This window comes from Ornithorhynchus anatinus, chromosome 18 (assembly GCF_004115215.2).
Source record: "Ornithorhynchus anatinus isolate Pmale09 chromosome 18, mOrnAna1.pri.v4, whole genome shotgun sequence".
Taxonomy (NCBI): domain Eukaryota; kingdom Metazoa; phylum Chordata; class Mammalia; order Monotremata; family Ornithorhynchidae; genus Ornithorhynchus; species Ornithorhynchus anatinus.
The window spans coordinates 16,232,883-16,370,431 of NC_041745.1; the positions used below are offsets into that span (position 1 = coordinate 16,232,883).

The 137,549-nt window shown below is 56.4% G+C and overlaps 7 protein-coding genes across 12 annotated transcripts in view; 1 reads left to right on the plus strand and 6 right to left on the minus strand.

The window, feature by feature from the left end:
- Positions 1 to 4,398: 4,398 nt before the first annotated feature.
- On the minus strand, positions 4,399 to 15,883 carry NAGK (N-acetylglucosamine kinase). 4 transcript variants are annotated; one of them, XM_029046805.2, is made up of 10 exons: positions 15,792 to 15,878; positions 11,542 to 11,626; positions 11,258 to 11,356; positions 11,006 to 11,147; positions 9,130 to 9,240; positions 7,964 to 8,079; positions 7,790 to 7,877; positions 5,458 to 5,555; positions 5,172 to 5,250; positions 4,399 to 4,656 (listed from the first exon to the last, which is right to left on the minus strand). In XM_029046805.2, the coding sequence occupies exons 1-10, from the start codon at positions 15,818 to 15,820 to the stop codon at positions 4,466 to 4,468; spliced, it is 1,038 nt and encodes a 345-aa protein (XP_028902638.1). In that variant the 5' UTR covers positions 15,821 to 15,878; the 3' UTR covers positions 4,399 to 4,465. The 4 variants fall into 4 exon arrangements, with proteins under 4 accessions (XP_028902638.1, XP_028902640.1, XP_028902639.1 ...); XM_029046807.2 differs by lacking the exon at positions 15,792 to 15,878 and adding an exon at positions 13,094 to 13,134; XM_029046808.2 differs by having other exon boundaries at positions 4,478 to 4,592; positions 15,792 to 15,877.
- Positions 15,884 to 42,155: 26,272 nt separating this feature from the next.
- On the plus strand, positions 42,156 to 52,746 carry TEX261 (testis expressed 261). Of its 2 annotated transcripts, none has more exons than XM_029046644.1 (6): positions 42,156 to 42,290; positions 45,447 to 45,526; positions 45,874 to 46,027; positions 48,002 to 48,069; positions 51,889 to 51,991; positions 52,094 to 52,746. In XM_029046644.1, exons 1-6 carry the CDS (start codon positions 42,221 to 42,223, stop codon positions 52,207 to 52,209), a joined length of 591 nt encoding a protein of 196 aa, XP_028902477.1. In that variant the 5' UTR covers positions 42,156 to 42,220; the 3' UTR covers positions 52,210 to 52,746. The 2 variants fall into 2 exon arrangements, with proteins under 2 accessions (XP_028902477.1, XP_028902478.1); XM_029046645.1 differs by having other exon boundaries at positions 45,979 to 46,027.
- Positions 52,747 to 53,501: 755 nt separating this feature from the next.
- On the minus strand, positions 53,502 to 59,666 carry ANKRD53 (ankyrin repeat domain 53). 2 transcript variants are annotated; one of them, XM_029046641.2, is made up of 6 exons: positions 59,471 to 59,666; positions 58,028 to 58,202; positions 55,568 to 55,767; positions 54,987 to 55,151; positions 54,693 to 54,813; positions 53,502 to 54,217 (listed from the first exon to the last, which is right to left on the minus strand). In XM_029046641.2, the coding sequence occupies exons 1-6, from the start codon at positions 59,539 to 59,541 to the stop codon at positions 53,519 to 53,521; spliced, it is 1,431 nt and encodes a 476-aa protein (XP_028902474.1). In that variant the 5' UTR covers positions 59,542 to 59,666; the 3' UTR covers positions 53,502 to 53,518. The 2 variants fall into 2 exon arrangements, with proteins under 2 accessions (XP_028902474.1, XP_028902476.1); XM_029046643.2 differs by lacking the exon at positions 59,471 to 59,666 and adding an exon at positions 56,747 to 56,890 and having other exon boundaries at positions 58,028 to 58,109.
- Positions 59,667 to 64,274: 4,608 nt separating this feature from the next.
- LOC120638974 (shootin-1-like) lies at positions 64,275 to 67,551 on the minus strand. The gene is made up of 6 exons (XM_039914666.1): positions 66,692 to 67,551; positions 66,247 to 66,371; positions 66,012 to 66,062; positions 65,500 to 65,641; positions 65,218 to 65,368; positions 64,275 to 64,805 (listed from the first exon to the last, which is right to left on the minus strand). The coding sequence occupies exons 2-6, from the start codon at positions 66,337 to 66,339 to the stop codon at positions 64,757 to 64,759; spliced, it is 486 nt and encodes a 161-aa protein (XP_039770600.1). The 5' UTR covers positions 66,340 to 66,371; positions 66,692 to 67,551; the 3' UTR covers positions 64,275 to 64,756.
- A 251-nt stretch (positions 67,552 to 67,802) lies between these two features.
- Positions 67,803 to 89,806, minus strand: LOC103170145 (shootin-1-like). The gene is made up of 10 exons (XM_039914675.1): positions 89,520 to 89,806; positions 82,795 to 82,868; positions 78,221 to 78,272; positions 75,506 to 75,600; positions 75,242 to 75,383; positions 74,056 to 74,153; positions 72,829 to 72,910; positions 70,768 to 70,862; positions 69,314 to 69,460; positions 67,803 to 68,308 (listed from the first exon to the last, which is right to left on the minus strand). Exons 1-10 carry the CDS (start codon positions 89,554 to 89,556, stop codon positions 68,147 to 68,149), a joined length of 984 nt encoding a protein of 327 aa, XP_039770609.1. The 5' UTR covers positions 89,557 to 89,806; the 3' UTR covers positions 67,803 to 68,146.
- A 3,759-nt stretch (positions 89,807 to 93,565) lies between these two features.
- On the minus strand, positions 93,566 to 130,903 carry ATP6V1B1 (ATPase H+ transporting V1 subunit B1). Its single transcript, XM_029083042.1, has 14 exons — positions 130,747 to 130,903; positions 118,797 to 118,852; positions 115,610 to 115,708; positions 114,546 to 114,639; positions 113,868 to 113,945; positions 113,388 to 113,527; positions 113,121 to 113,222; positions 109,721 to 109,818; positions 108,746 to 108,869; positions 106,745 to 106,895; positions 106,430 to 106,512; positions 95,879 to 95,983; positions 95,064 to 95,193; positions 93,566 to 94,090 (listed from the first exon to the last, which is right to left on the minus strand). Exons 1-14 carry the CDS (start codon positions 130,853 to 130,855, stop codon positions 93,921 to 93,923), a joined length of 1,539 nt encoding a protein of 512 aa, XP_028938875.1. The 5' UTR covers positions 130,856 to 130,903; the 3' UTR covers positions 93,566 to 93,920.
- A 1,815-nt stretch (positions 130,904 to 132,718) lies between these two features.
- The window catches only part of VAX2 (ventral anterior homeobox 2), a 20,277-nt gene continuing 15,446 nt past the window's right edge, over positions 132,719 to 137,549 (minus strand). The window contains exon 4 of the mRNA XM_039914723.1: positions 132,719 to 134,391. Within this exon, the coding sequence (XP_039770657.1) occupies positions 133,927 to 134,391 (465 nt within the window). The 3' untranslated portion in view covers positions 132,719 to 133,926. The remainder of the gene's footprint in view (positions 134,392 to 137,549) is intronic.

Genomic DNA, 137,549 nt, shown 5'->3' on the forward strand with positions numbered 1-137,549 from the left:
TTCGAGGAAACGGAAACTTCCCCGGGGGGCGTCGAGAACGGGCTCGGCCTAGGACGGGGTCGGGGGGATGCGCTCTTCTCTTGGCCGGGGCCGGGCCCCGCCCCCGGGGGTGAGGAGTGAGGCCTCTCTTCCCCTCGGCCAGCTCGCGTCCCACGGAGGGCTTGGCCCAGCCGGGCGGGAACGTGCCGGGAGGCGGGTTTCCGGGAGGGGCAGCGACCGCGCTCCCCGTGGGATTGTGCCAGGGGGGCTTCTTGGAATCCGCCGGAGGCCCCCTGACCCATCGGAGCCGGCGAGGGGGATCCGTGTGAACTCGACGCCCCCAGCTTGGTAGGCGTTGGGGATCGGAGTCCTCGGACCGGCCGTCCCTCCGGAAGCGCACCGGTCCCGAGCCCTGGATTGCTCGCGGTCCCGCCCCGCTGGCCGGACGTCATTCGTCTCGGGGTCCTCGGTGACTCGGTGCCCGAGCGATGAGACGAGAAACCGGGTCGGGACGGTCCGTTCCATTTAAGACCCCCGAGACCTGCACCGAGCTCCCCAGGCCGTTGGCTGGGGGACAGACCCCGCTCCTCGCCTGCCCCGGTGGCCTCTCCTTTCCGCCGCGCTTGCTACTGTCACCTCTCCTCCTCGCCTCTCCCTCCCCCGTCCCCTTCTGGGATTTGTAGCCCCAGCCTCGCGCGCCGCACCACGGTGCCCGGCCGGGGGCGGGAAGCCGGAATACGGCGGCGGGGGCCGGGGGAGGGAGAGGCGCCTGGCCTCGTGTTGGCGACCCCGTTTCGGAGCAGCCGGAGGCAGGGAAACCGGGGAGGGGAGGCCGGCTTGATCCCCCCGACCGAGAGCCTTCCCGGCTCCGGGTGAGGCACTTCTTCCCAAACGACATTTTTGGGGTCGGCTCACGGCCGCTTCCCGGTTGGGAATTCTCCCTGCCAGATCGCCTGGAGAGCGGCAGCCCCGATTCTTCTCAGGGACCCCCCTCCGATAGGCACTCTGGACGTCCGGCCGCCCGGCGTAGTCGAAATGGACCTCCTCTGGAGAGAGCGTCTCAGCCCCTCCGGGAAAGCGCGTTCCGGGGAGCGCGTGGGAAAAGAGGCGGGCGCCCCTCTCCTCACCCCCCCCGGAAGCTCGGAACCGGCACCGGGAGCGGAAAAAACAGAAGAGCCCTCAGAAAGCGGCGGAAACCACGGCAAAGATGGGCGGCGAAGAAGCGACCCGAAGGAAGGAGGGCGTCGAGGCTTGGAGAGCCTCCGAAGAGCCGTGCTGGGAAGGGGGAAGAAACCTCCGGAGTCGATTCAGGAAAAAAATACAGCCCCACTCTCACATTCCCTTTCGGAAGAAAACCGACGCCGAAGAGGTACGGCTGGTCTTGGAGGAGGAGGCCGGACCGAGGTCGTCTTCCGGCCGGCGACCTCTGCCGTGGTTCGGGTGGGAGCGATACCTGAAGAGGGAGCGGGTCGGGAGCGGCCGGGCCTTGGCGTCGGCCTGATTTTCCCGTCCGGGGGGTCGGTGCCGAAGGATCGGGGTTCACCCCTCTGGAGGGGGGGGGGGCCCACCTGCGGAAAGGGAGTCAGCGGGGGCCGTCTTCCGGGGAGGGAGCCGCGGGGAAGGCGCCTCCTCCCCGCCCCGCCGGCCCACGGCCGCGGCGGGCCCGTCCCTGGGGGCCCCGGAGAGAGCGGCGACGGTTCCCGAGGCCGGCCACGGCTGGCGGGACCCCCCGCCCGACCGAGCCTGCGGGCCATCTGGCCGGGTCAGGCTGGCTCTGGGCCCCTCTTCCTTCCCTCCCTCCCCGTCCCGGTCCCCCGGAGGAGCCCCGGGCCACTGGGGACCGCGGAGGCCTCTGCCATCGACGTCCTGAAGCGTCGCCCTCCGCGCCTCTGCCGAGGAGAACCCGGAGGCCCTCTCGTCTTGCACGTCGCCCTCGGCAGCGGCTCCACCGGGGCCCCGGATCCCCCCGGCCGTCGTCTTCTCCGAGACCCCCCAGCCGCCTAGTCCCGGCGGGTGTGGTGGGGATCTCGGGGGTGGGCGGTGACCCGGGGGTGCCTGGATGGGGAAACGGGAGTCCCGGAGGACCATCCGGCCACACCGTCCCGCGCCTGGACCTTCCAAGCGGTTTCACCGGCGGAACGGCTACGCTTTTTCTCCCCGTCGCCCGCCCCCTCCCCCCTTTCCCTAGGGCTCGGCCGTCATATCCGCGGAACGCGTGGTTCGCTTAAAGCTACCCCCCAAAAACTGGGCTGGTTGTGAGGTTTCTGCCACGGGTTCAACACTAAGTCACAACCTCGACCAGTTTCTCGAAGTATTTAGCAACCCTTAAGTCGGGGTCGCTTAAGGGTGGGGCTCGGGGAGGGAGGGAAGAAAGGGAGAGGTGCGTTTCGGTGTTTCGTCTTTTGGGGGCTTTTTTTTGGAAGGAGTTGGATTTCCGCACTCCGTGGTGTAAATGAAACTTTTCGTAGACGTCTTCCCCGGGATGCGGAGAAGGGGCGCGTCCCCAGGTGCAGCCCCGGTCCCCTCCCCGTCGAGGGACACGGAGAGCGAGCGGGAACTCCTCCGGGTAGCGAGGTGGACCGTGGGCCCCCGCCCACCCGGCGCGTCGCTCGCCGGCTCTCGGCCTCGTTCCGGGGGGCGTGGGGGGGGGGGCCCGCGTTTCCACGGGGTCAGTTCCTCCTGAGGTCGGAGCTTGAGAACCAAACCGTTACGCCTTTCCCCCAACGCCGAAACGGCACCCCTACAGCCGCAGGAGGTGAAGCTATTTTCCCATCGCTCGAGAGTTCTCGGACAGGTTGACCGAAGGGAGAAGCGGTCATCTGGGGGGGGATCTCTCCATCTCCCCCCACCCCCAAGAGTCTAAAGACCGGTCCCCGCTCTGCCAAGACGGCGGCCCCGGCGCTGCCCACGGCGGGGCGGGGCTCGGGGAACCACCCAGCGGATCGGCCGCCAGAATCGAGCGGGGACACGGACACCGGGGCCGACCGGCTCGTCGGGCTCCCGGGGGACTCCTCGATGCCCAGGTTGGAGACCGGGCGCTAGCCCTCCGTCTCAATTCCGGGAGGATTCCGAAACCGAGGCCCTCCGTTCCCGGCGGACGTGGGTATCGGATGGAGGGGGGCGGGGGGGGGTGGGGGGGGCGGGGGTGTGTGCCCGTCTAGGTCACGGTGGAGGAGTCGAAAACTTAAAAACGATTTTCCAAAAAAAAAAAAAAGTCAAAAAGGAGGGGAAAAAAAATGGGTCAGTTACTTTTTCTGAACTTTGCTATCCAAACCAAATGGCAGCTCTTGAAATATCAATAAAACGAAGACGGCTTAGGTGCCGGGTTTTGCGGCGTTCGCTGTTTCTCCCTTTGGGCGAGCAGGGGAAACGGGACCCCCTGCGAACTCGGGATGTGGTGTCCCCCGTCGGTCGCTGCCTGGCCCGTGGGGGCGACCGGATTCCGGCTTCCTGTAACACCGGGACCCTCTGATCCTCTACTTCCAAGTAACACCCGGTACGGTGGGCACGCCCGGAGGAGCCACCCCACACCGACGGCCACGGATACCTCAGCAGTGCCCGTGGCAGAAGGTCCTCTAAGTTGGCATCCCTGTCCGGCCATTTTTCCTCTGCCCCGGGCTTCGGCTGGTCCTGGCCCCTCCATCTCCCCGGTGCCCCGACCCCCTTCTTGGATCGGTAGCGAGGCGGGACGCGACCCCAGGCCCCGGCCCTTTCCCGGAGACGCCGCGGCCGTGCCGGCGTCTCTGCTCGGGCAGGCGTTCTTCCTGTCGTCCCGGCGCCGGGCGCGCAGACGACGCCCCCGGAGCGTGGCCCCTACCCGCTCGGCCCGCATCTGGTCAGCACGTTTGCCCGGGGAGGGCAGCCGACCTCCAGACGGTTGCCCCGGCCTTACGTGCCAACCCCGGCGCTAAGCGCCGGGGTAGACGCGCGCGCTAATCACGTTGGACACGGTCCGTGCCCTACGATGGGGTTCACAGCTTTAATCCCCATTTTATAGCTGAGGGAACTGAAGCACAGAGAAGTTGCGACTTTCCCAAGGTCGCACGGCGGACAGTAATTATTACTATTATGGCATTTTTAAATCACTTACTATGTGCCGGGCACTGTGGATTCAAGATAATCGGGTTCCTGCCCCACCCGGGGCTCACGGCCTCGGTCCCTATCTTTCAGAGGAGGTAACTGAGGTACAGAGAAGCGAAGTGACTTGCAGGTGGGGATCAGAACTCATGAGCCGCCGACTCCCGGGCCCTCGTTCTATCCACTGAGGCGCGCCGCCTCTCAAGCTCGCGAACGTGAATAAACCGCAAGAAGGGCCCGGCCCTCCTCCCAGCCCGCGTCCCCCCATCCGGTCCGAGGCCGCGTAGGCGCCGCGCCGGACGCCCGGGGTCGGAGTACCGCCGGTCCAACGGGTCCGTGAGGGAGCTCGACGTAATTCCTTTATTAGAAAAACAGGAGAGACCGGCAGCCCCCGGGCCCTCCCTCCCCCTCAGGAAAAGTCGTGAGTGAAGAAGGCTTCGGCGTTGGCGGCGTGGTCCAGGGGCAGCCGCCGGCCAATACGCCGGGCCCCCAGGCTGGCTCCCCCGAGGGCCGAGGAGTGTCTCAACTTGAGCAAGCTGAAGCGGGAGAAGGGGAGCTCGGGGTGAGCGGCCCGGCCCCGGGCCAGGGCCCCGACGAAGCCTGCGAGGGAAGGAGGCGGCCGGCTGAGCGGACGGAGGCGGTGGCCGGAGGCGGCGGGCCCGGGGGGACGGGTGGTGGCCGGAGGTGAGGAGCGGGGCGCCGGGCGGGCGGGCGGCCGAGCCCACGGGCGATGGACTGATTTATACTTAGGTCCGTCTCCCCCCCAAGACCCGTAAGCTCGTCGTGGGCGGGGATCGCGTCTCGTTTCCGGTTAAACCGTACTCGCCCAAGTGCTCAGTACAGCGCCCTGCACACGGTAAGCGCTCGATAAATGCGGCCGGACGATGACCGGAGGCAGCCGGCGGGGCGCCGGGCGGACGGAGGCGACGGCCGGAGTAGGGGGAGGCGAGAGAGGAGCAGACGGGCCTCGGGGCGAGCGTCGCGGCTCCCCCCGGGTGACCTTGGGGATTTCTAACCCCCCCGGGCCAGAAAGTGGGGAAGAGAATAGGGGTAAGGGAGCCGTCGGGGCGCGGGAGGGCCAGGTCTGGGGTTGAGCGAGCCAACCTCCCCCTCACCTTCCTTCATCAGCTCCCAGCTGTTCCACACAGAGCCCACACACAGCACCGGGAGCCCAAGGCTACCCTGGAAGAGGACCTGAAGGAGGAGGAGGCTGAGCCGGGCTCCCGGCCGCCGGACTTGTCCGGAGAGGCGGGCCCACCCCGTCCCCTCCCAGAACTCCCCCCGGGGCGGAGCCCGGCTCCCCGCCGTCGTGCCTCCCCTCCCGTCCCCGGCCCCCGAGGGCCACTGAGGGCCGGAACGTCTCCCCCCCCCGCCCCACCGGGAGTCTCGGGCCCCGCTCACCCCGTCGATCTGAGGCAGCACGGCGACCACGTGGCGAGCCAGGGCCTCTCCGGCCCTGGCGAAGAGGTGGCGGCAAAGGGGGTCGCCCTGTTCGGCGCCTGGGGGGAGGACGAGACGGAGGGAGGGGCCACGGCGGCGGCTACCGCCGCCCGCGAGCCTCACGCCCGCCGACCCGGGCCTCGCGGCGGGGCCGGGCCCCGGGCGCGGGGACCGCGTCTGCCCCTCCCTGCCCCCACCCCGCGGATGCTATTTAAGAACTTCCCACGTGCCAGGTACCGCTCTCCGTTCAGTCGTATTTATTGAGCGCCGACCGCGTGCGGAGCACCGTACCGAGCGCCGGGGAGAGGGCAACAACGAACAGGCACGTTCCCTGCCCGCAGTGAGCTTACAGCCTAGGAGGGGGAGACAGACATCAAAACACTAAATAAATGAGACGTGGGCACAAGTGCTGTGGGGCTGGGATGGGGGGGACGGACAGAGGGCGCGAGTCGGGGCGACGCGGTAAGGGACGGGGAGGGGGGAGTTACAAGCTAATCGGTCCCTGTGCCGCATATGGGGCTCGCAGTCTTCATCCCCATCTTACAGCCGAGGGCACTGAGGCCCACAGAAGCCAAGTGACTCACCCAAGGTCACAAGGCAGACACCTGGCGGGGCCGGGATTAAAACCCTTGTCCCTCTGACTCCCGGGCCCGTGCCGAGGGGAGAGCGCGCCTGCCTGGGCCCGGAGGCCGGAGGCTGGGTTCTGCTCTTGGCTTGGCCCCTGGTGTCATACCTGGGGCGGGGTGGGGGCCCAACCTCTCTGGGCCTCAGTCTCCCCGCCTAGAAAGCGGGAAGGCTATAGGGGAGTGGCGTGACCTGACGGAAAGGGTCAGGAGCATGGTGCAGGAGAGCAAGGACCCAGGAGTCGGGAGGTCCCGGGTTCTAATCCCGGCTCCACCGTCTGTCTGCCGTGTGACCTCGGGCAAATCACCTCGCTTCTCTGGGCCTCGGTTCCCTCATCTGTAAAACGGGGATTAAAAGCGCGAGCCCCATGCGGGACGGGGACCGCGTCCGACCCGACCGACCTGTACCTACACCAGTGCTTCGAACGGTGCCCGACGCGGGGTTAGGCGCTTAACGAGTACCGTGGCAATTATCATTACGGCAAGAGCCTGTAGACGTGTTCCCTGCCCACAGCGGGTTTACGGCGCAGAGGGACGTCAACGGAAAGAATTTATAACGTATAGCGTTTAGCTCCGTACACAGGCGCCGTGGGGCTGAGGGTGGGGCAGCCCATACTTGGCTCCGCTGCCCGGATTCTCTCTCTGCAGGAGGACTCGGGGCATGTCACCCCCCTCCTCAGAAACCTCCAGGGGTGGCGAATCAGCTTTCCTATCAAACAGAAACGCCTCCCTCTTGGCTTCCGAGCCGTCCGTCCCCTCGCCCCCTCCCACCTCCCCTCCCTTCTCTCCTCCTCCACCGCAGCCGGCGCGCTCCGCTCCTCCGGCGCCGCTCGCCTCCTCACTGGGCCTCGTTCCCGCCCGTCCCGCCGTCGACCCCCGGCCCACGTCCCGCCCCTGGTCCGGAACGGCCTCCCCCCTCACATCCGCCAAACTAGCTCTTTTCCCCCCTTCGGTGCCCTACTGAGAGCTCGCGTCCTCCAGACCGAGCCCCCCTTTTACTCTGCTCTTCCTCCCCGTCACCCCTACTCCGTCCCTGTTCTACCCCCGCTCCCCGCCCCAAGCACTTGTGTATGTGTGTACGTATTTATTATTCTATTTATTTCTATCTGTCTGATTAATGATGCGTACATATCTATAATTCTATCTGGGGAAGCAGCGTGGCTCAGCGGAAAGAGCCCGGGCTTCGGAGTCAGAGGTCATGGGTTCGACTCCCGGCTCTGCCGCCCGTCAGCCGGGTGACCGCGGGCGAGTCACTTCACTTCTCCGCGCCTCAGTTACCTCATCTGTAAAATGGGGATTAACCGGGAGCCTCACGTGGGACGACCCGATTCCCCTGTATCTCCCCCAGCGCTTAGAACAGTGCTCGGCACATAGTAAGCGCTTAACAAGTACCAACGTTATTATTAATTCTATTTACGTTGATGCTTATCGATGCCTGCCTACTTGTTTTGTCGTCTCCCCTCTTCTAGACCGTGAGCCCGGTGTTGGGTAGGGATCGTCCCTCTCTGGTGCCAAACCGTACTTTCCAAGCGCTTAGTACAGCGCTCCGCACCCGGTAAGCGCTCGATAACCATGCCTGAATGAAAGTGAAATATCAAATGCCCGAAGGGGCAGACGGAAGTGCAGCCTTCCCCGTCCCGCCCCCTCCCACCGCCCCACCTGCCCCATACCTTCTGCGAGCTTCCGGCAGAACCCGGCGAATCTGGACTTCTCGAAGGTCCGGTAGAGGTGGGTGAGGAGCCCCGCGCGGTTGGTCACCTGAGAGCGGACGCCGGCCGTGGGGTCCCGGACCAGCCCGGCCCCCCCCGCGCCCGGTCCCCCGGGCCCGTTCCCCACCCCGGTACCTGGAAGTAGTCGCACATGGCCCGCTGCACGAAGCCGACGTCGTGGGAGGGGGTCACGTCCAGGTGGTCCAGGGTGTCGAATACGGTCTTCACCCCCAGGTGAGCGATCCAGTACGCTGCGGGGAGCGGGGCGCGCAGCGTGAGAGGCCCAGAACCCCCGGTCCGAGGCCCGGCTTGCCCCCAGCTGGGGAGGGGATGCCGGAGAGGGCATTTCCAAGAGTCGGGGATGGGGAGAACGCGCGGGGACGTTCTCCGGGGACTGGAGGCGGGTCCCGGGGACCCCTCCCCGCCTCCCCCGGCACAAAGCTCCCGAGAGCCGGCAGTCCCGAGACGGCCCGAGGAGGGTCCGGGAGTCAGGAGGCCGGGGGTTCTCATCCCGGCTCCGCCGCCCGTCCGCTGCGTGACCGAGGGCGAGTCGCCTCGCTCCCCCGGGCCTCGGTGACCTCATCCGTAAAACCGGGGAATGAGACCGAGAGCCCCAGGCGGGACGGGGACCGCGACCGACCCGATCTGCCCGTATCCGCCCCGGCGCTCGGTACAGTGCCCGGCGCGCGCTGAGCGCTTAGCGAATACCACGATTATTATTACTACCGTTGCCGCTCGGCGCCGAACCCAGGTCAGCCGGAAGACCCCGCGGAAATCTCCCGAGAAGCTCCCTCTCTGGTTCCTCGGCGGACCCTTCCCGACCGCCTCCTCGGGGGCTCAAAGGGGAGGGCGGGGGGGTGCGCACGCGTGGGTGAGACAGAGGACGCGGCCTCCCCTTGCGCCTGCTCTAACGCACCGTTAGGCCCACCTCCTCCAGGAGCCTTCCCGGACGACCCCCATCCCATTACCCCCACCCGTCCCGGGATTCCCTCGACATATTCGGCGACCCGAGTCGTGCGGCTGTGGCTCTTATTTACGTTCTTGTGCTTCTGCGCTCCCGTCTTAGGGTGACGGGCACCTGAACGCCGAGCTCTCCTCCATCAGGCTGCCAGCTCTCCCAAGGGGGGCGGTTCTATCCGCTCTGCCCCCTGCCCTTCCAAAGGTCGCCACCCAACCACCGCCCGTCGGGGGCCGGGCGTTGGACGGTACGTGCTCTCCCCGGCACCGCCGGCGACCCCCAGCCCTCCCCCGCCCGACGCCGAGCCCCAGGAGCACCCGCCTCCGCTCCCCCCGCCCCTCACCTGACCCCTCGTCGCCCATCATGTGGCCCCAGCCTCCGCAGCCGCTCTCCGAGCCGTCGGGGTTGATCAGTCTACAGTTGGAGCCCGTCCCCGAGATCAGCACCACTCCGCCTGTCGGGGGGCCGGGAGGGGTCGGAGGGCGAGAGAAGTGGCCAGGGAGACCCGAACGACCCCGGGAGCCACACGCGCCCCCCCCTTGGCTCTCCTCCTCCCCCCCCCGCGGATACTCTCCCTCCCGGGCTCCTGACGCTCCGGCTAGGGGGGCTCTCTCCGAGTCAAGCTCGGATCGCCCTTCTTCTTACTTCCAGGTCTCGTCCGTTCGTTCGGTCGTATTTATTGAGCACGTCCCGCGTGCGGAGGACCGGACTGAGCGCTCGGGAGAGGACAGTACAATTCCCTGCCCACAGGCTCCCGGTCTAGAGTGGGGGAGACGGACATCAATACGGACAAATAGGATTACGGACAGGTAAAACCCTACGGATCCGCCCCCGGAACGACGGCGGACGGAGGCGGGGCGTTCCGGGAGAGATGTGGCGGCGGCGGCGCCGCGGGGCGGAGACGACCCGACGGCATAAGGCGCGACGTGAGTGCCGTCTCCCCCAGCCCCGTGCTAGTGACAGGGTGGGCCTGCTCCTCGCCTTCCTTAATGAGCTCGGGGTCCTCCTTCCCCTCTACCCCTGCCTCGCCCTGCCCCACGCTCTTCATTCATTCGATGGCATTTACTCATTCATTCAACAGTATCTATTGAGCGCTTACTATGCGCAGAGCACCGTACTGAGCGCTTGGAATGTACAGTTCGGCAAGGGATAGAGACGATCCCTGCCCGCTGACGGGCTCACGGTCTAATCGGGGGAGACAGACGGACGAGAACAACAGCAGTGAACAGAATCGAGGGGACGTACATCTCATTGAGAAAATCAATAGGGTAACGAAAATAGATACGGACGAGCGAAGGAGCACGGGGCCGAGGGGAAGGGAGAGGGGGAGGAGCAGAGGGAGAGGGGGGAAAGGGAGCTTAGCTGAGGGGAGGTGAAGGGGGAGCAGGAGGGAGCAGAGGGAAAAGGGGCCGCTCAGTGTGGGAAGGCCTCTCGGAGGAGGTGAGCGCTCAGTAGGGCTTCGAAGAGGGGAAGAGAGTCGGTTTGGCGGAGGCGAGGAGGGAGGGCGTTCCGGGACGGCGGGAGGACGCGGCCCGGGGGTCGACGGCGGGGAGGTGGGCGGCGGAGGAGCGGAGCGTGCCGGGTGGGCGGTGGAAAGAGAGAAGGGAGGGGAGGTAGGAGGGGGCGAGGGGACGGAGAGCCTCGAAGCCCAGAGTGAGGAGTTGTCGTTTCGTGCGCAGGTCGACAGGCAACCGCCGGAGGTCTTTAAGGAGGGGAGCGACGTGCCCAGAGCGTTTCTGCAGGAAGACGAGCCGGGCGGCGGAGTGAAGAATAGACTGGAGCGGGGAGAGACGGGAGGAAGGGAGAACCGAGAGGAGGCCGACACAGTAATCCGGCCGGGATATTACGAGAGCCCGTAGCGGCAAGGTAGCCGTTGGGGCGGAGAGGAGAGGGCGGATCTCGGCGATACTATAAAGGTGAGACCGGCAGGTTTTGGTGACGGACTGGACGTGCGGGGCGGATGAGAGAGCTTTCGAGCGCTTACTGTGAGCAGAGCACCGTACCGAGCCCTTGGGAGAGAGCAGTATAGCAACAGCGGGTGAACCGCAGTCACGTCCGGCCGAAGGGTCCCGAGAGGTGACCCCGCCCGTCCCCCTACCTCCGCTCGAAGCCGTAGCGGAGAGACGGAAATCTGACCGGACGGTGCCGCCCGTGAGCCGCGGGGCTTGGAGAGAGGGGTCCCGCCCGGCGGGGGGGAAGGAGGAGGGGGTCGTCCTCACCGTTAGCCGTGGCCGTGGCAATGGCGCCCGCGGCATCTGTGGTGATGTGGTAGCTCTGGCTCAGCCGGGGGAAGCGGGCGTGGAGCTGTTCCGTCATCGTCTTCAGGGCCTCCTCCTGCTCCCCGCCGCTCAGCGAGAGACCCTGTCCGCGCCCGGCGAGGTGGAGACAGGCGGCGGCGGGGTGGGGGGTCCCGATCCTCTCCTCTCCCTCCCGCCGCCCCCGAGGACCCCGGCCTCCGCCCGGCCCCTCACCAGCGAACGCAGCGGCACGGAAGGGTCCGCCCCGGCTTTCCGTTTGGCCTCGCCGACCATGTCGTCGATCCTCTCCAGGCACGCGTCCACCCCGACCAGCTGCCCGCGGGGAAGGAGCGGACCCCGGGGTTACCGTCCCCACGTCTCTCGGCCGACGCCCCCGCCCCGGCCTCGACCGGCCCCGGCCCGCCGGCCCGCCGAGGAACCGAGTCCCCAGGCGGGCCCCCGGCCGGCGCCCCCCGGCCCCGCCGCTGCCCTGGCCCTTCCTTCCGAGCCATCCTCACCCAGTGGTTGGTGCTCGGCCCGTCCACCTCGGCCACCACCTGCCCGTCTTCGGTCAGCAGGAGCACCTTGGAGCAGGTCCCCCCTCTGTGGAGCAGACGCCCTCGGTGAAGGCCGGGGGTTTCCGCGGGGCTCCTGGGGCCGCGGGGGAGGGGGGGGCGGGGCCGACGGGTCCAACCGAGCCGATCCGGGGGCTTTCCGGGCCCGGTTGGAGACCCTCGGGCAAGCGAGGCGGGTGACCCGGTCCAGGCGTCTGGGGGAGGGGGAACGGTGGCTTCACCCCCTCGGCTTGGAAACCCGGGAGCATCGACTCCTTTGCCCCGAGTCCTGGTCGCCTAGTCCTGCCCCGGGCCTCGGGGCGCTCCTGAATAATAACGATTACGTGCCAGGCACCGCACTAAGCGCCGGGCCGGACGCAGGCAAATCGAGTCGGACGCAGACCCCGCGGGGCTCACCGTCTCGATCCCCGTTTCCCAGATGAGGAAACCGAGGCACAGAGAAGTAAAGTGACTCGCCCGAGGTCGTGCCGGGCCGGGATCAGAACCCGCGACCTCCTGACTCCCCAGCCCCGTCCTCTAGCCCCTACGCCACGCTGCTTCAGGAAGAGCGGCCTCTTCCGGGAAGCCTTCCCTGCCTCACCCAACCTCCTCCGGCCAACTCGTCCGTTCAGTGTTTCTCCTTATTTTCTCGCTGCCGTCCAGTGTGTATTTTCCCTCCTGTCCTCACTATTTGGAGACCAATTCGGTCCACCCCACAGTGAGCTGAGGACAGGGATTGTGTCTTTTACTGTAATATATTCTACGCACACCCAGTAGGGCGCTTTACGTACGGTCTGTCCCTAGAACGGTGCTCTGCCCCGGGCAGGTGTCTAGTACAGAGCTCCGTCTCCGGTGGGGGCTCAATAAATCCTAAGTGAATCAAACAAATGAGGTTAGGGTGGAGAAGCAGCGTGGCTCAGCGGAAAGAGCCCGGGCTCGGGAGTCGGCGGTCATGGGTTCGAGCCCGGCTCCGCCGCTCGTCGGCTGTGTGACTGTGGGCGAGTCGCTTCACTTCTCTGTGCCTCAGTTCCCTCATCTGGAAAACGGGGATTAAGACCGTGAGCCTCACGTGGGACCACTTGATCGCCCTGCATCTCCCCCAGCGCTCAGAACAGTGCTCTGCGCGTAGTAAGCGCTTAACAAATACCAACATTATTATTAAATCAGGCAAGTCTAATAAAAACCAGGCAGTAGTCCTGCGGAGAAGCAGTGTGGCCCGGTGGCAAGAGCCCAGGCCCGGGAGTCAGAGGACCTGGGTTCTAATCCCAGCCCCACCCATTTTCTGCGTGCCGTCTCGGACAAGTCACTTAAATTCTCCGGTCTTCAGCTCTCTCATCTGCAGAAGGAAGATCTGATACCTGATTTCCCTCCTACTTCGACTGTGAGCCCCACGTGGGACCTGATTATCCTGCAGCCCCCTCAGGGCGTAGTACAGTGCTTGACACATAGTACGCGCCTAAATTCCACGACTGTGACCGTTCTCTGTTTCTCGTATGCCGGGTTCCCGGGAACTCACCCACTGATTCTGTTGTACTCTCAAGCACTTGGTACGGTTCTCGCTCCGTGGAAAGATCACGGGCCTGGGAGTCAGAGGTCATGGGTTCGAACCCCGGCTCTGCCCCTCGGCAGCTGTGTGACTGTGGGCGAGTCACTTCACTTCTCTGGGCCTCAGTTCCCTCATCTGTAAAATGGGGATTAAGCCTGTGAGCCTCACGTGGGACAACCTGATCGCCCTGTATCTACCCCGGCGCTGAGAACAGTGCTCTGCGCATAGTAAGCGCTTAACAAATACCGACATCATCGTTCTCTGCGTAAAGTAAGCACTCGAATACGATCGACTACAGTCCTCTAGACCGGAAGCTCCCCGGGGGCGGGGATCACGTCTACCGACTCTATTGCATCGTACCCTCCCAGGCACTTAGCACAGCGCTCTGCACACGGAGAGGGCTCAGTACTGTCGATCGACTGGGTCACGGGCATTGGCTGCTATTATTCTCCAGGCACAGACACGCACGGAACGGGGGAGGGAAAACCGGAGTTGGGGAGGGATGGGGCATGATCCATTCCCTCCCACCGCACCCCACGGGCTCAGGGTTGACCGTAGGCCATCCGAACCCCCCTCCCACCGCGCCCCCGGCTTAGAGGGAAGCGGAAAGCCCTCCCGCGGGAGCTCTGCCGCACGAATGTGGCTCCCGGGCCACGATCTCGCTTTTTCAAAAGGCGGCGGGCAGAGGCGCGGAGATGATCGCGGCACTGAGCCACCGATACGAGCGGATCAAGCACGATCCCTGCCCCCCGTGGGGCTCGGGGGCTCGGTAGGAAAGGGAACTGGGATCGAACCCCCGTTCCACAGACGGGGAGGCAGGCGCCGAGAAGTTCAGCGACTCGCCCGAGATCGCGCACGGCAGATGAAGCCGCGTGGAGCACGGGCCCGGGAGTCACAAGGTCCCGGGTTCTAATCCGGACCCCGCCACTCGTCCGCCGTGCGACCCGGGGCGGAGGCGCCTCGCTTCTCTGGGCCTCGGTCGCCTCGTCTGTAAAACGGGGATCGAGACCGTGGGCCCCACGTGGGACGGGGGCCGCGTCCCACCCGATCTGCGTGGACCCACCCCGGCACGTAGCGAGGACGTAACGGATACCGTGACCGTTCTAATCATGAACCCTCGATCTCAGTCCGCTGGGGCAAAAGGGAAACTGAGCAGCCGGGGTTGGGAGAGGGTGAGGAAGCGTGTCGGGAGGCTCCCCCGACTCCGGCCTCACGTCCGGCCCGGGTCCCGAGGACACGCCGATCCTCGAACCTTCGGCTCGAGGCCATTAGACCCGTGAGCCCGGCAGAGGGCAGAGGGCAGGGGCCGTCTCTATCGGTTACCGCCGTGTCCATTCCAAGCGCTCAGTACGGTGCTCTGCACAGAGTAAGCGCTCTTTATCGAGCTATTGAATGAATGAAGTCCTCCAGGAAACCTTCCCCGATCCGGCCGGCCCACCCGGCCCACCTCGGCTTCCCGCGGCCCTCACCCCGACACATCCGCTCCGTCTCCAACGCCCGCCGGCCGCACCTCGGCAGCGTCGCCGAGATCCGCCCTCTCCACTCCGTCCAAACGGCCACCTGGCTGGTACGGTCTCTCCTAATATCCCGGCTGGATTACTGTGTCGGCCTCCTCTCGGATCTCCCATCCTCCCGTCCCTCCCCACTCGGCTGCCCGGCTCATCTTCCTGCAGAAAGGCTCCGGGCATGTCACCCCCCTCCTCGAAAACCTCCAGGGGTTGCCCGTCAACCTTTGCGGGAAGCAAAAAGTCCTCCCTCTCGGCTTCCGAGCCGTCCATCCCCTCGTCCCCTCCCGTCTCTCCTTCTCCGGCCCAGCCCTCACGCTCCGCTCCTCCGCCGCCGCCGCCGCCGCTCACCTCCTCCCTGGGCCTCCAGCTCACCTATCTTGCCGTCGACCCCCGGCCCACGTCCCACCTCTGCCCCTCCCCACGGCACTTTTTTTGTTAAGCGCTTACTACGTGCCGAGCACTGTTCTCAGCGCCGGGGTGGATACAGGGGAATCGGGTCGTCCCACCGGGGAGGCTCCCAGCCTTCGTCCCCATTTTACAGATGAGGGAACTGAGGCCCAGAGAAGTGAAGTGACTCGCCCAGAGGCACAGAGCGGCCAGGCGGCAGAGCCGGGATTCGATCCCACGACCTCCGACTCCCAAGCCCCTTGACTCTTCCACCGAGCCACGCTGCTGCTTTCTGATAACGTTGGTATTTGGTAAGCGCTTACGACGTGCGGAGCCCTGTTCTAACTGCTGGGGTGGCTACGATAAGGTCGTCCCACGGGAGGCTCGCAGTCTTCATCCCCATTTTCCAGACGAGGGAACTGAGGCCCAGTGAAGCGACTCGCCCCCAGTCGCCCAGCTGTCAGGCGGCGGATCCGGGATTCGAACCCGTGACCGGCCTCTTCCCACGGAGCCCCGCTGCCTCTCCGTGCAGATTTGTACATATTTATCACTCTGTTGATTTTTATCAATTAGTATTTATCAATGCCCCCCGATTGGACTGCGAGCCCATCGATGGGCAGGGACTGTCTCTGTTGCCGAGCTGTCCATTCCGAGCGCTTAGTCGTACATACGATTGAGTGACGGGGTGAATGGGAGGCAGAGGTGCCGGCCCCCCCCCGCCGCCGCCGCCGCCCCCCGGTGTCCCGGCGTCCCGGCGTCCGGGGGGCGCTCACCCCTCCACGCCCCCGTAGAGCAGGGCCATGTCGCTCCTCGCCGGCCCGCCCGGCTCCGGTGCTCGCGCCTGCGCACTGACGGCCCGCCGCCGGCCCAGCTCCGCCTTCCCCCTCCCCCCGCCCTCGCCTTCCGCGCCTGCGCACTGAGGGGCTGCCGCCCGCCCGGCTCCACCTCCCGCCCTCCCTTTCCGCGCCTGCGCACCGAGGGCCTGCCGGCGGCCCGGCTCCCCCCTCCCCTCCCGCCCTCTCTTTCCGCGCCTGCGCACTGCCGCCTGCCCAGCTCCGCCTCCCCACCGTTCTTCCTTCCGCGCCTGCGCACTGCGGCCGGCCGCCTGCCCGAGCGCCCTCTTCTTCCGCGCCTGCGCACTGTGGGTCTGCCGGCTACCCAGCTCCGCCTCCCCGCCCGCCTGCTCTTTCCGCGCCTGCGCACTGGGGGACTGCCGCCTTCCCAGCTCCGCCTCCCCTCCCGCTCCCTCTCTCCGCGCCTGCGCGCTGTGAGCCTGCCGCCTGTCCAGCTCCGCCTCCCCTCTCGCTCCCTCTTTCCGCGCCTGCGCACTGCGGGCCTGCCACCTGCCCGGTTCCGCCTCCCTCCCCGCGTCCTCCTGCCGCGCCTGCGCACTGTGGGCCTGCCGCCTGCCCAGCCGCTCCTTCCCTCTAGCCCCGCCCTCCTCCCGCGCCTGCGCACTGTGGGCCTGCCGCCTGCCCAGCAAGCACGGCCCCTCTCATAATAACATGGTATGGGTTAAGCGTTTACTATGTGCCAAGCACTGTTCTGAGCGTTGCGCTTTCTGCTTCCGCCTGCCCAGCTCCACCTCCCTCCTTGCCTAGCCGGTGCCCTCTAAGGGAAGTGTAGGTCAGAGAATTGCCTGCACAGGAGCTCCGCATGCCCGAGCCAAAAAATCCCCTTCGAGGATGGATTTTAATAATCATCACGATAACAATGGTATCTCTTTAGTGCTTACTATGTGCCAGGCGCTATTCTAAGCTCTGAGGTAGATAGAAGCTGCCAACCATCACCTTGTTTCCCCCCCCCCCAGCGCTTAGAACAGTGCTGGGTACATAGTAAGCGCTTAACAAAGACCACCATTATTATAATATTGTTGTATATTATATATAATCGTATTATATCATATAATTATTATATATTATAATAATGGTGGTCTTTGTTAAGCACTTACGATGTGCAGAGCACTGTTGTAAGCTCTGGGGTAGATACAGGGTAATCATGTTGTCCCACGGGAGGCTCACGGTTAATCCCCATTTTACAGATGAGGTAACTGAGGCACAGAGAAGTTAAGTGACTTGCCCACAGTCACACGGCTGCCAAGTGGCAGAGCTGGGATTCGAACCCACAACCTCTGACTCCCAAGCCCGGGCTCTTTCCACTGAACCGGGAAGGTAATCAGGTTTTTCATTCATTCATTCATTCAATAGTATTTATTGAGCGCTTACTATGTGCAGAGCACTGTACTAAGCGCTTGGGATGAACAAGTCGGCAACAGATAGAGACAGTCCCTGCCGTTTGAGGGGCTTACGGTCTGATCGGGGGAGACGGACAGACGAGAACGATGGCGATAAATAGAGTTGAGGGGAAGAACATCTCGTAAAGACAATGGCAACTAAATAGAATCGAGGCGATTCATTAACAAAATAAATAGGGTAACGAAAATATATACAGTCGAGCGGACGGGTACAGTGCCGTGGGGATGGGAAGGGAGAGGTGGAGGAGCAGAGGGAAAAGGGGAAAAAGAGGGTTAAGCTGCGGAGAGGTAAAGGGGGGATGGCAGAGGGAGTAGAGGGGGAAGAGGAGCTCAGTCTGGGAACGCCTCTCGGAGGAGGTGAGTTTTAAGTAGGGTTTTGAAGAGGGAAAGAGAATCAGTTTGGCGGAGGTGAGGAGGGAGGGCGTTCCAGGATCGCGGGAGGACGTGACCCGGAGGTCGACGGCGGGACAGGCGAGACCGAGGGACGGCGAGGAGGTGGGCGGCGGAGGAGCGGAGCGTGCGGGGTGGGTGGTAGAAAGAGAGAAGGGAGGAGAGGTAGGAAGGGGCAAGGTGATGGAGAGCCTCGAAGCCTAGAGTGAGGAGTTTTTGTTTGGAGCGGAGGTCGACAGGCAACCACTGGAGTTGTTTAAGAAGGGGAGTGACATGCCCAGATCGTTTCTGTGGGAAGATGAGCCGGGCGGCGGAGTGAAGAATAGACCGGAGCGGGGCGAGAGAGGAGGAAGGGAGGTCAGAGAGAAGGCCGACACGGTAGTCTAGCCGGGATATAACGAGAGCCCGTAACGGTAAGGTAGCCGTCTGGGTGGAGAGGAGAGGGCGGATCTTGGCGATATTGTAGAGGTGAAACCGGCAGGTCTCGGTAACGGATAGGATGCGTGGGGTGAACGAGAGGGACGAGTCAAGGATGACACCGAGATCGCGGGCCCGAGAGACGGGAAGGATGGTCGTGCCATCCACGGTGATAGAGAAGTCTGGGAGAGGACCGGGTTTGGGAGGGAAGATGAGGAGCTCGGTCTCGCTCATGTCGAGTTTTAGGCGGCGGGCCGACATCCAGGTGGAGACGTCCCGGAGGCGGGAGGAGATGCGAGCCCGAAGGGAGGGGGAGAGGACAGGGGCGGAGATGTAGATCTGCGTGTCATCTGCGTAGAGATGGTAGTCGAAGCCGTGAGAGCGGATGAGTTCGCCGAGGGAGTGAGTGTAAATGGAGAACGGAAGAGGGCCAAGAACTGACCCTTGAGGAACTCCGACAGTTAAAGGATGGGAGGGGGAGGAGGCTCCAGCGAAGGAGACCGAGAATGATCGGCCAGAGAGGTGAGAGGAGAACCGGGAGAGGACGGAGTCCGTGAAGCCAAGGTGAGATAAGGTATGGAGGAGGAGGGGACGGTCGACGGTGTCAAAGGCAGCAGAGAGGTCAAGGAGGATCAGAATGGAGTAGGAGCCATCGGATTTGGCAAGAAGGAGGTCACGGGTGACCTTAGAGAGAGCAGTCTCGGTAGAGCGGAGGGGACGGAAGCCAGATCGGAGGGGGTCTAGGAGAGAATGGGAGTTAAGGAATTCTAGGCGTCGATCGTAGACGACTCGTTCTAGGATTTTGGAAAGGAAGGGTAGTAGGGAGATAGGACGATAACCGGAGGGGGAAGTGGGGTCAAGAGCGGGTTTTTTTAGGATGGGGGAGACGTGGGCGTGTTTGAAGGCAGAGGGGAAGGAGCCCTTGGAGATCGAGTGGTTAAAAATAGAAGTTAAGGAAGGTAGGAGGGCGGGGCGATGGTTTTAAGAAGGTGAGAGGGAATGGGGTCCGAGGCGCAGGTGGAGGGGGTGGCGCTTGCGAGGAGGGAGGAGATCTCCTCTGAGGATACTGCAGGGAAGGATGGGAAAGTAGGGGAGGGGGTCGGTGGGGGGGAGGGGAGAGGCAACCACTGGAGTTGTTTAAGAAGGGGAGTGACAACGCCCAGATAGTTTCTGCGGGAAGATGAGCCGGGCAGCGGAGTGAAGAATAGACCGGAGCGGGGCGAGAGAGGAGGAAGGGAGGTCAGAGAGAAGGCCGACACGGTAGTCTAGCCGGGATATAACAAGAGCCCGTAACAGTAAGGTAGCCGTTTGGGTGGAGAGGAAAGGGCGGTTTTCCCACGTGGGGCTCGTAGTCTTCATCCCCATTTTACAGATGAGGTAACTGAGGCCCAGAGAAGGTCAGTGGCTTGCCCCGGGTCACGTCCTCCCGTGACGGAGCCGGGATTAGAACCCACGTCCTCCGACCCCCCAAGCCTCTTTCCGTTAAGCCCCGCTTTGCGACGACTAAAACGACGGGCCTGAACGGTCACTTCATTCTTAGCCATGTGGACGAAGTCCAGTCGCTCCGTCTCTCTCTCCGTCTCCCATTACCAGTACTGACCGATGGTCCGTGTGTGTAAGAACTGTACTGGACACCTCCGGTGCGCAGTGCAGCGGGAGCCAATTCGCCGGTCTCCCTGCCTCCAACCTCTCCGCTCGTAATAATCAATGGAAGGTATTTATCGAGCGCTCACCGTGCGCAGAGCACCGACCCAAGCTTGGGAAAATACAGCGTAATGAAGTTGGCGGATGGGATCCCCGCCTATGAGGACCTCACAGTCTACAAGGGGGAAAATAGACATTAAAATAAGTGACAGCTAGGTTAAATAGTAGAGCATGAGGATATTTAAATGAGTGTCGTGACGCTGAAGTGAGTATCAGAGCGCTTAAGGAGTACACAGCCAAGTGCACAGTCGACGAAGGGAGGGCAGACAGCGTAAATAAAGGTTTAATCAGGGAAGGCCTCTTGGAGGAGATGTGTTTTAGGAGGGTTTCGAAGTTCGGGGCGAGTGGTAGATTGTCAGATATGGAGAGGGAGAACACGGGCAAGGGGTCGGAGATGAGATAGATGAGCTCAAGGTATACCGAGTAGATTGGCGTTAGAGAACCGGAGTGTGGGGAATGGGTTGAGGTAGGAGATCAGCGAGGTGAGGAGAGAGGGTGTCTTCAACATGATGGAAAGGAGTTCCTTTCTGATGCAGAGGGGGAGGTTTTCGAGGAGCGGGGAGACACGGACGGAACGGTCATTCAGAAAGACGATCCGGACGGCAGAGTGAAGCGTGGACTGGAGAAGGAAAACAAAAGAAGCAGGGAGGTCAGCGAGGAAGCTGACCGAGTAGCCGAGGTGGGAAACGGCGAGTGCTGCGATCAACGTAGCAGCTGTTCGGATGGCAAGGAAAAGGCGGGTTCTAGAGATGGCGGGAAGATAAGAACGGGCGGGGTTTCGTGACAGATGGAATGTGCGGGTCGAGTGAGCGAGATGAGCTTAAGGATGACGCCGGGATCACGGGCTCGGGAAACGGGGAGGTCGGTGGTGCTGTCTGGGATGATTGGGAAAGTCAGCTACGGCACTTTTCATCGTGTCCGCCGACTCTACCGTAGGCCGTTCTCCCCGGTAATCGGTACCGTGCTCGGCACAGAGTAGGTGCTCCGTAAATACCGCTGACTGATTACTGAAATGCTTTCGCCTCAACTACCCCTGAGGTCCAGATTTCCCTCTGCCACCAAGATCTCGTTCCGCCCACGTATTCAAACCGTCACTGAGATCCCGTCAGTCCCGCCTACACGACTTCATTAGAATCCACCCTTTCCTCCCCATCCAAACGGTGACCCCGCTAATACAGTCACTCATCCGATCCCGCCTGGATTTCTGAATCAGGTTCCTGGCTGACCGCTCAGCGTCCTGCCTCTCCCCGCTCTGGTTCATACTTCACTCCGCCGCCCGGATCATTTTTCGGTAAAAATGCTCGGGACATCTTTCCCCACTCCTCAAAAAACTCCAGTGGTGCCCATCCACCTCTGCATCAGACAAAAACTCCTCACCATTGGCTTCGAAGCACTCGATCCCCTCCCCGCCTCCCACCTCACCTCTCTACTCGCCTACTCCAACCCAGCCCGCACACTCCGCTCCTCTAATACTGACCTTCTCGCTGTGCCACGATCTCGCGTGCCTTGCTGCCGACCCCCGGCAGCGTGAGCTTTGGAGTCAGAGGGCGTGGGTTCTAATCCCAGCTCCGCCACTTGTCTGCTGTGTGACCTGGGGTAGGCTGCTTGAACTTCTCTGGGCTTCAATTACCTCATCGGTAAAATGGGGATTAAGATCGTGAGCCTCACGTGGAACGACCGTATTACCTTGTATCTACCCCAGTGCTTAGGTCGGTGCGTGGCACATAGTAAGCACTTAAAATCATAATTAATATTACCTTGTCCTGTCTCCGTCCTGGAACGCCTTCCCTCCTCAAGTCCCACAGATAATTACTGTTCCCCCCTTCAAAGCCTTATTGAAGGCACTTCTCCTCCAAGAGGCCTTCCCAGATTAATTGCCCCTTTCCTCTTCTCCCACTCTGTTCTGCATCTCCCTGACTTGCTCCCCTTGTTCGTCCCCCCTTCCAAACCCCACAGCGCTTATGTACATATCTGTCATTTATTAATATCTGTCTCTCCCAGCTTTAGACCTTAAGCTTACTCTGGGCGGGGAATGTGTCCGTTTATTGTTACATCGTACTCTCCCAAGCGTTTGGTGCGACCTTCTGCTCACAGTAAGTACTCAATAAATACAACTGAATGAAGATCATCTTTCTAAAATGACACGCTGAACCCATAACTCCATTCCTCAAAACCTCCTCCGGGTACGCCATCTCCCCCTGCATCAAGCACAAACCCCTGACTGCTGACTTCACGGCCCTGTCGCTCAATCAGTGGGTGGTATTCCTTGAGTGCCACCGTGTGCAGAGCGCTGTACCGAACGCTCTGGGAAATACACTATAACGGGTTTGGGCTCCCGCTCAAACTGGAAGGAATCGAGAAGCAGAGAGCGGTAGGCTCTTCAGCACATAACGAAATGATCGTAAGGGGAAATTAAAGGGAGCTTCCAGTAAAGGGGGAGATGGATATTAAAACAAATTACAGAGCAGTAGAGTATAAAGATATGCACATAAGCACTGTGGGACTCAGGTGAGAATCGAAGGGATTAAAGTACGCAGCCAAGGGCATAGCAGGAGGGAGGGGAGAGTCAATCAATCGTATTACTGAGCACGTACTGAATACCAAGTACTCTATTAAGCGTTTGGGAGAGTGCAATGTAACGATAAACAGACACATTCCCTGCCCACAGTGATCTGGCAGTCTAGAAAGGGGGGCAGACGTTACTATAACTAAATAAACTATAAATGTGGACAAAAGGGCTGGGGGGCTGGGAGGGGGGATGAATAAAGGGAGCAAGTCAGGGCGACGCGGAAGGGAGTGGGAGAAAGGAAAGGAGGCTCGGGGGAGATGGGCCTTCAGTAAGGCTTTGAAAGCGGCGAGAGGCGGCCAGATACGAGGAGGGAGGGTGTTCCAGGCCAAGGACAGGACAAGGGTGAGAGATCGGCGGCAAGATAGACCAAGTCGAGGTACCGTGAGAAAGTTGGCATTAGGGGGGCAAAGTGGGCGGGCTGGGTAGGAGAGTAGTGAGGTGAGGTAGGAGGGAAATAAAGGTTTAGTCATTTACGGTCTTTCGAACACGATTCCCCCTTAATCTTCATTTTGTTAGGGTCCATCCATTCTACCGCTTTTTGCTTCCTCAGCTCCTGCCAGTTCGATCGGGAGCCCAGGCCTGGGAGCCAGAGGACTTGGGTTCCGATCCCGGCTCTGGGTGAACCGATCGACCGTGTAACCTTGGACGGGCCACATCTCTGTGCCTCAGTCGCCTCATCTGTCAACTACCTGTTCTCCCTCTTCTCCAGACCGTAAACCCGTAGGGGACGGGGACAATTCTGTTGCCGAATTGTCCATCCCAAGCGCTTAGTACAGCGCTCTGCACATAGTAAGCGCTCAATAAATACTATCGAATGAATGACAGCGTCCCGTCTAATTGCCTTATCTCATCTCCAGCACTTAGTACGGTGCTCGGCACAAAGCGAGCGCCTAACGAACTCCACAACGGTCATTACGTTTATTACAGTTATCAGTGAGGTCCAACGTTCATCGCACGCAACGTTCCTATCTGCCTCGTGGACTTCGGCGTCTTTGTCTATACAGTCTTGCGGCCAGAGAGCTGGGACTAGGAAGTTGAAGCAGTCGAAGCGCTTAGTACAGTGCTCTGCACACAGTAGATTGGATTGAATTGAACCAAGCAGCGGCCGGGGTGGGGAGGAAACCCACCAGGCACACCTGTCGCCTCGTCCCTCCTCCCTTGCCCCTCCCCGGCGTTTCTCTCGGAGCGCTCGCCTTTTCCCTCTCTTCTCCTGCCAAACCCCGGCTCCCACACTTTGCCCCCTTCCAAAAGCCCCTCCTAACTGCCCTTTGCTCTAGACTCACCCACACCCTTCCCTCTTCCCCGTCAGATCTGCTAGCCCACAGCTTTAAAACTCCTTAAGGAGGTTTTCTTCCACTTACCACCCATGTGTCCATCGACCAATCAATCGGTCGTATTTATGGAGCACCATATGCAGAAGACCACTCTACGCAAGCCTAAATACTCCATTTATTTATTCACTCTATCCACTTGTTTTCCTCTTTGCAGACTCTTCATATGCTATTACTAAGCGTTTCTAATAGATTGCAACCCACCCGCCTGCCCCATTTTTTAAACGGTATTTGTTATGTGCCAGACACTCTTCTAAACGCTGGGGTAGACACAAGGTAATAATAATATTGGTATTTGTTAAGCGCTTACTATGTGCAGAGCACCGTTCGAAGCGCTGGGATAGATACAGGGTAATCAGGGGGTCCCACGTGAGGCTCACGTTCTTAATCCTCATCTTACAGATGAGGTAACTGAGGCACAGAGAAGTTAAGTGACTTGCCCACAGTCACACGGCTGACGGGTGGCATGAGACGGTCCATGTCCCACATGGGGCTCACGGTCTTAATCCGCATTTTACAGATGAGGGAATTTAGGCACAGAGAAGTGAAGGGACTTGCCCAGGGTCACGCAGCGGACTAGAACTCAGGTCCTTCCGACTCCCGGGCCTGCGCTCTAAGCCGTGCCACTTTTCAGCTACCATGCCGCTTCTCAGTAATTGTGAATAACAATCAATCGATCAATCAAAATGATGACAATAATGGTACTTGAGCACTTATTTTGTGCCAAGAACTGGTCTAAGCACTGAGATGGATACAAGTTAAACAAGTTGTCCCACATGGGGCTCACGCTCTTAATCCCCATTTTACAGTTGAGGTAACTGAGGCCCAGAGAAGGGAAGTGACTCGCCCGAGGCCACGCGGCAGGCATGTGGATGAGGTGGGATTAGAACCCACGACCTTCTGACTCCCAGGCCCGGGCTTTATCCACCCAGCCAGTGGTGTTTATCGAACGCTTAAAGTACGCAGAGCACTGCGGTCAGAGCTTGGAAAACGGGACGTCTCCACCTGGATGTCGGCCCGCCACCTAAAACTCAACATGAGCAAGACTGAGCTCCTCATCTTCCCTCCCAAGCCCGGTCCGCTCCCAGACTTCTCCATCACCGTGGATGGCACGACCATCCTTCCCGTCTCGCAGGCCCGCGATCTCGGTGTCATCCTTGACTCGTCCCTCTCGTTCACCCCACACATCCTATCCGTTACCGAGACCTGCCGGTTTCACCTCTACAATATCGCCAAGATCCGCCCTTTCCTCTCCACCCAGACGGCTACCTTACTATTACGGGCTCTCGTTATATCCCGGCTAGACTACTGTGTCGGCCTTCTCTCCGACCTCCCTTCCTCCTCTCTCGCCCCGCTCCGGTCTATTCTTCACTCCGCTGCCCGGCTCATCTTCCCGCAGAAACGATCTGGGCATTTCACTCCCCTTCTTAAACAACTCCAGTGGTTGCCTATCGACCTCCGCTCCAAACAGAAACTCCTCACTCTAGGCTTCGAGGCTCTCCATCACCTTGCCCCTTCCTACCTCTCCTCCCTTCTCTCTTTCTACCGCCCACCCCGCACGCTCCGCTCCTCCGCCGCCCACCTCCTCGTCGTCCCTCGGTCTCGCCCGTCCCGCCGTCGACCCCCGGGTCCGCGTCCTCCCACGGTCCTGGAACGCCCTCCCTCCTCACCTCCGCCAGACTGATTCTCTTTCCCTCTTCAAAACCCTACTTAAAACTCACCTCCTCCAAGAGGCGTTCCCAGACTGAGCTCCTCTTCCCCCTCTACTCCCTCTGCCATCCCCCCTTTACCTCTCCGCAGCTAAAGCCTCATTTTCCCCTTTTCCCTCTGCTCCTCCACCTCTCCCTTCCCATCCCCACAGCACCGTACCCGTCCGCTCAACTATATATATTTTCGTTACCCTATTTATTTTGTTAATGAATTGTACATCGCCTTGATTCTATTTAGTTGCCATTGTTTTTACGAGATGTTCTTCCCCTTGACGCTGTTTAGTGCCATTGTTCTCGTCTGTCCGTCTCCCCCGATTAGACCGTAAGCCCGTCAAACGGCAGGGACTGTCTCTATCTGTTGCCGACTTGTTCATCCCAAGCGCTTAGTACAGTGCTCTGCACATAGTAAGCGCTCAATAAATACTATTGAATGAATGAATGAATGAAAAGTCCGACACAAGAGAGCAGGGAGATACGATCCCTGGCCCCAAGGAGCCAGTGATAACTGGGACTTTTACTGTTGATTTACCATACCAGTAATAATAACTCTGGTATTTGTTAATGCTTTCTATGTGCCAGACACTGCCCCGAGCGCTGGGGTGGTTACAGGCGAATCGGGTTGGACACAGCCCCCGTCCCACGCGGGGCTCTCAGGCTCGATCCCCATTTTACAGTTGAGGTGACTGAGGCCCAGAGAAGTGAAGTGACTCCCCCGAGGCCACACAGCAGACGAGTGGCGGAGTCAGGATTAGCACCCATGACCTTCCGACTCTCAGGCCCGTGCCCTATCCGCTACTCCGTGCCGCTCTGAGAGAAATACTGAAAGCCCCAGGGGGTGGGGGAGGGAGCAAGTACCAAGTATCTAGATCAGCGTGGCTCAGCGGAAAGAGCCCGGGCTTGGGAGGCAGGGGTCATGGGTTCGAATCCCGGCTCTGCCACTTGTCAGCCGTGTGCCTGTGGGCGAGTCACTTCACTTCTCTGTGCCTCAGTGACCTCATCTGTAAAATGGGGATTAAGACTGTGAGCCTCAAGTGGGACAACCCGATTTCCCTGTATCTCCCCCAGCGCTTAGAACAGTGCTCTGCACATAGTAAGCGCTTAACAAATACCAACATTATTATTAGATCAGTGGCTGAATGAATTATTATTAATCGTATTTACTGAGCACTTACTGTGTGCAGAGCGCTGTATTAAGCCCTTGCGAGTGGACAGTATAACATCGGGCACATTCCCTGCCCATAACTGGCTCACAGTCATTCATTCATTCATTCATTCATTCATTCATTCATTCATTCAATCGTATTTATTGAGCACTTACTGTGGGCAGAGCACTGTACTAAGCGCTTGGGAGAGTACAATTCGGCAACAGAGACGATCCCCACCCAACAACGGGCTCACAGTCTAGAAGGGGGGGGGGGACAGACAATAGAACAAAACGTGTAGACAGGCATCAATGCCATCAAAATAGATAGATAGAATCATAGATCTTATATGCATCATTAATAAAATAGAATAATAAATAATATATACAAATATGCACAAGTGCTGTGGGAAGGGGAAGGGGGGAGAGCAGAGGGAGGGAGTCGGGGCAACGGGGAGGGGAGGAGGAGCGGAGGGGAAGGGAGGGCTCAGTCTGGGAAGGCCTCCCGGAGGAGGGGAGCTCTCAGTGGGGCTTTGAAGGGGGGAAGAGAGTTAGTTTGGCCAGAGGGGGAGATAGATATTAATATAAATCAATAAATAACAGAGCTACACATACGTGCTGTGGGGAAGGGAGGGAGGATGGACGAAGGGAGCAAGTATTAGCTGTGCCGAAGGGGGTGGAAGAATAATAATAATAATACTAATAACGTTGGTATTTGTTGAGCGCGTACTATGTGCGGAGCACCGTCCTAAGCGCTGGGGTAGATCAGATTGTCCCACGTGAGGCTCGCAGTCTTAATCCCCATTTTACAAATGAGGTAACGGGCACAGAGGAGTGATGCGACTTGCCCACAGACACCCAGAGCCGGGATTCGAACCCTTGACCTCCGACTCCCAGGCCCGGCCTCTTTCCGCCGAGCCCCGCTGCTTAGGCGGGCTCGGTCCCGAATGCGTGAACAGATTAAGGAGTGACGGCGGGCAGGAATGAAGGAAGGAGGGCTGGAAAGATGGAAAGAGTGTGCGTGACGGGAAACCCATCTGTCCGGGGTCCCCCCGGCCCAGGCCCTTGGGACGGGGGGGACGGGACGGGACGCCCTTCTTCCACCCTCGGGGCCGGAGCCGCCCCGCAAAGCGTCCGCCATGGGGTGGCCCCGATCGATATCGTTCTTCTTTCCCCCGAAGCCAACCCTCAGTCAACCCGCTGTAGCGCTCTGGGGGCCGAGGTGGCCTCTCTGGGGTCCGTGGGGGCTGCAGGGACTGGGGGGCCGGGGGAGCTGAGGAGACTCTAGAGGGCCTTGGGGCCGTGGGAGCCACGGGGAGCTGTGGGGGCCGCGGGGGCCGGGCCTATGGGGGCCGAGAGGGCCGCGGTAGCCGTGGAGGTCGTAACGCTTGTAGTGTGGCAGAAGCCGGGGGGAGATCGGGGTGGGAGACCTTGGCATCTACCCTCCGGGCCTCCTTCTCCCCCACCCACGGTGGTCAGGGGCCAGTGGCCGGCGAGCAGCAGGAGGAGACGGGGAGCCAGGGGATGGGGGATTCCCTCTCTCCACGCTTCTCCCACCCCGGCCGCGTTCGCCATCAGAGCCCGAGGAATGGGTGGGGGATGAGGACTTCTCCCCGCTGCCCCCCTGCCCCCTGGACCCTTCCGATAGCAGGCCAGAGCCCCCGTCCTCCTGGGGGGGGGCGAGGCGGGGGTAAAGCTGGCGAAAAAGTGGGTAAAGAGGGACACTAGTTTGGGGCCACTGAGCCAGGCTAGAGAACCCGGGTTTATCTCCTTACTCTCTCCCCCGCCCCGTCTAAGTTTGAGATAATGGAGAGATTCGCACTGGGGAGGGCGTCCAGGTAGGTGGGGGACCTGAGGATGGGGTAAGGGACCCCCAGATGGAGAACTCGCGGTCCCCTGATGGCCTTAAGTGGGAAGCCAGAAATTTTCTTTTAGGGTCCGAGTTCGGGTGCTTACCTTTTCCTGCGGGCTTGCAAATTACGTCCAGCCCGCCTGCCCACTTTCCACTGCAGGCTAGTAATAGGTTTTCCCCCTCTCACCTGTGCTTGTGGGGAGCAGTCGGTCCAGATCCCACGCCCGAGGAGGCCCCTTCCTCTCTGGTGTCCAGCCCAGTGGCCCCCCTGGGTTGGGGAGTTCTCGGGAGCGGGAGGTATTGGGGTCTCCGGTGCCACCCAGGCTCTCGCTGTGGGGTGTCGGGTAGAGAAGGTGGGGGAGGAAGAGTTTTAAGGGTGGAACTTCTGATTTTTAAATCCCAGACCGCCAGGCCTCTATAGGCTGGTTGCCCCAGCCCCGGCCCCGGCCCCTCCTCCCATCCTCCCCGTCCTCCTGCCAGCCCCGCTTGCGTGGGCCAAGGCTTGGAATCCACAGAAATAACCCAGCAGCTCCATCAGAGAAGCGGCACGGCGTAGTGGATAGGGCCCGGGCCTGGGAGTCAGAAGGTCATGGCTTCTAATCCCGGCTCCACCGCTTGTCTGCCGGGTGACCTTGGGCAAGTCGCTTCACTTCTCTGGGCTTCAGTTACTTCATCCGTAAAATGGGAATTGAGACTGTGAGCCCCACGTGGGGCAGGGACGGTGTCCGACCTGGTTTGCTTGTATCCCCCCCCCCCCCAGCGCCTAGCACACAGTGAAAGCTTAAAAAATACCACAGTGATTATTATTAACCCTCTCTCTCTGGAGGAAGAGAGGGGAGGACGGTGAAATGGCCTGAAGCCTGGAGGAAGAGCCGAGAGAAGGAGCCGGGCGTCCTCGGCGCCCGGGAACCGGCCCGGGTACCTCTTTGAATTTGGGGTCGGAGAGCAGGGAGGGCCCAGCGAAGATCGGCTGGTGCAGCCCCCTGCCTCCCAGAGCGAGGGGTGAGACGGGGAGGACGATTCGGTGGCCTGGCAGCTTGTGGAGCCCGGGCTGCTCAGGACCCTGGGTCCCGGCCTGGGGGAGGGATGGGGTGGGCTTCCTGGTGAGGGGCAGCACCCGCCGGCCTCCCCCTCCCTGCCCTCGCAGCTCCCGCCAACGCTAGCCCCAGTTTCCGCATCGCTCGCGCCTCAGCCGCACTCCCCACGGGGGGATGCATTCAGGTCAGATGGCGGGGCGGGTGGCCACCCCCCGTCAGGGACACCGGCATCAATAACCCCGCTCTCCGCCAGCAGCCCGGCTGCCCAGCCCCACCTCCCTGGGGTCTCCCCACCCCCAAGTCCTAGCCCTCGGACCCCAAACTAGCCCCCAGTCCCCAGCCCCTAGGAGCCCACCAACGCAGAGCTAGCACTCCAGGGCCCCCCCCCCCCCCTTCTGGATTTCCCCTTGGCTGAAATGGGGGCGGAGGCTGGTACTGCGCCGGACAGATTTTCCAGCCCCCCTTTCTCCTCCTTGTTGCCTCAGAGCCCGGGGGCTGCTCTGCGGGTCCTGATGGTCCAAACCTCACCTGTGATCAGTCCTAGTTAGGAGAGGTGGCCTGAGGGGTGGCGGGACCCCGTGACGTCACAGGAGATGGCAGACCCGCAGGCTGCCGGAGTCCCCCTCCCCTTCCAGATCGGATCTCTCCCCTTGGCTTGGCCCCCAACTCCTGCCCGGCTCCTCCCCGCAGCTGCGGCCTGTGCCCATTCTCCCCCACCCCCACCCGCGGTCCTTCTCCTCCCACCCCGACTGTGCCCCCACTCCCCCCAACGTCCCCATCCTGGGCTCCTCTCCCCTCTCCCCTCTGCCCACGGCCCTCCCGGCGTCGCCACGCCGCGGCCCCCGTCCCCGCTGGGATCGACGGGCTCACGCGGCCCGGCTGGTCCCCCCCGCCTCCGAGCAGCCACGGTCCAGCAGCTCCATCGTGAGGAAAGGGAAGTGACGGGAAGCCTTCCCGGGCGGCGCGGGCAGCGGACCGCACGGGGTGACCGGCTGCCGAACCGCTCCCCCGCTGAGAGCCCGCCACCGTCCGCCAGGGAAGGCCTCGACGGCCTCAGCCGGGGCGGGGTGGCCTCGTAGGAAGTGCGCCGGTGCGTGAGCTCGTACATCTGCACGGATGTGTGAATGGGGCTGTCTCCATGTGCCTGCCCCCATTGCTGGCCTGGGCATGAGCACCCGTGCGTAGGTCTGCGTATGGGCCTACGTGGAGGTCCGTGTGTTCGTTTACGCGCGTCGTAATAATTCCGGTATGTGTTAAGCGCCAGGCACTGTACTAATCGCTGGGCTGGATGCAAGCAAATCGGATCCCCGTCCCACACGGGGCTCACGGTCTCAATCCCCATTTTGCAGGTGAGGTAACCGGGGCCCAGAGAAGTGAAGTGACTCGCCCAAGGTCACACAGCAGACACGTGGTGGAGCCGGGATTAGAACCCATGACCTTCTGAAGCTCAGGCTCTATCCGCTCTGCCATGCGGATAGTGCAGGTGCAGGAGTGTGGGTGTTTGGGTGCAAGGGCCTGCGTGTGCGGGTGGGTGTTCATGTATGACCATACGTGTGTAGGTGGGTGCTTACGGGTGCGTTACGTGTTACTTGGTTTGATGTGCGTAGATCTATAATTCTGTTTCTTTATATCGCTATCTGTCTCCCCGCAATTCTAGACCGTAAACCCGGTGTGGGCAGAGATTGTCTCTCTTTATTGCCGAATTGTACTTTCCAAGCGCTTAGTACAGTGTGTCCTGCTCCCGGTAAGCGCTTAATAAATACGACTGAATGAATGAATGAATCGTGCGTTTGTATGCGAGTGCACGTGCGTGTCCGTGAGCGTTTGGAACTGCGTGGGGGTGTGCAGGGGTGTTGGCGTCTGCACGCTTGGACCCCCCCCACGAGCAGGCGTCTGGGCATCCTGACACCCGAAGGAAAGAGAGGAGCCAGGAGACTGGCAGCTGACCACAGGCAAAATCACGGGGTGACGGGGTTCATCCGGGAAGGCTTCCTGGCGGAGGAGGCTGTACGGTAGCCTTTCAAGGAGGGAAGAAGCCAGGTTTAGAGAAGCGGAGAGCGAAGGGCATCCCAGGCCGGGGCACGGCGGCGACGGCGGACAAATGCCGCCCGTCGGCTGACTGGCACGTGGCAACGTGGGGGCGCGGGGACGGGGCCGTGTGTGCGTAGCGCGCGGTCAACCCCCGCTCGCCCCTCCCCGGGGGTCATTGGATGGGGGCGGGGGGAGCCTGAGCAGGGAGCTGTGGGGTTTGGTCCGGGGCGGGGGGGGTGCCCGAGAAGGAGCCCGGAAGGGGGCCTTGGGATCCGGGTTGCCAGAAGCTGGGTGCCGGCAGCCAAAGTTCCCCTTCAGCTCTGGAGATCCCTGGAGGGGACGGGGAAGAGGCCTGAAGGGTCGGAAGCCATGATTCCAACCGTAATCGCGATGACGGTAGTTGTTAAGTGCTCACCGTGTGCCGGGCACTGTTCGAAGCACTGGGGTAGACGCCGGCTAATCGGGCTCACAGTCTTCGTCCCCATTTTACAGGTAAGGGAACCTAGGCCCGGAGAAGTTAAGGGACTTGCCTAAGGTCACACGGCGGACAGGTGGCCGAGTCGGTACTAGAACCCACGACCCTCTGACTCCCAGGCCCGGGCTCTATCCGTTGGCCAAAACTGCTTGGCCAATCTCAGCGCAGGGACGAGGGCAGGAGCATAGGGCAGAGGTGAAGGTGGGGCAAGAGCCAGGGCAGGGGTGAGGTCAAGGGCAGGGGCGGGGGCGAGGGCCCGAGAAGGGGATCCTTTATCCGGAGACGGGACTGAGAGGACGACCGCCCGGTAGCCCGGGGAACAGCTTCCCCGAGCCGCTTGGGAGGAGCGGCGCCGAGGAGAGCCTGCTCTCTCTGCCGCTTTCTGAACTTACAAGGGGGGAGAGTATGGGAGAGGACAGAGGAAGTTTGGAAAGGAACTGGGGGGACAGGGAGGTTGGAGGGGGAGGGGGGAAGTTGGGAGAGGACAGGGGAGGATAGGAGAGGGTGGGGGAGGATGGGGGAAGATGGGGGAGGGTGGGAGAGGATGGAGGAGGACCAGGGACGACAGGGAAGTTGGGAGAGGATGGGAGAGGACAGGAGAAGTTAGTAAAGGAGGGGGGAGGATGGAGGACAGGGGAGGAAGGGGAGGTCGGGAGACGATGGAGAAGCTTGGGAGAGGACAGGGGAGTCGGAAGAGGATGGTAGGAGGACCGGGGAGGACGGAGAGGTTGGTAGAGGACGGGGGAGGTTGAGAGAAGGCGAGGGGAGGTTGGGGGAGGATGATGAAGAAGTGACCGACTGGACCTGACTCCCAGCCAGACCCAGCAGCCCACCAGCCTGGCCAGGGAGGAGGGGCCCGTCCCACAACCCCAGCGACCCCGGAGCACCCAAGGATCCGACGGTCTGGCCCCGAGTGGCGCCTAGGCCCAAGCTGGACTGGCCAGCAGCTGCCCGTCCACTGCCTTCGGGTTTGGGACAACTCGAGTGTTTTTCTGTTTACTTTTATGATATTTGTTAAGTGCTTACTGCGTGCCAGGCGCCGTACTAAACGCTGGGGTAGATACAGCTGATCACGTCGGACGCCGTCCCCGTCCCACGTGGGGCTCGATCCCCATTTGACAGATGAGGAAACCGAGGCCCAGAGAACCGAAGTGACTTGCCCGAGGTCCGACTCCGGGGCCCTTCATCCGTCCACTAGGCCTCGCTGCTTCTCTAAATGAGCGCGAGTGCCTGAGCGTGTGTGTTAGTGTGCCCGTTTGCGTTTCGGGGAGCACGTGGGACTCCCGAATGCGTGTGTGTGTGCCAGGCAGCTGGCACCTGCCCCTCCCTTCCCTCCGTGCCCCAATCCCATGCTGCCCTTCCCCGTCCTGCCCCCCAGGTCCGTGCTCTCCCTTCCCCTCTGTGACCCCAGCCCCTAGCTTCCCCTCTTCCCCCATGCCCCTTCTTCCTTGTGATTCCCCAACCCCATGGTGCCCCCTCCCTCAAGCCCCTCTCCTTTTTACCCCCCAGTCCTACGGTGCCCCCTCCCCTCATGCCTCTCTCCTTTGTGTCCCTTCCGCCCCATGATGCCCCCTCCCCTCCGTGCCCTCTCCCCCTCGTGCCCCGCAGGCCACAGGGCGCTCCCACAGGCGGGCGGGCAGGGCGTGAGCCGGGGGCGAGCGGGGGGCGAGCGGGGGTTGAGGGTGAGCAGCGGCTCGGGCTCCGCGGGGGCCTCGGCGGCGGAGCGGGCTACGTCAGGTCGCGTTAGCACGGGGCTGGGATGGTTCGAACGGTGGGCCGGGGAGGCCGAGGAGGCGTGGACCAGTTCGTTCGTTCATTCAATCGTATTTATTGAGCGCTTACTGGGTGCAGAGCGCCGTACTATGCGCTTCGAAAGGACGAGCCGGCAACAGATTGAGACGATCCCTACCCAACGACGGGCTCACAGCCTAGAAGGGGGGAGACAGACAACAAAACGAAACAAGTAGACAGGCATCACTACCGTCAAAAGAGAGGAATAGAACCATAGATAAATGCACATCATTAATAAAATAAACAGAGCAATTAATACGTACAAGGATATACAAGAGCTGCGGGGAGGGGAAGGGGGTAGAGCAGAGGGAGGGAGTAGGGGCGATGGGGAGGGCTCAGTCTGGGAAGGCCTCCCGGAGGAGGTGAGCTCTCAGTAGGGCATCGAAGGGGGGAAGAGAGTTAGTCTGGGGGATGTGAGGAGGGAGGGCGTTCCGGGCCAGAGGTGGGACGTGGGCCGGGGGTCGACGGCGGGACGGGCGAGAAGGAGGCCCAGTGAGGAGGTGAGCGGCGGCGGAGGAGCGGAGTGTGCGGGCGGGGCCGGAGGAGGAGAGGAGGGAGGTGAGGTAGGAAAGGGGCGAGGGGATGCACAGCTCTGAAGCCAAGAGTGAGGAGTTTTTGCTTCATGCGAAGGTGGATAGGCAACCACTAGGTTTTTGAGGAGGGGAGTGACTTGCCCAGAGCCTTTGTGTAGATAACCTGAGCGGTAGAGCGAAGTAGAGATTGAAGCGGGGAGAGACAGGAGGTTGGGAGATCAGAAAGGAGGCTGATGCAGTAATCCAGTTGGAATATTATGAGGAGCGGGCGGCGGGGGCGGCGCGGACCGACGGGAGGACGAGGAGGAGGGGTTGGAGCCTCCTTCTCCCCCCGCCCCCTCCCCGCCCGCTGGTGTACAAGTCTGGGAGTCAGCAGGTCGTGAGTTCTAATCCCGACTCCGCCACTTGCCTGCTGTGTGACCTCGAGCAAGTCACCCCACTTCTCGGGAGCTCAACTCCCTCATCCGTAGAATGGGGATTGAGAACGTGATCCCCGTTTGGGACAGGACCGTGTGCAACGCGATTTGGACTCAGTGCGGACTCGATAACTCAATATTATCATCATCATCCCTCCCAGAAGCGGACTGAGCCGGGGCGTGGTGAGGTCTGGGTTCAAATCCCCAGTTCAAATCCCAGCTCCGTGCCCGGCCTCTCGTGTGGCAAGCCCCCAGACGTCTCTGGACTCCCTGCTTCCCCATGTCTACATTACCGGGAGAGCTCTCGGCCCACTGTCCGGCCCCGATCTTGTCTCCTGGAATTCGAAACCCGGTTTCCTCTTTGGAGAGGTGTCAGGAGGAGTCGGGGCTGTCATTACAGGTGGGGATCTGGGTTCACCAGCCTTTGGTCTGAGGGGTCCCCAGCCTCGGACAGAACAGAGGGGTGAGGAGCGACAGAGCGAGTGATGGGGGAGACCGAGGCCTGCCGGACAGGCCTGCCGGAGGGAGGGAGGGCGGGATCAGAGGGTCGTTAGAGTATCCAGAAGGCCCCGGGCTCCATCCTGAGCTCCGACCTCAGTCCCAGAAGGCTGAGACAATGCTCAGGGCAGTCCAAGAGTCGGGCGAGTGGGTCCTCGGGGCCGCCGGCCAGGACCACCGGGTCCCCGGGTATCCAGCCTGGCTCTGACCACAGACACGGGGCCGTCCCCAGAGAGACAGAGGCCAGGACCTGATCCAACCTTTTGTTTTTAAATGATATTTGTTAAGCACTTACACCTTACTGTGGTGCAGATGCAAGATCATCAGGTTGGACACGGTCCGTGTCCCACACGGGGCTCACAGTCTTAATCCCCATTTTACAGATGAGGTAACTGAGGCACAGAGAAGCAAAACGACTTGCCCGAGGTCACCCAGCAGATGAGCGGCGGAGCCGGGCAGGTCTTTCGACTCCCAGGCCCCTGCTCTTTCCACGAGGCCACGCCGCTTCTCCGACCGGAAGCTAAGCTCGGTGTTCGTAGTCCCTCCTGCCGCTGCTGGGTCATGGGGGCTTGGTGCCCAGCTTGAAGGCTGCTCCCGGGTTGGGCCTCTGACAAGGTTGGTGCCCAAGGGTGGTCGGAGACACCCCGCGGGTCCCAGCTGAATTCTCCAACCTGATCGTCGGTGATCCCCCCGCCCCTCCTCGGCCCAGTTCTCCACCTCCTCGCTCCGCCGAACCCTCCGCCAGCCCTGGGGGCTGAGGACCGGGAAGGAGGAGGAAGAGAGGTGGTCCCTGTCGGATGAGGAGACCAGTCACCACAAAATACAAGTGACAGAGACAGAGCGGTGAGCATTAGCAGTGAGCGTGCCAATGAGAGACCAGTGATGGAAGTCTGGTGGAACAGTCCAGGGAGGGGCCGTGAAAATCAATCAGTCGGTCGTATTTTGCCCCCTCCTACGCCAACCTCTCCGATCTACTACGGCCCAGCCCCCACACGCTGCTCCTCCGGTGCCGGCTTCCTCACTGTGCCCCGAGCTCATCTCTATCACCGGGGGCCTCCGTATATGTCCGACCCCCGCTCTCCTCACCTTTCAGAACCTAATTAAGGTCATATCTCCTCCAAGAGACCTTCTCCGCTTACGCCTTCTTATCCCCAGCCCTCTCTTCCTTCTGCGTCCCCTACGCCCTCGGATCTTTCCCCTTTCGGCGCTTGATAATCGCCCCAACTCGGCCCCAGAGTGATAATAATAATGTTGGTATTTGTCAAGCGCTTACTAGGTGCAGAGCACTGTCCTAAGCGCTGGGGCAGATACAGGGTCATCAGATCGTCCCACATGAGGCTCACGGTCTTCATCCCCATTTTACAGATGAGGGAACTGAGGCCCAGAGAAGTTAAGTGACTTGCCCACAGTCACACAGCTGCCAAGTGGCAGATATATCTGTGATAGCTTTATTTATATTCGTATCTACTTCCCCCTCTAGACTCCTAGATCCTCATACGTAGGGAACGTTTCTACCAACCCCGTTGTACCGTACTCTCCCGAGTACTTGATACAGTGCTCCTCACACCGTAACCACCTAATAAATAGCACTGATTGATTGATCTACCAAGCGCTTACTGGGCAGAGCATTGAAATAACCCAAATTGTGGCACTTGTTATTTTTATGTGTCGAGCACTATTCTAACCTCCGGGGTAGACACGAGTTAACTAGGTCAGACACAGTCCCCGTCCCCCATGGGACTTCCAGTCCTGTCTGGTGTGTGATCTCGCGCAAGTCACCGACTTCTTCGTGCTTCAGTTACTTCACCTGGAAAATGGGAATTAATGCCGTGAGCTCCGTGCGGGACGTGGACTCTGTCTAACCTAACTAGCATCTACCCCAGCGCGTAGTACAGTGTCTGACACGTGGGAAGTACTCATCACTCAATCACCTTGCCCTCTCCTTACCTTACCTTCTCCTCATACAACCTAGCGCTCACACTTTGCTCCTCTAATGCCAGCATCCTCACCGCACCTCGGTCTCGTCTACCTCACCGCTGTCCTCTCACACACACCTTTCCTGGGGTCTGAAAGTCCCCGCCTCATCATATCCAACAGATGATCGCTCTCCCCACCTTCAAAGCCCTATTAAAAGCACGTCTCCTCCAGGGGGCCTTCCCCGGCTGAGCCCCCGTTTCCTCCTCCCACTCCCTTCTGTGTCACTTCTGAATTTGGATTTCCAGCCTTGGTTCGCCTCTCTCTCGGGCCGTCATCTCTCACGTGCGCATCCGTAATTTATTTATTTATATTCATGTTTGAATCTCCCTCTGGACGGCAAGCTCACTGTGGGCAGGGAGCCCGTCTCCCGGCTCTGTTACGCTGTACTCTCCCAAGGGCTTAGTACGGTTCTCTGGAACAGTAAACGCTCCGTAAGAACGTCTGATCGCTTAGAAGAAGACCTCTTGAAGGAGATGTGCTTTCAATAAGGCTTGAAAAGTGATGGCCGGTCAAATACAGACAGGGAGGGCACTCTAGACCGGAGCCAGGATGTGGGTGAGAGATCAGCGGTGCAAGAAAGACGAGATCGAAGTACAGGGGGACGGGTGTGAGTCCGGGGTATCAGCACGCGGCGGTGGGGGGTAGGGGAGAAGCAGGGGTCTTTGAACCGGAGCCCTGGGGGCAGCGGACCAGAGAGACCCTCAGTCTAAGCTTGGATCAAGCAGCGTGGCTTAGTGGAAAGAGCCTGGGCTTGGGCTCCGCCGCTTATCCGCTCTGTGACGTTGGGCAAGCCACTAGACTTCTCTGGGCCTCAGTTACCCCATCTGGAAAATGGGGACTAAGACTGTGAGCCCCACGTGAGACGACTGATGACCCTCTATCTACTCCAGCGCTTAAGACAGTGAAGCAGCGCGGCTCAGTGGAAAGAGCCCGGGCTTGGGGGTCAGAGGTCATGAGTTTGAATCCCGGCTCTGCCCCTTGTCAGCCGTGTGACTGTGGGCCAGTCACTTAACTTCTCTGTGCCTCAGTTACCTCATCTGTCAAATGGGGATTAACCGTGAGCCTCACGTGGGACGACCCGATGACCCTGTATCTACCCCGGCGCTTAGAGCAGTGCTCGGCGCATAGTAAGCGCTCAACAAATACCGACATCATTATTAACGGCGCTTGGCACGTAGTAAGCATTTAACAAATACCGTACTTGATCGGACTTATTATGGTTGCGTGGGAGTGTGAACGTGTGCGTATGTTAAAGTGTGTGTTTGCCTGTGTTTGGGTTAATTTGTGTGCACACGTGCAACATGTACATCCTACCTATGGCCTGGAACGCCCTCCCTCCTCATCTCAGACAGATAATTGCTCTCCCCCGTTTCAAAACCTTATCGAGGGCCCGTCTCCTCCAAGGAGCCTTCCCCGACCAAGCCCTCCCTCTCCTCTTCTCCCCCTCCCTTCTGCGCCGCTCTTACTTACGTTCATCCTCCCTCCCGTCCCCACAGAACACGTGCATATCTGTATTTATTTATCTATTGATTTATTTGTATTAATGCCTGTCTCCCCCTCTAGACTGGGAGCTCGTTGTGGGCAGGAATTCATTCAACAGTATTTATTGAGCGCTCACTACGCGCAGAGCAGGGTACTACGCGCTTGGAAAGTACACATCGGCAACAGATACGGTCCCTGCCCATTGACGGGCTCTCCCAAGCCCCTAGTACAGCGCTTTGCACCCAGTAAGCGCTCGATAAATACGATTGATCGAATGAATGAATGTTAATGTGTGTGTACCTTCGAGCACGCATTAATCCGTGCACATATGTGTTTAAAGGGTTGTCGGGTCCAAAAAATAATCAAGTCGCAGCGACGCAGTGGAAGGGGTTTTCACTGCAATATTAAATACAGATCTGTATCGATGAGGACAGACGTAGTCCGTTGCCCTAAAAGGGGGCTCAACCTCATCACCGAAAGGTAGGAGAGGGAGCGATTTACAGTCTGTGGCGGGCGCGGCGTTCCTTCACACCAACAGCGGAATCTAATAAAGTCTGGCTCCAGCTTTCTCGACGGATGACAGGATGAGGCTGAAACTGATGACAGGGGAAGGAGGGGGCTGAAGCAGGATTTAGTAGTAACGATAAGAATAACGATGATGCTATTTCTTCAGCACTTACTATCTGCTGAGCACCTTTCTAAGCGCTGGGGTAGACACAAGGTAGTCGGGTCGTCCCCCGCGGGGCTCACGGTCTCAATCCCCATTTTACAGAGGAGATAACTGAGGCACAGAGGAAGTGAAGTGACTTGCCCAGGGTCACACGGCAGACAAGGGGCAGAGGCCGGATCAGCCCCCACGTCCTCTGACTCCCAAGCCTGGGGTCCTGCCACCAGGCCCTTGGGAAACAAGGTAGATCCGTGCAAAATGGAAACTGAAAACGAGATGGAGTAAGGCTGGTGGAGAGTTGGTTTCCACAGGGCGTAGGAGTTAACGTGTGAGGGTGTGACTATTCCTGCACGTGTGTGAGGGTGCGCTTTTGTGTTAATGTGTGTGGGCGCATGGACGGGCCTGTGTTATTTCCGCGTGTAGGCATACGGGTGTTTGATCGCGTGATTAAGGTCACGCCCCAGAGGCAGGGCTCGGGTGGGGCGGGCGCGAGGTGGCCGTGAGGGTCTTCGCTGGGCTGGGGGGGCCGTCGGGGGGACGGGGCGTCCTCCCGGGCGTCCCGGACCCCTGAGGTGGGCAGACCGCACTCCCCTTGGATGTCGCCGGGTTTCTGGGGCACGGGGCTGAAACGGGCCGGCGGGGGGTTGGGGCCGGGGCAGGGGGACGGTGGGGCCGTGCTGGACGGGGAGGGGGAGAGGGGCAGAGATCCCGGAGGTCTCCCGGGCAGGGACGCACAGGCCTGGATTCTAATCCCGCACCCACCACTTGTCTGCTGCGTGACCTCGGGCAGGTCGCTTGACTTCTCTGTGCCTCCAGGTCCTCGTCTGTAAAGTGAAGTTTCAATACCCGTTCTCCCTCCTATTTGGACTGTGAGGCAGGATCCGGCCCGATAAACCCGTATCCACCCCAGGGCTTAGGATAGTGCTTTACACATAGTAGGCATCTAACAAACGCCATTAAAAAAAAAGGGAGAGGAGTAGCTCCAGGAGCTGCCTCCCCGGCCTGCCCTTTGCCACCATCCGTCCGTCCGTCTCTCTCCACTTCCGTTCCTCATCCCTGACTTCTTCTCTCCGCATCTCTGTGCGTCTCCGCAACTCCGCCTCCCGTCCGTCAGACCCTTGCCCGTCTCGCCGCGCTTCTGCCTCTGTCCCTGCCTTTTTCTCTCCGTTCGGCTCCGCGTGTCTGCACCTCCCCGCCACTCTCTGCCTCCTCCTGGCTCCGCGTCCCCGCGCGAGTCTCCGTGTCTCTCGGCCTCCCTTTGCCCCTTCGTGCTCTGCTCTGTCCGTCTAGCTTTCTCCCACGCGGGCGGGTGTCAGAGTGGGGACGGGTCATCCTTCCTTGGGTGGGGACTGGGGTCAGTCTCCGCCACGTTCCCAGCCGACCGTTCCCCCCGCCGCCTGGCAAGGGCCTACAGGGCCGCCCCATCAATCGATCGATCAATCGATGGCAGGACACTAGGTCACGGATAATAATAGGATGTCCTCCGGCCACCTCAAACTCAACCTGCCCAAGACTGAGCTCCTCCCCTTCCCTCCCAAACCCTGTCCTCTCCCCGACTTCCCCGTCACTGTGGACGGCACGGACGTCCTTCCCGTCTCACGGGCCCGCAACCTCGGTGTCGTCCTTGACTCCGCTCTCTCATTCGCCCCACACAACCGGTCCGTCACCGACACCTGCCGGGCTCGCCTTCTCAACATTGCCAAGACCCGTCCCGTCCTCCCCATCCAAACTGGGGAGGGAGGGAGAGAGAGAGACAGAGAGAGACAGAGAGAGAGAGACACACGAGAGAGAGACAGAGAGACAGAGAAAAACAAGAGAGTCACAGAGAGAGAGAAACAAGAGACAGAGAGAAACGAGAGAGACAGAGAGAGAAACGAGAGACAGGGAAAAACAAGAGAGAGACAAAGACAGAGAGACACTGGGAGAGAGACAGAGAGAGGGGACAGAGAGAGAGACAGAGAGAAACGAGAGAGAGAGACAGAGTGAAATGAGAGAGATAATGAGAGAGACAGAAACAAGAGAGAGACAGAATGAGAGAGAGAAAAACGAGAGAGACAGAGACAGAGAGAGACACAGGGAGAGGGACAGAGAGAGAGACAGAGAGAAACAAGAGAGCAAGAGAATGAGAGAGACAGAGAAACAGGAGACAGAGAGAGAGACAGAGAGAGGGACAGAGAGAGACAGAGAGAAACATGAGAGGGACAGAGAGAAACAAGAGAGAGACAGACAGAAATGAGAGAGAGACAGAATGAGAGAGACAGAGAGAAACAAGAGAGCAAGAGAATGAGAGAGACAGAGAAAGAGACAGAAAGAGAGACAGAGAGAAACAAGAGAGAGACAGAGAGAAATGAGAGACAGAGAGAGGGACAGAGAGAGAGAGAGAAACATGAGCGAGAGAGACAGAATGAAAGAGACAGAGAGAAACAAGAGAGAGAGAATGAGAGAGAAACAAGAGAGAGACAGAGAGAACAAGAGAGAGACAGAGAGAGGGACAGAGAGAGGGACAGGGAGAAACAGAGAGAGAGAGACGAGAGAGAGAATGAGAGAGACAGAAAGAAACGAGACAGAGACACAGATTGGGACAGAGAGGGACAGAGGGAAACAAGAGAGAGACAGAGAGAGAGACAGAGAGAAACGAGAGAGAGAGGCAGAAGGAGAGAGACAGAGAGATTGAGTGTGTGTGTGTGAGAGAGAGAGCGAGCTCGAGTCCTCCTGTCCGGCGGGGGTCGCTGTGGCGCGCGCGGGAAGGGGGGGGGAGGGAGTCCGTGCGGGGTCCTCCGGGGCGGCGGGGGGCGCTGTGGCGCGGGCGGCGGCGGAGGCGAGGAGGAGGCGGCGGCGGCGGCGGCGGCGGCGGCGGCGGCGGCGGCGGCGGAGGAGGAGGAGGAGCAGGGAGCGGAGGCCGCAGGCCGGACCGGGCCGGTCCCCGCCATGTGGTTCCTGTACGTGCTGAGCTGGCTGTCCCTGCTCATCCAGGTGGCCTTCGTCACCCTGGCCATCGGTGAGCGGGGCTCCGGGGGGCGGGGGAGGGGGCCGCGCCCCTTCCGCCCCTCCTCCTGCGCGCGCGCTACTCCCTGCCCAGCGCTGGGCTCGGCGCCGAGGATGGACCCCGGGGCCCCACAGAGACACCAGCCCGGCCCGACGACGGCCGCCCCGCCCTGTAATCACGATAGCGGTCGTTAAGCGCCGACTACTCCTAATAATAATCTTGGTCTCTGTTAAGCGCTTCCTAGGGGCAGAGCGCTGTTAATAATGATAATGTTGGTATCTGTTATGCGCTTACCGTGTGCCGAGCACTGTTCTAAGCGCTGGGGGAGATACGGGGGCATCAGGTTGTCCCACCGGAGGCTCGCCGTTCATCCCCCTTTTCCAGATGAGGTCACTGAGGCCCGGTGAAGTGACTCGCCCCCAGTCACCCGGCTGACCCGTGGCAGAGCCGGGATTCGAACCCATGACCTCTGACTCCCCAGCCCGGGCTCTTGCCACTGAGCCACGCCGCTTCTAATAATGTTGGCGTTTGTTAAGCGCTTACTAGGTGCAGAGCACTGTTGTAAGCGCTGGGGGAGAGACAGGGTCATCGGGTTGTCCCACGTGAGGCTCACAGTTAATCCCCATTTTCCAGATGAGGCGAGTGAGGCCCAGAGAAGTGAAGTGACCTGCCCCCCGGTCACCCAGCTGACCGGTGGCAGAGCCGGGACCTCTGACTCCCAAGCCCAGGCTCTTGCCACTGAGCCGCGCTGCCTCTCTACTGAGCGCTCACTCTGCAGAGCACCGGACTAAGCGCTTGGAATGGACCGTTGGGCAACAGGGAGAGACCGGCCCGGCCCAACGACGGGCTCCCAGTCTAATCGAATGATGATGGTGGGATCCGTTAAGCGCCGACAATGTGCCGAGCACTGTTCTAAGCGCTGGGGGAGATACAAGGCCATCGGGGTGTCCCATGTGGGGCTCGCGGTCCTCATCCCCGTTTTACAGATGAGGTCACTGAGGCCCAGTGAAGTGACTTGCCCAAAGTCACACAGCCGATAAGTGGCGGGGCTGGGATTAGAACTCGCGACCTCTGACTCCCCAGCCCGGGCTCTTTCCACTAAGCCACGCTGCTCCTCCCTCCCTTCAGCCCTATTTCCCGAGCGCCGACTCTCTGAGGAGCACTGGGCCCAGCCCTTGGGATGTAAGCCCGTCAGTGGGCAGGGACCGTCTCTATCTGTTGCCGAATTGTCCATTCCGAGCGCTTAGTACAGTGCTCTGCACATAGTAAGCGCTCAAGAAATACTATTGAATGGCAGTTGGGCGTCAGAGACCATCCCCGCCCTGCCGGGGGGCTCCCTGCCACTCCCACCCTGCGCCTACACGCTCTGTCCCGGTGCCTCTGCACCGGGGCTGAGGGTGACCCGTGGCCGAAAAGGGCAGTGTGGTAATAATAAAAATAATAATCACGTTGGTATTTGTTAAGCGCTTACTATGTGCAAGGCACTGTTCTAAGCGCTGGGGTCGTCAGTTTGTCCCACGTGAGGCTCACAGTCTTCATCCCCATTTTACAGATGAGGGAACTTCTCTGTTAGGTGACTGGCCCGAAGTCACCCAGCTGACGAGTGGCAGAGCTGGGATTCGAACCCATGACCTCTGACTCCCGAGCCCGGGCTCTTTCCACTGAGCCACGCTGCTTCATATAATAATAATAACGGGGTTTGTTAAGCGCTTACTATGCGCCAAAGCACTCTTCTAAGCACTGGGAGAGATAGAAAGTAAAGAGGTTGGCCCACGTGGGGCTCACCGTCTTCATCCCCATTTTTCAGGTGAGGGAACTGAGGCCCAGGGAGTAATAATAATAATAATAATGGCATTTGTTAAGCGCTTACTATATGCCAAGCACTGTTCTAAGCGCTGGGGGGATACAAGGAGATCAAGTTGTCCCCCATGGGGTTCACCGACTTCATCCCCCTTTTCCGGATGAGGGAACCGAGGCCCAGAGAAGAAGACTAATAATAATAATGGCATTTGTTAAGTGCTTACTATGTGTCGAGCACTGTTCTAAGCGCCGCGGGGAACAGGAGATCAGGTTGTCCCACACGGGACTCCTAGTCGTCATCCCCATTTGACAGATGAGGGAACTGAGGCCCAGTGAAGTGACTCGCCCAAAGTCACACAGCTGACAAGTGGCGGAGTCACGGTAATAATAATAATAATGGTATTTGTCAAGTGCTTACTATGTGCTAAGCGCCGGGAGATCACAAGGGGATCAGGTTGTCCCACATGGGGCTCACAGTCTTCATCCCCATTTGACAGATGAGGGAACTGAGGCCCAGAGAAGTGACACAGCTGACAAGCGCAGAGGCGGGATTAGAACCCGTGACCTCTGACTCCCAAGCCCGGCCTCTTTCCACCGAGCCATGCCTGGGCCCCTCCCCTTGCGCTCCCCGCACCCGGTCCCCCTAAGAGAGGGCCCGGGCCTTCGGCTTAGAGCAGCGCCTGGCACATAGTAAGCGCTTAACAAATACCGCCGTGATTATCATTACAGAGAAGCAGCGTGGCTCGGTGTCAAGAGCCCGGGCTTGGGAGTCAGAGGTCGTGGGTTCTAATCCCGGCTCCGCCGCTTGTCTGCCGGGTGACTTTGGGCAAGTCGCTGCTCTGTGCCTCAGCACCCTCATCTGTAAAAAGGGGCCGAAGACTGTGAGCCCCACGTGGGGCAACCTGCTCACCTTGTTTCTACCCCGGTGCTTGGCACATAGTAAGCGCTTAAATACTTTTATTTAGTACGGTGCCCTGCACATAGTAAGCGCTCAGTAAACGCTATTGAATGAATTCAGTGGCGATCGGCAAAGTCTGGGGAGCGAGGCAGGGCGGAGGGGAGCCGGGTTTCCCTCCCCGTCCCCTCCAGCGGCTGCAGGGCACAAAAAACCGGCCCTCCGCAAGGCCCGGGCCCGGGAGGGGGTGGGCGAGGGCCCGGGCGGGCAGCGGGGCGGCCGGGGGCGGGAGGTGTTGGCAGCGGGGGTGGGGGGTGATGCCCGGCCGCCGCCTCGGCCCGGGGTGATCCCTGCGGGGTGCCCTGTTGAGCCGCAGTCGCCCTCGCCAGCCCCAGGCAGGGTGGGCGGGCGGTCGGGGGGCGGGGGGCAGAGGGCGGGGGGTCAGAGGTGAGGCTTCTGTCGTCCCCTCGCAGCGGCCGGGCTGTACTACCTGGCGGAGCTCATCGAGGAGTACACCGTGGCCACCAGCCGCGTCATCAAGTACATGATCTGGGTGAGTGGCCCCGACCCCGCGGGCTCATCTTGGGGAGGCCGGGCTCAACGGGGGCCCCCGGGACCCTCCCCCCCTCCTGGCACACGGCTTCCGGACCACCGGATCAGCTCTCCGGACTGCCAGGTTGAAAGTCACGGCGTCTCGGGGGTGGCCACCCTGGGCCGGGTGCGAGGAGGGGTCCCCTTCCCCGAGCTCTCGCACGGGAGCGTGCGCACGCGTGCATGCGGACGCGAGGGGCCGGCCTCCGGCAGCGGGCTCCAAGTCCCCGGCCCCACGGGGCGGGGAGAGAGGGCCACGGCGGGGACCCCGGGGTGAGCAGACGCGGGGGGCCTCCGGGGTCGTTGCAGTTCTCCACGGCCGTGCTGGTCGGCCTCTACCTTTTCGAGCGCTTCCCCAGCTTCATGGTGGGCCTGGGCCTGTTCACCAATCTGGTCTACTTTGGCCTGCTGCAGACATTCCCGTTCATCATGCTCACCTCGCCCAACTTCATCCTGTCCTGCGGTGAGCGTGCGGGCCCGGCGCCGCCGGGGGGACCGAGGGAGGGAGGAGAGGGACGGACGGCCCGTTTCGGGCGCGGCCTCTTGGGGTGGAGGGAGTGAAGAGCCCCCGTGGCCCCCGACGGAGTCTCCGGTCGGACGGAGAGATCCGCGGTCCTCACCTGTGGGTGGAGGAGGGCTATTCGGGGAAGGCTTCCCGAAGGTCCCTCAACGGGAAAAAAGAAGGTGGAGGGCGGGGCGGGGGGCAACGGGAGCAGAGAAGCAAGGCCTAGCGGAAAGAGCCGGGCCTGGGGGGCGGGGGACCAGGCTCCTGAATCTCGGCTCGGCTCCGTGGCCTCGGGTGAGTCGCGTAACTCTGTGCCTCGGTTTCCTCGTCTGTAAAATCTGCTCTCCCACCTCTCGGAGCGGGAGCTCCGAGAGGGGTCAGGCCTGGGTCTGAGCTCGTGATCGGGTTTCCGGCGAAGCGGGCGGCACACGGCGAGCGCTCGACAGTGAGAGCCGTTACGATTCCGGTTGTGGCCGGGCCAGGCCGGACGGGAGGTTGCAGATGGCAACCGCGGTGGCGACGGGGCTAAGCCGGCGGGCGGTGGGTGGCGGTCCCCGCCCCTGGGCCTCGCGTCTGGCAGGGAGCAGCCTCGCGTTGCCCAGCCAATCAATCAGTCGGTGGTCTTTAGTGAGCACTTACCGTGTGCAGAGCACCGTACTGAACGCTTGGGAGGGTACAGTATAACCGCAGACAGACACATTCCTGCCCACAGTGAGCTCAAAATCTAGGTTTCTTGCGATTAGGCGGGATTGACGGGGGAGACCTCGCCTCCGGCTTGGAGAGCGAGCTTGGTCTTGGTGACCTAGAGCTCAGCCTTCGGCCCGTCACACACCGGTGAGGCGGCAGACCGGGGACGGGGGGAGCTCCCCGAGACCACGGCCGCCCGATCTCCCCCCCGACCGGGGGCTCCCCGAGGGCAGGGACTAGGTCCACCCGTCCTCCCCACTGGACCGGGGGCTCCCTGGGGTTGGGAACCGTGTCCTGTCTCCGCACCAGACCAGACCAGGGGCTCCCCAAGGGCAGGGGATGGTCCATCCTGTCTCTCCCACGGGACCGGGAGTCCCCCGAGGACGGGGATCGTGTTTGGCCCATCTTCCCACAGGACCGGGATCTCCCTGAGGGCAGAACTGTTTCCGTCCCATCTCGCCACTGGACCGGGATCTCCCCGAGGGCAGGGACTGTGTCTTTCCGCGGCAGGGACCGTGTCCGCCCTCCTTCAGAGCGTCCTGGAATCACATCCCCTCCAAGAGATCTCCCCCTACTAAGCCCTCATTTCCTCTTCTCCCACTCCCTTCCGTGTCTTCCTTGCACTGGAATCTGCACCCTCTACTCTCAGCCCCTCAGCACGTAACGTACATATCTGTAATTTAACGTCTGTCCGCCCGCCACAGCTCCTTGCGGACCGGGAACGTGTCTGCCATCTGTGTTAGACTGTACTCTCCCAAGTACTTAGTACGGTGCTCCGAAAATAGTAAGCGGGTGGAGACGGGGCAGAGAAGTCTGCGGGCACACGCGCGCATGCACAGTCGGCCTCACGCTTCTCCTCCTACGCCTGGCGTCGATTGCGAGCGCCGCCGGCCCGGGGGGAGCGGCAGGGAGACGGAGAGGATCCCTCACGGAGAACGGATGTGGTCTCTACCCCCACGGGACTGGACGCACGCAGTCCCCGCCCTCAGGGAGACGCCGGGCCAAACGCGATCCCCGTCCTCGGGGAACTCCCGGTCCCTTGGGGGAGCCAGGGTGGACCGTGTCACCGTCCTCGGGGAGCCCTCGGTCCGCCGGAGAGACGGGACAGACCGGAGCCCCCCGTCTGATGGGGGGGGGGGGCACTGAGGCCCCATACGCTCGTCTGTGAGGGGAGGTCTGCCCGGGGACCCGCTCGGCTGGGAGAGTGGCGCTCTAGGGCCTGACGCTCTCCCTCCCCCTGCGCAGTGTTGGTCGTAGTGAATCACTACCTCGCGTTCCAGTACTTTGCCGAGGAATACTACCCCTTCTCAGAGGTAAGAGGCTCGCCGGGGTCCGGCACGGTCTCGGGGGGTGGGCCGGGGCGAAGGGCGGGCGGGTCGAGTGGGTTGGTCGAGCCGCCCTCCGCGGCGGCCCATCTCCCCTTTCCCCTTCCTGGGTATCACCCGGAGACACGGACCAGTTTTCGTTCGGTGAACGGAAGCAGCACGGTGTAGTGGAAAGACCACGGGCCTGGGAGTCGGAAGGGCCCGGGTTCAAATGCCGGCTCCACCCCTTGTCCGCTGTATGACCCTGGGCAAGTCACTTCACCTCTCCGGGCCTCAGTCGCCTCATCTGGAAAGTGGGGATTAAGGCTCCGAGCCCCATGTGGGGGACGGGGACTGTCCCAACCCGACTTGCTTGTATTCACCCCAGCGCTTAATACGGTGCCTGGCCCCTAGTAAGCGATTAGCAGATACCACCGTTATTATTATAATTATTCCAAGAAGGGCTGGGGTCTGGTGGATTTGGGAGGGGGGAGGAGGATGTGGAATTCCAAGCAGGGGGAGCAAGTGTGAGCAAGGCAGATGAGAAACGGCGTGGCTTAGTGGAAAGAGCGCAGACCTGGGAGTCAGAGGTCGTGGGTTCTAATCCCGGCTCCGCCACTTGTCTGCTGTGTGACCTTGAACATGTCACTTCTCTGTGCCTCAGTTACCCCCTCTGTAAAATGGGGATCGAGACCGTGAGCCCCACATGGAGCAACCTGATGACCTTGTATCTTAGAACAGTGCTTGGCACACAATAAGCGCTTAACAGATACCCCCGTTATTATTATCGTCGTCATTGATTGACCGCGACGAGGTTGGGTTTGGTGAGACAACACTGGGTAAAAGCCGGGGTTAGGTTTCCCGGGATCCGCCACGTCTGCTGAGTGACCTTGGGCGAGTCACTTAATAATAATTATGATGCACTTATTATGTGCGAAGCACTGTACTAAGCGCTAAGGTAGATACAAGCACAGTCTCTCCCACGTGGGGCACTCGGTCGCAATCCCCATTTTACAGATGAGGTCACTGAGGTACACAGAAGTAAAGTGACCTACCCAAGGTCACACAGCAGATAGGTGGTGGAGCCAGGATTAGAACCCGTGACCTTCCGACTCCCAGTTTGGCGCTCTGTCCACCCCGCCACGCCGCTTCTCAACTTCTCTGGGCCTCGGTGACCTCTACTGTAAAATGGGGATTAAGGCTGTGGGCCCCGTGTGGGACAGGGACCGTGTCCAACCTTGCATCTACCCAAGTGCTCAAAACGGCGCTTGGCGCATAGTAAGTGCTTAACAGATACCGCAGTTAGGATTATTATCATTTCGCGTACCGGCTTAGCTCGAATAGCCATGATTCTCTCTCAGCGGCAATAGCGACGTCTGCCAAGCCGGGAGGATGCTGGGATACCGCTCCCGCCCGGCCTTGCCCGCGATGCTTGCCCAGCGCTTAGTGTTCAGCACAGCGATTGGCACGTAGCGACCCAGAGCACTGGGGGGGCAGCACCACACCGGGCTTGCTTTGGGGATGAGACCCCCCCGGGGGACCTTCGGACACCGCAGGGCGAAGAGAGGGCAGAGCTCTCAGAAACGAACGGGCCGAGCGGCCGGAGCGAGCCGGTCCCGGTGACGGGACGGGGATGGGGCCGGAAGTCACCGTGCGTCCATCCTGCCGGGGAGAATCGCACGAGCCAAACTTAACGGGACTTCTTCATCTGGGGGGAGGGGTCGGGGTCCCTTTCATAGGTTTTTCAAAGCTTCGGGGGGTCAAAGTGAGGTCAAACCGCCCGCCGCGGTGTCGCGGGGAGGTGGGGAACGGCCCAGGACGGCCCCCGGAGGGGCAGGGGCTGCGGGAGAGAAGCTAAGACCCCCTTCCCCCGTCCCGCCAAGAGAGGCCGCACCCTGCCTGGCGGCCGCCTCCTCCTCCGCCCGCCGCGGGCCCGCTCCCCGCGCCGGTCCGGGAGCCACGGCCTGGGACGGAGGGACCGACGGCCCGTCGGACGGAACCAGCCGTCGGCTTCTCCGGGTGGCCCGGGGCCTGGCCTGGGGGGGCTACTCTCCCGTCCCGGAGCAACCGGGGCTCATCTCCCCAGGTCCTCTGAGCCCGGCTCGACCCCCCCACTCAGCGCCGACGGGACCCTCCCCCGGTCCTGTGAGGGTCTGGCCCGGGAGAAAGGCTGGCGGTGGCAGTAAGTGGTGTTTAAGAGCGCTTACTGTGCGCAGAGCACTGTACTAAGTGCTGGGGAGAGTACGATATCACAGAATCAGTAAACACATTCCCTGCCCACAGGGATACCCAGTGCTTTGCACATAGTAAGCGCTTAACCGGCAGCACAGTTATCAACGGGGGATGGGGCTCCTGGAGGATACGGTCAGGGCGGACAGGTTGGCTTGAAGGCCGAGAGGTTCGAGGGGCGTGAGTCTTAGGGGACCCCCCCCAGATGGGTCTAGAGAAGGGATATGGTGGTCTCTCAGGTGCGACCACCTTCTTAAATCCTAATCCCGCGTGGCTGGGGGACGGATGAGCTCCGGGCCACCGAGCCTATTCCTACAGAAGCCGGGCTCCGGCGGGGAGGGGCGGGATTCTGACCTCCCCCACCCCTCAGCGCCCCACCTGGTGACCCAATGGGCGCCCAGGACTCCCTCCACCTTGCTCTGGGCCCAGTTCTGACCTGGCTTTGACCGCCCCCACAACCTTGACGGAGGCCATTCACGCCTCCCCACCTCACCCACCCGCCCTCCTCGCCTGGCACCGTTCCCCAAGCCGCAGCCAGCCCTCTAGCCATACCCAGCTTTCCCTTTGCCCCGTCCGCCCCCTCGCTCACACTTGCTCCGCCAGCCTGGAACTTCAGGTTTTCCCCGCAATAATAACAATATTGGTAATTATTAAGCGCTTACTAGGTGCCAGGCACTGGGGTGAATACAGACAAATGGGGTTGGTCCCGGTCCCCGTCCCACGTGGGGCTCCCAGTCTCGATCCCCATTTTCCAGATGACGTAACTGAGGTACAGAGAAATGAAGCGATTTGCCCGAGGTCCCCCAGCTGATTAATGGTGGAGCCGGGATCAGAGCCCGCTACCTCCGACTCCCAGGCCCGTACAATTCCCGCTCAGCCACGGTGCTTCTCGTGATATTGAGTGCTCACTGGGTACGGGGCACTGTACTAAGCACTGAGAATACAGTACGACAAAGTCGACGAGACCCGTTCCCGGCCCACGGGCTTACAGCGTAAGAGCCGAGCTTACCGTCTGGGGGGTGTCCCCTAAGATTCACGCCCCTCGAACCTCCCGGCCTTCGAGCCTCCCCACCCGGACCTGCCCTCCCTGATCGTCTCCTCCAGGAAGAGCCCCGTCCCCTGTTGATGATGATAACGGCGCTACCGGTTAAGTGCTTACCATGTGCAAAGCACTGAGGTACACGCAAGGTGGGTCAGACACAGCCTCCGTCCCCCAGGAGGCTCACGTTCCAAGGGGGAGGGCGAACGGGTCTTGTATCCCCATTCGACAGATCAGGAAACCGAAGCCCGGAGCCTTCGAGTGATTTGCCCGAGGTCCCCCGGCAAGCAAGGATCTCTGTGATTGTCGGGCCCAGACTCGCTCTGCTAGGCCATGCTGCTTCCCCTTTCCCTTCCCTACCCTCTCTGTCCCCCTTCCTATCGCCGTAAAGCCCCTAGGAGCAAAACTCAAATGCCTGTTAGGTGGTGGGGGGCCTCCGTGACCCATGAGGCCTTTAAAAGATGGGCCCAGCCCCTCAGGGAGAGGGCTCTATAGAGAGGGAGGTGGGGCCGGCTTTCCCCGGGCCGGGCTCACCGGTGGGCTGACTGTACTCCCGCCAGGTCCTGGCCTATTTCACGTTCTGCCTGTGGATCACCCCGTTCGCCTTCTTCGTGTCGCTCTCGGCCGGGGAGAACGTCCTGCCGTCCACGGTGCAGCCCGGAGGTGAGAACCGCCCTTTCCCCGTCGGCTCTGGGAGGAGAGGGGAGGCGAGGGGGGCCCGGGGCCCGCCGTCTCACCGCCCGCCTGCTCTCTCTCCCCCGCCAGATGACGTGGTGTCCAACTACTTCACCAAGGGGAAGCGCGGCAAGCGCTCGGGGATCCTCGTCATCTTCTCCTTCATCAAGGAGGCCATCCTGCCCAGCCGCCAGAAGATGTACTGACCGCCCGGCAGGGGGTACGGACAGCCGGGGACGACGGGGCCGGCGGCGGGAAGACCCTCCCGCCCAGACCCGCCGGCCTCCCCCTCGCCAGCGCCGCCTCGGAGGAGCCGCGGGCCCCGGGGCGCCCAGCTCGACGGGAAGCGAGCGGAGGGGGTCCCGTCCCGGGGCCCCCCACAGCCGGCAGGAGCCACGGGTCCGCGCGAGTCCTCGTGAGAGCCGGGACGCCTCTGCGGGGGTCTCCCCGGGCGTCGTGTGTGTCCCCCCCCCCCCCCCCCCCCTTTGCGCAGGCCCGGCTGTCGCTGGATCTCACCGGGACCGTGACCCCGCCTTGGGGCCGCCTACCCTGTCCGGGGCTGCTCGGGCACGGCCCGAGCCCCCCCGACCCTGACTGATCCATCTCCCCGGAGGGACCGGGCAAGGGGGTCACCCGGATTTGGGTCCGGAGCCCGCATCTCGGTGGGGAGGGGCCCGACGGCGGTTTCCGTGGGTGCCCCCCACTGCCCCGTCGAATAAAGATCCCAAGCGGTAGCGAGCGTCCTCCCCGAAGCGGACTTCTCTTCCTGCCCGGGGCTGCCTCCCCGGGGCGGGGGAGAGGGGGGCTGCCCGCCGGCCTCAGCTGGGCCCCCCCCCCCCCGATCCCATCTGTACCGAGCGAGGCAGCTGCGGTCCAGATGGACCGACTTCTTCTCCCCGAAGCCACCCTGGGGCCCTGTTCCTTGGCGGGGGAAGGCCCGAAGGCCGCGCGCTAGACCCCCGTCTCCCCCCGGGGGTTTTGGACCCCGGAGACCTGCCCGGATCTGCTCCGCCCCTGTGATCTCAGACAGGGTCCTGGGAACCCTGAGCCTCGGAGACGGGACCGGGCTGTTCTTCCGCTTAAGGGGCCCCCCGCTAATGCGGCGGCGGGAATCTACCCCGTGACAGTTGGCTGCTTCCCCCCAGCTGGCCTGGAAGGCTTCCCGGCCGTTGGACGCAGCTTGGGCAGGGCGGCGAGGACGGGACTGAGGGGCGGCGGTCGCCTGCGTCCCCAGTGGTAGCCGCCCAGCCGAAGGGTTGTGGTGCCGGGGTCGGCCTGGCCCCGTCCCCGAAGCCCCAAGGCGATAGGGCGGGAGACCGGCTGAGGTTGGCCGCTGCCTGCCATCTTCTTGGCGGTCAGCCGGTAGCCCCGGAGCCAGAGCGCCGCAGCCCTCTGCGTCCCTGCAGGCCGGGTCAGCTCCGGTCCCCGGGAGGGGCCCGGCCCTGTCCGACGCCTCTGCGCGGCGGGAGCCGGGCAAGGGGTTAGAGATCCGAGCGGCGAGAGCGTTAGACCGCTTTAAATGCGAGGTGGGGAGCCGGGGGCCCCCGTCCGCCGGGCAGAGCGGTCTCGGTCCGGCCCAGGTGGGTCCGGGCCCGGGCGGCCCCGGTGCGCCTCCAGGGCGGCGAGGAACCGCGGGTCCAGAGTCTCCCGCAGGCTCATGGCCAGGAAGTCCGTCCACCGGGAGTCCGGGCCCGCGGGCCGCCGGTGCGGGACGCGGGCGATGTCCACCGGGCCGAACTCCCTCAAGCGGACGGGGCGGAGCCGGGGGAAGAAGTAGCGGGCGATGACCTCCCGGGGCAGGCGGGGCACGGAGCCCACCACCCCGCCGTCGGCCAGCCGGAGTCGCGCCTCGCCCTCGGGGCCCCGGTCCAGCTCCACGAAGCCGCCGAAGTCGTGCTCGTGGCCGGGCTCGGGGTGGATCCCCAGCCGGACGCCCTGCGGGCCGGACAGCCGGGTGGCCGGGAAGCTGGCCGGGCGGGTGCTCGGGTCCCAGGGCCGGCGCTCCGTCTCCGGGGCCGGGCTGGGAGCCGGGGGCGCCAGGAGACTTGCCAGAGCGTTCAGAAGAGCGCCGGACAAGTAGGGGAGCAGAGAGGGGTTCCAGGCCGGCGGGGACGTGAAGTGGGAAGCCCGTTGGGCCGGCCGCCCCGGCCCCTGCTGCTGCTTCTTACTGAGCCAGTCGGAGAAGACCGTGTTGTTCCGGGCCTCTCTCTCCTTCTGCGGGGACAAGGGCGCCGGGCTGAGCCCGCGGGGTTCTTCGAGGGATCGGGCTGGGGGTCACCGAGGCCCCGGGGGCCCTCTGCCCCAGGGACACGGCTCCATCTCCGTGACACGTGTCGGGGATCGAGAAAGTGGGACGGGAGGACGAGGCTTTCCGGGTGGCCGTCGCGGCCGTCGGGGGGTTCAGATCCCCCCGGGAGCGTCACGCGGATAATCACACTCGAGGCAGAGACACGGGCGGCGGGAGGGCTCCGGTTCAGACTTAGGAGCCGTGAGACTTGGGATTTCCCCGGGACCTACCGAGGCGCCTCGGCGGTGCGGGATCTGGCCCACGCTGCCCGGAGGCGGGGGGCTAGATTACGTGCCCCGAGAAGCCCAGTTTTGCGGGACCCCCGCTGTGTGCCTGTGGTCTCTCTCCCTCGGTATGGGGCCAATCCCAGCCTCCGCCCTCCTCGCCTCCAGGCTTCCTCACCTTCTTCTGCTGGAGGTACCGCTGCTCTCGGACCCGCAGCTGCTGCTTCAGCTGCCCCAGTTGGTTCATCTTGTGGGCAGAGTCCTTCTTGTCCCTCTTCCACATGGCGTCCTTCAGGAACCTACGGTGGGACAGGGAGCCCGAGGGATGCCGGCCGCTGCGGACCTTGGCTTCCTGACTCGGGGGAAATCCGGGATTCCCAGGAGCCTCTGTGTCGTCTCCGCCTCCCCCTCCACCTCAAGGTACCCCCCTCCCCCGCCGCACCCCCTCTGCCAGGGAAGGCCGGACACTCACCGGGCGCAGGCCCGGCGGTTCCACATCTTGCACAGGTCATACGGCTCCTGGCCCCGCTTGTTGCGGGCGTGGACGTCCGCCCCGGCCTTGACCAGGGCCACCACGCAGGCCAGCATCCCCTCCCGGGCCGCCTTGTGCAGGGGCGAGGTTCCGTCCCGGGCCCGGCTGCCCGATCGGAAGGTAAACCCGTCACCGGATCCGTCCCGGGCCCCCTCGGGCGGGGCCGGGCTCTGGGAGGTCGGGCAGGATGGGCCCTTGGGGCAGTTGGGCCCAGCTGGGATGGGGGGGAACGGAGGAGGCCGGGGACAGTCTGGGTAGGGCGATAGGAAAAGAGGGATGGCCGGAGGGGAGGGAAGGAGAGTGGTGCTGAGATGGAGAGGAGGGAAAGGGGCCCGGCCTGGAGGTGGGAGGCCTAGTCAGGAAAACCGTCGCAGCCCCCCGTCCGGTCCACTGACCGATCCCGTGGAAGGCCTCCCGTCGGTGAGCCGTGGGGGGCTCCCCTACCCCGAGGAGGGCCAAGCGTCGGAAGCCCGGCCGCGGCCGGCCCGGCGCCGGCCTTCGGGGACGGACGCTTGACTCACGCGTTGATGTTGGCCCCGTGGGCCAGGAGATAGTTGATGCAGTCCAGGGCCCGGGCCGCGTTTTCCTGACTGATGGTGAGGTGCAGTGCGGTCCAGCCCTTGGAGGTGCCCAGTGCCACGGAGAAGCGGTACTCCTCCACCAGCACCCGCAGACAGTCCAGGTTGCCCCTCTGGGCGGCCAGGTGGATGGCCGTGAAGCCCTGGTTCGGGGCGGGGAGGGGGCAGAGAGCTGGGCCGGGGGCCAGAAGAGGCGGGGCACGGCTCCCCCCGCCTCGCAGGCCTCGCAGAGAGTCGATCGTATTCATTATTATTATCAATAATGTTAATAATGGGACGTGTTAAGCGCTTCCTATTTGCCTGGCACCGTACTCAGCCCTGGGCTGGATACCAGCAAGTCGGGTCGGACGCAATTCCCGTCCCACGTCGGGCTCACGGTTTCAATCCCCATTTTGCAGATGAGAGAACTGAGGCACATAGAAGTGAAGTGACTCGCCCAAGGTCACACAGCAGACAAGTGGCAGAGCTGGGATTAGAATCTGTAACCTTCTGACTCCCGGGCCCGGGCTCTCTCCGGGCCTGCTTCTCCAACGCCCGTGTGCAGAGCACGATTCGAAGCGCTTGGGAGAGTACAGTGCAACAGTAAACGGGAATTGGCTTCTTGGGGAAGGGGGCGGGCAACCGAGGGGCAGAGCTGCCCCAGCCTAAGCTACGGTGGCCGGCTAGCTCGTTCCAGCTGGAGGGAGGCAGCGGCAGAAGAAGCACACGGAAACACTTGTTATCCCGGTGGCAGGAAGTGTGGGCACAGAGACTCCGTTCCCAAGGAAGCTGTGCAATCAATCGAACTTTTAAAAAGCAGCGTGGCCTGCTGGATAGAGCAGGGTCTGGGAGTCGGGAGGGCCTGGCTTCGGATTCCGGTTCTGCTACTTGCCTGCCGTGTGACCACGGGCAAGCCACTCTACTTCTCCGTGCCTCAGTTCCCTCTTCTGTAAAATGGATATTAAGACTGTGAGCCCCACGTAGGAGAGGGACGGTGTCCAACCCGATCTGCTTGTACCCGCCCCAGCGCTTGGCATAGTGTCTGGCGCATAGTAAGCGCTTTACAGACACCACAATAATAATATAATTATTATTGTTATTTTTATTTATTGAGCTTTTATTCAGAGCACGGTACTGACGCACCTGGAAGAATGCAGCCGGAAACACCGGCGGGTCTAGAGGCGTTTGGACAGATCCGTGGAGGGGCAATCTGTGTTGAGCCATTGGAGGGACAGTTAGGGATGGAGAGGGGAGAGTCACGGGCGTTGCACGGTCTGTGCTGGGTCACTGGAGACAGAGTGAGGGATGGAGAGAGGAGAATCACTGGTGGTGGGTGGCCCTGCTGGGTCACTGGAAGGACAGTCAGGGATGGAGAAGGGAGAGTCAGGGGGTAGGATGGTCCTTCCAGTGTCCCGGCACGGACCATCCTACCCCCCGACTCTCCCCTCTCCACCCCGCTCGTCCTTCCAGTGACCCGGCACGGACCGTCAGGGATGGAGAGGGGAGAGGCGGGGGTAGGATGGTCCGTGCCCCTGACCAAGAGGGTTCATGCCGCTGTTTATGGCGGAGTCCTGGGCTGGATAGTCCATAGTATTGTATGGATACTATAGTGGCCTGCCCAAGTGTAACGCCCCTGAGGATATTTGTTTTAAGAGTCAAAGTCTGTAAAATGGGGATCGAGACTTCGGGCCCCATGTGGGACAGGGACTGTGTCCAACCCGATTTGCTCGTATCCACCCCAGCGCTTAATACGGTGCCCGACACATAGTAAGTGCTTAACAAATACCGTGTTATCATTACGTGTTTAGTACAGAGCTCTGCACACAGTAAGCATTCAATAAATACCATCGATGATGATGAGGAAGAATCGAGTCTACCCACTCGCGTTCATTCATTCATTCAATCGTATTTATTGGAGCTTACTGTGTGCAGAGCACTGTACCGAACCCTTGGAAAGTACAGTTCGGCAACAGATAGAGGCCATCCCTACCTCAAAAACGGGCTCACAGTCTAGAAGGGGGAGACGGACAACAAAACAAAACAAGTAGACGGGCACTCCGTCGTACCGTACTCTTCCAAGTGATAGTACAACGCTCCGTACGTAGTTCAGTGCTCAGATGCCATTGCTTGATGGAGGACAAAATGAGACAACCGGTGTGCGAGCGGTATGGAAATGTAAAAGGCCGGGGTTCGTACTGTGGTTTGCGGGCCTCCAGAACAGAGTCGAGCCGCACTTTTTCGAGATCTAAATTCGGCTTAAAAATCAACGTGGAAATCCGCGCCCCTCTGGATTTTTAAACCAACTCCAGGATCAGCCTGGGCCGCCCGGGGTCCTGGCCTCTCCAGGCGGTGGGGCGCGGCCAGCTCTCCAGGGGTGTCAGGGGGATCCCCCCGCGGGTCCCAGGGGCCATGGCCCGCGCTCACCTTCCTGTCGGCTTGGGGCTCCCAGCCGGGCTGCTGCAGGCAGTGATGTAGCCAGCTCAGGTTGCCCACCGTGGCTGCCATCAGCTCGTGGGGTCTCCTGCGGCCCAGCACTCCGAGGTCCCGGTCCCGGTCCCGGTCCACGGCCAGCGAGTCGCTGGTGGGGCTGGAGCTCTGGCTGAGGTTGGGGAGGGACGGGGGGAGAGGTCCGCTTTGGGTTTTGGGGGGCTGCTCTCGGGGCACGGGGAGACGGCTGCGGCCGCATGGGTGCGGACGACCCCCCTCCCCCCCCCGGGACAGGTGTGAGGGTGGGTGGGCTTTGTGCCCTTTTATTATTACACTGGCCTGTGCCAAGAGCTTAGTACAGTGCTCTGCGTAACAGTAAGCGCTCAATTATTTATTTACGTTGATGTCTGTTCCCCACATCTAGACCCTGAGCTCGTTGCGGGCGGGATCGTGTCTGCTCGTCGTTGTATTGCTTCATTCAATCGGATGTATTCGGCTCTTATTGAGTGCGGAGCACTGAACTGAGCGCTCGGGAAAGTACAACGCAACAGTAAAGAGTGACAATCCCTGCCCACAACGAGCTCACAGTCTAGAGGAGGGGAAGGCGGACATCAATACGAATAGACATCAGTACAAATAAATGAAATGACGTATATACGTAAGTGCAGTGGGGCTGGGAGAGGGGGCAAGAACAAAGGGATTGTACTCTCCCAAGCGTTTAATACAGTGCGTTGCCCACAGTAAGCGCTCGACAAATACGTTTAAATGAAGGAATGAATAAATACGATTGAATGTGACCGCTGGGCGGAGGCAGATTTCTAGTCTGTAAACCCGGTGTGGGCAGGGGTTGTCTCTCTTTACTGCCGAATTGTATTTTCCGAGCGCTTAGTACAGTGCTCTGCACACGGTGAGCGTTCAATAAATACGTTCGAATGCAGTGGGGGTGAGGAGCAGGAGGGCGGAGCGTCCAAAGTGGAGCCCCGGGACCCTCCCTGGCCCCGCCCATGCTAACCTCAGATTATAACGCTAATTATTATTATGGTATTTTGTTAAGCGCTCACTCTGCGCCAAGGCACTGTTCTAAGCGCTGGGGTAGAGGCAAGGTCATCGGGTTGTCCCACGTGGGGCTCACAGTCTTCATCCCCACTTTATAGATGAGGTAACTGAGGCCCAGAGCAGCGAAGTGGTCTGCCCGAGGTCACACGGCAGCCAAGTGGCGGAGGCGGGATTAGAACCCACGTCCTCTGCCTCCCAAGCCCGGGCTCTCGCCATTAAGAGCCGCCCGTGACCCCACGGACTCTAATCTCCGGTAGATCCGCCTAATCTCTGGTGGATCCGGACTCGCCCCCGGACCGTCCCCAGCCTCTGTCCACTCAGATCTCAGATTGCCCCGCATCCTCCCCGGCCTCGCCCCCTCGCCCCCACCCCCCGGACCCTCACCTGAGGTCGGGGAGGGGCGGCGGCGGCCGGGCGGGGGGCTTCCCGCACCTCACCGGCTTCTCCGTGGCCATGGCCGGCCTGAGGATCGGAGGCGAGGTAGCCCCCAGGTCCACGAAGGATGGCCCCGGCCTCCTGGGGCCTGGCCGGGTCGCCCCAAGAGGGAGGTCGGGGACCCTTAGTCCCCCCCCCCCCGCCCCCTACGCTCTCTTGGCCATTGTGATGAGGCGGGGGGCTCCCCGCCCAGGCATTGTCTCCCCGTGGGAGGGGGGCCAGTAACGCTAGCTGACCAGCCCCTTTTGCTGGGTTTGGGAATTAAATCGGACCAGCCGAGTACTTAAAAAGATGCAGATCAGGGATTTTTTTTTTTTTCCTACCCAGGAAAAAGGGTTAGGTCCCAACCAGGCCCGCCCCGTGATCTGAAGGTCACCTTGTTATCAAGCCTCAAATCCTCCTGCTGCAGTTGAACTATTTCCTCCTTTCTGGGCAGCTGGAGAGAGGGAGGGAACAGCAGGTCCTTGGAGGACTGAAAACAGTTCACACCCCAAGCCTCTCCACGTTAAACACTGAACGTGGGTTTGCCCTTGGGTTGCTGATTTTGGCGTGTCGTGGCCGGCCAGTGTGGGAGGGAGGAAGCACGGTGATGAATCACTCTCAGCGGGTCCCAGGTTCACCTTTCATTTGTCAGTCCCCCCTGCCCCAGACCTCCCTCATCCCCATCGGCCTCTTCCCTCTTTCCTCCCCGAAGCCCCCATGGTGCGGGCATAGCAGTAGTAGTAATAGCATTTATTAAGCGCTTTCTGTGCGCAAAGCACTGTATTAAGCGGTGGGAAAGAGTACGCTGGTAGGAATCGGACAGGATGAAGGAGGAAGGGAAGCGGGGCGGAGGCGGAGGGTGGGGGAACAGCGAGGGCAGAATCAGGCAGAGAGGGCGAGAGCCCTAAACTCTGCCCTAAACCTCCCTGACCTCTCAGCTGCCACTGACCCTGGGAACCACCCCCTTAGAAGCAGCGTGGCTCAGTGGAAAGAGCACGGGCTTGGGAGTCGGAGGTCATGGGTTCGAATCCCGGCTCTGCCACTCGTCAGCTGTGTGACTGTGGGCGAGTCACTTCACTTCTCCGAGCCTCAGTTACCTCATCTGCCAAATGGGGATTAAGACTGTGAGCCTCACGTGGGACGACCTGATTACCCTGTATCTCCCCCAGCGCTTAGAACAGTGCTCTGCACGTAGTAAGCGCTTAACAAATACCAACATTATCATTATTGTCCTCGGATCATTTTCAGTCCTCTTTTGTTGCTTCAGTCCTAACCTGGTTCTCCTTTCTCCCTCTTAGTTTCATTCACCGGCTCCTCTTTCGCCTCAGGCCCCAACTGTGAAAGTCCCGCCTGGCTCTGTTTTGGGTTCCCTTCTCTTCTTGCTCTACACCCACTCTCCTGGGCAGTTCAAGTGCTTTCAGGACTTCGGTTCTCCCTTCTGGGCAAGGTGACTCCTAAATCTACCTCTCTAAAGCCTCTCGTCTACGATCCCATCGTCTCTTGCCTCTGGGACCTCCCAATCAGTCGGTCAATCGATTCATTGTATTTATTGAGTGCCTACTGTGTGCAGAGCACTGTATAAGTGCCTGGGAGACTACTCTTCCTGGCTGGCCAGCCAGGGCCTCAGATTTAATGGGCCTAAAACAGAACTCCTCATCTCCGCCTGTCCCAATTTAACCTTTTCCTACCTTTCCTATCACAGCGAAGAAAGCCACCATCCTCCCCGTTTCAGAGGCCCGTAAACTCAGCCCCGTTCTTGACCTTTGCTTTCCTTCAACTCTCACGGTAAACCTACAGCCAAATCCTGGCGGTTCTTCCTACACAACGTCTCCCGGATCCACCTCTTCCTCTCTACTCGAACTGCCACTTCGGTCCAAGCGCCGGTCAGGTCACGGCTAGGCTACTTTATCGACCTCCTCATGGGTCTCCCTGCCTCTCCCCCTCCCGCTGCCCGGATCATCTTCCTGAAGCTTCCCTCAGCCCACGTCTCGGCTCCTCGGAGAGCTCAGAGGACTCCCGGGGGCCCCCATGGATCAAGCAAAAACTCCCAACAGTTAGTTCCCGGGCTATCTGCCAACTCACCCCACCTTACCTATCTACTCTTTTTACCTGCTACTGTTCAACACGCTATCGATCAATCAATTCGTGGCATTTATTGAACACACTGTGTGCAGGATGCTATGCTAAGTCATCATACTAGAGCGGGAAGACTTGATCCCTTCTGTTTGACCTTCCTTGCCTCTCTCCCCTCATTTGTAATGTCCTCACATCTGATGGACTCCAGGCCCCTTCATATTCCTGAGAACCCACCTCCTTCAATATGCTTTCCCTGATTAATTCCCAGCCTCACAGGAACCCCTTAGCACCTACAAGAACAGTGGTATTGGTTAAGTGCTTACTATGTGCCAATCACTTTGCTAAGCACTGGAGTAGATTCAAGATAAACAGGTCCCACATGGGCCTCACGGATTAAGTAGGAGGAAGAACAGGTATTGAATCCCCACTGTGCAGATGGGAAAGCTGAAGCACAGAGAAGTCAAGTGACTGGCTCAATGGTCAAGCAGTATGGCAGAGCGGGGATTAGAACCCAGGTCCTCCGACTCCCAGGCCCGTGCTCTTCCCACTAGGCCACACTGCTTCACTAGGCCCCTTTTTTTGTTTTGTACTTCCCAGGCCCTTAAAACAGTGCTTTGAATGTTTAATAAATGTCACATATGGCCAGTCCCTGATATTTCACTCTTCCCCCTCCTCTTGCTGACACCAGCCCAGGGGGTGGAGTTGGCATGGAGAGGTAGAGGAGGAGGAGCGGGGGGGGGGGGGGGGGGGGGGAGAGAGAGTACTATCTGAAGCTATGAAAGCCTGTAGCCCCCAGGCCCCTTCTTGCCTGGGGGCTTAGCTAGACTCTCTAGCTCGGCTAGGTCAGCAGATAGGTCACCAGCTCCTCCGGAGCCATCCATGGGGGCTGGATCTGGGCCGGGCCTGTAGGGGACGGGTCTCGGAGCCTCCCGGAGACCGACTCTGTCCATCCTTTCCTGTACAGTCAGCATCTTCAGGTTTTCCACATTTTCCGCCCCTTCTTCTATCTATAATTTATTGCGATGTCTGTCTCCCCACTAGATTCCACTTTGGCAGCCAACTCTTGACCATCATCTTTAAAGCACTCAGTCAGCTAGTGCTTTACAACCCAACCCTCGCCCTCTGCTCCTCCACTACCAACCTACTCACTCTCCCTTGATCTCATCTACCTCCCGGTCAACCCCACTCCCATGTCCTCCCTCTGACCTGGAACTCCCTCCCCTTTCATATCCAAAAGACCACCACTCTCTCCACCTTCAAAATCCTCCTAAAAATCACATCTCCTCCAAGAGTCCTTCCATAATTAAACCCTCATTTCCTTTATCTATTCATTCAATCATATTTATTGAGCGCTTACTGTGTGCAGAGTACCGTGCTATGTATAGAGTTGTACCCCTAAGGACTTAATATTCATCCCACCTTCTAAGCACTTGAAATTTACTCAGTCGTATTTATTGTTTACTGTGTGCAGAGCACTCTACTAAGCGCTTGGGAGAGTATTCTCTAACAATATAATAGACACATCCCCTGCCCACAGCGAGCTCACAGCGTACACCCTCAGCCCCACAGCACTTACATACATGTCCTTATACTCGGCCATTTCCTCTAGACTAAGCGCATCCTCTGAACTGTAAGCTCGTTGTGGGCAGGGAATGTGACCACCAAATCTGTTATATTGTTTTATTGTACTCTACCAAGTGCTCAGTACTATGTTTTGCACACAGTAAATATGACCGATTGATTGCTTTCCCCTATCTGTAATTTACTTTAATGTCTGTCTACACCGCTACACTGTAGCTCCTTGAGGCAGGGATCGGGTCTACCAACGCTGTTGTATTGAACTGTCCCAAGTGCTTGGTATAGTTTCCTGCACAGAGAGAGTGCTCAATAAATAAAAGGGATTGATCGATTGACTGACCTGAGGGCCAGAGGTGCGTGGGTGAGGGGAAGGGAAGGAGGAACTGGGCCACGGGACAAAGACCTGAGGCAGAGGGAGTCAGCAGAGGGATCAGGAAGGGCAGTCCTCAAGGGAAGAGGCCTTTCAGCCTAACGATATGGGTTCTGGATGGCACTGGCAAAGGCCCTGGCAGATTCCCAGAGAAGGGTGGAGGCCTGAGTCCCCACTCAACCTGTGGCTTTCAGAGGGTAGGGAAGCGGGGGATGGTTGTTAAGTGCTTGGAGATCATGGCCCAGAAGGGGCATCCCTTGATGGCTGCGGTATAGGGGTCTCTGTGGGAGGTGGGGCTGAGCAGGGAACCCTCCTTCCTTCCATGGCGTGAGCCAAGTCCCGCACTCCTCCCCTGGGCTTCTCCCAACTGTACCCACCCTGCTGGGCCTGTGGCCAGGCCATGGGGCTTCAGGTTTGGGGGAACAGGGGCAGCCTCTCCTCCTGACGTCACGGAGAGAAGCCTGAAAGAAGGGTCCAGCTCCCAGCGTGGCCCCAGGCTCGGCTGGCAGAGGGCAAGGAAAGGTCCAACGTAGCAGTGGGGGAAACCATAGGGGTTAAGGGATTTGCCCAGGTCACACAGTCGGGGCTGGGTTTGTGGCCATGGCTACTGCACATGGTCTTCCCTCCTAGGTTGAGGCTCGGTCCAGTTCGCAGCTTCACATTTGCCCCAGCCGCTGGCTGTTGCGTGTGTGGGGGTGGGGGTGGGGGCAAGGGGGAGGCGCACAGAGGAGAGGGGAAACTGGACAGAAATGAAAGAGGCTTTCCTGAGCTTGGTCGCACGTCACACATATGACCGGGGATCAGTTTCTCATTCTTAGGGGGCTTGGGGCTTCTGACCAAGATTGGGTCCGGCCCGTTGCGGTCCGGTCGGAGACCCAGGGGGAGTGAGGCTGGGAGTCAAGGCTGCGTGGCCATCGGGGGCAACCTGGGTGGCACCAGTGCCAACCCTCCCTTGCCGGGGAAGCTGGTGGTGGGGCCCAGCAGGAAGCTGTGCTCAAGCTCCTGCCTCGTCCGGTGGCTCGAGGGCCCTGGGTGGGCTGGTCCGTGGTGGGGGGAACTCCAAAAAGCAGCAAGCCAGGGGTGGTGTGGCAGGCGAGGCAGTGGGGGTGGGGGGAAGAGGGAGGGGGCAGGGAGCTCAGGAACCCAAGAGTGCCAGCCCCGAACCCCTCTCCGGGCCCTGGGCTCCTGGCTCTCAGGGTCGGATTACAGAAGTCGCAACTTAGGGCTGGTCAGGCGTCACCGGACCGATCTTTCTCTAGGCTGCTGGCGCCTTTCAAGCTGGAGAGAAAAGGGGAGGTGGGGGAGTCAGATTCTCCCCTCCAGAACCAGGTCAGGGGCCTTCCCCCCACACCACCTGTGGTCCTCACTCTGTCCAGGGCAGCCGGGAGAATAGCCCAGAGCCAGGGGAAGGGAGGACTAGAACATCACCTACATGGGCACGGTCAACTAGAACACTCCGGAAACCCGTCTCGGCAGCACGCAGACTGTCGGCGTCGTCATCGACCTCCTCCTCCTCTCTTCCCACCCGCCAGGGAGGTCAGCCCACGTAGGGCTTTACCTAAGGGACCCAAGGCCAAGTCTCCTTAGCGCTTGGGGTCACTGGGCCCCTGGATGCTAACTGCCGGTTGAGGGACGTCCTTCCCTCCCGGTGGGCAAGGGACCACCTGACTCTACGGCCCAGCTTTCTTACCGCAGGTCTGAGCGGCGCCAGGTCCCCGCCCCGTGCAGGCGGGGGATGCCCCTCTCCAGAGCCCCCGTCCTCTGTCTGAGCCGGACGTTTTCCGCCGGGACCTTCTCCGAGCCCAGTGGGCCAGGCGCTGGTCCTCGTTCCTCCCTGACTCCTGGGGGGGATGGGCTCCGGTCAGCTCAAGGGCATTGGGCCCAAGAGTTAGGGAAGCCAGCCCTCCGACCAAGCGCCTCCAGAACCGGTCTCCTGTCCCCCCGGCCTCCCCGCCCCCTGCCCGTCACCCACCTCCGCCATCCCCGGCCGGTCCTTCGCCTGGCACATCCACCAGTCGCCGACGTCTCTGCAGGATGGCGCTCAGCTGCGTGTCCTGGCCCTTCTGGCTGCTCCGTCTCCTGCTGCCCCTTCTCAGTGGCCTCCGCCCCATTGCCTGGAAGCGGAGGGCGGGTCTGGGGTGAGGGACACCTCCCTCCCCCTTGAGGATGCACGGTGGGTGGTGGGGAGGTGACCCCAGGGGAGTCCTTCACCTTCCCCAAACCATGGGCCAAAATAGCAGCTGGTTTGCACTGTATTGTGCAGGGTCCTCAGCGCCTGGATGCCCCCTTACTCCCCTCCCTCCTCCAGATTTGACCCTTCCCCTTTTCTCTGCTCCCCCGCCACGGCAACACTTTCTAGTCTGTCTGCCCCAGGAGAGTGTGAGCTCCCTGCAGGCGGCCAGACGGGCAAGTGGGCAGAGGATGTGGGTTTGGTCTCCGTGGTGCTTGGGACAGTGTGTTGCACTTATCCGAGGCTCTACTCACCAGGACATTCTGCAGCTCACTCACAGCATCACTTCTGCGCTTGCTACTGTCCTGGGCGAGAGAGAGGGTCACCTTTGGGGCAAGCCAGTTGTCCTCTTCCCACAGACCAACCCGGGGCCGTGGGCCTCTCCTGGAATGCCCACCCCCACGTCCTCTTCAGCAAAACGTGTCCTTCCTGGAGGGTGGCAGGGGGTGGGGTGGGGGCGCTGAGAAGGAGAGGGTACGGAGAGGTTACCTGGCCGGTGGTTGGCCGCTCCTTAGACATGGGTCTCAGGACCACCCCGCGTTTGATTCTGTTCATCATCTCCTGCACGGCCAGGGCCTTCATGTCCTCCAAGGGGGGTGCAGAGCCGGAGCCAGCTGGGCGGGGGTGGAGGACCAAGGCCGAGAGGGATGGTCGGAGGTGTGACCGGGAAATGGTGGTGGGAGGGAACTGCCCCACGCTGCCTTGTACTGCCCTCGTCCTTCCTCTGCCCCTCCTCGAGCCGCCCCCCCCAACCCGGTGCTGCCCCCGACCACTCCTCGGGCGGCCCTCTACCTGTATCTGTGCCGCCCCCCTACCCAATACCCAATGACCCCCGCCCCGACTGCCCCAGCAAATTGTGATAAGCTCTGTTCCCCCTTCTCCCAGTTTCCCGGGCCCTGTGTCCACTCCCCGCTCAGTCCTACCCCGAGCTTACCCAGACCAGTCCTCGGCGCACTCCTCTTCTCCCTCAGAGCCTGCAGTGGGCTAGTGGGAAGGGGAAGCGAGGTTTCCGACTCAGGGACTAGGTTCAAGGGGCAGCGCTTCCCTCCCCGTTGGCCGGCCACCTCCGGAAAACAGGTCTCAGTCCCAGCCCCCGAGGTGGAGCAGAAGCACCAGAAGAGACGGAGCCCGTGCGTGTAAGCAGTGAGGCCCAGGGACTTGGGGAATGTCACAGTCTAAGTCCTCGGGGGCACCGAGTGCTTCTATTCCTTTCGTCGAATGTTTCCTAAATTCCTAGTGCAGGGCTTGCCATCCAGGAGATGTCCAGGATGGTTCTTCCCAAGCGCTTACCCCAGAGCCTGGCATTCCGGAGGTGCTCAGGACATAATGTCATTCTTGGGACTGCCGATCCGAGAATTTAGAGAAGAGCAAGAGGCAGGGTTCCTTACGCAGAGTTCACGGCTTACCCAGGGGAGGGGACCGCAGAGGCCAGAGAGGGATGGAGACGGCAGAGCTCAGAACAAGGGAGTAGACAGGAAGGCCAGCCACTCGCAAACCAAGAAATAGCAAATGTATAAAGCCACAAAGGCTGAAGGAAGAACATGACTGAGAAAGTGGGAGTAATCAGAGAGGACTTTTCGAGAAAATGACTTCTGGGGTCTTCGATGGTGCGGAGGGGTCCGGGTAGGTGAAAATGAGGCAGTGAGGGAGGGGCGCAGGCCAGGGACTCCCCAGAGGAAACGATGGGGTGGGGGTGGGATCGAATGGGGCCGGGCAGTTCTCCCCTGTCCATTTTTCTCTCCCGCCGTCACGGTTAGTATCGATTTCTTCTTTCCCTCCCGAGCCCCTGATGTCCCCGCTCAATCCTGGAAGGTCGGGGAGTGTGATTTACCTATTCTCTGGTCTCTCACCACCTCCCTTCACCCACCCCCTCTGGACATACCCCCTCCCCAGCCCTTCCCCCTCCAACCCTCCCCCAGCTCCTCTCTTCACCCAGCACATGCCCACCCCCACCACCCCCTGACATGGCTCCAGGCAGAGGGCCCACCAGGCACAAGGGCGGTGATACTCACTCCAGTGGGGATGTGGAGGGTGGGGGAGGCGGCGGAGGGGGCGGCGGGGGAGGCGGTGATGGGAGGGGTGAGGGGGGGACAGGATTCTCTTCCGATTCAGGGGCCGAGGCTGCAGCGCACTTCATCTGCTGACCCAGTTTGCCAACTGCGAAGAGATGCCCCGGTCCAGGGCCTGCGGGTGACTGGGACGCACTCCCCCCCAGGCCCCCGCTCTGCCCTCCGCTCCCCAACCTGGGGTCTCTGGGGCGTGGCAAGGTGGGGTCGTGACCTTTCAGACAGGTGGTCCCCCCCACGATAACCCATGCGGGACCCCGGTCCAGAGGGCCAGTTCTGGTCTTGGAGTGGGGGGTCCTGGGGGGGGTCCTGGGGGCCGGGCACTACCCGCCTTCAGCCTCCAGCCGGGCATTCCGCTCCTCTGCTTCCTGCAGTCTCTTCCCCAGCCGGCTGGTCTCCTCTCGGGCAGTCCTCAGCTCCTCATTCAGGGCCTCCAGCGCTTCTGGGCCCGGCCGGGTCTGCAGGTCCAGTTTCAGGAGGTGCACCTGGGGGAGGCGGCCAGGGAAAGAAGCCAGGCTCGGCTCTGGGGCGGCGGGTGCTGGTGAAATACTGCTCTCCCCGCTTGACTCCCCTTAGGATGAAGCGACTACTCCACCCCTTACCCTCCAGCTGTCCGGGTTGGACACCCAGGCTTGCTCCCCCGGAGTCTCTGACCGGATCAGAGTGCTTCCCGGTGGGGTTGGAAAGATCCCATATTGGTTGCGTTTGCCCCGTTTTCTCTGCGCAGCCTTCCCGCCCCAGTCCTGTCCTGCAGACTCCTCTCCCTTGCTGACCTCCCCCGACCCAAATCCTAATGCGACATCTGTCCCGAGGTCCAGGGCCCTGCTCTGAGAGGCTGGGGGCACGCTGGGCATGGGCTCGGGTTCAAGTTGACTCCTGGAAGACAGAAAACCAAGCCCAGGTCCTCGGGGACTGGTCCAGGGCACAGGAGTGGGATTCGAGACCTGCACTCCAATCAATCAATCATATTTGTTGAGTGCTTTCTGCATGCAGGACACTGTACTAAGCGCTTGGGAGAGTACAATATAACAGATTTGGTAGGCATATTCCCTGCCCAAAGTCTAGAGGGGGAGACAAACAATAATAGAAATAATTAAATTACAGATACGTACAGATATGTATAAGTCCTATGGGGCAGAGGGAAGGGGTGAACAGAGGATGCAGATCTGATTAGCAGCCTGGTCTAGTGGAAAGAGCATGGGCTTGGGAGTCAGAAGGACCTGGGTTCTAATCCCTGCTCTGCCCCTTGTCTGCCCTGTGACCTTGGACAAATCACTTGACTTCTCTGTGCCTCAGTTACCACATCTGTAAAATGGAGATTAAGACTGTGGGCCCCATGTGGGACAGGGGCTATGTCCAACCAGATTATCTTATCTATCCCAGCATTTAGAACAGTGCTTGGCATATATGCTTAATATTGTTATTATTATTAATAACAATAAGTTCAAGAATGAACCCGCCCCTCTGCCTCCCATCAGGCCAGTGCTTACTTGCTCCTTGTGCTGCTGCCTGACCTCCTCCAGGGTCCGGGTCAGGGTGGCCACCTCCTCCAGGGCTGCCAGGAGCTGGGCACCAGGGGCCACGCCCTGCAGCAGGATGGCACTCTGCCGGTTTGCCTCCTTCTGCTTCACCAGCATCTAATACCAACGATGATGGTTTTTGTCAAGAGTTCACAATGTGCCAAGCGCTGTGCTAGCCACGGCGTAATCAGCTCGGATACAGTCCCCGCCCCACAGGGCCTCGCAGTCCCGGGGAAGGGAGAATGGGTATTTCATCCCTATTTTACAGGTGAGGAAATTGAGGCCCAGAGAAGTGAAGTAACTTGCTCAAGGTCACACAGCGGGCAAGCGGAGGATCCGGAATCAGAACTCAGGTCTTCGGATGCCTGAGCACGGTTCTTTCTGTGAGGCTGTGCAGTCTCTCCAAACATCTGCACTTGGTGTGGGGAGAGGGAGGCAAGAGCCTCAGGGGGAGTCTGGTTGGGGAGAGGAGGTCACCAGGGAAAGGCTGTGGATAAGTGGAGCCTCAGGCTGGATTGGGGTTCCCACTTCTCAGTTCTTCGACTCCCAGGACTGAGGTGTGATAGGCACAGGCTCCTGCAGCATGGATGTCCTCCCACTTCCCCTAGGAGCCAGTCTGGGACGGGACCCTCAATCTTTTCTCGGGGGGGGGGGAAATGGGGAGGGGGCAGCAGGATCCAAGCGGCTTTGGCCCCCTGGGGCTGAGGAGCAGAGGGACTGACTGGCAATCCCGGCGGGGAAGGGTTTGGGTGAGGCGGATCAAAGAAACCAGGGGAGTGCCGCCCCCCACCTGCCCCCAGCCACTCCCCCCAACACACACACTCGGACAGACCAAACACTCAAACAAGCAAGCAGATCTACTGCTCACATATACCACATTCACAGGCAGAAACACCCACATAATCCTTTGCAAATGCAAAAACTCCTAGCCACACACATCCACAGATACACACAGATCTGTAACCCCATACCCCGGCCCTTGCGCCTCGTGTACCCTGAGGTGTATATGCGCACACAAACAGGCAAACACAGAGTGTAGTGGATAGAGCATGGGCCTGGGAGTCAGAAGGTCATGCATTCTAATTCTGGTTCCGTTACTTGTCCGCTGTGTGACCTTGGGCAAATTACTTAACTTCTCTGTGCCTCAGTTACCTAATCTGTAAAATGGGGATTGAGACTGTGAGCTCCATGTGGGACAGGGATTGTCCTCCACACGATTTGCTCGTACCCACCCCAGCTCTTAGTATAGTGTCTGGCACATAATAAGCGCTTGACAAAACCCATGATTATTGCTATTATTATTACTATTATGTGTGGCAGGCTGGAGGTCTGCCAGGGTAGCACGTCTCAGGAAGGGAAACAGAGGGCACGACCCCGGGTTCCCTCCTGACCCCTTTCGCCCGCCCAGCACCCAGCGGTGGTACCTGGCGGGCAAAGACCTCTGCGTGCTGGCGAAGATCTTGTTCCACCTCCAACTGCTGCTTCACCTCGCTGCACTCCTGCATGGCCATATGGGAGGCTGCGCGCCCATAACCGCGGGCGAGGCCGTGGAAAGAGGGAGGGCAGACAGGGGTCAGCTGAGGTAGGCTGGCTTGGCTGGGGGTGGGGGTTAGGAGGAAAGGGAGGTGGGAGGAGATGGACCCTGTTCCCCCCACTCCACCCCCTGGGCACCATGAGGGTTGTGACCCAGCCCCCAGCTAGGCCCGTGTGGGAGAACCAAAATAAAGTGAAACTGAAAAGAGTTAATGTGGAGGGGAAGCGTGTGTATAAAACAAAACAACAGATAACTCTCCGCTAATGCCAACCTGCTCACTGTGTCTCAATCTTGTCTGTCTCTCTGTCAACCTCTTGCCTGCATCCTTGCCCTGTCCTGGAATTCCCTCCCACCCCATACCTAGAAGAACACCACTCTTCCCTCTTCCCATCCTCAATGCCCTGCTAAAATCCCAGCTCCTCCAGAGTTTCTTCCATCCTGGAATTCACTCCACATCAGCTAGATCGCCGCTTTCCCCATTTTTAATTCCCTACTAAAATCACATCTCCTCCAAGATGTCTCCCTGACTAACCTTTGATTTTTCCACCCCGTTCTCCCTCCATTCTGCATCGATACCCACTAAGTACTTGGATACTCATCCCACTCCCAGCCCACAACAGTTATGTCCAAATCCTTACACTCTGCTGCTTCCCCTGTCTGTGATTTATTTTAATGCCTGTCTCTCCCTATAGCCTTGTAAGCTTCTTGTGGGCAGGAATTTTGACTCCCAACTGTACTGTACCCTCCCAAGCGCTTAGTACAGTACACAGTAATCGTTCAGTAAATTACCATCGATCGATTGGTACTAAAATGGTATTTTAGGCGAGGCAGCCCTAGGATCTGCCTAGGAGAGAGTGCTGCTTGGGTAATTTTTTTTACAACATTCAGGTCTTGTTTCCCCACTCCTCAAGCCCCTCCAGTGGTTGCCCATCCACCTCCGCATTGAACAGAAACTCCGCGCCATTGGCTTTAAAGCACCTTACCCCTTACCTTGTTACTCTACTATTACAAACCAGCCCTCACACTTCGCTCATCCTTCTCACTGTGCTTCAATCACAGCCGACCTCTTGCCATCCTGCCTCTGACCTGGAACACCCGGAACACCCTCCCTCCGCATATGTGACAGACAATGACTCTCCCCTCCTTCAAAGCCTTACTGAAGGCACATCTCCTCCGAGAGGCCTTCCCTGACTAAGACCTCCATTCCTCTTCTCTGCTCCCTCCTGCATGGTCCTGACTTGCTCCTTTTCTTCATCCCTGCTTCCAGCCCCACAGCACTTCCGTACATATCCGTCATTTATTCATTTATATTAATGTCTGTCTCCCCGTCTAGACTGTAAGCTTGTTGTGGGCAGGACAGGGACAAGAAGGTCACCTTGATATTTAACCTCGAGTCCTTCTGCTGCAGTATGCTCCCTGAGGAAAGGATAGGGGCCAGTGTCCGGTTTGGGGGCCATTCACCATTCTCGGGGCAGGATTCAGGAGGGAGAGGGTGTCACTCCTTTTGGGGTGAGGGTTGGGTGGCCATCAGTCTACCCCCGTCCTGCGCAGACATTCAGTCGTACTTACTGAGTGCTTACCATGTGCAAAGCATTGTACTAAGCCCTTGCCCTGTACTAAGGCTTTTCTGTCCGGTGATTTGATTTTCAGCACCAGCCTCCCTCCGCTTCAGTTCCCGAGGCTAAGTCCCCCAGCTCGGAGGGGTCACCCGTGTTCTGGGACCACGCCAGTTTGGGAGCTCCTGGTGGGGGGACAGGGTGGGGGCCCCCGGAGAAGGGACCCGGCCTCACATGGACGGACACAACGCTCTGTGGGATGCCCTCAAAACGTACCAGCTGCCCAGGGAATGCCTGCGCGCTGGGGGCCGGGACCCGGAGGCGATGCTGACCCACTAGATGTGGGCCAGGAAGCGGGGAGAACCAGGTACCGAGCAGGCTGGAGCTTTTCTCACCTCGTTTCAGCTCCCATAGGGTCTTCTGGCTACGTCCCATGGCCAACTTCAGGGAGCTATTCTCCAGCTGCTCCTCTAGGATCTGGAGGGGGGAGGTGGGAGGCAGGAAGGGTACTGCTATGACAGACACTGAATCTAGAGTCAGCCTTCCCCTGCACCACACAGTGGGACGGACGCTGATAGGCGAATTACCAGACTGACCCACAGACATACTATACAAATATACAAACTCAACTAGACAATCTCACCTACACCCACACAAACACCCGATATAGCCCCCAGTTAGACATAGAACCCAACAGACCCTCCAGACACACAGCCAGACACATCTACCGAGCATTTTTGGAGGGGAGGTCCTCTCTCTTTCCCCTGACGTGGAGTCACTTTGGACTGGGGAGGATGGAGTGTTTCTTTCTCCTTAGCCCTGTTACAGTTTAAGTAAGGCACTGCCAGGTCTCTAGGTGGGCAAATCTCACCTATCGGTTAGGACACAGTCTCTGTCCCACATGGGGCTCACAGTCTCGTAGGAGGGAGCAGGATTTAATCCCTGTTTTACAGATGAGAAAACTGAGGCACTGAGCAGTTGAGTCTGCCCAAGCAGGCCTGAGAAGAGTCTCAGGACACAGCTTTAACCCCCTGATAGAGGGAACCAGCCAAAGCCCGGAGAGATTGCCTGGTGATCCCAGGGTCACACAGCTTAATTGCCCAGTTCCGCCGCAGAGGGAGAGTGGCGAATGTAGTTTTCAATGTATTGTAACGTGGTGTAGTGAATAGAGCACAGGCCTGGGAGGCAGAAGGTCATAGGTTCTAATCCCAACTCCGCCACTTGTCTGCTGGGTGATCTTGACAAGTCACTTCACTTCTCTGGGCCTCAGTTACCTCATCTGGAAAATGGGGATTGAAACTGTGAGCCCCATGTGGGACAGGGACCGTATCCAACCCAATTTGCTTGTATCCAACCCAGTGCTTAGTACAGTGCCTGGCACATAGGAAGTGCTTAACAAATCCCATTATTATTGTTATCTATCAGTGGAATTTATTGAACACTTACTGTGTGGGTGAAGATGAAGAATAGAAGGGGACTTAGAACTGAACCTTGAGGGATTCCCAAATACTTAGGACACTGTTCTGCACACAGAAAGCCCTCAATAAATACCACTGATTAATCAATTCATTGGGAGGGGGAGGAGGGGGAGCAGAAAGGCTGGGAGTGGGCCTGGCTGTGACCTGATCTTCCTTCTTCCTCAGTTGGCTCTGCAGCTCCTGCACTTGAAGGGTTAAGTCCTTCTTCTCTCCCAGGAGGGTGGACACCTTGGTCTGCAGCTCTTAAGAAAGAGAAACAGTAACTTCCCTTTTTAGGAAAAAGAGGAAACTTCACACCAAACCGCAAATCCCAAGGAAGCACAAATGGAACACCTCCCCTCCCTCGTCATCCCAGGTCAACTCCTCCTTTCCGAGACCCTTCTCGAGCTCTCTAACCACTTCTCCCTTGGTGATCCCGAAGGGCTATCAGAGACAACTTCATCCCCTGGACAACTGGGGCCCCTTCTCCCCCCTTCCTTGAAAATCACTGCACCTCAACCCCTGTAGGAAGCCTGATAATAGTTATACTAATAATGGCAGTTAAGTGCTTACTATGCACCGAGCACTGCAGTATATACAAGATAATCAGGTAAGAGAATTAGTGTGGCCTAGGGGACAGAGACCCTGGGTTCTAATCCCTGCTCCACCACTACTTGTCTCCCAGGTAAGCTTGGGCAAGTTACTTAACTGCTCTGTACCTCATTTTCCTCAACTGTAAAATAGGGATTAAATCCTGCTCCCTCCTACTAGCCTGTGAGCCCCATGTGGGACAGAGACTGTGTCCTGATAACTTTATATTTACCCCACTGCTTAGAATAGAGTTTGGCACATAGTAAACACATAACCAATACCGTAATTATTAGTATTAGGCCCAAAACAGTGCCTGTCTCAAAAAGGGCCCACAATATAAGAGGGTGGGGGACTAGGTCTTTATTTCTCATTTTACATATGAGGGAACAGGCCCAGAGAACTCAAGTGCCCAGGGTCACATAGCAAGCAAACATCAGAGTTGAAATGAGAGCCCAGGATATGTGACTCAAAGGCCTGGGCTCTTTCCACTAGATCACACAGCTTCCTCATCCTTTTCTCCCCTCCACTCTCCAAGCTGCTGGCATCTTTCCCTCTCCACTCCCTCTGTTCTTTCCTGCCACGGCACAGTGTGTCAGGATGAGCAGGGTCCTGTCTCCCCACTCAGAAAGGGAACTGCCAGAAGGCTGGGCGGTGACCATTCAGGGGTGTGAACGAGTGTGGGGATGGGGCAGACTCCCTCCCCCTTCATCTTCACCCCCTCCCCAATCCCTGCTCTCCTGAGCTCAGCCCTGCCACTCACCTTGTACCTGCTTCTGGGCGGGATGGGGGATGGGGTCCTCGGGAAGCCCCTCCTCCTGGCTCACAATCTGCAGGTGCTGGGGGTCTAGGTGCGGGAGGAGAGCCACGCTGATCCTCTTCAGCTGCTTGTTCTCCTGGCTCACCTGGTGGAGGGAAGGGGAGAGGTCTGGATGTGGGGCAGAGTCAGGGGCCCTGGAGGTGGGGCTGGAATGTGTGGATGGGCCCAAGGGGCACAGGAGCGGCCAGCGGCACTAGACTCGTTTACCTTTGCGGCATAGACCTCGGCTTGTTGCCGGCAGGACTTCTCGATCTCGAATTCGGCCTCCAGGATGGAGAGCTCTTCCAGCAGGGCCCGGGAGGCTGGGGGTTGACAGGGATGGAAAAATGCAGCCGCCTCTGGGGTAGTGCTGGGAATGTGCTCCCAGTAATGCTGTCAGAAACCTTGCTGGGATCGGTGGGAGGTGTGCCCCTGCCCTCCTACCTTCCTTAACTTCTATTTTTAACCACTCAATCTCCAATGGCTCCTTTCCCTCTGCCTTCAAACATGCCCACGTCTCCCCCATCCTAAAAAAACCCGCTCTTGACCCCACTTCCCCTCCAGTTATTGCCCTATCTCCCTACTACCCTTCCTTTCCAAAATCCTAGAACGAGTCCTCTACGATCGATGCTTAGAATTCCTTAACTCCCATTCTCTCCTAGACCCCCTCCGATCTGGCTTCCGTCCCCTCCACTCTACCGAGACTGCTCTCTCTAAGGTCACCCGTGACCTCCTTCTTGCCAAATCCAATGGCTCCTACTCCATTCTGATCCTCCTTGACCTCTCTGCTGCCTTTGACACTGTTGACCATCCCCTCCTCCTCCATACCTTATCTCACCTTGGCTTCACGGACTCTGTCCTCTCCCGGTTCTCCTCTTACCTCTCTGGCCGGTCATTCTCGGTCTCCTTCGCCGGAGCCTCCTCCCCCTCCCATCCTTTAACTGTTGGAGTTCCTCAAGGGTCAGTTCTTGGCCCTCTTCTGTTCTCCATTTACACTCACTCCCTCGGTGAACTCATCCGCTCTCACGGCTTCGACTACCATCTCTACGCAGATGACACGCAGATCTACATCTCCGCCCCTGTCCTCTCCCCTTCCCTTCGGGCTCGCATCTCCTCCTGCCTCCGGGACGTCTCCACCTGGATGTCGGCCTGCCACCTAAAACTCAACGTGAGCAAGACTGAGCTCCTCATCTTCCCTCCCAAACCCGGTCCTCTCCCAGACTTCTCTATCACCGTCGATGGCACGACCATCCTTCCCGTCTCTCGGGCCTGCCATCTCGGTGTCATCCTTGACTCGTCTCTCTCGTTCACCCCACGCATCCTATCCGTTACCGAGACCTGCCAGTTTCACCTCTACAATATCGCCGAGATCCGCCCTTTCCTCTCCACCCAGACGGCTACCTTACTGTTACAGGCTCTCATTATATCCCAGCTAGACTACTGTGTCGGCCTTCTCTCTGACCTCCCTTCCTCCTCTCTCGCCCCGCTCCGGTCTATTCTTCACTCCGCTGCCCGGCTCATCTTCCCGCAGAAACGATCTGGGCCTGTCACTCCCCTTCTTAAACAACTCCAGTGGTTGCCTATCATCCTCCGCTCCAAACAAAAACTCCTCACTCTAGGCTTCAAGGCTCTTCATCACCTTGCCCCTTCCTACTTCTCCTCCCTTCTCTCTCTCTACCACCCACCCCGCACGCTCCGCTCCTCCGCCGCCCACCTCCTCACCGACCCTCGGTCTCGCCCATCCCGCCGTCGACCCCCGGGTCACGTCCTCCCGCGGTCCCGAAACGCCCTCCCTCCTCACCTCCGCCAAACTGATTCTCTTTCCCGCTTCAAAACCCTACTTAAAACTCACCTCCTCCGAGAGGCCTTCCCAGACTGAGCTCCTCTTCTCCCTCTATTCCCTCTGCCACCCCCCCTTTACCTCTCCACAGCTAAACCCTCTTTTTCCCCTTTTCCCTCTGCTCCTCCACCTCTCCCTTCCCATCCCCACAGCACTGTACTTGTCCGCTCGACTGTATATATTTTCGTTACCCTATTTATTTTGTTAATGAATTGTACATCGCCTCGATTCTATTTAGTCGCCATTGTTTTTACGAGATGTTCTTTCCCTCGACTCTATTGATTGCCATTGTTCTCGTCTGTCCATCTCCCCCGATTAGACTGTAAGCCCGTCAAACGGCAGGGACTGTCTCTATCTGTTGCCGACTTGTTCATCCCAAGCGCTCAGTACAGTGCTCTGCACATAGTAAGCGCTCAATAAATACTATTGAATGAATGAATGAATGAATGGGGGGATTTCTGGGCCTGGGGGTTGCTGACCCTTGCTCCAGGGGTCCTCTGGGATTCCAGCTTTACTTTCTTTCAGAATCCAGGGACCTTTGGCTTATCTAACTCAACCCAAAGTGTTCACATGGCTCGTTTAATGCCAACTGTACCTCGATCTTGTTATCTTGCTGCCGACCCCTCCACTATGTCCTGCCTCTGGCCCGGAATTCCCTCCCGCTTCATATCTGGCAGACCACCACGTTTTCTACCTTCCAAATCTTTGCTGAAATCACATCTCCTTCGAGACACCTTCCCCAACAATCCTTCATTTCCCCTCTTCCCTCTCCCTTCTGCATCCCTTTATGCACTTGGATCTGTTCCCTTTGAGCATCTGATATTCACCCCACCTTCAGCCCCACAGCTTTTATGTTCATCTCTGTCATTTATTTTAACATCTATATCTTCTTCTAGCCTGTAAACTCCTGGGGGGCAGAGAGCATGTCTACAGACTCTATTGTACCGTGCTCTCCCACGTGCTTAGTACAGGGCTCTGCCCACAGTAAGCACTCAAGAAGTACCACTGATAGATAGATTGGTCCCAGTCCCAGCGTTTGGCCCTCCTCAGGTGGGAGTACTGGGGAGGAGGGGAGGAAGGGAGGGAGACTTAGGATCACTCACCATGTTCAAACTCATTCAGCATGCTATCCTGCTCCTGGCCTGGAGACTCCAGCTGAAAAGGGAATGGTTGGCAGTCTTGTCTCCACCTCCCTGGATCCCCACACTCCTCCCTGGTCAGCCCTGGACTCCCTCCTCCATCACCACCATCCCCAAAACTCCCCCCAGAGGGATGAAGTCTGGATCCTGGCCCAGAGACTCCATCTAAGAGGAGAATGTTCAGTACCACCCTGGAATCCCCCCTTCCCTCCTGGTCAGCCATGGATCCCTTCTTCCATCACTCCTCACTCTCCTCCCCAGAGGAGCGACACCCAGCTCCTGGCCTGAGACTCCATCTCAGAGGGGAATGGTAAGCAGTCCTATCTCCACCACCCTGGAATCGTCCCTACTTCCCCGGTCAGCCATGGACCTCTTCCTCCATAACATCCCAGCCCCAGAGGGATGTGGCCAGGCTACTGGAAAAGGAAGCAAGGAAGGAAGGCGGGGTCGGGAGAGCCTTAAAGGTGAGAAATTTTGGCAGTAGGATCGTTTGGGACCAATAACAACCTCTGACACTGGGAAGAAATAAGGCCGCACCGAGGGCTAGGGAGAAGGTTCTGCCCATCGCTGTCCACCTCTGTCCTGGGTCTGTGAGGACCTGTGAATTTAATGCAGGTTCGCATGGGTGGTATGATGTGGTCTGGGTGGGGGAGAGGATTAGCCTGCTTGGGCCTTGGTTTCCAGATTTGAGCATGCCCATGGAGGATGGGGAGTCTAATTTCTTTAATAATAATAAAGCAATACTAATAATTGTGGTATTTGTTAAGCATGCCAGGCACTGTACTAAGCACCGGGGTGGGTATAAGCAAATAGGATTGGACACATTCCCTGTCCCACTTGGGGCTCACAGTCTCAATCCCCATTTTCCAGTTGAGGTAACTGAGGCCCAGAGAAGCGAAGTGACTTGCCCAAGATCACCCAGCAGAAAAGTGGCCAAGCTGAGATTAGAACCCATGACCATCTGATTCCCAGGTCCTTCTCTCTTCACTTATCATACATGCTTCACTTGCGATATATACTGAAACAGACAAGTTCCCTAGTTCTCGGTTTCGGTCATTTTCAGGCAGCAGGAAAAGAGTTAGTGTGCTCTACCTCCTCTAGAAAACCTGCCCGGATTAACCCACCCGGCTCAAGTAACTCTATGGGGCGTAGGGGGTGCTTGTGCTCTTTCATCTGTGTTCTTTTGCATATTTTAATGAATCTGTTCCTTGAATTTTGTGTCTGGGTCAATGCTGTGTCCTCCATCAGACTAGCAGCCCCTCAAGGTCAGGGACCTTGTCTCCTCCTCTCTCTGTCCCTCCCCCAGCAGCAAGTACAGTGTGCGTGTATGTATGTGTGTCTCCTGTCCCACCTCCCTCATCAGATTTAGGCCCTTAACAGCAGGGAGTCTATCTTCTATCTATCTATCTATCTATCTATCTATCTATCTATCTATCTATCTATCTATCTATCTATATCTATCTATCTATCTATCTATCTATCTATCTATCTATCTATCTATCTATCTAATCTATATCTATCTCTACTGTCTCTCTATCTATCTCTAGTCCAGAATTCGCTTCCTACTGGGTGCTCAGACCAGACCAGACCAGGGTAGAATTCAGTGAGTCCTGCTCCCACCCATCCCCATAGATTCTGGTTCCTGCAGTGGGTTGGAGACCCAGCCTCTGTGGCCAGAAGTTCCCCTCTCTGGGCTGATGCCGGGAAGGGAGCGGAGTTGATGGTTGGGGGGCTGGGTCAGGGGGGAGGACGCCTGGACTGAGTGGGAAGGAGGAGAGTCCAGTGGAAACAGTGATTAGCAGATGGGACTGGAGCTTTGAGTTCTGACTTTGGCAACTGCTGTGTGACCTTATGTAAGTCACTTAACTTCTCTGAGCCATCTGTACTATGGAGAGAGTAAATTTCACTTCATACAGGCTGAAGACAAGAGACATTTCTCTTTGGGCTGGAATGGGTCTGGAGAGGTCATCTTGTTCACCCCTTTGCCTCCAGGCAGGCTCAACCCTGAACCATCTCAGCCAGATGAGCGGCTCTTCAGAGTTTTAAGGCCAAGGGAAGGTATCCCACAGCCTCTCAGACTCTAACCTGCTGCCCTCCTGCTTGCACTGGGGGTCTGTTCTCATCTGAGGGAATATAAACACTGTTACTTGCCTGCTGTGTGACCTCGGGCAAGTCGCTTTGCTTCTCTGTGCCTCAGTTTCCTCATCTATAAAATGAGGGTTCAAAACCTGCTCTCCCTCCTATTTAGACTGTGAATCCCACGCAGGACAGGGATCGTATGCTGTCTGATTATCTTGACTCTATTGGTCCACTTAGTACAGTGTTTGGCCCATGTTAAGTGTTTAACAAATTTCACAATTATTATTGTAGTTATTATTATGAGGATAATGAGACTTGTGCAAGTGTGGCTCGGGCTCGGCATGCACTAGCTTTCACGAGGTTCAGGGCCACGGGGGATGATATGGATTTACAGGAGAGGGGTCACGGAGTCGGTCGGGGCCTCCATAAAGAGAGGGAGAGACTTGGGAGAGGATCCTCTCACCCCTCTTTTCCCTTCCCTTTTTTCCTTCCTTTCCTCTTCCCCTCCTTCCCCCCTTTTATTTGGCCATTCCAATGCCCCAGATTTCTGGTGGCCGATTTATTCATATTAACGTCTTTCTCCCACCAGACTGTAAGCTCTTTGTGGACAAGGAATGCATCTGTTCATTGTTATAATATACTCTCCCGAGTGCTTAGTACAGTACTCTGCATATAGTAAGCTCTCTTAATCACCTTTGCCCCCTCCAACCTCACCTCGCTAGCCTCCTCCTACAACCCAGCCCACACACTTCATTCCCCTAATGCTAACCTTTCTCACTTTGCCTCGATCTCGTCTATCTCGCCGCCGACCTCTCGCCCACATCCTACCTCTGGCCTGGAAAGTCCTCCCTCTTCATATTAGACAGATAATGGCTCTCCCCAGCCTCAAAGCCGCTTTGAGGGCATATCTTCTTCAAGAAGCCTTCTCTGACTAAGCCCTCCTCTCCTCTTCTTCCACTCCCTTCTGCCCCGCTCATACTTGCTCCTTCATTCATCCTCCCTCCCATCCCCACAGCACATACGTATATATCTGTAATTTCCAAAACTGAGCTCCTTATCTTCCCTTCCAAGCCCTGTCCCCTTCCCGACTTCCCTATCACTGTGAATGGTACAACCATCCTTCCCGTCTCTCAAGCCCGCAACCTTGGTGTCATCCTTGACTCAGCTCTCTCATTCACCCAACATGTCCAATCCGTCACCAAGGCCTGCCGATCTCACCTTTATAATTTCGCCAAGATCCGCCCTTTCCTCTCCACCCAAACGGCTATCTTACTGGTACAGGCTGTCGTAATATCCCGGCTGGATTACTGTGTCAGCCTTCTCTCTGATCTCCCTTCCTCCTGTCTCTCCCCGCTCCAGTCTATTCTTCATTCCGCTGCCCGGATCATCTTCCTGCAGAAACGCTCTGGGCATGTCACTCCCCTTCTTAAAAACCTCCAGTGGTTGCCCATCAACCTTCGCACGAAACAAAAACTTCTCACTCTAGGCTTCAAGGCTCTCCATCATCTTGCCCCCTGCTACCTCTCCTCCCTTCTCTCTTTCCACTGCCCACCCCGCACGCTCTGCTTCTCTGCTGCCCACCTCCTCACCGGCCCCTGTTCTCGCCTATTCCGCCATCGACCCCTGGCCCATGTCCTACCGCTGTCCCAGAATGCCCTCCCTCCTCATCTCCGCTGAACTAACTCTCTTCCCCTCTTCAAAGCCCTACTGAGAGCTCACCTCCTCCGAGAGGCCTTCCCAGACTAAGCTTGCCCTTTTTCCTCTGCTCCCTCTGCTGCCTCTCTGCCCCCCCTGCTGCCTCTCTGCCCCCCGCTGCACCTCCCCTCAGCTAAGCCCCCTTCCCCCCCTTTCCCTCTGCTACTCCCCCATCCCTTCCCCTTCCCTCACTACTGTGCTCGTCTGTTCATTTGTATATATTTTTATTACCCTATTTATTTTGTTAATGAGATGCACATCCCCTCGATTCTATTTATTGCTATTGTTTTTGTCCGTCTGTCTCCCCCGATTAGACTGTAAGCCTGTCAATGGGCAGGGATTGTCTCTATCTGTTGCCGAATTGTACATTCCAAGCGCTTAGTACAGTGCTCTGCACATAGTAAGAGCTCAATAAATACTATTGAATTTATTTATTTATTTATTTATTTTAATGTCTGTCTCCCCCTCTAGACTGTGAACTTGCAGTGGGCAGAAATCTGTCTGTTCGTTGTTATATTATACTCTCCCAAGCGCTTAGTACAGCACTTTGCTCAATACATACAATTGAATGAATGAAAAAACATGATTGAAAGAATGAATGATTCTGTAGCACATATTATCGCAAGTTTAGTGCCCAGTTCAGGGCTCTGGGCTGAGGGGAGCTCAGTCAATAAGGAATTACTGTCTATAAAAATGACCCTCAGGGCCACTGCGAGTCGGGCAGAGTGTCCCCTGAGGGGTCGCCTTACCCCATCAGGACTGACCTTGGCATGTTGGTCTTTGGCATCTTCATCCTCCAAGGCTTCACCATCACTGCTGCTGCTGTTCTCTATTATGGCTGAGAGGGAGAGAGGGGTGGGGAGACAGGGACCCCCCAAAAAATCAGCTCCCAGCCTTCCCTTTGGGTGCTTCCCTAAATGGGCTGGGCTGAAGCCTAGTGGAAAGAGCAGGGGCTGGGGAGTCAGAGGTAGTGGATTCTAATCCCTGCTCTTCCACTTGTCTGCTGGGTGACTTCGGTCAAGTCACTTCTCTTCTCAAGGCTTTAGTTTCCTCATCTGAGAAATGCAGATTCAATGCCTGTTCTCCCTCCTACTTCGATTGTGACCCCCATGTGAGGCACTGCTCCTTCTCAATGTCTTTCTCTGGCTCCTGCTCTGACTCCCACCCCCCAACTGTGTGGGTACCTCAAAATTCACTTTTTAATTGCATGCCCTCCCTTGGGGACCTCATCCACTTCTCCAGCTTCAACTACCGTCTTTTTGGACATTACAGCCCCAGCCCTGACCTCTCTCCTTCCCTGCAATCTGACATCTTCTTCTGCCTCCAGGACTTCTCTATGTGGATGTTCCACCCGTCCCTCAAGTTCAACAAATCCAAAACTGAACTAATCTTCCCCGAAACCCTCTCCTCTGCCTAACTTTCCTGTAACTGTAGGCAGGATCACCACCCTCTTCATCTCTGGAGCTGGTAACCTTGGCTTTATCCTCTATTCCTTATCAAATTGAGTCTGTCACCAAATCCGACTGGTTCTTTTCATTCAATCATATTTATTGAGCGCTTACTGTGTGTAAAGCACTGTACTAAGCACTTGGGAGAGTAAAATATACAACAAACAGACACATTTCCACCCACAACGAGCGAGAAGGGGGAATTCTTCCTCCACATCTCCAGAATTAACTACTTCTCCATCCTAACAGCCACCCTGCTGGACCAAGCACCTGCCCTACCCTGCCTTGTTTACTGCATCAGTCTCCTGGCTGATCTCCCTGCCTTCAGCTTCTCCCCTCTCCGGTGAATATTTCACTCTACTTCCCAGATCATCTTTCTGATCATCATACTCTACACATCTCCCCTCTTCCCGCCATCCTTCAAAGGTTGCCTTTTCCTCTCTGCATCAAGCTGAAATCATTACCATAGGCTTAAGGCACTCAGCCAGCTCTTGGTACAGTGCTTGGCACATAGTAAGTGCTTAACAAATGTCATCATTATTATTACTAAGCGCTGGGCCAGATACAAGGTAATCAGGTTGGACACAGTCCCTGACCCAAGGCTCACAGTCTTCATTCCCATTTTACAGATGAGAGAACTGAGGTCCAGAGAAGTGAAGTGACTTGCCCAAGGTCACCCAGCAGACAAGTGGCGGAGCTGGGATTGGAACCCACGACCTCTGACTCCTAAGCCCGTACTCTTGCCACTAGGCTATGATGCTTCCTACTCCTGGTCATCCACTCTCTTACCACAATACACCCCAGTTGCACTTTTCGTTCCTTTCTAGCTAACCTCATCCTTCTCTCTCCCATAGCTGACCTTTCTCTCAATCTCCCTCTTCCTGGAGCCTCCCTCCCCCTTCACATCCAACAGACTATTGGATCTTCACAGCCCATCTTCAGAGCCCTTCAGGAAACCAAGTTTCCTTTAGATGGCCTTCCCTGATTAATCTCTCATCTCCACCCCACCCTGCTTTTGCCATTTTAGTACTTCTGCATCACCTAAGCACTTGGATGCTGAAAACCTCCTGGGTCACCTATGTATACCATCTTTACCCTCGATTACTTTCTCCTCTCTGCAATTTTTGTGTGTGTCACCCCCCGCCCCCACTAGATTGTAAATTCCATAAGGGCAGGGGTCATGTCTGTGGTACTCTCCCAAGCGCTTAGTACAGTGTCCTGCACACTGTGCTCACTCAGTGTCGTCGATGATGCTGCAGGCCAAGTTTCTGCAGAGGATGAGGCAGGTGTGGGAATGGGCCAGAGGTTCAGAAGGGCTCTGTGGGTGGAAATTGGGCTTAGGGAGCCTCCCGGCTGGACCTTCTTTAAGTGGGTGGGTGTATTTACTCTGGCCTTCGGTCTCCGATGGGTTCTGTCCCCTGAGATGGGGGGCTGCAGATTGTGGGGATCCCCCCTCTGCCACATTGCGGCCCCGTGGAGCCTGGCCCCAGAGTAGGGAGGCCGGAGCGGGGTTGGAAGCGGGGAAGGTAGAGGTTGAGGTTGGGTTCTGGGAGACTGAGGCCGTCCGCCTCCCTCCTTTTCATCGGGACTTCACTAGGGAGGCTCAATCAGGCTTCCGGCAGGGAATGGGTGTAACCCACCCTTGGCCCTGACTGCTGGGACACATGGACCCTGATCAATCAATCAGTGGTATTTATTGAGCTCTTACAGTGTGCTTCGGTCATCATAAACCCTCAACGATAACAGTAGTAATGATATTTGTTATAGATATAAGGTAATCAGGGGGCTCACAGTCTTAATCCCTATTTTACAGATGAGGGAACTGAGGCACAGGGAAGTGAAGTGACTTGTCCAAGATCCCACAGCAGACAAACGGCGAAGCCGGGATTAGAAATCAGGTCCTTCAGATTTCCAGGCCCGAGTCCTATCCACTAGGTCATGCTGCTTCTCCAGTTCCATAAATGCCATTCTCTAATCCCCTGGGAAGGAGTCCCGAGATCTCTGCCCCCTCCAGAGAGTGGAGGTCACTTCCCGATCTGGTCATGGCTGGGCTGGTCACCCCGGGGAGCGGGCTTATACAGCCTGCAGAGAAAACTGGAGTCACCAGCCCAGATTTCTCGGCCAGTGACGATCTTGGGACTCTGCCCTCTTCCATGTTAATCCTCCTGGACCTTTCAGCTGCCTTTGAGACTATGGACCACCCCCTTCTCTTGCAATCACTAGCTGATGTGTGACACCCCCAAAGGATGGGGACCATGTTTAATTCCAACCTGTGTATTTCATCCCAGGACATAGTACAGTGCTTTGCATACAGTAAACTCTTAATCATTAAGTACTTAATTACTTAATCATTAAGTACTGAGGGGCTGGTGGGGTATCTTCACACTCTGGCTCAGTGTTTACTCCTACTGTTGGCAGAATACTACACTAAGCCCTTGGGAGAGTACAATAGAGTAAGTGGACACTATTCCTACCTCGAGAAACTTACAGTCTAGCAGGAGAAATGGACACTAAAATAAGACAAAGGCTGGGTGTTCTGAGGAGAGCGAAACAGATGGGAGGAAACCAACCCACAGTCCCTTTCTCCAAGGAGAGAGATGGACAAACAGAGCACAGAGAGGCAGCAGAGAAACAGAGGCAGGAAAGACAGACTCAGGAAAGAGACCGGACTATAGTGCTCTGGGGGGGGGTGTATGTCTATGTCTCTTTGTATGTTTTTGTATGTAGGTATTCTTGTGTGTGTCTTTGTAGTAGTAGGAGGAGGAATAGTATTTATTAAGGACACAGTGTGCAGAACACTGTACTAAGCACTGGGAAAAGATACAAATGTGGGAATTAGACATGTTCCTTGTCTCTCAGTGGGCTTTGTGTATGTCCCTATGTATGTATAATAATAATAATGTTGGTATTTGTTAAGCACTTACTATGTGCAGAGCACTGTTCTAAGCGCTGGGGTAGATACAGAGTAATCAGGTTGTCCCACGTGAGGCTCACAGCCTTAATCCCCATTTGGCAGATGAGGTAACTGAGGCTCGGAGAAGTGAAGTGACTCGCCCACAGTCACACAGCTGACGAGTGGCAGAGCCGGGATTCGAACCCATGACCTCCGACTCCCAAGCCCGTGCTCTTTCTACTGAGCCACGCTGCTTCTCTATGTATATGTATGTGTCCCTCTATGGAAGCGTTTCTGTGTAGGTGTGTCTCTGCTTCAACTACCGTCTTTTTGGACATTACAGGTGTAGGGGTATGCGATACAGTATGAAATCTGTGTGCTCTGTGTCTCTGTATGTGCCCACGTTTGAATCTGTGCATATGCATGCATATATGGATATGAGACTGTGCGTATACATGCATTCATTCATTCATTCAATAGTATTTATTGAGCGCTTACTATGTGCAGAGCACTGTACTAAGCGCTTGGGATGAACAAGTCGGCAACAGATAGAGACAGTCCCTGCCGTTTGATGGGCTTACAGTCTAATCGGGGGAGATGGACAGACGAGAACAATGGCAATAAATAGAGTCAAGGGGAAGAACATCTCGTAAAAACAATGGCAACTAAATAGAATCGAGGCGATGTACAATTCATTAACAAAATAAATAGGGTAACAAAAATATATACAGTTGAGCGGACGAGTACAGTGCTGTGGGGATGGGAAGGGAGAGGTGGAGGAGCAGAGGGAAAAGGGGAAAAAGAGGGTTAAGCTGCGGAGAGGTAAAGGGGGGATGGCAGAGGGAGTAGAGGGAGAAGAGGAGCTCAGTCTGGGAACGCCTCTTGGAGGAGGTGAGTTTTAAGTAGGGTTTTGAAGAGGGAAAGAGAATCAGTTTGGCGGAGGTGAGGAGGGAGGGCGTTCCAGGACCGCGGGAGGACGTGACCCGGGGGTCGATGGCGGGATGGGCGAGACCGAGGGACGGTGAGGAGGTGGGCGGCGGAGGAGCGGAGCGTGCGGGGTGGGCGGTAGAAAGAGAGAAGGGAGGGGAGGTAGGAAGGGGCAAGGTGATGGAGAGCCTTGAAGCCTAGAGTGAGGAGTTTTTGTTTGGAGCGGAGGTCGATAGGCAACCACTGGAGTTGTTTAAGAAGGGGAGTGACATGCCCAGATCGTTTCTGCAGGAAGATGAGCCGGGCAGCGGAGTGAAGAATAGACCGGAGCGGGGTGAGAGAGGAGGAAGGGAGGTCAGAGAGAAGGCCGACACGGTAGTCTAGCCGGGATATAACGAGAGCCCGTAACAGTAAGGTAGCCGTCTGGGTGGAGAGGAAAGGGCGGATCTTGGCGATATTGTAGAGGTGAAACCGGCAGGTCTCGGTAACGGATAGGATGCGTGGGATGAACGAGAGAGACGAGTCAAGGATGACACCGAGATCGCGGGCCCGAGAGACGGGAAGGATGGTCGTGCCATCCACGGTGATAGAGAAGTCTGGGAGAGGACCGGGTTCGGGAGGGAAGATGAGGAGCTCAGTCTTGCTCATGTCGAGTTTTAGGTGGCGGGCCGACATCCAGGTGGAGACGTCCCGGAGGCGGGAGGAGATGCGAGCCCGAAGGGAGGGGGAGAGGACAGGGGCGGAGATGTAGATCTGCGTGTCATCTGCGTAGAGATGGTAGTCGAAGCCGTGAGAGCGAATGAGTTCACCGAGGGAGTGAGTGTAAATGGAGAACAGAAGAGGGCCAAGAACTGACCCTTGAGGAACTCCAACAGTTAAAGGATGGGAGGGGGAGAAGGCTCCAGCGAAGGAGACCGAGAATGACCGGCCAGAGAGGTGAGAGGAGAACCGGGAGAGGACAGAGTCCGTGAAGCCAAGGTGAGATAAGGTATGGAGGAGGAGGGGATGGTCGACAGTGTCAAAGGCAGCAGAGAGGTCAAGGAGGATCAGAATGGAGTAGGAGCTATTGGATTTGGCAAGAAGGAGGTCACGGGTGACCTTAGAGAGAGCAGTCTCGGTAGAGTGGAGGGGACGGAAGCCAGATCGGAGGGGGTCTAGGAGAGAATGGGAGTTAAGGAATTCTAAGCATCGATTGTAGACGACTCGTTCTAGGATTTTGGAAAGGAAGGGTAGTAGGGAGATAGGGTGATAACTGGAGGGGAAGTGGGGTCAAGAGCGGGTTTTTTTAGGATGGGGGAGACGTGGGCATGTTTGAAGGCAGAGGGGAAGGAGCCCTTGGAGATCGAGTGGTTAAAAATAGAAGTTAAGGAAGGTAGGAGGGCAGGGGCGATGGTTTTAAGAAGGTGAGAGGGAATGGGGTCCGAGGCGCAGGTGGAGGGAGTGGCACTTGCGAGGAGGGAGGAGATCTCCTCTGAGGATACTGCAGGGAAGGATGGGAAAGTAGGGGAGGGGGTTGGTGGGGGGGAGGGGAGAGGCGGAGGGGTGACTTTGGGGAGCTCAGACGTGATCGTGTTGATTTTCGTGAGGAAATAGGCGGCCAGATCATTGGGGGTGAGAGATGGGGGAGGGGGAGGAACAGGGGGCCTAAGGAGAGAGTTAAAGGTCCGGAACAATCGGCGGGGGTGACGGGCATGGGTGTCGATGAGGGAGGAGAAGAAGCTTTGCCTGGCGGAGGAGAGGGCAGAGTTAAGGCAGGAAAGGATAAATTTGAAGTGTGTGAGGTCTGCTTGGTGCTTGGACTTTCGCCAGCAGCGCTCAGCAGCTCGAGCATAGGAGCGTAGGAGGCGGACGGAGGAGGTGATCCAAGGCTGTGGGTTAGTGGAGCGAGAGTGGCGAAGGGAAAGGGGGGCGAGAGAGTCAAGATGAGTAGAGAGGGTGGAGTATGTGAGTCTGCATGCGTTTGCATGCAGGTGTGAGTGTATCTGTATATATGTGTGCATGTGTGTGAGTCTGTGCATGCATATGCATGCATGAGTGTGTGCATCTGTGCATGTGTATGCATGAGTGTGTGTGCATATGCATGTATGTGTATGTGAGTCTGTGGGTCTGCATGTATGAGTTGTTTCCAATCCCAGATAGCCCCCTACCCTGCACCTGCAGCCCAAGGACACTTCCTGACCTCCACGCCCACCCCCTGCAGAGGAAGGAATTGGGGCCTTACCTTCCAGGTAACTGAACTCTTCCTTGCCAAGTTCCATCTCCCGGCGAACCTGCTGCCTACACCCAACCAGCAGCTCCCAGGGCAGATGAAGCTCCCCCGGGGTGCCACAGGCTCGGGAAGCCGCACTGGCTCCGAGGCCCAGACCCAACTCCTGCCACGGACCTCTTCTGTCCCCACCCCCTCTCCCCGCTGCCCCAGACAGCCTGGGTGGGGAGGAAGGCCTGGGCCCGGCTCCGGCGGCTTCCACCCTGGAGAGGAAGTCTGAGCTTCGGTGCCCTTCCTTTCTGTTTGGGGATCAGCAGGCGGTGGTGAAGGGGGACGGAGGAGGAATGAGGAATAGAAAGCAGAAAGGAGGTTTCTTGGTTCTCTTCCCAGTGACTGCCTCGGTCTCCTCCCCTTTCCTTGGCCCTGTCCCCGGCCCCCAGCCCCTTCCCCTGCCACTGTCATTTCAACCCCGCACTTATCCCTGCCCCGTTCCCTGCCCCTACTCCTACTTCCTGCCCCTATTTTTGTTCCTACCATGGCACTGAGAGACCCACCCCTCCCAGCAAACTCCCGCTGCCCCAGAGCAGGGCATACACCATGGACCCCACCTGGAATGCCCTCTTTCTGAACGCTTCCAAATACATAAAGCCCCTTCAGTGAGAGCCCCCACCTGATTCCCCTCACTTTGATCGCTCTCTCTAACTCCACCATTTATGTCGATGAGCTCATACGCTGGGATCTGATGTTTAAATTGTTCTGCCAATTCTGGCCCTGGGTTTTATGACCTTTTGTCCAGGATGGTATGTGTGTGAGCGTGTGTTTGGGTATATGAGTACATGTCCTGTCTTCTCATGTCAGACTGGCAGCCCTTTGAGGGCAGGGACTTTGTCTACACCTTCCTCTGCCCCTCTCCCAGTGCATAGTTGTGTGTGTGTGTCCTTTCTCCCGTCATAGAGGCAGCCCCTGAAGGGAAGCGATTGGTTGGTCTCTTCCTACGCCCCACTCCTCACTAAGTGCCCAGTCTACAGCTGCACCCACAGAGGGCACTCAGGACCCACTGCTCCCCTGCCTTCAAGCTCCTTGAAAGGTCATTTTATCCAGCCCCCCGCCCCTATACAGGGGCGCACAGACACACCCTGAGAGTCGAAAATCTCTCCCACTTTGTTTTAAAAGAGAACACCACACAGAAGTCTTTCTGTCTAGCCTGTGGCAATATGTTAAAAACTCTTCCAATGTGGGCATTCTTCCCTGGTTCTGACCCGACTCCCTCTGGCTGCAGTTTAGAAGGTGGAGTAAGGGACTTTAAGGAGAAGGGGTGCCCGCTGGAGCTCTACAGAGGGAGTTGGAGCATGGAGAGCTTCAGACTTCTGGGATCTGCTCTCTTCCCCTGCTCCTGACCCTGTCTCTCTCTCCCTACCCCTTCTGTCCCCAGCCTTCTTCTTTGCCTTGAAGCCAGGGGAGGCAAATTAGCCCCATCCAGGATCCGGGGCCGGACAGGAGGAATTGGGCTGAGGCTGCAGCAGGAGTGATCAGAGGCAGATCCCAAGAAGAAAGAACTACTTGACCAAGAGCTGGAAGAGAGGAAGGAGAGTGCAGACTCTCCAACCACCAGTGCCTCTAGAGATGGGAGTCAATCCCCACTCTTTTAGAGGCAGGGGGAGGGATGGTTTGAACTCTTATGTATGAAACTTGACTGGGAATCAGAGGACCTGGGTTCTAATCCCAGCTTGGCCACTTGTCTGCTGTGTGATCTTGGGAAAGGCACTTAGATTCTCTGAACTTCAATTTCCTCATTTATAAAATGGGGATTAAATACCCATTCTCCCTTCCCTTAAACTTTAAGCCCAGTGTGGGACAGGGCTTGTGTCTGACTTGATTATCTTGTATCTATCCCAACGCTTAGTATGGTGCTTGGCACAAAGTAAGCACAAATATCATTATTACTATTAAAAGCTGCCTTCTCTTCCCCAGAAGCAGTGTCGGTGGGTCTGGTCAGATGGAGACCTCACCCTAGAGCGAAATCATCTCACCCTGTGATCTCCCCCACCGCCGGATCAGGCACTAAAGAGGAGCAGCATGGCCTAGTGGAAAGAGCATGGGCCTGGGAGTCAGACGCCTGGTTTCTAATCCAGACACCACTTGCCTGCTGTATGACTTTGGGCAAATCACTTCATTTCTCTGTACCTCGGTAAAATTAGGATTAAGACTGTGAGCCCCATGTGGGACAGGGCTTGTGTCTGACTTCAAAGCCCTACTGAAGGTTCACCTCTCCAAGAGGCCTTCCCAGACTAAGCCCCTCTTTTCCTCAGCTCCCCTCCTCTCCCCGTCACCCTGACTCACTCCCTTTCCTCTATCCCCCACTCCACAGCACTTGTGTATCTATGCACATATCTATAATTCTACTTATTTACATTATTACCTGTTCACTTGTTTTGATGTGTATTTATCTATAATTCTTCTTATTTATATTGATGCCTGTTTACTTGTTTTGAGGTCTGTCTCCTACCTTCTAGACTGTAAGCCCAGTGTGAGCAGGGATTGTCTCTCTTTATTGCTGAATTGTACTTTCCAAGTGCTTAATACAGTGCTCTGCACACAGTAAGCGCTCAATAAATGCGATTGAATGAATGACTCGAATATCTTGTATCTACCCCAATGCTTAGTATGGTGCTTGGCACACAGTAAGCAAAATTATCATTAATATTAAGAGCTCCCCTCTCTCCCCGAGATGCAGTGGATCTGGTTAACTGGAGGCTCCATCCTAGAGGGAAGGCATCTCACCCCATCCCTGGATCAGGCACATAAGAGGAGCAGCGTGGCCTAGTGGAAAGAGGATGGGTCTGGGAGTCAGAGGTCATGGCTTCTAATCCCAGCTCCACCACTTGTCTGCTGTATGACCTTGGGCAAGTCACTTTTCTGTGCCTCAGTTACCTCATCTGTAAATGAGGATTAAGACTGTGAGCCCCATGTGGGACAGGAACTGTGTCCAACCTGATTAGCTTGTTATCCATCTGAGCGCTTAGTACCCTGCTTGGCACACAGTAAGCACTTAACAAATACCATTAAAGGAACAAAAAAAACTCCAGCTTGAGCCAGCCTGGACAAACAGGCTTTAGTGGGTGTGTGATGGGAGCTGAAGGGCGGGGCTACCCTAATTGAAGGCCAAGAGGGCACTGGGCTGGGAGAAGTCGGGGCTGGCAGGGGATATGGGAAGAGGCTGGGCTATGCTCCCTGGGGAAGCCAGGCCATTAGAGTCGAGGTGACCTTGGTTTAGCAGGAGAGGGGCAGAAATTGTGTGGGGAGTGTGGGTAGGGCCACTTCCGTATCAAACAAAAACCCCTGGTTTTAAAACTCTCCATCACCTTGCCCCCTCCCACCTCCCCTCACTTCTCTCCTTCTACAAACCAGCCCACATACTTCGTTCCTCTGGTGCTAAACTTCTCACTGTGCCTCAATCTTGCCTGTTTCGCTGCCGATCCCTCACCCACATCCTGCCTCTGGCCTGGAATGTCCTCCCTCCTCAAATCCGATAGACAATTACTCTCCAGCCTTATTGAAGGGCCGTGGGAAGCAGCATGGCTCAGTGGAAAGAGCCTTGGCTTCGGAGTCAGAGGTCATGGGTTCGACTCCCTGCTCTACCATTTGTCAGCTGTGTGACTGTGGGCAAGTCACTTAACTTCTCTGTGCCTCAGTTACCTCATCTCTAAAATGGGGATTAACTGTGAGCCTCACATTGGACAACCTGATTACCCCGTATCTACCCCAGCGCTTAGAATAGTGCTCTGCACATAGTAAGCGTTTAACAAATACCAACATTCTTATTATTATGTCCCCCAAGAGGCCTTCCCAGACTAAGCCCCACTTTTCCTCATCTCGCACTCACTTTTGCCTCGCCCTGACCTGCTTCCTTTGCTCTCCCCCCTCGACCACAGCCCCTTAGCACTTATGTATATATCTGTAATTTTATTTATTTGTATTGATGTCTGTTTATTTGTACTGATGTCTGCCTCCCCACTGAGCCCACGCAGACTGTGAGCTCATTATGGGCAGGGATTGTCACTGTTTATTGTTGTATTGTACTTTCCCAAGCGCTCAGTACAGTACTCTGCACACAGTAAGCGCTTGATAAATATGATCAAAAGAATGAATAGAGCCTAGCTGGAGGAGGCAGTCGGGCATGTCCTAATAAATAGGAAATAAAACCCTGTCAGGGCAAAGCCCCAGAGCTGGGGGCAGGGGCGGCGGGGAGGAGGACTGACCTAGGGAAATGGGCCAGAGCCCTGGAGCTGGAGGGCTGACCCTGGGTGATGGGGGTGGTAGGGGCAAAGCCTCAGAACTGGGGGAGGGGGCAACCCCTGAAAATAGGAGGCAGATGGGGCCAGGGCCAGAGCTGGGCCATGGGCTGGGGGTCGGGGGTCAGAGCGCAGTGTCGGAGCTGTGCTGGGGGGCTGGGGGCGCCCCCTCACGGGGGTAAAACTCCTCCACCACGGCCTGCGGGATCCTCTTCAGCAGCTCCTTGGGGAAGGTGCGGAGCAGCTGCCAGCCGATGTCCAGGGACTCAAAGACGCTGCGGTTCTCGTAGGGGCCTGCGGAGGATGCTGGAGTGAGTGACCAGAGGCCAGGGCCGCCCCTCCCCCAGCACCTCCATGACCCTCCCGGACCGATCATCTCCTCTCCTCTCTCCTTCTCTCTCTCTGTCTCTCCTTCTCTCTCCTTCTCTGTCTCTTTCTTATCTCCCTGTCTGTCTATATTTCAGTCTATATGTCTGTCTACCATCGTCTCTCACTCTGTCTCCCCCATCTTTTCCTCTCTGTCTCTTTCTCATCTCCCTCTCTCTCTTTTTCATCTCCCTCCCGGTCTCTGTGTGTCTGTCTCTCTCTCCCCATCTCTCTGTCATGCTTGCTGTCTCCATCTGTCTGTCTCTCTCCCCCTGTTGTCTCTTTCTGTCTCTCTTTGTCTCTCTCTGCAGCAGTACCTGGGACTGGGCAGGGGTGACCCTCCACATTCATTCATACATTCGATCTTATATATTAAGTGTTTTCTGTGTGCAGAGCACGGTACTAAGAGCTTGGAAAGTACAATTCAGCAGTAAAGAGAGACAATCCCTGCCCACATTGGGTTTACAGTCTAGAGCCCACACCCAGATCTCCCCAACCACTTCATCCCATTCCAGCCATGGCATCTGGGGAGCTTCCTGCCTCCTCCGTCCCGGATCCCTTGGTTCTCATCAATCCATCCTGGGCCTCCTGGGCTCCTAGTCTGGCCTGACCTTCTTCCCTAGCCCCTCCCAGTCCCCTCCTCCCTTTACCCTGCCTCGCATCCAGCCCTGCTCCTCACTCTCTAAACCCTGCTCCTCAATCAGTCCATCATTGAGTGCTTACTGTGTGTAGAGCACACTGTACTAAGTCCTTGGGAGAGCACAATATAACAGAGTCGGTAGACTGCCTGGCTTTGCTCTGTGACCCTCCACACTGCCTCTTTTGCCGAAGTCCCTCCCCTGCTTCCAGGCCCCTAGAAGGCATTCCTACCCCCACCCCACCCCCTGGCCCCGGTGCTCACCCTGGTTGATGAAATGGCGCTCAAACTTATGCAGGAACTCCAGGTAGAGCAGATCCTCAGCAGTCAGTGCCTCCTCCCCGACCACCGCCTTCATGGCTTGCACATCCTTGCCGATAGCATAACAGGCGTACTGTGGAGAGAGGGGGAGCGGCCGGGGGCGTAGACCAGGGGGTTCAGGTCAGGGAGGACATAAGAGGTGTACTGAGAGGAGAGAGGCACCGGCCGGGGCATGGGTAAGGGGTACAGGGTGCATCTCGAAAGGAAACAGGTCTAGGGGTTTTGGAGACTCTACTGCTCCTCTGCCAAGCAGGTGTCTAATTTGGGATGCCGGGAAAGCACCTCGTGTGTGTTTGTGTGTGCATATGTCCAAACAGCATGGTCTAGTGGCTAGAGCAGGGAGAAGGACCTGGGTTTTAATACCGGCTCTGCCACTTGTCGGCTGCAAGTCACTCAACTTCTTTGTGTCTCAGTTACCTCATCTGTAAAGTGGGGATTAAGACTCTGAGCCCGGGTGGGAGGGATTCTAACCAACCCAATTTCCTTGAATTCACCCCAGCGCTTAGCACAGCGCTTGGCGCATAGTAAGCACTTAATAAATACCACTGTTGTTATTATTATTATTATTATTGTTATTATTATTATCAGACTGGCAGCCTCTCGAGAGCAGGAACCGTATCCCTGCCTCCCTCTGTCCCTCCCCCAGGAGTTAGCACCCAGTGGTAACCTTTATACAAGTCCGAACAGTAGGGCACCTCCCCACCAGTCTCTCTGGTCTTTCTCTGGGGCCGGTCCCTGGCGGTTGGGCGTGTACCTACCAGCTGATTGGAGACGTCGCCATGGTCTTTGCGGGTCATGCCCTCTCCGATGGCCGACTTCATCAGGCGGGACAGGGACGGGAGCACGTTGATGGGAGGGTAGATCTGGGAGGGGAGAGATGCATGTGACTTGCCGACTGCTGCCGATTCACCATCTTTCACTATCTTTCACCCTCTTCCAGTTCTTTAGACCTGATTGGCCCCTGGGTTGAATCTTTGCTTCTGACTGACTGGTAAAGAGGCACTCTCTCCCCTTTTGGTCCACACCCTCTTTATTCTGCTACTGCGTGATGGTGGTCTTGGTGAGAGAGGGGCAAGGTGGTCACTCATTCAGTTTTATGCTGAACAGTCCAGTTTTCAGCTGACCCATCCTCTGACGGTATTGAGATTGTACTCTCCCAACCACTTCATACGATGCTTTGCCCAGAGTAAGTGTCCTAGAAATACTATTGACTGATTGATATGTCAATCAATTAGCTAGCCAGGTAGTTGATTATATTTATTGAGCACTTACTGTGTGAAGAGCATGGTATTAATTGCTGGGGAGAGTACAATTCTTTAACCATTTTGAACCCTTTCTCACATTCCTTCTCTCTTTCTCCATACCCACATTGATTGTTGGGGACTTCAATATTCACACAAGTGTTCCTGGTGACCCTTCTGATGCCTGCCTTCTATCACTCCTCAACTCCACGGACCCTCCTGATCCACCCCAGCTCACCCACTCACCATCTTGGACACACACTTGATCTTATCATCTCTAACCACTGCACAATCTCTACCCTCACCACCTCTTAAATCCCTCTATCTGACCAAAACCTCCTCACTTGCCTCCTCCCCACACAACTCCTCCCTGTAAATCTGTACTATTCCCTCATAGAGGCCTCTGATCTCTGGACCCTTTCCAATTTTCTCAACTCATCATGCTCTACTTAGTCTCCACACCCAAATAACTCTCCCTTGATGACCAAATAGACGTTCTCAACCCCGCCTTCTCTACTAAACTCAACTCATTCACTACCCTATCCCTTTGTTGATCTCAAACAACTAACCCACAGCCCTAGATCACCTGCACAGTCAGCCTCCTTCATTCTTGTGCTCGAGCCGCAGAGCGCTGCTGTCAAAAATCTAAATATCAAGCTGACTTTGTCCACTTCGAGTTTATCTTTGCATGCTTTAACTCTGCCCTCTCCTCTGGCCGGCAAAACTATTTCCCCACCCTTATTGATCCCCATGCCCATCACCCTTGCCAGTTGTTCCAGACATTTAACTCCCTCCTCAGGCCCCCTCTCCCCCCAACTCCCCCATCCCTTGCCTCCAATGATCTGACCACCTACTTTTTTAAGAAAATTGACATTGAGAAAATCTGTTTAATCCCCCACTTAGACCTCCGCTCTCTCGACCCCATCCATCTCTCTCACCGCATCATATCTCAGCCTCCTTACCCACTCTGCCTATTTTTGATGACCAAACTGATACTCTCAACTCCACCCCCTCTACTTAACTCAACTCACTTGCTCCCCTAACCTTTCGTCGCTCTCGCACCACTAACCCACAGCTCTGGATCACCTCCACTCTCTGCCTCCTTCACTCTAATGCTCGAGATTGCTGAACATTGCTGGCAGAAATCTAAACATCAGGCCAACCTTGTTAACTTTAAATTTATCCTTTCTTGTCTTAACTCTGACCTCTCCTCTGCCAGGCAAAATTTTTTCTCTTCCCTTACTGACACTCATGCCCATCACCCCCATCATCTGTTCCAGACATTTAACTCCCTTCTCAGGCCCCCTTTCCTCCCCCTCCCCCATCCCTCACCCTCAGCGATCTGGCCATCTACTTCTTTAGGAAAAGTAACACCATCAGGTCTGAGCTCCCCAAAGTCATTCCTCCCCCTTCTCCCATCCCCTCTGCTCTCGACTCCCTCCTTTACTTTCCCATCCTTCCCAGCAGAATCTTCAGAGGAGATCTCCTCTCTCCTCTCAAGTGCCATCCCCTCCACTTATGCTTCAGACCCCATTCCCTCTCATCTTTTAAAAACTCTCACCCTTTCTCTCCTCCCCTCCTTAACTTCCACTGTCAACTACTCACTCTCCAATGACTTCTTCTCCTCTGCCTTCAAACATGCCCACGTCTCCACATCCTAAACACCCCCCCCCCAATAACGCCACCCCCCGGTCCAGATATCACCCCATCTCCCTCCTATCCTTCCTTTCTAAACTTCTGGAGAGAGTCGTCTACACTCGCTGCCTTGAATTCTTCTCCTCCAATTCTCTCCTGGATCCCCTCCAAACTGGGTTCTATCCCCTCCATTCCACTGAAACTGCCCTCTCAGAGGTCACCAGTGACTTCCTTCGTGTCAAATCCATTAGCTCCTACTCTATCCTCATCCTCCTAGACCTCTCAGCTGCCTTTGACACTGTCAACCATCCCCTTCTCCTCAACATGTTATCCAACCTTGGCGTCACTGACTCCATCCTCTCCTGGTTCTCCCCTTATCTATCTGGCCATTCATTCTCAAACTGCTTCGTGGGCTCCTCCTCACCTTCCCATCCCCTAACTGTAGGGATTCCTCAAGTTCGTGGTCCCCTTCTGTTCTCCATCTATTCTCACTCCCTTAGTAAACTCATTCCCTCACATGGCTTCAACTATCATCTCTATGTGAATGACACCCAAATCTACATCTCCTCCCTTGTTCTCTCCCTCTCACTTCAGGCTCGCATCTCCTCCTACCTTCAGGACATCTCCACCTGGATGTCTGCCCACCACCTAAAACTCAACATGTCCAAGACTGAGCTCATCTTCCCCCCCAAACCCTGTCCTCTCCCTGACTTTCCCGTCCTGTGGACGGCATTACCATCCTTCCCGTCTCACAAGCCTGCAACCTTGGTGTCATCCTTGACTCCACTCTCTCATTCACCCCACATATCCAATCCAAAACCTGCCGGTCTCACCTTCACAACATCGCCAAGATCTGCCCTTTCCTCTCCATCCAAACTGCTACTTTGTTAGTACAAGAACTCATCCTGTCCCAACTGGATTACAGCATCAGGATCCTTCCTGATCTCCCAACCTCCTGTCTCTCCCCACTTCAGTCTATACTTCATTCTGCTGCCTGGATTATCTTTCTACCAAAACACTATGGGCATGTCACCCCACCCTCCCCCCCCAAATCTCCAGTGGTTGCCTATCAACCTTCGTGATCAAGCAAAAACTCTTCACTATTGGCTTCAAAGCTCTCCATCACCTTGACCCCTCCTACCTTATCTCCTTTATCTCCTTCTACATCCCAGTCTACACACTCCGCTCCTCTGGTACTAACCTTCTCACTGTACCTCATTCTTGTCTGTCCTGCGGTCAAACCCTGGCCCATGACCTACTTCTGGCCTGGAATGCCCTCCCTCCTCACATCCACCAAACTAGCACACTTCCCCCTTCAAAGCCCTACTGAGAGCTCACCTCCTCCAGGAGGCCTTCCCAGACTGAGTCCCCCTCTTTCTCTGCTCCTCCTCCCCTCCCCATCACCCCGACTCCCTCCCTCTGCTCTACCCCCTCCCTGCCCCACAGCACTTGTGTAAATATGTAAATCTTTATTATTCTATTTATTTTATTAATGATTGTATATATCTATAATTCTATTTATTTATACTGATGCTGTCGATGCCTGTTTACTTGTTTTGCTTTGTTGTCTGTCTCCCCCCTTCTAGACTGTGAGCACATTGTTGGGTAGGGATTGTCTCTGTTACTGAATGGTACTTTCCAAGCACAAGTGTTCTGCACACAGTAAGCACTCAATAAATATGATTGAAAGAATGACACCATCAGGTATGGACTCCCTAAAATTGCTCCTGCCCCTCTTCAGTCCCTCCCCCTTCTGGCTCTTTCTTCAACTCTCCCATCCTTCCCAGCAGTATCTCTAGAGGAGACCTTCTGCTGCCTCTCAAAAGCCACCCCCTCCACCTGTGCAGCCAATCCCATTCCTTCATACCTTATCAAAACTCTTTCCCCCTCCCTTCTTCTCTCCCTAACAGCCATCTTCAACCATTCACTCTCCACTGGCTTCTTCCCATGGCTTTCAAACATACCATGACTCTCCTATCCTAGAAGCTTCTTCCCACAGCTTTCAAACATACCCATGACTCTCCTATCCTAGAAAAACCTTCTCTTGACCCCATGGCTCCCTCCAGTTATCGCCCCATCTCCCTCCTACTATTCCACTCCAAACTCCTTGAGCAAGTTGTCTACACCTGCTGTCTCAAATTCTTCTCCTCCACTTCTCTCCTTGACCCCCTCCAACCTGGCTTCCATCCTCTTCACTCTACAGAAATCACCCTCTCAAAGATCACCAATGGTTTCCTCCTTGCCAAATCCAAAAGCCTCGACTCCATCCTAATCCTTCTCGACCGCTCAGCTGCCTTCGACACTTGAACCACCCCCTTCTCCTGGAAACATTATCTAACCTTGGCTTCCTTCACTGCCCTCTTCTGGTTCTCCTTTTATATCTCTGGCCATTCATTCTCAGTCCCCTTCGTGGGCTCTTTCTCTGCCTCCCCCCCCCCCCACTAACTGTGAGAGTCCCTCAAAGTTCAGTTCTGGGTCCCCTTCTATTCTCCATCTACACTGGCTCTCTTGAAGAACTCATTGACTCCCATGGCTTCAACGACCACCTCTATACAGATGATACCCAAATCTACATCTCCTATATCATTCATTCAATAGTATTTATTGAGCGCTTACTATATGCAGGGCACTGTACTAAGTGCTTGGAATGAACAAGTCGGCAACAGATAGAGACAGGCCCTGCCGTTTGACGGGCTTACAGTCTAACCTACATCTCCCTGATCTCTGTCCCTCTCTCCAGTCTCACATCTCCTTCTGCCTTCAAGACATCTCTACTTTGGTATCCTCACCTCAAGCTTAACAGGTCCAAAATAGAGCTGTTTATCTTCCCACTCAAACCCTGTCCTCCGCCAGACTTTCCCATCACTGTAGGCAGCACTACCATCCATCCAGTCTCACAAGCCCGTAACTGTGGTGAGCCTGCAACAAATTGCTTTACTAGTGAACAGTTTATGATCCCACAGACACCAACGAAGAAGAAATTTGCAAAAAACTGGGGTGCTCTACTTCAGGATGGGTCATTGCTGGCCTGTGGGGGCAGGGCACGGAGGGAGATGTGCCTTCTCTCCCTGCTCTACCCAGTAACGGGCCTGCACCAATCAATGACTGTCACGTGGGGCCACAGCTACAATAAAAGGCAGTTGCTTTGAATAGCAGAGAAGGAAGCAAAGGAAGCAGAGATGAAGCAGCATTCAAAAGGGGGAAGCGTTTGAAGAGGGAGCAGCATTCAGAGGAAGTAGCATTCGGAGGGAAGCGGCGTTTGGGGGAACTGGCGTGCAGAGGAGGCTTGCAGCATCAGCAGTCCGCTTTGCCAGGAACTTCTCCCAACCTTCTGCCGCGGGATCGACAGAATGGGCTCCCTTGGCCAGCAGACTGGTACTGGACCCTTGATGGAGTGGAGTGAGTGTGTGTATGTGTCACTCCCCTGTGCATTGGTTAAAAAATAGCTAAGTAAAACTTTCCACAGTAACCTTGGTGGTTGGTGGTTTGGTTTGACTCTATGTGTCACTGATGCTACCCTGGTCCAGAAAAGTCCTGGTTGGTATGTGACAGTAACCATGGCATTACCTTTGACTCTTCTCTCCCAGTCAACCCACATATTCAATCCATCACTAAATCCTGTCAGTCCCACCTTCACAACATCGCTAAAATCTGCCCTTTCTTCTCCATTCAAACTGCTTCCATGTTAATACAATCATTCATTCTATTCTCATTCGCCTCATCAGCCTTCTTGCTGTCATCTCAGCCTCCTGCCTCTCCCCACTCCAGTCCATACTTCACTCTGCTGCCCAGATCACTTTTCTACAAAAACATTCTGGATACGTTACACCGCTCCTCAAAAAACTCTAGTGGTTGCCCATCCACCTTCCCATCAAACAAAAACTCTCCACCATTTGTTTTAAAGCACTACATCACCTTGCCCCCTCCTACCTCACCTCGCTTCTCTCCTTCCTACAACCCAGACCACACACTTCACTCCTCTAATGCTAACCTTCTCAATGTGGCTCAATCTCACCCGCTGACCCCTGGCCCACCACTTGCCTCTGGCCTGGAACGCCCTCCCTCCTCAAATCCCGACTCTCTTCCCCTTCAAAGCCTTATTGAAGACACATCTCCTCCAAGAGGCCTTCCCAGACTAAGTTCCACTTTTCCTCATCTCCCACTCCCCTCTGCATCGCCTTGACTTGCTCCTTTGCTCTTCCCCTTTCCCAGTCCCACAGCACCTATGTACATATCTGTCATTTTATTTATTTGTACTGATGCCTGTCTTCCCGGCTCTATATTATAGGCTTGTTATGGGCAGGGAATGTGACTGTTATTGTTGTATTTTACTCTCCCAAGCGCTTAATACAGTGCTCTGCACACAGTAAGCACTCAATAAATATGATTCAATGAATGAATGAATGAATAAAATACAACAAAAACTAGACACTTTCCCTGCCCACAACGAGGTCTAGAGGGGGAGACGGTCATTAATATAAACAAATAAATTACAGATATGTAGGTAACTGCTGTGGGACTGGAAGCAGGGATGAATAAAGAGAACAAGTCAGGGTGACACAGGAGGGAATGGAAGAAAAGGAAGGGAGGACTTAGGGAAGTCCTCTTGGAGGAGATGAGCCCAGAGGTCATGAATTCTAATCCGGGATCCGCCACTTGTCAGCTGTGTGACTTTGGGCAAGCCACTTAACTTCTCTGTTCCTCAGTTACCTCATCTGTAAAATGGGGATGAAGACTATGAGCTCCACCTGGGACAATCTGATAACTCTCTATCTCCCCCAGCACTTAGAACAGTGCTTGGCACATAGTAAGCGCTAACAAATGCCATCATTATTAGTAGTAGTAAGGCTTTGAAGGAGGGGAGAGTAATCTTCTGTCATATTTGAAGAGGGAGGGCATTCCAGGCCAGAGGCAGGACTTGGGCAAAAGCTCGGTGGCGAGATAGACCAGAGCAAGGTATTGAGAGAATATTGAGAGAAGGTTGGCGTTAGAGGAGTGAAGTGTGAGGGCTGGGTTGTAGTAGGAGAGTACCAAGGTGAGGTAGGAGGGGGCAAGGTGATTGACTGCTTTAAAACCAACAGTGAGGAGTTTCTGTTTGATGAGGAGGTGGATGGGCAAGCACTGGAGGTTCTTGAGGAGTGGGGAAACGTGGCCCTTATGTTTTGGCATAGGATGCTTTTAAGTCTGTTACTTTTTCACAGAGTGGGGAGTGGGTGGGAGTGTGATGGTCCTGGATCTGATGCAGGGGCAGGGCCCATCTAGGTAAACACTCCAGTTTCAGTTTAGAAACGGAGAAGCAGCGTGGCGCAGTGGAAAGAGCACGGGCTTTGGAGTCAGGGCTCATGAGTTCGAATCCCAGCTCTGCCACTTGTCAGCTGTGTGACTGTGGGCGAGTCACTTAACTTCTCTGTGCCTCAGTTCCCTCATCTGTAAAATGGGGATTAAGACTGTGAGCCCCACGTGGGACAACCTGATTTCCCTGTGTTTACCCCAGCGCTTAGAACAGTGCTCGGCACATAGTAAGCGCTTAACAAATACCAACATTATTAGTTTAGGCCCCCCTTTTCCTCAGCTACCCCTCCCCTCCCCATCCCCCGATTCACTCCCTTTGCTCTACCCTCCCACCAGCTTGGCTCAGTGGAAAGAGCCTGGGCTTCGGAGTCAGAGGTCATGAGTTCGACTCCTGGCTCCGCCGCTTGTCAGCTGTGTGACTGTGGGCAAGTCACTTAACTTCTCTGTGCCTCTGTTACCTCATCTGTAAAATGGGGATTAACTGTGAGCCTCACGTGGGACAACCTGATTACCCTGTATCTACCCCAGCGCTTAGAACAGTGCTCTGCACATAGTAAGCGCTTAACAAATACCAACATTATTATTATTAACTTGTGTATATATGTACATATCTAGAATTCAATTTATTTATATTAATGCCCATTTTACTTGTTTTAATGTGTATCTATCAAGTGCTTAGTCCAGTGCTCTGCAGTCAGGAAGCGCTCAATAATTCCAATTGAATGAATATATCTATAATTCTGTTTATTTATAGTGATGCTATTGATGCCTGTTTTGATGTCTGTCTCCCCCTTCTAGACTGTAAGCCCACTGTGGGCAGAGATTGTCTCTTTTTATTGCTGAATTGTACTTTTCAAGCACTTAGTATAGTGCTCTGCATACAGTAAGCATTCAATAAATATGATTGAATGAATGAATAAATAATTGAAAGTCATTATGTAGTAATAATAATAATAATGGTTGTCCAACTTAATTGGAACCTGAGGCTGCTGCTTCCTGTACACCCCCACCCCCGCCCCTGTCTCCTGAAGGCCCTGTACTAATAAAAATACTAATATTAACAGTAATGATAATAGTAATTGTGATATCTGTGGTTACATCTGCTTTGCACTGTACTAAATGCTGGGGTAGAAAGAACATAATCAGATTGGGCACAGCCCCTGTCCACACGGGGCTCACAGTCTAAGAGGGAGGTAAATCTTCATTTTACAGATGAAGAAACAGGCAATCAATCAATGTTATATTCTGAGTATTTATTGTTTGCCAAGTACTAGATGCTTGGGAGAGTGCAATACAATACAGTTGGTGACCTCATTCCTGCCCACAAGGAGTCTAGACAGGGAGACAAGAGAAGTTAAGTGACTCAGCTAAGGTCACAAAACAGGTAAGTGACAGAGCCAGCATTAGAACTCAGGTCCTCTGACTCCCAGGCCCGAGCTTTTTCCATTAGGTCACAGTGTATCTTTTGTAACTTTCTTCTTATGTGACATTGGTAAGAGAGAGGTAATTGACAAAGGAGCAACCAGGGTACTGGAATGGGGCTGGTTAACCTTTGAGTCGGGCTACTTTTGATCAGATATTTTCAGATAAGAAGGAAATAGGAAGGAGGATGAAGACTCTACAGCTGTACCTGTTCTCAGTCCATCAATTAAAGGTATTTTTTGAGTGCTTCCTGTGTACAGAGCATTGTACTAAATGCCTCGGGGAGTACTTCCCCTTAACTCTATTTATTGCCATTGTTCTTGTCTGCCCGTCTCCCCCGATTAGACTGTAAGCCCGTCAAAGGGCAGGGACTGTCTCTATCTGTTGCTGATTTGTACATTCCAAGCACTTAGTACAGTGCTCTGCACATAGTAATCGCTCAATAAATACTATTGAATGAATGAATACTAAGCGCTTGGAGAGTTCAGTGGCGTAAGTAGACATGCCCTCTGTTCTCAAGGAGCTTACTTCTACTGTTTGCCAAGCACTGGGAAGCAACATGATGCAGTGGATAGGTCACGAGCATGGGCCTGGGAGTCAGAAGGTCATGGGTTCTAATCCCAGCTCCGCCACTTGTCTGCTGTGTGACCTTGGGCAAGTCACTTCGCTTCTCTGGGCCTCAGTTACCTCATTCTGTAAAATGGGGATTGAGTCTGTGAGCTCCACCTGAGACAGGGACTGTGTCCAACCCGATTTGTTTGTATCCACCCCAGCACAGTGCCTGGCACATAGTAAGCGCTCAACAAATACCACAATTATTATTATTGTTATTATTATTATACCAAACTCTTGGGAGAGCACCATAGCCAGTAGGCACAATCCTTGCCCTCAAAGAGTTTATAACCTAGTGGTAACTAATTTCCTAGTGGTAACTAGCCACTCGAGAAGCAGCATGGCCTAGAGGATGGGCCCGCAAGTCAGAAGAACCTGGTTCCTAATCCCAGCTCCACCACTTGTCTGCTGTGTGACCATGGACAAGTGACTTCACTCCTCTGGGCCTCAGTTCTCTCATCTGTAAAATGGGAATTGAGAATGTGAGCCCCATGTGGGACACGGACTGTAACCAGCCTGATTTGTTTGTATCTACCCCAGGGCTTAGTATATATAGTGCCTGACACATTGCAAACACTTAACAAATAGCACAGTTATTATTACTATTATTATTATTATCATTATTATTATTGTCTCTATTCCTCAGTTACCTCATCTGTTAAGTGGGAAATAAAGACTGTGAGCTCCATGAGGGACAGGGACTGTGTCCAACCTGATTTGATTGTATCCAAGCCGGTGTTTAGTGCAGTGCCTGGCACACAGTAAGCGCTTAACAAATACCATTAAAAAAAAAAGAAAAAACACAAAGGGTCTTGCACAGGTCTCTGTTCCTTGGGAGTGCTCAAAACGAAACTGAAGATGACTAGGATCTGCTCAAAGGCAGGGGGATTAGTAAAACAACCCCTGGCAGCACTTTACCTTCATGTGTACCTGAAGATTCTAATGTCCTACAACCCTCCCTTTCCCTACACCCTCCAAATGTGCAGCAGCACTTCTCCTCCAGGACAGTTCTGGGTCTCCCAGGCCTGAGTTCTGAGTCCGGGGATGTGAGGGGAGAGTCAGGGAGGTGGTGGCTGAAAGGTGACAGAACAGGGCTGAGCCTCTGACCTGCCTATTGTGGAGTTGCCGGTCCACGTAGATCTGGCCTTCTGTGATGAAGCCCGTCAGATCTGGGATGGGGTGAGTGATGTCTGCAAGAGATGGTTGGATATCGTCAACGGGCAGGGGGCAGGGAACAGGACGGGCCGTCTTGCCCTCCCTAAGCCTGCCTCCTCCTTCCCCAACCAGTCACGGCTTGTGGGACTCCAGAAAGGGCTCCCTCCAGGCCTCTCAGCTCCCCCAGCCTCCCAGTCTCCCCAGTCCCCCTAGCTCCCTCGATCCCTGCCCCCTGGCATCCCTCCCCCGCAGGATTCCGGCGCTCACCGTCGTTGGGCATGGTGAGGATGGGGATCTGGGTAATGGAGCCACCGCGGCCTTCCACTCGTCCAGCCCGCTCGTAGATGGTGGCCAGGTCCGTGTACATGTAGCCAGGGAAGCCGCGACGCCCAGGTACCTCCTCCCGGGCTGCGGACACCTGGGGAATAGCCCAGAGGGCCCGGAGTGACGGGATATGGACAGACAATTCAGGAGTTGGCCAGGCTGATTCATTCAATAGCATTTATTGAGCGCTTACTATGTGCAGAGCACTGTACTAAGCGCTTGGGATGAACAAGTCGGCAACAGATAGAGACGGTCCCTGCTGTTTGACGGGCTTACAGTCTAATCGGGGGAGACGGACAGACGAAAACAATGGCAATAAATAGAGTCAAGGGGAAGAACATCTCGTAAAAACAATGGCAACTAAATAGAATCGAGGCGATGTACAATTCATTAACAAAATAAATAGGGTAACAAAAATATATACAGTTGAGCGGATGAGTACAGTGCTGTGGGGATGGGAAGGGAGAGGTGGAGGAGCAGAGGGAAAAGGGGAAAAAGAGGGTTAAGCTGCGGAGAGGTAAAGGGGGGATGGCAGAGGGAGTAGAGGGAGAAGAGGAGCTCAGTCTGGGAACGCCTCTCGGAGGAGGTGAGTTTTAAGTAGGGTTTTGAAGAGGGAAAGAGAATCAGTTTGGCGGAGGTGAGGAGGGAGGGCATTCCGGGACCGCGGGAGGACGTGACCCGGGGGTCGACGACGGGATAGGCGAGACCGAGGGACGGTGAGGAGGTGGGCGGCGGAGGAGCGGAGCGTGCGGGGTGGGTGGTAGAAAGAGAGAAGGGAGGAGAGGTAGGAAGGGGCGAGGTGATGGAGAGCCTCGAAGCCTAGAGTGAGGAGTTTCTGTTTGGAGCGGAGGTCGATAGGCAACCACTGGAGTCGTTTAAGAAGGGGAGTGACATGCCCAGATCGTTTCTGCAGGAAGATGAGCCGGGCAGCGGAGTGAAGAATAGACTGGAGCGGGGCGAGAGAGGAGGAAGGGAGGTCAGAGAGAAGGCTGACACAGTAGTCTAGCCGGGATATAACGAGAGCCCGTAACAGTAAGGTAGCCGTTTGGGTGGAGAGGAAAGGGCGGATCTTGGCGATATTGTAGAGGTGAAACCGGCAGGTCTTGGTAACGGATAGGATGCGTGGGGTGAACGAGAGAGACGAGTCAAGGATGACACCGAGATTGCGGGCCCGAGAGACGGGAAGGATGGTCGTGCCATCCACGGTGATAGAGAAGTCTGGGAGAGGACCGGGTTTGGGAGGGAAGATGAGGAGCTCAGTCTTGCTCATGTCGAGTTTTAGGTGGCGGGCCGATATCCAGGTGGAGACGTCCCGGAGGCGGGAGGAGATGCGAGCCCGAAGGGAGGGGGAGAGGACAGGGGCGGAGATGTAGATCTGCGTGTCATCTGCGTAGAGATGGTAGTCGAAGCCGTGAGAGCGAATGAGTTCACCGAGGGAGTGAGTGTAAATGGAGAACAGAAGAGGGCCAAGAACTGACCTTTGAGGAACTCCAACAGTTAAAGGATGGGAGGGGGAGGAGGCTCCAGCGAAGGAGACCGAGAATGACGGCCAGAGAGGTAAGAGGAGAACCAGGAGAGGACAGAGTCCGTGAAGCCAAGCAGAGAGGTCAAGGAGGATTAGAATGGAGTAGGAGCCATTGGATTTGGCAAGAAGGAGGTCATGGGTGACCTTAGAGAGAGCAGTCTCGGTAGAGTGGAGGGGACGGAAGCCAGATTGGAGGGGGTCTAGGAGAGAATGGGAGTTAACCCAGGGAGCAGTGGGGAGGCCCCTCAGCACCCCTTTCCCCCATCATCTCAGATCATCCAGGCAATGCCAGTTGGGAAAGGAAGGAAGCGGGGAGGGTGTTTGTCTCCCTCTGGCTTCATAATGCCTGGGGCGAGGGCAAGAAGGGGCTTGCTGTTCAGGAACCTATGGGGGCAGGAAGGGCCTACTCCTAGACCCACCTCACGCAGGGCCTCGGCGTAGGAGCTCATGTCCGTCAGGATGACCAGAACGTGCTTCTCGCACTGGTAGGCCAGGAACTCAGCTGTGGTCAGGGCCAGGCGTGGAGTGATGATTCTCTCGATGCTGTGGGGGTCGGGGAAAACAGGACACACGTGGTGAGTAGCGGGGCCACCCCTCAGGCCCAAAGCTGGGTGAGAGGTGTGAGGTCTGGTAGGCCCAGCCAAGCACGCAGGCTGTGGGATGAGTGGGATGACCCTCCAGGTCACTTCCTGTCCAAGGAGTGGCTGCTTTGATGGCCAAGGGTGTTTCCCTCCCATCCCTCCCCTTGCCTCACCAAACCTGGTCTTTCTCCACAATCGCCCTGGGGCTGCAGCGGGGTTTGGGAACAGCTCCCAGGTCTGGGACTTGGGGCTGTTTTCTTGAGGGGAGGGAGGGGCTCCTGACCTGCAGTAAATCGCCCCTACAGGTCAGGGTCCCCTTGCTATCAGGGGGAGGGTAGCTTCTCAGAGCACTCACTGGGATCATTACTCTTCCAGGAACTCCTAAGGCTGGTTACTCTGCTTCTGTTACTCTTCTGGGAACTCATGAGGGCAGTTACTCTGAGAACCATAATCCTGAATACTTCTCCCAATAGCTGTACACTCTTGAGTACCTGACATTTATTATTCTGATGACTGCTATTCACTGGAATCCTGTGAGCTGCTACTCTGTTCTATTATTCTTATTGTTCCTTGATACCTGGGGATATGGGCTGTTATTCTGATTCTATTTTTCTGCCCTCCCTTACCACAGGGTAAACTGAGCCAGAGGGGGAAACCAACTGGTCCCTGTCATGGAGATGAGAAGTAGAGTCCAGGAGTACTCTGCCTTCCTGGCTCTCCTTCTCCCTCTGTCTGTGGGATACTGCCCTAATGGATGTTTGGAGCCAGGGGGTTGGGCCAGGAAGGAGTCCCCAGGGGAGATGGGAGTCTCACGTGGGGTCGTTGGCCAGGTTCAGGAAGAGGCAGACATTGCCCATAGTGCCGTTCTGCTCAAAGTCAGACTTGAAGAAGCGTGCTGTCTCCATGTTCACCTGTGGGGCAGAAGGAAGGGCTGGGACCTTATAACTGGCAATTCTGGGAAACCCTCATTCCCAACCCCCAAACGCTTTACTCATAATAATAATAATAATAATAACGTTGGTATTTGTTAAGCGCTTACTATGTGCAGAGCACTGTTCTAAGCGCTGGGGTAGACACAGGGGAATCAGGTTGTCCCACGTGGAGCTCACAGTCTTAATCCCCATTTTACAGATGAGGTAACTGAGGCACAGAGAAGTTAAGTGACTTGCCCACAGTCACACAGCTGACAAGTGGCAGAGTGGGGATTCAAACCCATGACCTCTGACTCCAAAGCCCATGCTCTTTCCACTGAGCCACGCTGCTTCTCATCCCCCCGCCATAACCCTCCCGCAATCAATACATCAAGCAATGATATGAACCCAGCGCTTATTGTGTGCTTATTGTGTATTAAGTGCTTGGGAGAGTCCAGAGAGTTGATAGACACAATCCTTGCCCACAAGCAGTTTACCACCTAACCCCCAGAAAACTTCCCATCCTTTCCTGGAGCCGGGGTCCTACCTACCTGCCTCCCAGTGCAGCGGTTGAGGGTCTTGTTGGGGTAGAGAGTTGCAGAATAATAATAATAATTGTGATTCATTTAAGCACCTACTGTATGCCAGGCACTCTATTAAGCACTGGGGTGGATACGAACAAATCAGGTTGGACCCAGTACCTGTCCCATATGGGGCTCACAGTCTTAATCCCCATTTTACAGATGAGAGAACTGAAGCACAGAGAAGTGAAGGGACTTGCCTAAGTTCACAGAACAGACACGTGGAAGAACCAGAATTAGAACCCAAGACCTTCCGACTCCAAGGCCTGTGCTCTATCCACATCATGCCATGATGCTTCTCACCACTAGTTCAGGCACAGGGACCTGCTTGGGGAGGGATACCACATGGTTTAGTGGAGAAAGCATGGGCCTGGGAATCAGAAAGATCAGGGTTCTAATCCTGGCTCCACCACATGTCTGCTGAATGACCTTGGGCAAGTCACTTTACTTCTCTGTGCCTCAGTTGCCTCGTCTGTAAAATGGATATAATGATGATGATATTTGTCAAGAGCTTACTATATGCCAGGCACTGTACTAAACACTGGGGTGGATACAAGCAAATCAAGTTGGACACAGTCCTTTGTCCCAAGTGGGGTTCACAGTCTCAATCCCCATTTTACAGATGACATAACTGAGGCTCAGAGAGGTGAAGTGACTTGCCCAAAGTCACACAGCAGACAAGTGGCAGAACTGGGATTAGAACTCATGACCTTCTGACTCCCAGGCCCGTGCACTATCCATTATGCCATGCTGCTTCTCTAAAGGACAACATAATCTGGTGGGCCCGTGGGGTCTAAAAATACGGAAATGGAGAATCAGTCTTTGGGAGGCAAGAGTTCTGCCCATTGTGAGCTCTCTCTGGGACAGAAACTGTGTCCAACCTGATTAACTTGTATCTACCCCAGCGCTTAGGACAGTGCGTGCTTGGCACATAGTAAGGACTTAACAAGTACCATACCGGGTTTGGGGCCCGGATGGATCCAGGGAGAGGATGTCGATGATCCATCCTTCCTCCGCCCTCTCCTCCCTCCCTCCCACCTGCAGAAGCTCCTGCTGGAGGCTGAGGGGGCCCCCTCCCACGGAGTCCAGCACGGGGTGGCTAATCCCGCCCATTCCCGGCCCACCCTGGGACCCAGGCAAACCCTGGAGCTACGCCCAACACACTTGATTTTTTTTTCCAGTGGCATTCGTTATGCCCTTGTTATGTGCCAGGGACTGTCTTAAATGCTGGGGTAGATGTGAACTAATCAGGTTGGACACAGTCCATGTCCCACGTGGGGATCAGTCTTCATTCCCATTTTGCAGATTTTTCTGAGGCACAAAGAAGTGACTTGCCCAAAGTCATTTATTCCGCCAATTGCATTTATTGTGCTCTTACTGTGTGCCAAGCACTGTACTAAGCGCTTGGGCAAGTACAATATAACAATAAAGTCACACAGCAGACAAGTGGCAAAGCCAGAATTAGATCCCAGGTCCTTCTGAGTATCAGGTCCATACTCTATTGATTAGGCTACGCAGCTTCTCACTGGGGGTGGGGACCTAAATGGAATGGGGTGTGGTGAAGACCATGGCCCCAATGGGACCCCGCTGAATGTCTAGAAAAGAAGAGAGAAAAAGAGACGCAGGACAGAAGAACAGAACAGAGGACCAGGAGAGACAATAAAATCTTTGTCGACAAGGACAGTGTCTACCAACTCTGAATTGTACTCCCCCAAGCGCTCAGTACAGTGCTCTACACACAATAAGCATTCAATTAATACCACAGATTGAACGATTGAAGAGCAGGATGGGAGAATGGGAAAACTTGGGTGGCACAGACGCGGATACGTAAGGCACACAGAGATACCATTTACTGATAGGCATTTATAGGCAGATCCTCAGAAACACTTAAATACAGATAGAGATATGTAGACATATACATGCAGAAAACATACACACGCACACACACATAAAGGCCATATAAAGACACATATCTTACACACAGCTACATCCAAGCATAAATATACATGCCCACAGCCAAGCACAGAGATGCACACAGACATACACAACCAGCCACACAGACAAACACACCCGGGCGCCAATATACACAAACGGTCAACCCCAGGCACTCAGTTTTCTCTGCCACTGCTGCCAGGTCTGGTCAGTTGGGCATTTCTTGGTCCAGGTGGAGGTAATGGGCAGTGGTACCCATGCCAGACCTGACCTGGTGGTCCGGCAGGAGGACCACCAGCATAGTTAGGCACTAGGGTTCTTGTTGAGTTGGACCCTCTCACCCTTAGTCCAAAAGTCTACTTCAGTGGGTGCAGTGGTGGTCGATCTTCCAGCCTGGCCCACTCAAGGCCTTCAAGTTTCCATCAAAGGCAACACCCCCAAGACCTAAAGCCTTGAGAAGCAGCTTGATTTAATGGAAAGAGCAGGGGTCTGGGAGTCAGAGGACCTGGACCTCAGTTTCTTCATCTCTAAAATGGGGAGTCAATATCTCTTCTCCTTCCTTCAGACTGTAAGCCCCATGTGGGACACAGATTGTTGTATGACCTAATTACCTTGTGTATATTCTGGTTCTTAGTACAGTGCTTGGCATATAGTGTGTAACAAATACTACATTTGTTATTGTTAAAGGCAGGCCCCTGGTTTCCCTTGTTTTCTGGCTCCCTCTGGGCTTGGCTTAGCCTCAAAGCCTGATGGTCCTCTGCCCATAGGCTCCCTCCAGGCCTCGCTTACCCCCATGGCAGCGAAGACAATGGCGAAGTTGTCCTCGTGGAAATCCATCACGTCCTTGGACTTCTTCACCAGGCCAGCCTGGCGGCAGATCTGTGCAGCAATCTAGGGGACATGGGAGCAGGGCACGGGCCATTGATTTGAAGGCATGTGCCCTCCTGCCTATATCACTAGCCATTGGCTGAACTGTGCCAAGGGCTTGGCTGCCTCCAAAGCGTGGTGGCCACGCTGAGGGCATGGATGGTGGAGGGGGACACCCCCAGGCCTTACCTCATTGTGGGGGAGCCCAGCTGCAGAGAAGATGGGGATTTTCTGGCCCCGGGCAATGCTGTTCATGACATCAATGGGGGAAATGCCTGTCTGGATCATTTCCTCGGGGTAGATTCGGCCATGAGGGTTGATGGGCTGGCCTGGGGGGAGAGGGGGCAATAGGTGGGACTGGGCCCAGTCCCCTTCCTTCTCTCATCATCCTTGCAATCCCCCTGAGCTCCTATGATACCTCAATTTGCTTGAGTTTTGCACAAACCTCATGAAAATCCCCTGTCAGCCCCTACTTCCAGAACTTTCCCCCTACCAAGTCTGCAGCATTTCCCAGGAGCCCTCCAATGTTCCCTAAGATTCCTTCATGGCCCTGCTCACCTTGGGTGAGGGTGGGCCTCGAGTTTGGGAGTCAGAGGTCCCTTCCCCCTACACTTAGTCAGCCCCACCTCCCTCCATCACCCCATGCTCCGTGCTGTGCCCGCTGCTCACCGTTAATATCCAGGAAATCCTCAGCCATGACCTCTGGACCCTTATCGATGGGCTTGCCGGAGCCATTGAAAACTCGGCCTGAGAAAATAGAGGCTTTGGGGTCACCCTGCTGCCCTGTTGCTGGGCTCTTGGCAGAGAGCTCCTCCCCTCACACCCCCAGTCCACCCCTGGTCCTGAATCCACAGGGAAGTGGGGTCTGGCGCCTCACAAGGGAGACATTCTCTGGGCAGCCAAGGGGAGAGAGAAAACCCATAAAACACATAATCAATCTGTGGTAGTTACTGAGTGCTTACTGTATGCAGAGCATTGTGCTGTTTGGGAGAGTATAATACAACAGAAATGTTAGACATGATAGCACCCCACAATAAGTTTATATTCTAGAGGGAGAGGCAGACATTTAAATAGGTTGTGAAGTATGGTCTGGAGGGGGAGAGGCTAGAGGCCAGGAGGTCAGTGAGGAGGCTGATGCAGTAGTGGAGGCTGGATATGACAAGAGCTTGGACCAATCCACAGCCCTGATAGTCCACCCTTCTTTAAGGGAGATTGACTGTTCCTCAAAGCCTGCCCCACCCAGCATCAAAGGTTCCCCCTCCCTCGGCCCATTCCATGCCCCCTCCGCCCCTGTCCCTTCACCCCCCGCAATCCCCCAGACGGAATCCCACTGTCCTGGCCACTCACCCAACATGTCCTCGGACACTGGGGTCCGGAGAATGTCTCCCAGGAACTCGCAGGTGGTCTTCTTGGCATCAATTCCAGATGTTCCTTCAAATACCTGTGAGGACAGTGTCCCCACAGCAGTCGAGAGAAGGATAGTGACCAATGGAGGGTGGGGGTGGGGACAGATAAGCCCCCATACCTCAGAGGACTCCACGGGAAGGGTTGGTCAGGGTGGCACCCGTCTGTTTCACACTGGGGGCTGAAGTGGCAGGTTGGGGAACAGGGCCATTGGGAGGTGGGGGTGAGGGCAGTCACCAGACCTCCAGGGTCCCCCTCTTTTCACTTCCTCTGCCCAGTTGACCTGGCTTTCCATTCCTCGTAATCAGCTCTCCCCAAGGGCACCTAGAGCACTTCCACCAGGCAAGAGCAGGGGCCATAGAGGGTGAGCAACCCCTCGCCCCTCAATAAGGGAGATCCCCGCCCCAGGGCCAGGGATGGATGGAAGGGGGAGCAGAGCCAGGGTTGGAAAGGCGGGGGAACTGAAGGGTAGCTGGAGGTTAAGGGGGGGCTGAACCATCCTCTCCCTTCATCCCCTCTTCCTCTCGGCCTTCTGGAAGTAGAGGGGAGCCAGATATGATATACAGCCTGCCCTGTTGGGAAGAACCCTGGATAAGGGGTCTCCTCCAGCCTGGACCTAGGGGGTGGCCACTCCCCCATCTTCATGGCACAGCCCAGGCCGGCTCCAGGCCTGTACTCTTGGGCAAGTCTCTTGACTTCTCTGTCTCTCAGTTTCCTCCCTGTTAGACCGTGAGCCCCAAGTGGGACATGGATTACATCTGATCTGATTACTTTGTATCTACCCCTGTGCTTAGTACAGTGCTTGGCACATAGTAAGCACCGAACAAATACTATTATTTTAACTATTAGTAGTAGTAGTAGTAGAAATAGAAGAAGAGGGTCTACAGCGGGCTGTGGCAGTTCAGGAAACAGCTCCCAACAAGCCCATTCCACCCCATCCGAGTCCACCTCAGTCCCACCCCAGCCCACCTGAGTCCACTCCAGCCACCCTAGCCCAAGCCCCTTACCTGGACCACAGCCTTGGTTCCAGCTACCTCCAGGACCTGTCCACTCCTGGAAGTGCCATTAGGAAGGATGAAATTGACAATCTCAGCATACTGGGCAAACTGGTTGGATGGGAGACGGATGGAAGACAATGAGGGCGGGGGAAGGAGGGCAGGGAGACTGAACCCTCCCATCCCGGGCACCAGGATTCTATTACTTGCCCAGCCAGGTACTGTTGGCACAACCAGAGGCTCCAGGTGATGTTCCAACTCTGGCCCCTGAGGTCAGCCAGAGCCCATGGTCTGCTCCAAGTACTTGCCCCAGGCAGCAAGTCAACACACTCGGCTTCTAGTCCCAGCTGCTGGCCTGCTGATGACCTCAGGAATATCACTTACCCTCTCTGGGCCTTAATTTTCCCATCTGTAAAATGTGGATTATGACAACTGCACTCTCCACCTCCTAAATGGGGACCCCCAAGTGGGATTGTGTCTGAGCTGATAACGTTATTTTTATCTACCCCAGAACTTAGCCCAGTGCCTTGCACCTAGTCAGGTCTTAATAAAAACCAATATGATTTTATATTTAAATATTATTATAATTAATAATAACCAAACAGTGATAATCATCATGAAAATAATTTATTTCTGCAGCAACTTCCATGTTATAGGGGGAAGGTGTGGTCTGAGGCTCTGCTATCTGATGACTTGTCCCTTTCTACTCCATCCCCTCTCCCAACCTCCCAGCCTGTGCCCCAAGCCACATAGTTTGTGTTGTTAATAACTGGACAGGACTCTCTGACTTAAAGCTGATTCTAGCTTTTCCCTTTTTCTCTCTTTCTGGATCCCAGAATATAGGGACTTGGATAGCATCTGATGGCAACTGGCCACCCTGACTCATAGTCCTGGGTTGACAGTGAAAGTGTATTCAGACTTGTGTACTAGTTGATTTCACAGATAATAATAATAATAATAATGATAATAATAATGGCATTTGTTAAGCGCTTACTATGTGCCAGGCTCTGTACTAAGTACTGGGTGGATGTATCAGTTTGGACACAGTCCCTGTCCCACATGGTATTCACAATCTTAATTCCCTTTTTACAGATGAGGTAACTGAGGCACAGAGAAGTGAAGTGACTGGTCCAAAGTCACAACAGACAAGTGGCCGAGCGGGGATTAGAAACCATGACCTCCTGACTCCCAGGCCCATCCCATATGCCATGCTGTAATGATTTTGACAGGGTAGTAGCAAGTTTACTTGAAAGAAAGATCAGCCTTTTGCTATGGAACTGTTAGCCCACAGTAAGCACTCAATGCACTGATTAATTTATTGATTGATTACTGTTTGAGCATTGGATCTTAACCACATTTTGATATTTATAAATCTGAAATTATAGTTTCACTCATTAGTGAAATGGAAAGTCCAATAAGGCTAGAACAGTGATGGCCAAGTCCACAGGGACTAGGGCTATGCATAATGCTGAGAAGCAGTGTGGCCTAGTGGAAAGAACATGGGCCTGGGAGTCCAAGGTTCTAAACCCAGATCTGCCACTTGTCTGCTCTGTGACCATGGTCAAATCACTTAACTTCTCTGGGCCTTAATTAGCTCATCTGCAAAATAGAGATTAAGACTAAGCCCCCCTTTTCCCTCAGCTCCCCCTCCCTTCTGCGTTGCCACAACTTGCTCTCTTTGCTCTACAACCCCCTTTGCCCCATAGCACTTGTGTATATTTGTACCTATTTATAATTCTATTTATTTATATTGATGCCTGTTTTCTTGTTTTGATGCCTGTCTCCCCCCTTCTAGACTATAAACCCGGTATGGGCAGGGATTGTCTCTCTTTATTACTGAATTGTACTTTCCAAGTGCTTAGAACAGTGCTCTGCGCACAATAAGTGCTCAATAAATACAATTGAATGAATCGAATGAATGATTGAATGACTGGGAGCCCTATATGGGACAGGGACTCTAACCATCCTGGTTGTCTTTTATTTAACCCACCACTTAGTTCAGTGCCTGGCACATAGTAAGCACCTAACAAATGCCATTAAAAAAGAAAACTAACAAACAAAAAAGTCTTGAAGGGCCATGGCTACGAATGGCCAAATCCAGAGGGCCCAGGGCTATGAATTACAAGCCCTGGGTGGCTTTAGCTAAGAAAGGGCAAGTCCCGAGAGGCCAGGGCTTTGAATTACAAACTCAGAGAATCCAGAGCAATGACCTGATAAATCCTTGAACAGATTAAGTGCATTTGGCCTGGTCCAGAATGTTTTCATTCTTTGGAAGCAGGACTCGGTGGTGGTTTAAAGCGGCTAATGGGTTTCCTTTAGGGCGGGACTGGACAGAAAGCATTTAGCTGGTTGGGGCAGCACGGGACAAGACAGGGCAGGTTGGTATTTGTTAAGCGCTTACTATGTGCAGAGCACTGTTCTAAGCGCTGGGGTAGACACAGGGGAATCAGGTTGTCCCACGTGGGGCTCACAGTCTTAATCCCCATTTTACAGATGAGGTAACTCATGAACACCTGGGCACCGAGGGCACTCGCTCACCTGCCCTGCTCTCCCTCCCTTCAGACTACCTTTCTGCTTCTGGGGACAACGGCTCCCAAGCAACCTTTCCGGGCTATTAGCTCCCTGCTAAGGAGGGAGTTCCGGTGGTCCCAGGGCCCTAAGCTGGGAAGACTCTCTCTCCTGGAGGGAAAGAGGAGGGAATCAGGCAGCAGATGGCACTGTTGGGAAAAAAATGTTACCTTGGCCGTGGGCAGACACCCAGAGAAAGGGATGGAGTGGGGACCCTCAAGGGAGTTCTCTTGCTACCCTTCCGCGGACCAGGGCTGGGGGAGGAGGCTAAGGAAGGCAGGGGAGGGGGCCCAACCAGGGACACGGTTGGCCTGTTAGTCATCTTTGGGTGGCCCGCAGATTTTTCATCCAGTGAGCTGCCTGCTCAGCACAACCAAGGGTTCTCCATTTCTCCTCCACTAAAAAAACCCCTCAAAAATCCATACTCCACATGGTCTCCCCACTGAGCTGCATTGCTGACCTGGAGGGAGTCTTGGAAGGGCCATTGTTGAGGGGCAGGGGATGTTTGGAAGGGGCCACTGTGGTCCGGGCCAGAGGGAGAGGAGAGGGACTTTGGAAGGTGCCACTGAGACGTGGATGGTCGTAACTGGTTTTGTGTGTTCAGGAAGGAGCAGTGGACCCCTGAAATTACCTTGACATTGTCCAGCACCACCAGCGGCCCATTGACGCTGCACACTGTCCTGTAGGCTGTGGGGAAAAGGAAAGTAGAAGTCACTTAGCGAGTCACTTACCTTTTCCGGGCTTCAGTTTCTCTATCGTCAAAATGGGAGTTAACTACCTCCCTCCCCTTTGACTAGGAGCAGCAGTGAGATGGGGACTGCATCTGAGCTGATTGTCTTCTATCTAAACACAGTGCTTGGCACATAGTAAGTGCTTAACACATGCCACAATTATTATTATTATGAGGAAGTCTGGAAGGCTCTCCCCCTAGGAGGACCTAAGGGGCTCTTAACCCCAGCCCACACAAACCCTTCCTCCCATGGAAAGGCGTGATTCTCCTTATTTCCCAGATGGAAAAACTGAAGGCTGCAGGCTTGTGGCTAACCTGGAATCATGGGAATGGTGCCCCTGGGCTGTTGAGACTTTAGGCTCTCCCCTGGCCTAGTGAATAGAGAATACCTAGTGAATACCTAGTGAATACCGCATGGTTTAGTGGAGAGAGCACGGGCCTGGGAATCAGAAAGGCCAGGGTTCTAATCCCGGCTCCCCCACTTGTCTGCTGTATGACCTTGGGCAAGTCACTTCACTTCTCCGTGTCTCAGTTACTTCATTTCTAAAATGGGGATTAAGACCATAAACCCCATGTGGGACAGGGATGGTGTCCCACCCCGGATCTTAGAACAGTACTTAACATGTAGTAAGCACTTAACAAATACCATCATCATCATGGAGCCCCTGGAATCTGAGCTGAGAAATGAATATGTCTCCCTACAAACCTGAATAGCTGCTATCCAGCCCCACCCAGGTTCTGGGCATTCGGTCTTCAGAGCTGGGGGCTGGGAGGTTCAGGCCTGAAGGTTGGTCCTAGGTAGCCAGATGGTTTGTGTGTGCAAACCCATACACACAAATGCACATTCAAATTTACACACAAACACCCACCCTAACACTCAAGCACACGGAGAGATAGTAGGGCTCTCTCTTTCCTCCTTCTTCTCCTCCCTCCTCGCCCCTCCCCCAGCTCCCATCCAGTCCATTAACTCTGACATGTATAGTCACCATTTCTGTAAAGGTCACGCCCTCCTGGCTTACCCCCCTCCGCTGGCCTTGGCCCCAGCACACCTGCAGGCCGGCCTGGGAGAGGGGGCCGGCGGCCACCAGCTGGGCCTGCTGCTCTGCTCGCCCTTTGAGATTTGTTTGTGAATTCTCCGGGTCGGCTCCCTTTCCTCTGTCTCCACTTGCTCCCCCTCCCAGGGCTGTGACCCTGCCCCCTTCCCACCTCCCCCTCCCCCCAACCCCACGCCTCTCCTGCCTCTCCAGCCTGAACCCTGAACCGTTCTTGCTTCAACTTTTCATCCCCAGAGTCTGGGTTAATCTGACACTGTCAAACTCCAGTCCATCCCCACCTCCCCAAAACACTGCAATCCTGCCCCCTCTAGGGTCTGTCCCCCTCCCCCCTAGCTCCAGACCCACAGCTGGTGTTTTCTCCAAGGCCAGAAGGACTTTGCAACCTACTGCTGGACAGGAAATGACCTCTGCTCAAATACCCTGCCCCCTCTCTTTCAGTGCTCACTCCAACCCTTAGGGAGGGTTGCCAATCAATCGATTAATCGATCATTGGCATTAATTGACCCAGACTCAGTTAGACCCAGGCTTCCCTGGACCCTTCTGACAGGTAGAGACCTGTGTCAGATGTCGGGCTGGAGGAGAGCAGATGTGATCTTGCCCTTGGGGCAGTAACCAGTCCTGCAGGGATGACAAGCCCAATACCCAGGAAGTCCCCCTTGACACAACGGTAGCAGAAGGGAAGACCCTGCCCTTATCTGCTCAGCACCCTCGATTGGTATCTTGTTGGTTGGAAGAAGGGCTAGGCAGATTCTGGGTATAAAAGCTTTTAAACTGAATCCAGGGTGGCCAGGATAGGATTAGGGAGGTCTAGGACATGCAGTATTGAAAATTATTATTATTATCATTATTATTATTGTTGTTGTTGTTGTTGTTATTGCTTTCTGTTTACTATGTGCTAAGCATGGGGGACTCCATCATCCTGCGCCCTCCTAACTTACCTGGCTTCTCTCTTTCTACAACCCAGCCCCCATACTTTACTTCTCTAGTGCTACCTTCTCACTGTGTTTCGATCTCACCTGTCTTGCCACTGAACCCTAGCCCATGTCCTGCCTCTGGCCTGTAATGTCTTCCCTCCTCTAATCTGACAGAAAACAACTCTCCGTGGCTTCAAGCCTTACTGAAGGCACATCTCATCCAAGAGGCCTTCCCAAACTAAGCCCCACTTTTCTTCATCTCCTACTCCCTTCTGTGTTGCCCTGACTTGCTCCCTTTGCTCTTCTCCCCTCCCAGACCCCAAACAGTTATGTACATATCTATCATTTTATTTATCCCTTTGCTCTTCCCCCGCCCCCCGCTTTAAAGCACTTACGTACATATCTGCAATTTTATTTACTTGTATTGTTGTGTCTCCCTGCCCTCTAGACTTTGAGCTCACTGTGGGCAGGAAATGTTACTGTTTATTGTTGTACTGAACTTTCCCAAGAGGTTAGTATGGTGCTCTGCACACAGTAAATGCTCAATAAATACGATTGATTGAGTGAATGAATGAATGGTGTAGATACAGGATAATCAGTTTGGACACAGCTTCTTTCCCTGCATGGACTCACAGACTAAGGGGGAGGGAGAAGGGGTGTTGCATCCCCATTTTTCAATTGAAGAGTCAAGAGACTTGCCTGAGATCACACAGCAGTCCTACCGCTGGCTCCTAGCAAAGTGCTTGTTTCAGAGGCTCCCCTTTTGGGAAATATTAGTCCTCCTCTTACTACTACTAATAATAAGCACTTACTCTGTGCCAAGCACTGTGCTAGGGGAGGTATCGAGTACAGTGGCCAGACATAGAATGGAGAGCAGACACAAGATTAACAGCTGCAAAGCCCTTCTATGAAGGCCCAGTGATCACTGCAAATGAGTAGAGTAGCAGGGTCCTCTCATCCTATTATAACCAAGAGACCCTCTGGGGGTGTCCCTAAGGGTTTTGAGCCATGTACCAACCATCTGTTGGCCAGCGTACCCCTCCTACAGCCCTGTGTGGGACAGAGCCTATATCTGACCTGATTATCTTGTTCTCACCCAGCTCTCAGCACAGTGCTTAGCACATGGTAAGTGCTTATTAAATACCAGTACCATACTACTGATTGACTTAGACACACCTCTACCCCAGAGGAAGAAGCGAAAGCTCCCACTGGCCTGGGTAAAGGCAGAGACTGGCACAAGTGCCAACCTTTCATTTTGGGTCAAGGAGACCTGGTTTCTAAAACCCAGCTTTGCTATTTGCCTGCTAAGTGACTTTGGGAAAGTCACTTTACTTCTCTGTACCTCAATTCCCTCACCTGTAAAATGAGAAGATGATAATTCAATACGTGTTCTCCCTCCCCCTTAGACTGTTGTGTCCGATCTGATGGTGTTAGCTTAGCATGGTGTTTAGCAGAGAGGAAGTACTTAACAAATAGCACTATTATTATTATTTTATTATTATTGAATCTGGGAGCAAAAAGAAGCAGGGATTTGTGGGGGTATTGTGGGGGAGATGGGGACTGGGAGGGGAAGGTTTTCAAAGAGCAGAAGTTCTAAAAGATACCATTTGGGGTCTTTTCTGCCCTGTTTGCAGGTTTGGCCAGAGAGCTGGGACGAGCCAAGGTGGGGGTCCAGCTCAAAAAGCCACGGGGGCCATGACACCCATCAAGTTGGCATCTATGGCAGGAAGGTGGATCCCTTCAGCCCTCTTTTTCCCTATCTAGAACCTCACTCAACCCACTGGGAAGATGGAAAGAGAAATAGAATAACTGCTCAATATATGCCATTATGGATTGATTGATTGATTGTCTCAGGGGTGGGGACAAGAGGGGTGGGTGCTTTAAAGTTGGAGAGGGCATGCTGATTATGCAGAGCTAACAGTTCTGTCACACCCTAATTTGGGACTTTCCATCCCCGTTGAGAAGCTCCCAGGTCTGGTTGGAAACCAGGGGTGAGCAAAGTTGGAGTCGAGTCAGGCAGGTATTGGGGGGACATTGATGCACCTAGAACTTGGGGCCACCAACCTCCATGATTCCCCCCCCCCCAAAAAAGGTAGCAGCTACATGGATAGTGGCCTTCAATGCCGGGGAGCAGGCCTCTGTGGGATAAAGACACCTGACCCTGACCTGGGCCGCCGATGAGTGGCGAGTCGGGGAGGGGGCTTAGGTCAGGGCGAGGGAGGCCCTGGACAGTCACTGTCCCGAAACAGGATGATGGAATTGAGGAGGGGCAGGTGAGAAAAGGAGGAGAGAGGTAGGGGAAGGAGAAGGGGGAAGAGAGAGAGAGGGAGGGAGAAAAATGAGAGCGAGGGAGGGAGAGAGAGAGGGAGGGGAAAAAACAAAGAGAGGGAGAAAGGGATGGAGAAAAAGAGAGGGAAGGAGGGAGAAAGAGAGGGAGGGAAAAATGAAGAGGCAAGAAGGGAGAAAGAGAGGAATGGAGGGAGAAAGGAGGAGAGTGTTATATTGCTTTATTGTACTCTCCCAAGAGCTTAGTACAGTGTTCTGCACACAGTAAGTGCTCAAAAAATGCTAGAGTGAAAGGGGAAGGGAGAAAGACTGAGGGAGGAAGAAGAAAAAACAGAGAAGGAAAGAGGAAGAGGGAGAGAGAAAGGGAGAGATGGAGGGAGAGATCTGAGGGAGAGATCTGAGGGAGAAAAAGGGAGGGAGAGAGGGAGGCAGGGAGAGTGAGAGAAACTGAGGTAGGAAGCTGAAGAGGCAGAGAAACGAGGCTCAGAAGCGGGGGAAGCAGGGAGGAGGGAGAAGCGGAGGAGCAGAGTCAGTCATTCAGAGCTCTGGGCCGCCGGAAAACACCAATTCCAATAATTAAGGGGTTGAGTTAGAGAAAAGAAGCCTTGAACTCCGAGGAGGAAAACGCCGGGTGGGTGGGCTGGGGGCTGGGGCCGGGAAAGGCGCTGGGGAGAAGGAGGGGCAGGGAGAGAAAAGACGCAGAATGGGATTGTCAATCCCGCCCAGAAGAAAAGTCTTTCAGCCTCCCCCCTCGGCCCCCAACCCGTCCCCGAACGGACAGGGTCTATCCTAGGGAGCCTCCATTAACCCTGACAATCAGGCACTGTTCGCCTGGCCAGGGGCAGGGGCGGGGGGCGGGGCACGAAGTGGGGGGCTGGAGGGGGCAAGGCCAGGAGGAAGTAGAACGATCAGACAACCCTTCACCAGCTTGGTTTCCCTTCTGCCCATCCTGCATCTCACAGCAACCTCCTCCCTCAGATTGCTCTTAAAGATGGGGGTCCAGGGGCCAGCAGGAGCCTGTCTGTCTTGTCTGCGGGAGACCATGGGGACCTGCCCCTAAGAATGCCTGTAGAGGCCGACCTCCAAGGATATTTGCAGTTTAAACTCCAGGTCCCGGCTCTCCCTCCTTCCTTCTTTTTATCCTCCCCTCGAACCCAGTCCACTCGCCTTGACGCTGAGGGTTGGAGGAGAAATGGGGATGGGGCGACTCTCTTCACAGCCCCTAAGTGTGTGGGGGAAACTGAGGACCAGAGAAGAATTAAGACTTCCTCAAGGTCACTGTATAAGTCCCGGTGGAGCCTGGAAGAGAACACGGGGTGCTGATTCCCAGTTTATAGGTTGAATCCTAATGGAACCAACCTGACTCTGACTTGCTCTGCTTCCAAACAACTGCTTGGGATACCCCTGCCCCTTTTATGATTTAATCCTTAAGGCCTCCTCAGTGCACAGTTCACAGTGTCTCGGTGCTGATATGAGGCGGCAGGACTGCTGGCTCATAGATCCGAGGACCGCCCGGCTCTGCAGCAGCCTGCTGACTCTTTCAGGGCGTCACTTTCCTCCTCTGTAAAATGGGCACAGCTATGCTCACTGAGTTCTCTTTAACACTCCTCCTCCACCCCTTAGTCTAGGGTTGTGTCCCCCTCAGGTCCCTTGGTCTGTGAAGGAATAGAAGAAGGGGCCCCCCCATAGACTGGGGAGCCCCTCCTTCTCTCTGGCCCCCATTCTTAGAATAACTGATGATTGCTGATCCAATTCATAACCTGAACTTCTCTCAGTATTTTGGGCCTGGGATGTGTGTCTATGTGTGTGTGGGTGTATGCGAGGGTGTATCCTATCTTTCCCACCAGTTTGCCAACCCCTCGAGAGCAAGGATCCTGCCATCTCCCTCATACAAACTGCTGCCAGCCTGATTGCTCTAGACTGGGAATCAGGACTCTTGGGTTTAAATCTCTGCTGCATCCCCTCTCCCAACTTTTATAACTCCTTCCCTAGGGCTCTTGACTTCCACGAGCTAAAGCTAGGGTTCCAGTCTCCTGGGCTCTGCCCCTAAAGCCTTGCTTCTGCAGTCCAGCTATATGAAGGGACAAAGTGCCCTGGAAAGGCTGACCATCCAGTGGGGGAGTCCAAGGAGAGAGCTCTCTTTGTCTCTGTTTCTGTCCTTCTGTCTGTCTTTCTCTCACCCTCCCCCCGCCCCCAGACTCCCCTACTTTGTTCAGTCATTTCTTCTCTGTCCTCTCCGGTCCCCAGGACTTGGCTCTGTGCTCTCCTCATTTCCAGTTTGGCCCCAAGTCCCAGAATTCTTGGGCTGGGAAGAACCTAGTGAGGTCATTTGGTCCAGCCCCCTGCCTGCAGTTTCTTCTTGGTGGTTTTCAGACAGACCCTTGCAGTGCCCCTTCCCCCAACCGCCTCCCCCCTCCCCCCATCTCTTGTGTAACCTGCGCATTGTCCAGTGTGTCAGTTTGTGGCCGGGGCCTCAGCCTTCGGAGCCCTCCTGCTCCTCCCCCACCCGCGCCCTGGTCAAAGGCCCAGCGGGGGGGCTCCCCCACCAAGCCACTAATTAGCGCAGGCGACCCCAACTTCCCAGCCACACCTGCGAGATCATGTGAGGGCCGGCGGAGAAAGGCGGGTGCCCAAGCGTAAAGCGAGGCCGGGGGAATGAGGGGGGGAAGAGTGGAGGGCACTGGGGAGAGGGCCGGGGGGCGGGGAAGTCTGAAACTGAGGAATGGGGAGATTTAGGGATGGGGAGGCTGAACCTGAGAAAGTCAGAGGGAGGATTACCCTGACTCTGGGGTCCTTTGAGCCTGTGTGGCCAAGGTAATGCTCCCAGACTAAGGGTATCCAGAGGCCAGTCTCCCAGAGGAGTGAGGGGTGTGGGGGGAGTGGAGGAGCGTGAAAGGGTGCAGGGGTGTGTGGGGGAATATAGGAGTGGGTAGGGGATAGGGGAGTGTCGGGGGGAGGGTATGTGGGGGTTTAGGGCATGTAGGTGAGTATGGGAGCCTGGGGGAGGCTTCTGTTAGAGGCTCTGTCAGGTCGGCCGGCTTTGGGGAGATCAGGAATGCCTGGAGTGGTGTGAGGGTGGTGGGGTTGCTTCTTGAGTTTAGACCTGTCTGGTTAAGGGGACAGGGGAAGGGGGCCAGGCCATTTTTATGCAAATATTATACATATGAACAAGGGGCTCTGCCCAGAGCTCACACTGGTTAGCCCACCAGAGAGGGAGTGGGGAGCTCGTGCTGCCTGGGCTGGCGTGGGGCACCCAGCCCAGGGCTGAGCCCATAAACTGGGCAGAGGTGCGGCCCGCTGCAGAGTGCCAGCTGGAGGGTCATAGGAGTCAGGAGTCCGGCAGCTTCCCGGTCCCTCGACCCTGGATGAAGGTGGCTTGGTACCATTTCTCCCTGCTAGAAATCAGCCCCAGCCGGGGCTAGACCCCTCCTCCCCTTCCCCCTCCAACTCTGGGATGCTGGGGACCCATCCTGCAGCGGTTGAGGGATCTAGTTGGACTTAACCCCTGGAGGAGCGAGGGTGGCTGGGTCAGTATGCAGGAGGCAGGGTGGGGGATTAGCCTGCGGTTGGGCTGCTCCTAGTCCTCAAGGAAGCTCTCCCCAGAGCCCACAGGGGGCCTAGAACTCACTTCCTGGGGACCATGTGCTCTTTCTGTTCTGGGGCTGGGGTACCAGAAGCAACATGGCCTAATGGGTAGACCATGGGCTTGGGAGTCAGAGGATGTGGGTTCTAATCCCGGCTCTGCCACTTATCTGCTGTGTGAATTTGGGCAAGTCACTTCACTTCTCTTTGCCTCAGTGACCTCATCTGCAAAATGGGGATTAAGACCGTGAGCCCCATGTAGGACAACCTGATTACCTTGTTACCTACCCCAGCACTTAGAACAGTGCTTGGCACGTAGTAAGCACTTAACAAATACCATAATTATTATTATTACCAACCTCCAAACATGGGTCTCGGAGCACAACCTGAATAATTTGCTTGACATAACCCCGATATTAGGTAAAATGCCAGGATCACCCCTATCATCTTCCGGTCAGCCCCCACATCAGGAAGGGGTTTACTCTCCACACCCCCACAGGACCCAGCTCAAACTCTCCACTGCTCTCCACCCTCCCCCTCCCGCTCTCTGGGACTCGAGATGAACGGAGCCAGCGACCCACTCCCACCCCACCCCTTGCCTTTTGAAATCCTCTCTCCTCCCGTCTCTTGGGGTTTGCCCAGGCTCTGTGGCAGACAGGGGTGGGAACAGGGAGCCCTCTGAGCCTCCTGGAGTGGGTGGGTGGCATCTCTTTTCTGGGCACCAAGCAGTCATGCCTCAAGAGAGAGGGATTCCAAAAGACTGTTCTAAGGGGAGTGGAAAGCCTCCGACCTTGTCTTCACCTCTGCTGGGCCCTCAGTGCTGTTGTCAGTAAATAAGGTTGTCAAAGGGAGAACCGGTTGGATGCAGGAGAGAGGGGCTGAGAGGAGGAGGAGACTGGGGGCAGGAAACAAACATCAGGACTCAACTTTCCTCAGAACTCTTGAGTCTAAGAGACCATACTGTTCATCCCCCTGACACCTTGCAGGAGCGTCCTCAACTGTCCCTTAAAGAAGGTTGCCCACCTGACTTTAAAAACAAACCCAAAGTCCTAATCTCCAAAGGCAGAGGCTCCACAGACCCCTCATTCCCATTCCGAGAGCAAGTTGGAACTGTTCCCAACTAGTCTAGCCTGACTCCATCCTGTTGCAATCTGAGGAGCAGTTCCTACTTGGTCTGCTTAGGGAAATGGAGCATGAGTGCTCCCATGGCTCCTCCCACGTCCCTTCCTAGATCTGGAGATTGAATGGGGAAAGGGAAGGGGGGATGCCTCCAGAGGCCCCAGGACAGCCAGTCCTCCTGCCAAGAGTCCTAATTGTCAGAGCAGGAGGCTCGGAGGCCACAGATGATGGAGAGAGGAGGGAAAGAGAGCCAAGCTCTGGAAACCAGTCTGAGGTTTCCAGTCTCTAGTCCCGGCTCTTCCACCTATCTACTGTGGGACCTGGGGCAAGCCTCTTAACTTCCCCATCTGTAAAATGGGGATTGTAATAATAAAATGCAGATTGTAATATCTGAACCCTACCTCGCAGGGGTGTCTCAGGGAGCAAATTAAAATCACTAATGTTAAGTGCTTTGGCAACAAAAGTAACAAATAGAAAAAAATCCAGGTCTAAAGAGATATGTGCTGGAGGCAGGAAGAGGCAGTGTGGACCGGGGGGAACAGCTCTGAGCTGGAAGGTGACATCAACCCTTCTGTAGTTCTAAGTGTGACTGCTGTGTGACCTTGAGTCAGTGTTTAACCTCTCTGGGCCTCAGTTTTTCCCTCTGTCCAGTCCCTGCACCTCCTGAGAGACATTGTGGGGGCCACATAGATGGTAGTTGGGAAGTTCTATGAACTTAGTGGATCAGGGGCTCACTAGACCCAAGACTTGATGATGCTAATTCATGGAGATTCCTCTGAAAGATAATTAGGTCAGACACAGTCCCTGACACACATGGAACTCACAGCCTAAAAGGGGTGGAAGAACAGGGATTAAATCCCTATTTAATTAAGGAGGAAACAGGTACAAAGAAGTTAAGTGACACTTCAAGGTCACCCAACTGGCAAGTGGTCAATGGCCACAGTGTCTTCTAGGGCCCCATAACCCCCAGATACTTGAAAAAGGAATCTTGGCTTCTAGTTCCAAACTCCCAACTCGGTAACTCACTTGCTGGGAGACTTTGGGTAAATGTGCCTCAGTTTCCTTATTAGCAAAATTCCCTCTCCCTATCTCACAGGGATGTTGGGAGGATAAACTGAAATAATTGTTGTCAAGGCATTTGGAAAAATAAAGGATCTAAACAAATTCAAGGGTTCCTCTGTATGGGGAAGCAGTGTGCCTCAGTAAAAGAAGCAGAAGCTCACTGTGGGCTCATTGTGTCTGTTCTCCCAAGTGCTTAGTACAGGGCTCTACACATAGAAAGCACTCCATAAATACGATTGAATGAATGAATGACTAGGAATCAGAGGACCTGAATTCTAATGCTGGCTTTGCCACTTGCCTGTTGGGTGTCCTTGAGATATCATTTAGCTTCTCAGTACCTACTTCCTCATCAGTAAAATGGGGATTCAATAGCTGTTCCTCCTTCTTGGACTGCGAGCCCCATATGCGACCTGATTCCCTTGTATCCACCCCATTGCTTAGTACAGTGCCTGGCATATAGTAAACAATTAACAAATACCTCAATTACCGTCATTATTTCCCCCCTCCAACCCAGCCTGAGCTACATGCTTTCTCTGGCACACTGCCTATTTAGGAACCAAGCCCTAGGGCTTTTTATGGAGATAGGTTGGGGGCCGGGGGAGGGGGCGGCACGGGGTGGGGGGGGTGGGCCAGGGAGGAAAAGGGGACGGGGGCTCAGAACCCGTTTATTCATTCCTGAGCAGAAAGCTGGAGCAACTGGGAGGCAGGAGGTGGCTTCTGAGAGAGAGAGAGAGAATGCCGAGCCCCCAACCAGAGATTGGCCGGAGAGAGTGACCTTGGGCGAAATGGAGCAGGGGAAAGGGAGCAGGGGAAAGGGACAGGGAGGTGGAGGGAGGGTCTCTCCCTCATAGGCCCCACTTCATTCTGCTGTTCTTGGGGCAATGCTGAGAAAAAAGTGGCAGAGTTGTCTTTGTTACAGGGAATTATTCACAACTTCACAAGATCCATGTACTGTGGGAAAACTTCACATACATGTACACTTCCTGCCACACATCCAGAGCACACACCTGTCTGCACATGTGTGTGCATAGTTGTATTCCCCACCTTCATGCCAACTTGCCCACACATGTGTGTGCCTAGGTAAGTGTGCCGACCATCAGGCACACCAACCTATACATGTGTGGCCACTCTCATCCATGAAGAACTATATTCCCATACAGGTCCATTCGTCCATGTGTTTCCACCTCCCCATCCTGCTCAGGGGCAGTCCTGGCTCTCTCTGTCTGTCCCAGAGCACTGGGTAACTTGGGAAGGGGAAGGGGAGGGAAGATCCTGCTAATACCAATAATAATTATGGTATTTGTTAGGCGCTTACTATGTGCCAGGCACTGTACTAAGCGCTGGGGTAGATATAAGCAAATCAGGCTGGACACAGTCCCCATCCCACATGGAGCTCACAGTCTCAATCCCCATTTTACAGATGAGGGAACTGAGGCCCAGAGAAGTGAAGTGACTTGACCAAGGTCACACAGAAGACAAGTGGAGGAGTCGGGATTAAAACGCATGATCTTCTGACTCGCAGGACCAGACTCTAAAGGCAGAAGTAAAAGTAGGGGACCCTGTTCCCACCTCTTGAGGGGGCTAAGGGGCTGAGACCTGGGTGTGGTGAGATCCCAGCTCTCACTCCCACCCCCAGTGTTTCTGGCTAGTCTTGGGGAGTAAAATCTCAATTCAAACTCCCCACAATCCTCACTGTTCCAGCCCTGGAGGCCTTCCCCTTTCCTGCATCCCAGATGGAGTAGGCACCCCCCTCTGCCAGCTCCCCCCCGCAGTGGTCACAGTGTGACTACCCCCTCCCCGGCCACCCCCCCACCCCATAGCTAGGGTACTCACTGATGCGAGGGTTGGTGATATAGTTCCTGGTCACAGCCTGCACGTGGTCTCGGGCCACGGCCCTGGCCACCTGCTCCCCGCTCACCCTGCCCTCCAGCATGGTGGTCATCTCTGCCTCAGCTCTGAGCAGCACAGGGGAGCTGGGCCAGCCAGCCGCTCTTATCCTCTACATCCCCAGCAGGAACCGGTGGGAGCCGACCCTGCCTGGCCCCCCAGGCTCTGCCCGGTCTGGCTCTCCGCCCAGCCCGGCTCCGCTTTGCCCAGCCTCAGCTGTTGACTGTAAACTTATGAAGGGAGCGGGGGCTGTTGTTTCTGTCCAGAGGGAGGGGTCTCACCCTACTGCCCAAGTCCCAGCCCCATCCTCCTTCAATCCCTTTGGAGAAGGGAATATTTGTTAAACCCCATACTAAGCGTTGTGGTAGATACAAGAAAAACCCATCTGTCCCACATGGGTTTCACAGTCTAAAGTAGGAGAGAGAACATTTACAGATAGGGAAAGTGAGGTACTGAGATGTTAAGTGGCTTGCCCAAAGTCTCACAGCAGGCAAGTGACGGAGTTGGGATTAGAACCCAGATCCTCTGACTCCCAGACCCGGGTTCTATCGGCTAAGTCATGCTGCTGCTCGATAGAATGGAAATAGCAGCCCTCTGCCCTGGTCTGCACCTCATTCCTTCTCACCCCGGTCCCCAGCCTTTTGGCCATCACCTTCCTGGTCTCCAGCCCGAGTCTTGACTGTGTTAGGAGGGAAAGGTTGTGGGATGGTGTTGTGGGTTGCGAGAAGGGGAAGGGATGGGATGTGGAGGAGGGGGTTGCGGGTACTGGGAGATGCTGGGCCCCTGATGAGATAGGGCTCTGGAGAGAGTAGAGAGGGATTATGCAGCTCCTGGAATAATATGGGGGTAGCTGGAACCCTGAGGGGTTATATATATATTTTAATGGTAGTTGTTCAGTGTATGGCCTAGTGGCAAGACCTTGGGTTTGGGAGTCAGAGGACATGGGTTCTAATCAGGCTCGCATCTCCTCCTGCCTCCAGGACGTCTCCACCTGGATGTCTGCCCGCCACCTAAACCTCAACATAAGCAAAACTGAGCTCCTCATCTTCCCTCCCAAACCCCGTCCTTTCCCAGACTTCCCTATCACCGTGGATGGTACGACCATCCTTCCCGTCTCTCAGGCCCGCAACCTGGGTGTCATCTTTGACTCGTCTCTCTCGTTCACCCCACACATCCGATCCGTTACCAAGACCTGCCGGTCTCACCTTTACAATATCGCCAAGATCCGCCCTTTCCTCTCCACCCAAACGGCTACCTTACTGCTACAGGCTCTCATTATATCCGGGCTAGACTACTGTGTCAGCCTTCTCTCTGATCTCCCTTCCTCCTCTCTTGGCCCACTCCAGTCTATTCTTCAGTCCACTGCCTGGCTCATCTTCCTGCACAAACGATTTGGGCATGTCACCCCCTTCTTCAACACCTCCAGTGGTTGCCTATCAACCTCCGCTCAAAACAAAAACTCCTCACTCTAGGCTTCAAGGCTCTCCATCACCTAGCCCCTTCCTACCTCTCCTCCCTTCTCTCTACCGCCTACCCTGCACACTCCGCTCCTCTGCCGCCCACCTCCTCACCGTCCCTCGGTCTCGCCTATCCCGTCGTCGACCCCTGGGCCACGGTCTCCCGCGGTCCTGGAACGCTCTCCCTCCTCACCTCAGGCAATCTAATTCTCTTCCCCTCTTCAAATCCCCTCTTAAAGCTCACCTCCTCCAAGAGGCCTTCTCATACTGAGCTCCCCCCTTTTTCCCTCTGCTCCCTCTACCTCCCCTTCACCTCTCCACAGCTAAACCCTCTTCTCCCCTCTTTCCCTCTCCTCCTCCCCCTTTCAAGAACCCAGGACTTGGAGCTCCCCAACCTTGTGTGCTATCTCCCTGCTGATCTCCCTCATTAGCCTGGAGCAACTCAAAGGCAGGGACTGGGCCATCTGCTTATAGGGTATCTCCCAAGCTCCCAGAACAGTGCTCTTCAAACAGGGTGCCCAGGCTGGGAGGGAGGGCAAAACAGATGCTTTAAGAATCCAATAAGGCATAATCTCAAAGGATGCAGCCTGGCCAGGTTAGGCTGAGAAAAAGCAGCAGCAGCAGCAGGAGAAAGGAGAAGCAACTTCCACACCAGCAGCAGCAGGTAGACCAGCAGGAGGACAGTCAGGACCAGAGATGACTCTATGAGCAGAGACTGCATGTGTACAACTCCTTCCTGTCTTTCCTGTTAGATTGGAATAGCTTCCAGGACAGGGGCTAGTCTTTTCCTGGGATTGTATTCTTCAAGAGCCAAGTGCAGTGCTCTGCACACAGTGTGGGGAGTTCAGACCTGCCACTGGGGGGATCCGTGGGGATCTGCTTGGGAGACGAGGGTGAGGTGGCATTTTTATCTTCTTTTTTAATATCTCGTAGTTCAGTCCAGGATTTAGCACAAAGCAGTGCTTAATAAACCCTGACGACAGGGATGATAACTGTCTGGTGTGGGTAGGTCTAGGGATTTGTGTGTGTGTGTGTGTGTGTGTGTGTGTGTGTGTGTGTGTTTGAGAGGGCATGTGGATACCTACATGTAAATGTATAAAGTTGTGTGTAGGTGAATGTGTATGTGTGCAATACTGACTCGAGTTTCTGCCTTGGATCAAGCCATAAGCTAAGAAAGCCAAGTGAAGGACCCCCTCCCCTTCCACCTCAGATAGCTGACCCCAGTCTAGGCTAGCCCAGTCCAGCAATCTCCACAGTCCTGGCTCCTCAAGGGATTCCCCCTAAACTCCTTCTGTGGGTCCAGGGAAGGAGGAGTGGGTGGGGAGGTGCAACTTTTAAGTTTCTGTCTTTTTATTTTTCCATGAAAGAAACACACACACACACGCACACACACACATCCACACACAAACCACGTGGACTTTGGGTTGAGAGTCTCTGAGCTTCTGGTGGCCAAGAGGGAGGGCAGAAAGAGACAGCGAGACAGAGAATGACAGAGACAGAGGGAGACAGAGATGGAAACAGAGAGAGCCAGGGGACCACAACCCCCACTTAGATCCTCTCTCTCAGTCCAGGCAGGAAGTGTGGAGCTGTGGGGAGGCAGGGGGGAAGGTCCCATGGCAGAGGGTGGGGGAAAGGTGAGGCACAGGGTGGTGAAGGGGGGGCAGTTAATTTAAGTGTTGGGTTTCTTGCTGACCAGAGCACTGTCCTTCTTGTCCAGCCGGTTATAGGGCTCGAAAGCTGAGCTGCCCAGTCCGTAGCTGCTGGGCAAATCACGGAGGGGGGCAAAGCAGAGAGGCGTCGGGTGCTGAGGAGATGCCACAGAGGCCAACGGGGATCCCTGGAGACCAAAGGAGCCCCCCACCCGTGGTGGGCTGCCTCCTCCCCCCACACCTCCAAGGCCTGGAGAGGAGGCCCCAATGGGTGCCCCGTTGCTGGTGGGGGAGGCCAGTGGGGGGGAAGCCAGGGAGAGTAGGCCGGAAGCCCCCGGCACAGCCAGAAGCCTTCCCTGCTCCAACAGTCGTAAGATATTGCAAGTGGCGAAGGACTCGGAGGCGGAGGACGGGTGCTGCTTTTCGGCGTCCCGGCTCTGATCCTTCTTCTGCTTGGTGCGGCGGTTCTGGAACCAGACCTTGACCTGGGACGGGATGCGGTACCCGAGGCAGAGAGGGGAGAAGCAGGGATGGAAAGGAAGAGGGGAAGCAGGGACAGAATGGGGGGGAGCAGGGAGAGAACAAAGGAAGGGATGGGGAAGAAAGGAGATTGGGGGGAGAGGGGAGTAGAGAGGGGTTGGAGGAAGAGGCAGAGCAGGGTAGGGGTGGGTTCGGGGAGAGAAAAAGGAGCAAGAGGGAGAAACAAAGTAGAAAGTGAGAAGCAAGAGGAGGGTCAGAAGGGAAAAGGGAGAGAGGGAAGGAGAGGAACACGTTATGTTAAACAGTCAATGGCAAACGGCCCTTCAGCTCATCTGTTCAGTCACCTCCTCCTGCCCTGGACCCCCCAATCCTACCAGCCCAGGGTCCCCAACCCTTCAGCAGTCCTGTGTGCCTGGGCCTGAAGCTGGGACACATTCTTTCTCCCCTCACACCCGCCCCCCCCATCTCTCAGTGTCTCTTTATCTCTGTGCCTTCCATCATTCCAGCCAGGTATGCCAAGGTGTTCCAGGCAGTCACCAGGGCTCCTATTAGCCCTTAGACATACACCAGCCTGAGCCTCCGGGGGCAACCGGCTAAGGATCAGCCTATGGTTCCACCTTTCTCCAGGATCACCCTCGCACTTGGTGCAAGGATTCACCTCCACTCTTTATTCAACTCTCCCTCGGTTCCACCAAGCACTTATGTTCATATCCATAATTTATTTGCTTATATTAATGACTGAATACTCCTTTAGACTGTAAGTTTATTGTGGGCTGGAAACGTGACTACCAACTCTGATATGTTATACTCTCCCAGGTGTTAGTATAGTGTTCTGCACAAAGTAAGCACTCAATAAATCTGATTGATTGATCAATTGATTGATTGATCACCTACTGACTGCACCAACTTCCCTCTCCAGCCTCCCTCTGTTCTCCAGCATCCTGTGGGTTTCTGTGTGAGTATTTGTGCTGTCTCCCCCATCAGTTATATTATACTCTCCCAAGTGCTTTGCACACAGTAAGCGCTCACTAAATACGATTGAATGAATCAGATTGACATTGAGGCTCTAGGTCTCCTTCCCCTAGTACCTAGCCCAAACTGCTCACAGAAGCTCAGCCCAGTGACAACCTTAGCAGGCTCTCAGGTTGAGTGTGAAGCAGCTCTGGAGCTTAGATAAATATAGATGCCACCAAACACTGGGATATGTGCAACCCAGGCAAGCAGGGGGCAAGGATTAGCCTGGAGGGAGATTAGCTAGAGAGGTGATGGGGCATGCCCCAGTCCTCCCTCCCCCCTCCAGTGAGCCACAGGGCCGGATGGGGACTTGGAGGTTCAGCTTTTGAGGCTGAGAGTAGCTGGAACCAGGGATTAGTCCAGAGGCTGGCACAGAGGCCTAGCATGGGGCAGATGAGGTCTGGGCACAGGTGACATGATTATTATTATTTCTAATAGAGTATATAATAACGATAAGCAAAGCCAATATCATCCAGAGGCCTAGGCGGTCCCATCCAAACCCCATTAGGTGTTTAATTCCAGATTCCAGGCCAGGTTGCAGTTGGAAGGTGAGACTATGGAGACCTGACCTGTCACGTAACTCAGAGACTGTAATCTCCACCTGAGGGTTTTATGATGATCTTGCCTCATCCAGGTTTAACTGAGAAATTAAAATCTAACAATCACTTTAAGCCCAACTCTCCTCTCCTGCATAGGAAGAGAAGAAACTGTCTTAAATTTGGGTACAATCCCCCACTTCACATGCATATACACACTTGCGCACGCACACCCACAAACACAAACACACACACGCTCCCTCTCTCACCCTCACATTTAGCCTAACTCCAAACTCTTGCATTTGTCTAGACTGTAATCTCTTTGTGGGTAGGAATCATTTCTACCAATTCTGTTGTATTGTTCCCCCCCAAGAACTGAGTACAGTGCTCTGCACAGTGCTCAACAAATACCGTGATTAATTCTGAAGAGGAAGAATTGGGGGGAATGATTGGAGGGTCTGGGGGTCAGGGGGCACTGGGGTGCAGATGAGAGGAAACCACCAAAAAGAAAATAGCTAAGATGGGGCCAGCTAAACCCCCCCACCCCTCACCCGGGTGCACTGAGGAATCCCAGAGTTCTATCATTTCTCCCATCTTTCAGGTGGGGCACCTCGGCCAAGGAAGGGGCAACAGACCCGCCAAGTTGCCCTGTGTGAAGTAGCGTGGCCTAGTGGAAAGGACAAGGTGTAGGAGTCAAAGGACCTGGGTTCTAATCCTGCCTCTGGCATTCGCTTGCTGTTTGACCTTGGGCAACTCACTTAACTTCTCTGTGCTTCAGTCACCTCATCTACAAAATGGGGATTCAATCCCGTTCTCTCTCCTTCTTAGACTGTGGGACCTAATTAGCTGGTATCTACACCAGCACTTCATACAGCATATAGTAAGCACTTTGCAAATACCACAATTATTATGATTAGGGTCGCCGCAAATTAGGATTTGCAGTCACCTGAGTTTCCAGGGGGCGGCCTCCCTGCACCCGGCCACTCCTCTGGGACCCAGGCTCCTGGGATCTGGGGCTCAGCACCCTACAGGCAAGTTTGTGTTGTGAATTCGAATTCCACACAAAGCGGCCTATTGGTGGAGGATGAACGGGAGATGGAGGTCCCCTAGGAACAGGGAGGGTGAGCCCCTCATCTGCTCTGCTTCCTTGAGCTCCCTCTTCTGGCTCTTCCTAGGCAAGGAACTCACATAAGTGCCTCCAAACCACTGGCTGATAATAATAATAATAATGATAATGGTAATAATAATTTTTCTGTTTATTAAGTTCCAAGCACTGTCCTGGGCACTAGGGTAGGTACCAGATAATCAGATCAGACAGAGTTCCTGTCCCACAGGGGGCTCTGACAGAATCAATCAATCAATGGTATTGATTAGGTGCCTATGTGTGCAGAAAACTGTACTAAACCCTGTAAAATATAACAGTGTTGGTAGACATATTCCTTGCCCACAGGGAGCTAATCTACGGTATTGGGTGCTTACTGTGTGCACAGCATTGTACTAAGCACTTGAGAGAGTACAATACAACAGAGTTGTAAATGTTTTCTCTGGCCACAAGGAACTTACAGTCCCTGCCTTCCTCCTCCCTAGGGCCAGAGTTCATGGAAGCCAAGCCC

Coding starts and splice junctions, on each gene's coding strand:
- NAGK (XM_029046805.2), bottom strand. CDS start 15,820: ATGGCCCTGCTCTACGGGGGCGTGGAGGG. Junction 11,357..11,541: donor GGCCGAGCACCAACCACTGG/GTGAGGATGGCT, acceptor CCCCGCGGGCAG/CTGGTCGGGGTGGACGCGTG. Junction 8,080..9,129: donor GATGGGCGACGAGGGGTCAG/GTGAGGGGCGGG, acceptor CGCTCCCCGCAG/CGTACTGGATCGCTCACCTG.
- TEX261 (XM_029046644.1), top strand. CDS start 42,221: ATGTGGTTCCTGTACGTGCTGAGCTGGCTGTCCCTGCTCATCCAGGTG. Junction 42,291..45,446: donor CTTCGTCACCCTGGCCATCG/GTGAGCGGGGCT, acceptor GTCCCCTCGCAG/CGGCCGGGCTGTACTACCTG. Junction 46,028..48,001: donor CAACTTCATCCTGTCCTGCG/GTGAGCGTGCGG, acceptor CCCCCTGCGCAG/TGTTGGTCGTAGTGAATCAC.
- ANKRD53 (XM_029046641.2), bottom strand. CDS start 59,541: ATGGCCACGGAGAAGCCGGTGAGGTGCGGGAAGCCCCCCGCCCGGCCG. Junction 58,203..59,470: donor CCGCCCCTCCCCGACCTCAG/GTGAGGGTCCGG, acceptor CCCCAACCTCAG/CCAGAGCTCCAGCCCCACCA. Junction 55,768..58,027: donor AGCCCCAAGCCGACAGGAAG/GTGAGCGCGGGC, acceptor GCCCCGAACCAG/GGCTTCACGGCCATCCACCT.
- LOC120638974 (XM_039914666.1), bottom strand. CDS start 66,339: ATGAAGGCCCTGGCCGTGCAGGAGATGATGAACAGAATCAAACGCGGG. Junction 66,063..66,246: donor AGCGGCCAACCACCGGCCAG/GTAACCTCTCCG, acceptor TCTCTCGCCCAG/GACAGTAGCAAGCGCAGAAG. Junction 65,369..65,499: donor ACCGGCCGGGGATGGCGGAG/GTGGGTGACGGG, acceptor CATCCCCCCCAG/GAGTCAGGGAGGAACGAGGA.
- LOC103170145 (XM_039914675.1), bottom strand. CDS start 89,556: ATGGAACTTGGCAAGGAAGAGTTCAGTTACCTGGAAG. Junction 82,869..89,519: donor AGAGTTCAGTTACCTGGAAG/GTAAGGCCCCAA, acceptor TCTCCCTCTCAG/CCATAATAGAGAACAGCAGC. Junction 68,309..69,313: donor GGCAGCAGCACAAGGAGCAA/GTAAGCACTGGC, acceptor CGCCTCCCCCAG/GTGCACCTCCTGAAACTGGA.
- ATP6V1B1 (XM_029083042.1), bottom strand. CDS start 130,855: ATGACCACCATGCTGGAGGGCAGGGTGAGCGGGGAGCAGGTGGCCAGG. Junction 114,640..115,609: donor GAACCAAGGCTGTGGTCCAG/GTAAGGGGCTTG, acceptor CTGTCCTCACAG/GTATTTGAAGGAACATCTGG. Junction 95,984..106,429: donor GGCAACTCCACAATAGGCAG/GTCAGAGGCTCA, acceptor CTCCCCTCCCAG/ATCTACCCTCCCATCAACGT.